The following is a 130,208-nucleotide window of genomic DNA, read 5'->3' on the forward strand; positions in this document are numbered from 1 at the left end:
GTTGCCTCATCTGTACAATGGGGATTAAGACTGTGAGCCCCCAGTGGGACAACCTGATCACCTTGTAACCTCCCCACTGCTTAGAACAGTGCTCTGCACATAGTGAGCGCTTAATAAACGCCATTCTGAGCGACAACGATTCTCTGGGCCTCAGTTCCCTCATCTGTACAATGGGGATGAAGACTGTGAGCCCCCTGTGGGACAACCTGATCACCGTGTAACCTCCCCAGGGTTAGAACGGTGCTTTGCACATAGTAAGCGCTTAATAAATACCATCATTATTATTCTTATTATTAGAGAGACATTGCAGCACGGAGAAATTGCAGAAATTGCAGCGGGGGGGGGCGTGGTCGCTGGAGCGTGACTGCCCCCTGGCGGCCACGCCCGCACGCCCCCCACCCCCGCACAGCCCCGCATTAATAATAATAATAATGACATTTATTAAGCGCTTACTATGTGCCAAGCACTGTTCTAAACGCTGGGGAGATTACAGAGTGATCAGGTTGCCCCACGTGGGGCTCACAGCCTTAATCCCCATTTTACAGATGAGGGAACTGAGGCCCAGAGAAGTGAAGTGACTTACCCAAAGTCACCCAGCTGACAATTGGCGGAGCCGGCATTTGAACCCATGTCCTCTGACTCCAAAGCCCAGGCTCTTTTCCACTGAGCCACGCTGCTTCTCGCATTCCCATGCATTCATTCGATTGTATATATTGAGCGCTTCCTGTGTGCAGAGCATTATACTAAGCGCTTGGAAAATACAGTTAAGAGACAAGATAAGAGACAGTCCCTACCCAACACCAGGCTCACAGTCTAGCCCTGTTCCCCTTCCTGCTCCCCCACCCACTTCGCGGCCCTCCCCCTTCATCCAGAGGCGACGACACAGCTCTCTTCCTCCTTTCAAGGCCCTACTGAGAGCTCACCTCCTCCAGGAGGCCTTCCCAGACTGAGTCCCCTCCTTCCTCTCCCCCTCGTCCCCCTCTCCATCCCCCCGGCCTTACCTCCTTCCCTTCCCCACAGCACCTGTATATATGTATATATGTTTGTACATATTTATTACTCTATTTTACTTGTACATATTTATGCTACTTATTTTATTTTGTTAATATGTTTTGTTCTCTGTCTCCCCCTTCTAGACTGTGAGCCCACTGTTGGGTAGGGACTGTCTCTATATGTTGCCAATTTGTACTTCCCAAGCGCTTAGTACAGTGCTCTGCACATAGTAAGTGCTCAATAAATACGATTGATGATGATGATGATGATATCTATGCATTCAAGCTCATTCCATCTCTCCAGGATCCCACTACTTTCATTCATTCATTCAGTCGTATTTATTGAGCGCTTACTGTGTGCAGAGCACTGTACTAAGCACTTGGGAAGTACAAGTTGGCAACATATAGAGACGGTCCCTACCCAACAGCGGGCTCCCAATCCTCTCTCCTTCTTTGCCCCAAAACTCACGCCAGCCCCTTTCTCTGCCTTCTGCTCTGCCCATCTTTCTTTCTGGTCCCCTACCCCCTAGAAGCAGCGTCTCTCAGTGGAAAGAGCCCGGGCTTTAGAGTCAGAGGTCATGGGTTTAAATCCTGGCTCCGCCAATTGTCAGCTGTATGACTTTGGCCAAGTCACTTCACTTCTCTGGGCCTCAGTTCCCTCATCTGTCAAATGGGGATTAAAACTGTGAGCCCCCTGTGGGACAGCCTGATCACCTTGTAACCTCCCCGGCGCTTAGAACAGTGCTTTGCACATAGTAAGCGCTTAACAAATACCATTATTATTATTATTCTCGTGCCTCGGTTACCTCATCTGTAAAATGGGGATTAGACTGTGAGCCCCCTGCGGGACAACCTGATCACCCTGTAACCTCCCCAGCGCTTAGAACAGTGCTTTGCACATAGTAAGCGCTTAATAAATGCCATCATTATTATTGTTATTACCCCCAGGCTTTCCTCGACACTCACCCTGCCTCCTTCTATCCCTCCAACATCCCAACCTTCTGGCCTTCCACATCTCACCCAAAACCCTCTCTCCCAATCCCTGCCCCAACTCTTCTGCCTCCTCAGTCAATCAATCGTATTTGTTGAATGCTTACTGTGTGCAGAGCACTGTGCTAAGCACTTGGGAGAGTACAAGACAACAGAGTCGGTAGACACATTCCCTGTCCACAACGTGTTCATAATCTAGAAGGGAAGATGTTAATATGAATAAATAAATTACGGATACGGACGTAAGTGCCAAGGGGCCTCTGATTTCACTATGATCCCTTAAATCTTAGAGAGGCCGCATGGCTTAGTGGCGAAGGACCTGGGTTCTAATTCCAGCTCCATCACTTGCCTGCTGTGTGACCTTGGGCGTCACTTGACTTATCTGTGCCTCACTTGCATCATCTGTAAAATGGGGATGAAGACTGTGAGCCCCATGTGGGGCATGCTCTATGTCCAACCTGATTAGCTACTTGTTTGGTTTTACTTGTCTGTTTCCCCCTTCTAGACAGTGAGCCTGTTGTTGGGTAGGGACCGCCTCTATCTGTTGCCAAATTGTACTTTCCAAGCGCTTAGTACAGTGCTCTGCACACAGTAAGCGCTCAATAAATATGACAATGAATGCATCTACTCCAGCGCATAGTACAGTGTCTGGCACGTAATAAGTGCCTAATAAATACCCCCCAAAACCCCCAAAATAAACCCAACCCTTCTCTTCTTCGACCCCCTCAGCACTACTTTCCCCTTTTTCTCCTCCCTCCTCCTTCTGTGCCCCCTCTCTTTCCTCGAGAGACACAAATAGGGAAAAAATAGAGACCCACACCACTTTCCGGGGGACCGTATTGTACCAAAGACAAGCAGAAGACTGGCTTAGTGGAAAGAGCACGGATTTAGGAGCCAGAGGACATGGGTTCTAATCCCGCTCCACCACTTGTCTGCTGGGTGACCTTGGGTAAGCCACTTTCATTCATTCATTCATTCAATCGTATTTGTTGAGCGTTTACTGTGTGCAGAGCACTGGACTAAGCACTTGGGAAGTACAAATTGGCAACATATAGAGACAGTCCCTAACCAACAACGGGCTCACAGTCTAGAAGGGGGAGACAGACAACAAAACAAATCATGTAAACAGGTGTCGAGTCGTCAGAACAAATAGAATTAAAGCACTTCTCTGTTCTTCTGTTACCTCATCTCTCAAATGGGGATTAAGACTGTGAGCCCCACTTGGGACAAGTGATTACCTTGTATCTACCCCAGTGCTTGGCACAGAGTAAGCGCTTAACAAATACCATAATTATTCATTCATTCACCCATTCAATCGTATTTATTGAGCACTTACTGTGTGCAGAGCACTGTACTAAGCTCCTGGGAAGTACAAGTTGGCAACATCTAGAGACGGTCCCTACCCAACAGTGGGTTCAGGCCTAGTGGCAAGAGCATTGGCTTGGGAGCCGGAGGTCATGGGTTCTAATCCCGGCCCTGCCACTTGTCTGCTGCAAGTCACTCCTCTGTGCCTCAGTTCCCTCATCTGTAAAATGGGGATTGAGACTGTGAGCCCCCCATGGGACAGGGACTGTGTCCAATCTGATTACCTTGTATCTACCCAAGCGCTTACTGCGTGGCACATAGTAAGTGCTTAACAAATACCATAATTATTGTCATTATTGTTATTCCAGTTCCCTTCTGGAATACTGCAGCCTCCCCCCACATTCCCACCCGGGTGAAGCCCCATATCGCAAGCCCAAATTAGCTTGCGAGAAGCAAGAAGAAGCAGCGTGGCTCAGTGGAAAGAGCCCGGGCTTTGGAGTCAGAGGTCATGGGTTCAAATCCCGGCTCCACGTACTTGTCAGCTGTGTGACTTTGGGCAAGTCACTTTACTTCTCTGGGCCTCAGTTACCTCATCTGTAAAATGGGGATTAAGACTGTGAGCCCCACATGGGGCAACCTGATCACCTTGTAAATTCCCCAGCGCTTAGAACAGTGTTCTGCACATAGTAAGCGCTTAATAAATGCCATTATTATTATTAGCTCTCTTCCCCTCTTCAAAGCCCTATTGAGAGCTCACCTCCTCTGGGAGGCCTTCCCAAACTGAGCCCCCTTTTTTCTCTCCTCCTCCTCCCCTCTCCGTTGCCCCAACTCCCTCCCTCTGCTCGACCCCCTTCCCCACCCCACAGCACTTGTGTATATTTGTACATATTTATTACTCTATTCATTTTATTAATGATGTGTCCGTATCTATAATTCTTTTTTATCTATTTTGATGCTATGGCTGCCTGTCTACTTGTTTGGTTTTGTTGTCTGTCTCCCCCTTCTAGACTGTGAGCCCGTTGTTGGGTAGTGATTGTCTCTATCTGTTGCCGAATTGTACTTTCCAAGTGCTTAGTACAGTGCTGTGCACACAGTAAGCGCTCAATAAATATGATTGAAGGAGTGAATGAATGAAAGCCCGGTAGTTCATTGTCATATTTATTGAGTGCTTACTGTGTGCAGAGTATATATATATATATATATATATATGTTTGTACATATTTATTCCTCTATTTTACTTGTACATATCTATTCTATTTTATTTTGTTAATATGTTTGGTTTTGTTCTCTGTCTCCCCCTTCTAGACTGTGAGCCCACTGTTGGGTAGGGACTGTCTCTTTATGTTGCCCACTTGTACTTCCCAAGCGCTTAGTCCAGTGCTCTGCACACAGTAAGCGCTCAATAAATACGATTGATTGATTGATTGCAGAGCACTGTACGGTCCTTGCTAGGTGCTCTAGGGAGGTTATAGGGGAGGGAACCGTCCCCCCAACTCCACCACACTCCGGGGCTCCAATGCTGGGCCATCTCCCCCTTTTAGACTGTGAGCCCACTGTTGGGTAGGGACTGTCTCTATATGTTGCCAACTTGGACTTCCCAAGCGCTTAGTCCACTGCTCTGCACACAGTAAGCGCTCAATAAATACGATTGATGATGATGATGATGATGATCTCCCGGGACTCAGGAGTCCGGCGGCCTCCTCCCCTGGGCTGGGGAAGTCATTTCCCGGGGGCTGGGCGGCTCTTCTGCTGGCAAAGCTGTGGTTTCCTTAGGCAGGAAGCGACCCAGTGCCTCCCTCCCTGCTTTATAACCCAGGATGAAAACCCAGGCGTCCATCTCCTCCCCATCACTCTCGATTTCCTGAGGAACCCAGGACGTCCGGCTCCCAGTCCCCAGTTCTTCTTTCGCACAATTTTCCAGGCGTCATTCTCTCTTCCTTCAGGCTACCGGCTCCAAGTCACCAGTTCTCCTTCTCCCCCTCAGTAACCCAGGCGTCCTGAAGCACACACAACCCCCCCTCCCCCCCCCAGGAGTAAAATGGGAAAATACTCTCCCCGTTTTGCCAGCAGGAAGAGTAGGTTTCCTAAGGAAACTGCTAAATCTGCTGGGAAATCAATCAATCAATCGTATTTATTGAGCGCTTACTGTGTGCAGAGCACTGTACTAAGCGCTTGGGAAGTACAAGCTGGCAACATATAGAGACAGTCCCTACCCAACAGTGGGCTCACAGTCTAGAAGGGGGAGACAGAGAACAAAACCAAACATACTAACAAAATAAAATAAATAGAATAGATAGGTACAAGTAAAATAAATAGAGTAATAAATATGTACAAACATATATACATATATACAGGTGCTGTGGGGAAGAGAAGGAGGTAAGATGCAGGGGATGGAGAGGGGGACGAGGGGGAGAGGAACGAAGGGGCTCAGTCTGGGAAGGCCTGGCTCTGGGGAAGACCCCCAAGTTCAGGGTAGGAAGACTCATAGTAATAATAATAATGGCATTTATTAAGCACTTACTATGTGCAAAGCACTCTTCTAAGCGCTGGGGAGGTTACAAGGTGATCAGGTTGTCCCACGGGGGGGCACACAATCTTCGTCCCCATTTTACAGATGAGGTAGATGAGGTACAGAGAAGTGAAGTGACTTGCCCAAAGTCACACAGCTGACTATTGGCAGAGTCGGGATTCGAACCCATGAACTCTGACTCCAAAGCCCGGGCTGTTTCCACTGAGCCACGCTGCTTCCCCGTGGCTGGCAGATCTCACTCCCTTCCTCCTGATGGATCATGTTACTTTCTACCCAGCCTTAAAACATTACTGACAGCGAAAGCCATGCGTGTCCAGCTGTGTCTGGCAGACCCCTCCCTTCCTCCCCTACTCCTGGAAACTTCTTGAGGGAAGTTGCGATCTCAGAGTGAAAAGGCGGAAGAGAATAAAAACCGAGTATCGTGGATTGGGATAAGGAACTGGGACTGATGGGGGCGGGCGGGCAGGGGGGATCAGTACCTAAATCCCCCCATAATAATAATAATTATATATATGATTATATTATATTATTATAAATATTATTAGTATTGTATTGGTTAAGTGCTTACTATGTGCCAAGTAATAATAATAATGATGGTATTTGTTAAGCGCTTACTATGTGCAAAGCACTGTTCTACTGTTCTAAGCGCTGGGGTAGATCCAAGGTAATCAGGTTGTCCCACGTGGGGCTCACAGTCTTAATCCCCATTTCACAGATGAGGAAACTGAGGCCCAGAGCAGTGAAGTGACTTGCCCAAGGTCCCACAGCAAACAAGTGGAAGAGCCGGGATTAGAACCCACATCCTCTGACTCCGAGGCCCGTGCTCTTCCCACTAAGCCACACTGCTTTATTCTACTTATTTTATTTTGTTAATATGTGCTGTTTTGTTCTCTGTCTCCCCCTTCTAGACTGTGAGCCCGCTGTTGGGTAGGGACTGTCTCTATATGTTGCCAACTTGTACTTCCCAAGCGCTTAGTACAGTGCTCTGCACACAGTAAGCGCTCAATAAATACGACTGAATGAATGAATCCCCTCGCCTAACCCAAGGGGGGCTTTGGAAGAGGTGAGGATTACCTCTAGACTGTAAGCTCATTGTGGGCAGGGAATGTGTCTGTTTATCCAAGCGCTTAGTACAGTGCTCTGCACACAGTGAGCGCTCAATAAATACAATTGATTGATTGATTATTGTTGTATTGTCCTCTCCCAAGCGCTTAGTACAGCCCCCCAGCCCCCGCTCACGGTTAGCACTCAATAAATACGACTGAATGAACGTGTGAGCCTCTATTTTTTTTTTCCCCCAAGATCAAAAGGGGAGCTGCAGAGAAGGATGGGGCAGAGACATGCTCTTCCCACTAAGCCACACTGCTTTATTCTACTTCTTTTATTTTGTTAATATGTTTTGTTTTGTTCTCTGTCTCCCCCTTCTAGACTGTGAGCCCACTGTTGGGTAGGGACTGTCTCTATATGTTGCCAACTTGTACTTCCCAAGCACTTAGTACAGTGCTCCGCACACAGTAAGCGCTCAATAAATACGATTGATTGATTGATTGATTGTTGGGTAGGGACTGTCTCTATATGTTGCCAACTTGTACTTCCCAAGCGCTTAGTCCAGTGTTCTGCACACAATAAGCGCTCAATAAATACGATTGATTGATTGATTGTTGGGTAGGGGCTGTCTCTATATGTTGCCAACTTGGACTTCCCAAGCGCTTAGTCCAGTGCTCCGCACACAGTAAGCGCTCAATAAATACGATTGATTGATTGTTGGGTAGGGACTGTCTCTATATGTTGCCAACTTGGACTTCCCAAGCGCTTAGTCCAGTGCTCTGCACACAGTAAGCGCTCAATAAATATGATTGATTGATTGTTGGGTAGGGACTGTCTCTATATGTTGCCAACTTGGACTTCCCAAGCGCTTAGTCCAGTGCTCTGCACACAGTAAGCGCTCAATAAATACGATTGAATGAATAAACTGAAGACAGAGATGGAGGGGCGCAGAGACCAAAGAAGGGGAGTCTCCGAGAGAGATGGGGAGAGAAGAGCAGGGTGGAGCGGAGGAGGGAGGAGTCGGGGAAGGAGGCCGGAGAGAGGGAGAGAGGAGGAGGAGGAGGAGACCGGGGTTTGGGGGGGTGGGCGGGGGGGCCGGATAGGGGACGGAAGGAGGGAGACTAAAGGGCGGGGGGGTGTTGTTGAGGGAGCGGGACAAGAACTTCACTTCCTCCGCTCCGCTCGGCTCTGGGTGAGTGAGGACTGCTCCGTTATTCGGGTGGGGCTGGGGGGCGGGGGACCCCAAAGGGAAGGAGACCCTCCCTCCATCCACCCCCAACTCTCTTCCTGCCGCCCATTCCCGCCGCACTCTGGCTCGGGTGGGGACCCCCCAACTTCCCCCCAGCTGGGGACAGTGGGACAGGGCCCCCAGGAATCCAGACAGCTGCCACCCTCCCTCCAGGCCCACTCCCTTGGACCCAAATATCCTGTCCCAGGCAGGGAGGGGGCGGGGTGGGGGGTCTTCCCTGGAGACCCTGAGCTCCCAGGTGAGAACTGTGAGATCTCAGCTGAGTTTGAAGTCGGGGGACCCTGGGGGTGGGGACGGAGAGGCAGAGGGAGGGGAGGAGAGAGGATAGTGGGGGAGATGCATTGGTCCTTGCCCAGGGAAGAGGGGGGGATGCATGGTCCGTGCCCTCCTAGGGTGAGTCACCAACTGACTCACCCCCCACCCTCCCCACCCCACCCCATGGGTGAGTCATGGGCTCTCTGGGGGTCCGGAAGCTTGGGTCCCCGAGGAAAGTGGGGTGCTGGAGGAGGGCGAATGGAGGGGGCTGGAGCAGAGGACGCCTGGGGCCCCCGGAGGGTGGGGCAGGGAGTGGGACGCTAAGTCGGGACAGCTGGGCCCCTGGAGGGCGGGGGGTGGAGAGCTGGGGGCAGGATGCCTGCAGCCAACTTCTCCCACCCCTGCCGCCAAAACCCGGGAGAGGAGAGAGGTTTGGGGAACACGTGACTGGCAGCATCTGGTCCCCATTACACTCACCCTGGCCCGACCCCCAAGGCTGAGCCCTGGAGCCTCTGATTGATCAGTCGATGGATTGCTAGCCCCCAGAAATCCTGCTCCCCACTCTCCAGTTCTCCCCCAAACCCCCAGCTCCTGCTGTCCACCCGGACATCCGGCTCCCCTTCCTCAAGGGGTTCGGAGCCCCCTTTCTCCAACTCTCCCCTTCAGCTCCATCCCCTCTCAGGGACCCAGGCTCCCGGGCACCAAGGCCCAAACCTAGCTTGAGCCTTTTCCCTCCCCCTTAGCTCCACTCCAAAGCCACCATGTCGGTCCTCCTCTTGGTCGTCTCTGCCCTCCACGTTCTCATCCTCATCCTCCTCTTCATCGCCACGCTGGACAAGGTCAGACCTGGGGTGGGAAACTGGGGGACACCGGGAAGGACTGGGAGACAGGCTTTGGGGCGGGCGGGCCGGGACACCTTTTCACATTACTGAATCTTTTCCCCCCTGTTTCCATCCACTCTCTACCCAACTCCACCCTTCTCCCTCCCAGGCGCCAACATTCCCCAAATCTGCCCCTTCCATCTCACTTATCTCTGCCCCCCCATTCTTCATCATCTTTATCTTCACCCCCACCTCGTTCTTTCTGACTTCCTGTTCCATCTGATGATCTGGTATGTACCCCAGCCCTTAGCCATGATAAATGCTTAAATAAATACCATATCTAAATTAACTTGGGTTGGGCCTTCTCCTTTACTCCACTCCTTCTTTCCCATCACCCGGTCTCCGGTGATCCCGCCTCTTCATTCTGATTAGTGTTGGTGGGGGGGAGGATCAAAGGGGTAGAGTCAGTAGGGTGGGGGCCGTGGGCCGGTACGAATCACTTAAGGGTCAGAATGACCAGACGCGGGTGCTTTTCGGTTCTGCTCAGAAATGCTCGGGTCTTGTCGGAGATTTGGTATGAGAGAGGGGTGGGAGTCCTGCCCGCAAAAGCTGGTATATAATAATAATGATGGTAGTCGTTCAGCGCATACTATGTGTCAAGCACTGTTCTAAGCACTGGGATAGATACAAGCTAATCACGTTGGACACAGTCCCTGTCCCACGTGGGCCTCACCGTCTTTGTCCCCATTTTACAGATGAGGTAACTGAAGCATAGAGAAGTGAAGTGACTTGACCAAGGTCACACAGCAGACAAGTGGCGGAGTGTGGATTAGAACCCAGGTCCTTCTGACTCAGAGAAGGAGTCAGACTGACTCTGACAGAGTCAGACTTAGACTTAGAGTCTAACTAAGACTCTGACTTAGAGTCAGACTTCTGATTTAGAGAAGCAGCGTGGCTCAGTGGAAAAGAGCCCGGGCTTTGGAGTCAGAGGTCATGAGTTCAAATCCCAGCTCCACCACTTGTCAGCTGGGTGATTTTGGGCAAGTCACTTCACTTCTCTGGGCCTCAGTTCCCTCATCTGTAAAATGGGGATGAAGACTGTGAGCCCCCTGTGGGACAACCTGATCACCTTGTGACCTCCCCAGCGCTTAGAACAGTGCTTTGCACATAGTAAGCGCTTAGTAAACGCCATTATTATAAGCGCTCAGTACAGTGCTCTGCACACAGTAAGCGCTCAATAAATACGATTGATGATGACTCCTTCTGCTCTGTCTGCTAGGCCTCGCTGCTTCGATATATTTTAAGCACTTACCGTGTGCCAAATATTGTACCAAGTGCCGGACAGACACAAGATACTCAGGGGGCACACAGTATGGAGGCAAAGATGGCTTAGCCCCCTCGGCTGGAAGCCCAGGGTGGGGGCGACCCCTCAACCGCCCCCACGTCCTCTGACCCCCCTCTCCCCCTCCGCTGCAGGCATGGTGGACCCTCCCCGGTGGCCGGGAATCGGTCAACCTGTGGTATGACTGTGTGCAGAGCAACAATTCGCAAACCTGGGCCTGCAGCCACGTCAGTGACAACGGTGAGGCTGCTCCCAAGGGAGCGGGCGATAAGGCCTGACCCTTGGCAAGCAAGGGGTGGGCCTTAAAGCGGGGGGGTGGGGCTTGGAAGGCCACAGCTGTGGCTCAAACTGTGGTGGGAGGAGCAGGGCAGACCGAAGGTTGGGCTTCTGAGGCCTGGAGGATGAGGAACCCAGGAGCGGAGCTGGGAGACACCCTCTGACCTCTCATCCTTCTCCCTGCATCCTTCCAGACTGGCTGCGAGCAGTGCAGGCGTTGATGGTCCTGTCTTTGCTCTTTTGCTGTTTCTCCTTCATCCTCTTCATGTTCCAGCTCTACACCATGCGTCGGGGCGGCCTCTTCTACGCCACCGGTGTCTGCCAGCTGTGCACCAGTAAGGCTGGGGAGGGGGAGCCGTCGGGGTTCAGCATGGGGAGGGTGGGATTAGAAGTCCCTGGGGCTTGGGATGATCACCGGCTGCTGAGGCCCTGCCCAACCCTAGAGTGCTGTCTGGGAAAGCCGGCCTCAGGGCCTGCTGAGAGTTTTGGCCAGGCCTCTAGGGCTAATGAAGACCGGACAAAGATTCCCTTCGCTGTTCCCAGACGTGGGAGAGGGAGGGGGGAAAGAGGCCGGGGCTGGAAGGCAGGTTGCCTGGGTCCCAACACTGACGCAGCTCTTCTGTCCCACCCCCATCAGGCGTGGCGGTCTTCACCGGGGCCGTGATCTATGCTGTTCACGTGGAAGAGTTCCAGAAGGGCCGACCTCCCGGCGGCAGCTTTGGCTACTGCTTTGTCCTGGCCTGGGTGGCCTTCCCACTGGCCCTGGCCAGCGGGCTGATCTACATCCACCTGAGGAAGCGCGAATGACCGCCCCATGCCCCCAGTGCCCGTGTGTAATCAGGATTTGTATTTTCAGATTAAACTGCCCGGCCCATCGCTCTGTAACTAGCTCGCCCTCTTGTCCACTGTCCCATTCCTTCAGAGACCCCAGGTATGTCCTCCCTAACTTTTTCTTAAACCACGGCGTTTGTTAAGCGCTATGTGTCAAGCACCGTTCTAAGCGCAGGGGTAGATACAAGTTGAACGGGTCAAACACAGTCCCTGTCCCACAGGGGCTCACGGTCTCAGTGGGAGGGAGAACAGGCACTGAATCCCCACGTTTCAGATGAGGAAACTGAGGCACGGAGGTGTTGGGGGATTTTTAATGGTATTTGTTAAGCACTTACTCTGTGCCAGGCATTGAACTAAGCGGTGGACAGAAGTAATCAGGTTGGATAAGGTCCCTGTCCCACGTGGGGCTCACGATTCTTAATCCTCATTTTACAGGTGAGGGAACTGAGGCACAGAGAAGTTAAGTGACTTACCCAAATTCACACAGTAGGCACCTGGCAGAGCCAGGATTAGAACCCAGGTCCTCTGATTCCAAGGCCTGTGCTCTTTCCACTAGGCCATGCTGCTCTCACTTCCCATCATTCCAGTGACTCCCCCATTCTCCTCTCAGGGACCCCAGCACTTCGCCCCAGTGTGTGGATCCAAAGGCACCAGGTGGGCTACATCCCCTTCAGTTCCCAGGCCTGTCCCAAAATCCATCAACCTCTGGGGCCATTCAAGGTCCCTACGGCCAACTAAATCAGCCCTCCCTTAGCGCCCAGGGCCCTAAGCAGTGTGGCCTAGTGGAGAGAGCCCAGGTTTGGGAGTCAAAGGACCTGGGTTCTGATCCTAGCTCTGCCACTTGTCTGCTGTGTGATACTGAGCACATCACAACCTCTCTGTGCCTCAGTTTCCTCATCTGTGAGCCCACTGTTGGGTAGGGACTGTCTCTATATGTTGCCAATTTGTACTTCCCAAGCGCTTAGTACAGTGCTCTGCACATAGTAAGCGCCCAATAAATACGATTGATGATGATGATGATCTGTAAAATGAGGCTTAAATACCGGTTCTCCTATTTAGACTTTAAACCCCTTCGTGGGGCAGGGACTGTGTCCAACCTACTTATCTAGCCCAGTGCTTAGTACAGTGTTTGGCACACAGTGGAAACTCTGAGAAACAGCGGAGCCCAGAGGAAAGAACAGGGGCCTGAGTCAGAGGACCTGGTTTCTAATCCTGGCTCCGCCCCTTGTCTGCTGTGTGACTTGGAGCAAGTCACTTCACTTCTCTGTGCCTCAGTTCCCTCATCTGCAAAATTCAATCCCTGCTCTCCCTCCAACTTAGACTGCGAGACCCAGGTGGGATCCAATTATCTTGTATTTACCCCAGCACTTCGTACAGTGCTTGGCACATAACAGGTGCTTAAGTACCACAGTTATTATCATCACAGGAAGTATTTCCCAAATACCACAATTTCTACTATTAAGATGGACCTTGGGATTCGGATTGTGATATAAATATGACTTTATTAAGCTCCCTGAGGGAGTAACTCTGCGGCTATAAGAGGGTGTTGAGGGAGAGGGGTACCCCCTGCCCCCGCCAGAGGGTGGAGGTGCTGCAGCGACCCAAGCTTGGGGGTCATCAATATTGCACGAGGATGGGAGGGGAGAGCCGCGATGGAGACAGGAGAGGAAAGGGAGAAGATGAGGAGGATGGAGAAGAGGTAGCATATCTCCCCAAGAGTCCTACGGTGGCAGGCAATGGCAGGATAACCCCCAGGGTTTTTGGGGGGGCTGGGCACCAAGGCACTAGGAGGAAGTTGTTGGGGGAAGGAAGGTGCAGGGGCTGTAGGAGGGCTCCCCAGTTAAGGAGGAAGGGCTACGGGGTGGCCTTAGCGTTAGACGTCCTCCCCAAGGCGTCGGCATCCTGGGGAGGAGTGTCAGGGAAGGGGCTTCCTGGGTCCTGAGGCACAGAGAGAGGGAATGGGAATTCTGGAGGGTAGAGGAGCAAAGGAGCAGAGGAGAGGGGAGGGCCTGGGGTGGGTGGAGAGGTTCCTGGGCCAGGATGCACAGAGAAAAGGAATGGGAATTCTGGAGAGGGGAGGAACTGAGGAGAAGTGAGGGCCTGGGGTGGGTGGAGAGGAGTTCCCGGGCCAGGATGCACAAATGGACTGAGTTGCGGGTGAGGGGGAAGACTAGAGGTGAACTGGGAGTCCCCTGGGGTCCCTGGGTGTCAGTGTCCTTGGGGCAGATTCTGGGGAGAGCCCTCTGAGGCCTGGGAGGTGGGAGTGGCAGGGTCCAGATGGGTGTCCTGAGGGTTGGGGGCAAGAGGGAGGAGCTGGAGGAGATGGGGAGGAGCTGCGGGTGGGAGCTCCTGGGGGAGGGCGTGCAGATGGGAGATGGCCCGGGCTCCGTTGAAGCAGATGTCAAAGCCGCTGCGGGCCAGCAGCCAGTTCTCCACCTGCTTCTGGAGCCAGGGCGCTGCCTCTGGAGGTACAGGGCCACAGATGATAGATGTCAGAGAAGACTGAAGGGCCCCCCTTCCCACCTCACTCAACCCACCCAAGCCCTCCACTCTCCCCTGCCACAACCGGAAGCAGAGACCAGAATGCCCACACCCAGCCCTGGGGGCAGCCAGCAGCAGGACAGGGTCCACCCGGACACTGGGGTAACCCTCCCTCCCTCTTCCTGGGAGCTAAACAACTTGAGAGACGGAATTCCTGGGATTCAAAATCTGGGAGCCTGAGAGACGGGCACTGGGAGCGACCTGCATCCCCCTGTGCAAGCCCCAACCCTAGAAGTTTGGGGGGCAGCAGCCCTGTGCTTCAAGGCAGGGGGCCCAGCTGCAGCATAGTGGAGTGGGGATGGACTAGACAGGAGGGGGAGGGGGGCAGGGTGCCTAGCTGCCGCACTGGTTATTCTGCCTCCTAGAAACATTCTGACACTGCCCTAGGCCCTCCTCATGGCAGGGGTGTGGAGAAGATTAGCAAACCTCCAGAGATCCCCAGTACCTACGAGGCAAAACCTAGGGGTGGGCCCTGAGGGTCTCGGGGGTGGGGAGAGCAGGATCCGGATAAGTGCCTGGTGTCCAGAAGATTGTGGCGGGGAGGGAGGAGGAGCCCCAGATAGGTCACTCTACCCTCTTCTCAGGCCCCAGGTGTCCAATCTCCCCTCGTTCTCCAGCTGTCCCATGGTGGGGTCACTGTTCAATGTACCGTGACTGGCGTGGTGGGCGGGGAGGGCAAGGAGGGGGTGGGGTCCCTACCTTCGGGGGGCCCAGGTTCTCGGCGCCCTAGGAAGCTGTGCGCCAACAGGGCCTCCTTGGCATGCTCCTCCTGTGCCCGCAGCGCCAGGGCACTCAGCAGCTCCGAGTTGTTGGACGTGCTGCGGAAGTACAGCATGTGGGCCAACTCCAGGGCCTGCCGGTTCCGCCGCTGTTCGAACATCTATGGAAGAGGGGGTGGGGTCAGAGATCCGGGGGGACCCCCTCCCCACAGCTCTTCAGGTCCCGGGGGGGACTCTTCACCCTTCCCGGTACCCAGGCACCTGATTCTCCCACCCTGCGGCATCCCCACGTCAGCCTCCGATCCTCCCCTGAGCTCTGGAACGGAGAAGCGGTGTGGCTCAGTGGCAAGAGCCCGGGCTTTGGAGTCATCATCATCATCATCATCAACCGTATTTATTGAGCGCTTACTGTCAGAGTTCAAATCCCGGCTCCACCAACTGTCAGCTGTGTGACTTTGGGCAAGTCACTTAACTTCTCTGGGCCTCAGTTACCTCATCTAGAAAATGGGGACTAAGACTGTGAGCCCCCCGTGGGACAACCTGATCACTTTGTAACCTCCCCAGCGCTTAGAACAGTGCTTTGCACATAGTAAGCGCTTAATAAATGCCATCATTATTATTATTATTATATTATATAATAATAGTGGCATTTGTGAAGCCCTTATTATGTACCAGGCACTGTTCTAAGTCTGGGGAAAATACAAGATAATCAGGTTGGACACAGTCCCTGTCAAACGTAGTGCTCACAGTCGAATCCTGGGTCTGCCACTTGTCTGCTGTGGGGCCTTGGGCGTGTCACTTCATCGTAATAATAATAATTATGGTATTCGTTAAGCACTTACTTTATGCTGGCTAAGTGCTGGGGTGGATTCAGTCTTTTAGACTGTAAGCCCACTGTTGGGTAGGGACTGTCTCTATATGTTGCCAACTTGTACTTCCCAAGCGCTTAGTACAGTGCTCTGGACACAGTAAGCGCTCAATAAATACGACTGATGATGATTCAAGCAAATCAGGTTGGATACGGTACCGGCCCTACATGGGGCTCACAATCTCCACCCCCATTTTATAGATGAGGTCACTGAGGCCCAGAGAAGTGAAGTGACTTGCCCAAGGTCACACAGTAGACAAGTGACGGAGCCAGGATTAGAACCCATGGCCTTCTGACTTCCAGGCCTTCTAAGAGACCTGTGGGGAGCAGGCTGGAGTCTCCCCCTCTGGACTTTATTTATTTATTTTATTTGTACATATCTATTCTATTTATTTTATTTTGTTAGTACATTTGGTTTTGTTCTCTGTCTCCCCCTTTTAGACTGTGAGCCCACTGTTGGGTAGGGACTGTATCTATATGTTGCCAATTTGTACTTCCCAAGCGCTTAGTACAGTGCTCTGCACATAGTAAGCGCTCAATAAATACGATTGATGATGATGGACTGTAAGCTCGCTGTGGGCAGGGAATATGTCCGCTTATTATATTCTCCCTAGCGCTTAGTACAGCGGTCTGCACACAGTAAGCGCTCAATCAATCAATCAATCGTATTTATTTAGCGCTTACTATGTGCAGAGCACTGTACTAAGCACTTAGCACTGTATTAGCTCAATAAATACAATTGAATGAACGGAGCCCTGAGGGAGGCTGGGGGCGGCTGGGGGGGCAGGAAGGGGCGCGGGGCGGGCGGAAGAGCTCACCTTCGAGGCTCGGACGCTCATGAACCCGGCGAAGAGGAGCAGGAGGAGGGAGGAGGCGATTTTGAGGTCGGACAGGACCACCATGCCGACGTTGACGAAGATGGCCAGGCCGCTGACCAGCAAGGTGCCGTGGAGCAGGGCGCGCTGCAGGAAGGGCATCCGCACCTTCAGCTCGGGCAACAGCTGCTCCAGCCCCTCCAGCGGCGTGTCCTTAAAGCTCTTCAGCACCATGTGTCCTTTCCGGGTTCGGGCCGCCACCACCACCCGTTTAAAGTACCGCCTGGACGGAGGTCGGAGAGGAGGTTAGGGATGGGAGGGGGCGATACCGAACCCCAGGACCCCCCCACAGACACCCAAAGTCCACCCCTGCTCCCCCGATTAGTCCCACCTACCTCTCTCATGCTGCAGCCCACGACAGTCTGGAGAGCGAGGGCTAAAATGCCATCGTTCATTCAATCATTTATTGACCCCTCACTACTGCAGAGCACTGTACTAAGCGCTTGGGAGAGTACAATACAACAATAAGCAGACACAGTCCCTGTCCACAGGGATATAATAATCATGGTATCTGTTAAGTGCTGACTACATGCCGGGCACTGAACTGAGCGCTGGATACAAGCAAATCGGGTTGGACGCGGTCCCTGCCCCACACAGGGCTCACGGTTTCAAGCCCCATTTTACAGACGAGGTAGCTGAGGCACAGAGAAGTGAAGCGACTTGCCCCAAGTCACACAGCAGACAAGTGACTGAGCCAGGATTAGGACCCGTAAAGCGGGAGGGAGTTCCAGGCCAGAGGGAACTTGGGCCGGGGGTCAAATCCATCCTAGTGGGGCACTCTCCCATCTCACCTCTCGGCAGGGGGGGATTTGGTGAAGAAGCCACGCTTCGACCCCACGCTGGACTTCAGCGGGAGCTGCCCGACCCTTTGGCCCAGGGCCCAGAACTGCATGTAGACATACTGGTCCAGGCTGATATTCACCTGGGGTGGGCAGGGGAGATGGCAGCTGTTTGGGGGGTAGAGTAGGTCACCGCCACTGCTCCTGCCTCAAGTTTCCAAAGACCCCAGTGTCCCTTGAACCCCAACTCCCGTCAATCCCGGTGGCTCCTGGATACGGCCCTACGGGCTGGAGGGAACGCTAATTTTTTACATCTCCTAGATGAAGTGGGTCCAGGAGGGTCTCTTCCCGGGGCCCTTCTTCGGCAGTCGGGTGTTTCACGCTCTCCGGCTCCCACGGTCCTCCTCTAGATCGGGGGGCCGGCCACCCCAGGGGCTACTGGGTGGTGTAATCCCCCGGTTAGTTGGGCCAGCTCGTACCTGGACCTCATCCTGAGGGTGGTGGACGACGAGGGCGTAGGCCACGGCATCCTCCGACAACGGGGAGAAGTTGGCCTGGGCCAGCAGCGGCTCTAGCTCCCGCAAGACCTCCTGCTCGTTGGCCAACCGCTGGAGGTCCGTTAGCGATGGTTCCCCCAGGGTTTCTCGATCGGGGTTAATGGGACCGTACAGAGTCTGGGAGGGTGGGGAAGGGGAGGAGGAAGAGGGAAGCAGGGGTCAGGCATAATTAGGCACGCTTCGGGCCCCAGGCCACTTTCTCAGCAATGCCGACTCTAACGTACTGTATTCCCCCAAGCACTGAAGCAGCTTGGCTCAGGGGGAAGAGCCCGGGCTTTGGAGTCGGAGGTCACGGGTTCAAATCTCGGCTCCGCCAACTGCCAGCTGTGTGACTTTGGGCAAGTCTGTGTGCCTCAGTGACCTCATCTGTAAAATGGGGAGGAAGACTGTGAGCCCCACGTGGGACAACCTGATCACCTTGTAACCTCCCCAGCCCTTAGAACAGTGCTTTGCACATAGTAAGCGCTTAATAAATGCTATCATTATTATTAGCATTATCCAATAAGGTTTCAAGCAACACCTCAGTCGGTGTGCCTCTTTGCCACCCAACTGGGTGGCAAACTGGGCCTATCCTTAATAATAATGTTGGTATTTGTTAAGCGCTTACTATGTGCCAAGCACTGTTCTAAGCGCTGGGGTGGATACAAGGTCATCAGGTTGTCCTACATGGGGCTCACAGTCTTAATCCCCATTTTCCAGATGAGGGAACTGAGGCCCAGAGAAGTTAAGTGACTTGTCCAAAGTCACACAGCTGACAAGCGGTGGAGCTGGGATTAGAACCCATGACCTCTGACTCCCAAGCCCGGGCTCTTTCCACTGAGCCACGCTGCTTCCCTACCCTTGGCTCTGTGCCTGCTCCGGCCAGCAGGGCTGTTACGGGCACCAGAGGTAGTAATAATAGTGATATCTAATAATAATAATAATACTTGCGGTATTTGTTGTCAAGCATTGTACTAAGCACCAGGATGGAAACAAGCAAATCGGGTTGGACACAGTCCCTATCCAACATGGAGCTCGTAGTCTCAAACCTCATTTTGCAGGTGAGGTAACTGAGGCCCAGAGAAGTTAAGTGACTTGCCCAGGGTCACACAGCAGACAAGTGGCACAGCCGGGATTAGAACCCATGACCTTCTGACATCCAGGCCACCCTGCTTCTCACGGTAAATGCTGAAAGAGTAAATCCAGAACTACATCCGCACAGAGACGCATATTTATGTAACTGGAACTCTGTTCCCCCATCTGTCCCCTTCACTGCTGGCCCAATCCCTCAATTCTCTTGCCACCTCCCCTAATCCCAACCCATCCTTCCTGCCTTTCACGGCTTCCTTGAGTGCCCACAACCCCATAGCCCATCGCCTGTTTCTCCCTCCCCATTACTCTCGGGGTGCTCCGGCAGGGGTACGGATTCACAGGAAGCCAGGAAAGGGGAAATGGAGACTAGGAACTGAGGAAGAGGAGGAGGAAGTCTGGGCCTTCTCCAGCCCCCGTAACCTGGATTAGCCCCGCTCCAGCCCCACAGCACTTACGTCCATACCTATAATGTATTTATTTCTATTAATGTCTGCCTCCCCCTTTAGACTGTAAACTCATTGTGGGCAGGTAATGTGTCTGTTATACTGTACTCTCTCAAGTGCTTAGTACAGAAGGATTTGGGTTCTAATTCCACCTCCACCACTTGTGTGCTGCGTGACCTTGGGCAAATCACTTAACTTCTCTGTGCCTCAGTTACCTCATCTGGAAAATGGGGATTAAATCGTCCTCCCTCTGATTTAGACTGGGGCCCCACGGGGCAGGGACTGCGTCCAGTTTATCTTGTATCTACCCCAGGGTTTAGTCCGGGGCCTGGCACAATAATAATAATAATAATGATAGCATTTATTAAGCGCTTACTATGTGCAAAGCACTGTTCTAAGTGCTGGGGAGGTTACAAGGTGATGAGGTTGTCCCATGGAGGGCTCACAGTCTTAATCCCCATTTTACAGATGAGGGAACTGAGGCACAGAGAAGTGAAGTGACTTGCCCAAAGTCACACAGCTGACACAAGAAAGCGTTTAAGATCATTAGAGTCCACGCGGCCTCCCGTCTATGCAAACCTGTTTAAAACAGAAAACTATGGGACAGAGGGCAAGGAAAATCACCCATCCCTCTCCCCTTGTTCGTGAAGGCCTGCGCCCCTCCTCCCTTTACCTGAAGCTGGGTGAGGATGAGGTGATAGTGGTACAAGATGCAGGAGTCCACATGCGTCGCGAATGCCAGGAGATCAGCTTTTTCCGCGGGGGTGGTATGAAACTCCTGTGCACGGAGGTCAAGAGGGAAAAGCTAGGAAACTGAGGCAAGGGGGAGGAAACAAAGTCCAGAAGCCATGGCAACCAATCCTGCTTAAAATCCATTCCTTCAAACTGGAGTGGGAGACACTGAACCAAAATCTTCTCCAAAGTTTGAAGGAGGGTGCACTAGAATTTTCACCCTTTATCATCAATCGTATTTATTGAGTGCTTACTGTGTGCAGAGCACTGTACTAAGCGTTTGGAAAGTACAAATTGGCAACATATAGAGACAGTCCCTGCCCAACAGTGGGCTCACAGTCTAAAAGGGGGAGACAGAGAACAAAACCAAACATACTAACAAAATAAAATAAATAGAATAGATATGTACAAGTAAAATAAATAGAGTAATAAATATGTACAAACATATATACATATATACAGGTGCTGTGGGGAAGGGAAGGAGGTAAGATGCGGGGGATGGAGAGGGGGACGAGGGGGAGAGGAGGGAAGGGGCTCAGTCTGGGAAGGCCTCCTGGAGGAGGAGGCCTTTATTCACCCCTTCCCTCAGCCCCATAGCACTTTTGTACATATCCGTAATGGAATGCAATCCGTCTGTCTCCCCCTCTAAATTGGAAGTTCACTGTGGGCAGGGAACGTGTATATGATCTCTGTTATAGTGTACTCACCCAAGCGCTTAGTACAGTGCTCCGCACACAGTAAGCGCTCAATAAAGACAATTGATTCACTGAAGGTGATGACGCAGCGTAGCTCAGTGGAAAGAGCACGGGCTTTGGAGTCAGAGGTCATGGGTTCAAATACCGGCTCCGCCAACTGTCAGCTGTGTGACTTTGGGCAAGTCACTTATCTTCTCTGTGCCTCAGTTACCTCATCTGTAAAATGGGGATTAAAACTGTGAGCCCCCGTGGGACAATCTGCTCACCTTGTAACCTCCCCAGCGCTTAGAACAGTGCTTTGCACATAGTAAGTGCTTAACAAATACCATCATTATTATTATTAGCTCCCTCTAGCTTTCCAGCAACCCATCAGCCGATTAAAATTCCTATCCTGGGACAGCCATCTCTTGTAGCAGGGAGAATTGATGTCACAGAAGCTCAGAGGAGCCGTGGTCCAGGAACAATTCCTACTCCCAAAGCCTCCAGAAGGTATTCATTCATTTGCTCAATTCATTCAATCGTATTTACTGAGCATTTACTCTGTGTAGAGTACTAAACTAAACACTTGGGGGACTACAAAATTCATTCATTCATTCAATCGTATTTATTGAGCGCTTACTGTGTGCAGAGCACTGTACTAAGCACTTGGGAAGTACAAGTCGGCAACAGATAGAGACGGTCCCTACCCAACAACGGGCTCACAATCTACAAGGCCAACTGTCAACTGTGTGACTTTGGACAAGTCACTTAACTTCTCTGTGCCTCAGTTCCCTCATCTAAAAAATGGGGATGAAGACTGTGAGCCCCCTGTGGGACAATCTGATCACCTTGTAACCTCCCCAACACTTAGAACAGTGCTTTGCACTTAGTAAGCACCTAGTAAACGCCATCACTATTATTACAACAGGGAGACAGGCAACAAAACATATAGACAGGTATAGAATAGTAAATATGTACAAGGAAAATAAGAGTAATAAATCTGTACAAATATATACGTGTTGTAGGGAGGGGAAGGAGGTAGGGTTGGGGGGATGGGGAGGAGGAGAGGAAAAAGGGGGCTCAATCTGGGACGGCCTCCTGGAGGAGGTGAGCTCTCAGTAGGGCTTTGAAGGGAGGAAGAGAGCTAGCTTGGCGGATGTGCGAAGGGAGGGCATTCCAGGCCAGGGGTCGATGGCAGGTCAGGCGAGAATGAGGTACAGTGAGGAGGTTAGTGGCAGAGGAGCAGAGGGTGAGGGCTGGGCTGGAGAAGGAGAGAAGGGAGGTGAGGTAGGAGGGGGCAAGGTGATGGAGACCCTTGAAGCCGAGAATGAGGAGTTTTTGCTTGATTCGTAGGTTGACAGGCAGCCACTGGAGATTTTTGAGGAGGGGAGTAACATGCCCAGAGCGTTTCTGCACAAAGATAATCCGGGCAGCAGAGTGAAGAACAGACTGAAGTGGGGAGAGACAGGAAGATGGGATATCAGAGAGGAGACTGATGCAGTAATCCAGTCGGGATAGGATGAGAGACTGAACCGGCAGGGTTGCGGTTGGGATGGAGAGGAAAGGGCGGATCTTGGCAATGTTGTGGAGGTGAGACCGGATGTGTGGGGTGAACGAGAGAGCGGAGTCGAGGATGACACCAAGGTTGTGGGCTTGTGAGACGGGAAGGATGGTAGTGCCGTCTACAGTGTTGGGAAAGTCAGGGAGAGGGCAGGGTTTGGGAGGGAAGATGAGGAGTTCGGTCTTGGACATATTGAGTTTTAGATGGCAGGCAGACATCCAGATGGAGATGTCTTGAAGGTAGCCCCGCCCACAACAAGTTTACAGTCTAGAGGGGGAGACAGACATTAATAGAAGTATATGGTAAATTGGGAATGGAGGCAGGGATGGAGGAAGACGCTATCCCGGTACCTGCTGGAGAAGTTGCAGCAGCTGGTCCTTTGAGAAGGGGATGAAGCGTTCTCGGTACTGTTGGGCCCAGTCCCGGGGCTCGGTCGGATTCCACATTCTCCGGTATTCACCCATCTTAGAGGCCAGGGAGGAGAGGGGCCGGAAGGGTGGGGTGCATCCGCGGCCACCCGGTCCCCAGGTGGCCCGGGCCACCCGGAGCCAGCAAGGCCCCGGGAGCCTGTGGAGGACGGAGGAGAGGATGAATCGGCTGGTACCACCCAATCCCCAGAAGCCTCGTCATTACGGGGTCAGGGTGGTATGGCCAAAGCTTAAGAGGGCCAGGGCCCTAGTGCTTACCACGTAACAAGTTTGGCAAGACTAGGCTGTGGAGCGAGGGTCAAAGGTCATAGCAGTTTTCCAAATCTTGGGAGCCCAGAAATTGGGGTGACCCTCCCCTGTGGGCCTCACCCCAATGATGCCATTACCCATTCGTTCCCATGTGGCCCAGTTGGCATCACTAGGCTGGGGTCAAAGGTCATCACGTTATCACTGGAAGCCAGTGCTGCTCCCCAGAAGGAAAGCTGATTCTCCAGGGGATACGGGGCGGGTTCGGCATCGGGTTTCCCGGGAACCCACCCCTAAATCCTACATCACAGGACCTCAGGGGTGGGGACCAAGCCCGCTCACCTCAGCCAGGGCTGCCCTGACATTGAGAACCTCCTGCGCATGCGCAAGCGGCCCACAAAGCCCCGAGCTTCAGCCTTTCCAGAGACGCATGGCGGGAACGGGCTTCTCCGCTAGGCCGTCCCTTTTGCGCATGCGTGAAAGAGATCGGGCGCCGCCCTGCCGGAGGCGCATGCGTTGTACTTAAGCCCCCCCACCCTTTTTTTCCGTGCGTCACTCACATCACGCGCATGCGCGTCCTTCTTCTCCTCCCGCGCCTCGGGAGGAGCGCCAGATGGGCGGGGCGAGGGCAGGCCTGCGCGCGCGCCGCGGCGGCCAACGGCCGCCGAGGCCCCGCCCCCTTCCCCGCCCAGCAGGCATGAAGGACAGGGGAAGTAGCCAATCAGCTAGCCGGGGAGGCGGGCCATCGCGAAGAGGCGGGAAAAGGGGCTGAGGGGAAAAGCTGAGAGGAATCTGGGAGGTGAGAAACAGACGAGGCCCCTGACCCCCGGGGACGAAAGAGTCTTCCAAAAACAGTGAAAAAAATCATCATCATCATCATCAATCGTATTTATTGAGCGCTTACTATGTGCAGAGCACTGTACTAAGCGCTTGGGAAGTACAAATCCCTCTGCAAAGCCCTGGATCCATCCCCAGACTCTCCGGGTCTTCCCAACCTGCCCTCAAGGGCTATAAAATGTTACCAATGTTCTATGCAAATATTATATGTTGCCAATTTGTACTTTCCAAGCGCTTAGTACAGTGCTCTGCACATAGTAAGTGCTCAATATATACGATTGATGATGATGATGATGATAAAGCCAAAATCTATTGACCATCTTTTAGATGCGAGCCCACTGTTGGGTAGGGACTATCTCTATATGTTGCCAACGTGTACTTCCCAGGCGCTTAGTACAGTGCTCTGCACACAGTAAGCGCTCAATAAATACGATTGATGATGGTGATGATGACCAGAGCTTGGGACAGTGGCACCTCCATTTTAGGAATTAGTGGGGAGAACCATGGGGTCAAGCCTCCACTTCAGCCTCTGTAGAGCGCTTGGTACAGTGCCTGGCACTTAGTAAGTGCTTAACCCCCTCCTCTCCCTTTCCATCCCCCCAGCCTTGCCTCCTTCCCTTCCCCGCGGCACCTGTATATATCATCATCATCATCAATCGTATTTATTGAGCGCTTACTGTGTGCAGAGCACTGTACTAAGCGCTTGGGAAGTACAAATTGGCAACATATAGAGACAGTCCCTGCCCAACAGTGGGCTCACAGTCTAAAAGGGGGAGACAGGGAACAAAACCAAACAAACAAAATAAAATAAATAGAATAGATATGTACAAGTAAAATAAATAAATAAATAGAGTAATAAATATGTACAGACATATATACATATATACAGGTGCTGTGGGGAAGGGAAGGTGGTAAGATGGGGGGGGATGGAGAGGGGGACGAGAGGGAGAGGAGGGAAGGGGCTCAGTCTGGGAAGGCCTCCTGGAGGAGGTGAGCTCTCAGTAGGGCCTTGAAGGGAGGAAGAGAGCTAGCTTGGCGGATGAGCAGAGGGAGGGCATTCCAGGCCCGGGGGATGACATGGGCCGGGGGTCGATATGTATATATGTTTGTGCGGATTTATTACTCTATTTACTTATTTTACTTGTACATGTCTATTCTATTTGTTTTGTTTTGTTGATGTGTTTTTTTTTTGTTCTCTGTCTCCCCCTTCTAGACTGTGGGCCCACTGTTGGGTAGGGACCGTCTCTCTATGTTGCCAACTTGTACTTCCCAAGCGCTTAGTACAGTGCTCTGCACACAGTAAGCGCTCAATAAATACGATTGATTGATTGATTGATTAACCAATACCACAATTATGATTGTTGCTAACTTGTACTTTCCAAGCACTTAGTACAGTGCTCTGCATACAGTAAGCGCTCAATAAATACTATTGAATGAATGAATGAATGAATGGTGATGGGGCGAGGGGCCATTCATTCATTCAATCGTACTTAATGATCACTTGTTGTGTGCAGAGCGCTGTACTAAGCACTTGGGAAGTCCAAGTCGGCAACATCTAGAGACGGTCCCTACCCAACAACGGGCTCACAGTTTAGAAGAGGGAGACAGACAAGGGATAGCCTAGACTGAAAGCAATTCCATTTCCTCCTAAACCCATCCCGACTCTCATTCCTCGAAAGGATCCTGAGAGGAAGCCCCAGGCCTAGGAAGCCCCATCAGCAGCCTTATTCATCTCCAAAGAACTTCCCCTCCAACCTTATTCTCTTTTCCACTGTATTCCCCCATCATCCCTGAACCCCCCAAAAGCCCACTCCACCTCCCAACCCTTGTGTTTCCTTTCTCAGACACCTTCCCTGAGTGGCGAAGAACATCTGTTTTCCTGAAATACTCCTCTGAGCTGTGAAGAAACATTCCCAACCATCCCACATCTCTGGAAGGAAAGAGACACTGCGATGCACGTCCCGGAAAGCTTGCGGGACCTGGCAGGCAGCGAGGCAGTGCAGTTCCTGAGTAAACGGAAAACGGTCGCACGGATCTTTGCTGGGGTGAGGGCTGAGCCCCCCCATTTCCTCCCCCCTCACCCCGTTATTAGAAACCTCCTCATCCCATTCCTCCTTATCCCACTACTGTGGGGGAAACAGGCTTTGGAAGACACAGAGGCAAGGGACAGGGTCCCGGGCATCCCGATTCCTAATCCCATGCCCTCTCCAACTATCTAGTATAGTTATCTCAGTCAGGCAATGAACTAATACATGGAAAGAGCACAGGCCTGGGTAATCAAGATCCCTGGGTTCTATTTCCAGCTCCATCACTAGCCTGCTATGTGACCTTGGGCAAGTCACTTAACTTCTCAGGGCTTCATCTGTAAAATAGACACCTGTTTTCCCTCCCTCTTAAGTGGTGAACCCCATAAAAGACAAGGAATGTGGCCCATAAGCTTATATTGATTTTTATCTACCGCCTTAGTGCTTGAAATATAGTAAGCGCTTAACAAATACCATTATTATTATTATTTAGGTCTGTTGGAGAACTGACATGGCCCTTACAAAAGTTTTTGTTCCATCAGAGGAGACATATAAACCATCCACAGCAATATGAGTAGATCGATAAAACCAGGGCTTAATTTAAATTGAAGTTTGCCAGGGTAGTCCTGGACAGAGCCTCAGGACCTCTAGACTTAGAACTGGAAGGAATGGCTCCCATAGAATACATCTCCCAGCTCCTTCTGTCCCTTTAAAATATAAGTGGAAGCAGCGTGGCCTAGTGGAAAGATCCCAGGCTTGGGAGCTAAAGGACATGCGTTCTAATTCCGGCGCTGTCACTTTCATTCATTCATTCATTCAATCGTATTTATTGAGCGCTTACTGTGTGCAGAGCACTGTACTAAGCGCTTGGGAAGTACAAGTTGGCAACGTATAGAGACGGGCCCTACCCAACAGTGGGAACTATTGTGTGACCTTGGGCAAGTCATTTCACCCCTCCGTGCCCCAGTTCCCTAATCTGCTCAACAGGGATTCAGTACTCATTCTCCCACCTACTTAGACTGTGAGCCTCATTTGAGACTTGGTATTTTGTACCTACCCCAGCACTTAGTGCAGTGTATGAGACATAGTAAGCGTTTTAACAAATACTATAATTGTTAAGCCCATTGTGGGCAAGAAACAAGTCTCATGGTTCTTTGTACTATCCCAAGGGCGTAGCACAGGGCATCGTACCCATTAGATACTCAAATACCATTACTTCTTTCAAATCCCTCAACTTTCAGTCTGGTAATCCCAAAGCAATGCCTGTAAATTGACTCATGATTTACAATTTACTAGCTGTAGAAGTAGAACCAGCCATTGGAACCCTGGCATCTCTTCAAGGAAGAAATTAAGATTCGATTCAGCAAGATAAGAATATGTTGAGGAGGAGAGGGACAGGGATTGTGTCCGTAGTTAGAGAAGGGATGGTGATCATTGAGGAAAGCTTTTTTATGGCTTTCTTGAGCAGGATTGTTGGGGTAGAGTCGGGAGGGAGGGTGGATCAGGAGTGTAGCTTGATTTGAAACCAAGACTGTGGAAATTGCTAGAAACTATTCAAATTAGCACTGCGCCTTTGAGTCAAGAATTCTGGCCCCTCAGTATCATCTCTGAGTCTCTCCAAGAGAGGGAATGAAGAAGGAGGGCCATTTTCCTTGACCTAGGAGGGAGGGTGGGGAGAAGATGGCTACTCGAATAGGATGGAAGGAAATAGGAAGAGGACTTAGGAGTCTGCTATCCACACCTTGGGATGCACTCCCAAGGGCGAGTTTGGATATCAGCCCTTCATGGCATTCAGAAATATAATGAAGCTGAAGGAGGCTCAGAAAATAGCGATTGAGATAATCGGTGGTATGAAGAGGCTTCCTCATGACAGATTATTTTAAAAAGATTAGAACTTCACACTTGGGCTAAAGACTGAGAGGGATTATGATCGAAACCTACAAAATCTTGAAGGTGAAAACAGGGCAAACCGAGATTCTGGAAGCACCCACTGAAGTTTGAAGGCAGTCCATTTAGCACAAGAGGAAAGAAATCTTCAGGTGGTTAACATACGGAATTTGTTATCCCAGGAATTTTTGCAGGTCATGGACACCAACGTTCATTCAATCGTATTTATTGAGAGCTTACTGTGTGCAGAGCACTGAACTCAGACTTAACAGGTTCAAGAGTTGTTTGGATAAATTACCATATAAGAAGTCCGAATTGGGTTCCTAGAGGGAGAGATATTAGATGGCACGGATTTAACCTTTAGAGTGGATACAGAAGACAACAAAAGTATTTTTCCCAAACGATTTGGTTGCCAATGCTAGAGGCAGAAAACCGGGCTGGATTGATCTGATCTGGCAGTGGCATTGCTCATGATCTTTTCCTGCACGCTTATCTCCCTTCCTCCAATCTCCCACTACAGGGCTGAGTCAGTCAGGAGAGCAGACTTTGCCCACTTTTAGTTACCACTCTTCCCCTCTCTTCACTCCATCTCCTTCTCTTTACAGCAGTGCTAGCAGGCTGAAACCAATTCAGCCTCTATTTCTACTCCTTTCCCTGCCTGCAGTTAGCTTCTTCAGTGCACTTTTGCTCACAGCTCCCACATTTCGACTTTGGCCGCAGAACTCGAGATGCGGGGAGAAAAGTCGAATCCGTGGGCCCCTTGTCAATCCAGGAGTCAGTCCCCTAATCTCCCTTGTCCCGGCTCTGGTTGGAGAAATGGTAAATGGTTGAGCCAGAGGAAGGGAAAAAACAGTACTGGACTGTTTCCTGCAGATCCTGGGAAAGCCCACAGAGCTGGATTTTCCACAGGCTCCATTTTGGTCCCCCACTTGAGCCTTGTGGGTTTCGGACTCTGGGTCAGAGTCTGTTTCCTTGGAGACCCTTACACCTCAACTTTTCTCCCTCTCCCCGAGCAACACCTCAATTTTGGACCCTGAATCAATCAAGCTTCACCAAAGCAGAGAAGAGGACCCAGGACCAACCCAAATTCCCCGGTCAGTAAGGAGAGCAGTCTTTGCCCACTTTTAGCTTCCACTCTTCTCTGCTTTGGTGAAGCTTAATTGATTCAGGGTCCAAAATTGAGGTGTTGCTCAGGGAAAGGGAGAAAAGTTGAGGTGTAAGGGTCTCCAAGGAAACAGAAAGGCAAAATACCTGCATCCCCGAGATGGCTTGGTGATAGGAACAGGAACCCTTGGGTCCCCAAGGGAAAGATATCAGTCTAAATCAGATCCTCCAAGGTACCCGCTAACATGAGGTCCAGGCTGAGGAAAGAGCTGGGAAAAGGCCCCACAGCCTTCACTCTGTTTTTTTTTTAATGATATTTATTAAACACTTCCTATGTGAGTGTGTGTATGTGTTCCACTGAGCCATGGAGAAACAGCATGGCTCAGTGGAAAGAGCCCGGGCTTGGGAGTCAGAGGTCATGGGTTCTAATCCCAGCTCCGTCACTTAGCTGTGTGACTTTGGGCAAGTCACTTCACTTCTCTGGGCCTCAGTTACTTCATCTGGAAAATGGGGACGAAGACTGTGAGCCCCACGTGGGACGACCTGATCACCTTGTATTCCCCCCCAGCGCTTAGAACAGTGCTTTGCACATAGTAAGCGCTTAACAAATACCATCATTATTATTATTATGTGACTAAGTGCTGGGATAGATACAAGCTAATCATATGGGACACAGTCTCTATCCCATATGGGGCTCACCGTCTGAATTCCCGTGAGGTAACTGAGGCAGAGAAGTTAAGTGACTGGCTTAAGGTCACACAGTAGGCAAGTGGGAGATCTGGAATTTGAGCCGAGGTCCTTCTGATTCCCGGGCCCTTGCTCTATCTATCCACTAGGCCACACTGCTTCCCCCTTCTCCCTGCATATCTGACTTGGTCTCTCCCCTGCCCTCTCCCCCAGGTCTTCTCCCTTATCATTTTTGCTTCGCTGATGACTGACGGCTACATGAATGTAAGCAGTTCCCCGCAGCTGCACTGCGTGCTCAACAACAACGGGGCGGCCTGCAAATATGCCCTAGTGGCCGGCTTCCTGGCTTTCCTCGGGAGCCTCGTCTTTCTCATACTCGACACCCAAGAGCCCTACATCACTAGCCCCCGCCTCGCCACTGTCATTTTCCTCCTGGACTTTGTGCTGTCTGGTAAGCCCTCCCTACCCCAACTCTACCCTCTCTGCAGGTCCCCCCTCCGTTCCCTGACCCCAAAGTCCCACCCACCTTCCCCATTTTCCCCCACCCCACTCTGACCTCATTCCCAGCCTCCCTCCCCCTTTCTTTTCTCCTCTTCTCTTTCCAACCCCTTCTGAGGAATCTGATCATGGTTTGGTGCCTTTTAACCTCCTTGTGTACCCTGAAATCTCCAGCTGCCACCTCTCCCTCTCTGGGATGCATTAGACCCGCTCCCCTGCACTCAGCTTTACCCTCACCTTGGGGACCCAGGTTTCCTCTGCCCACCCACCAGTCCCCAGATCTCTCCACCCCCACCTATTACCCCTTCGGGAAACCAGGTGTCTCACCCCATTTGTCTCCACAGTCATTTGGGCAAGTGTCTGGTTTGTTGGCTTCTGCTTCTTGGCCAACCAGTGGGCACGCTCCCCTCACCACTATCTGCTGGGGAGCAGCAGTGCAAGAGCCAGCATCTCCTTTGCCTTCTTCTCCATCCCTGTCTGGGTAAGGATGCTCCATCCCTTGCTTCTCAGCCTCATGCCTTTCCCATGGCCCTCTACTCCCAAACCCCTACCCTCTGCCCCATATATTGCCCTTATGGTCCTCCTACCTTCCCCCTTGGCCATTCCTTGCCCTTCCCCCCATCCTTCTCCCCTCATGCTCTCCCTCCGAGAGGGTCCTCTTCTCCCAACTTGGTCTTTGTTCTCCAGCCATATGACCTGTCACAAACCCTCCTCCTAATATTCCCCTCCATCCCTTTCCTGCCTGTATTCTCCAGCACCGCCAGTCCTCCTGCTGGTTCTTAATAACCTTTCCCTTGGCCAGGCCCCTGACCTTAGTACTGCACTCTTGGATCTCCAACACCTGGGGCTTTGTCCCCCAGAGTCCTGCCTTTCTTCCTACTCCCAAATTTTCCATGATTGTGTGGGAGTCTTTTCCACCTTCCCCTGCCACTCCTTCGCCAATTCCACTGAAAATACCCAACACGCAGTTCCTCCCTCCTCATTCCAAGCAACAGCACCCATTAAGACCTGTTTTCTCACCTCCTCCCACCCCCTGACCCCAACCTCCAGGTGTACCTGGCATACCTGGCCTTACAGGACCTGCGCAGTGACCCGCCTGTGCCCTACAAGCTGTCCCTGGATGAGGGTGGGGTGATCATGGCCGTGACCACGCTGTCTTCCTCCTCCACCACTGCCACCATCATCCCCAACAGCCCAGGCCACCCTGGACCCAACCCTCCACCCTACTCAGCCACCCCCAAGCTCACCCGCCTTGCCATTATAAGTGACAATTAGCTTGGCTGTGTATATTCTCTGATTAAACAGAATTCTCCTCCTCCCTCTCCCACCCCCCAAAAAAAATGATTGTGGGACACAGCCTCTGCCTGGTTTCTATTTTGTCTTTCTTTCCACAGGGAGGGTTGCAGGGTAAATTAAATCCCTTAAAGGACTGGGGGCGTGGGAAGGGAGTCGGGGTGGACGGCTGGGGTCAGCGTTCCTCAATCTTTGGAAGGAGATGAGACTTAGGATCTGGGTGGGCAGGAAACTGAGGCAGAGCAGCAGCGAGAGTTTGACAAGTGAGAATGAGCAGGAGGACAGGAGTAGAGAAAGCAAGAGGTCTTGTTCTCCTCCTGTTTTATTTCATGTGAACAAGAAATCAACTGTCAATTCTGTACAAAAACAAGGAACTGGACAGATTAGGAGTCCCCTAACCCCATTCCCTTTCCATCCCCTCCCTCTTTGCCAAAAAAAAAAAAGAAAAAAATTAAGAAAAGTTGGGGCCCCTGCCCCCATCCTCTATCAAAAAGGACACACCCTCTCCCATCCCAGGAAGGTGTTTTAGCGTTTGGCAAATTGAACCATTCTTCAGGGGGAGGGGGAGAAAGCAGGGAGGCAAGGGGCAGACTAGAAAGAGAAACATCATGGGGAATGTGGAAGCGGGGGACTGTATCCATGACAACCTCCTGACCAATACGTTTATAAAAAATAAGGGCTCGGAGCAGGAGGGAGAGAAAAATCATCGGAATCAAAAAACCCAAAAAGCAGAAATATCTTTTTTTTCTTTTTTTCTCTAAAAGGCAAAAACTACAAATGGCTGCAACCCCGGGCGATCAAATGCCCAAGGCCTCAGCCCTCATCCCCCCCGAAGTTGGCTCCTCGGGAGCCTGGGGCAGGGGTACCGGGTTAGGTCCATCATTAAAAAAAATCACCCCTGGGCAAAAAGGCCCCTGTCCCCTTCGTGGCAACCCCGCCCCAGCTTCCGCCACCATCTTTTCCTGTGGCCGTCTCTGCTCCAGGGGTCACCTTGGGAACTGGAACTATGCTGGCAAACTCAGCTTCTTCCCCTTTAGGACTGTGGGAGAGAAAGAGAGAAGGGAAAAGGTCACTGCCCCAGATCGGGTTCCCCTGTAACTTCCACATGACCTCAGAAACGAGCCTGGTTCCGGGCTACAAGGCCTGGCTTCCAAGACCCGGGGAGCGGAGGTAGGGTTAGGGAGCGACAGGTAAACTGCTTGAGAGGAGATAAGAGTTGGGAACCTGCGGGGAGGGATGGGGTGGGGCGTGGAGGTGGGATGCCTGGGTCCCTGGGAGAAACGGGAACGTGGATGGAGGGCACCTGAGACCCTGAAGGCCGGGAGACCGACGGCTCGGGAACTAGAACCGGGCCCGCCCTACAACTGAAGTCGGGGAGGACGAGGGAAGCCCGATCCCCTTCCTCTCCTTTCCCTCATGACCCCGGCTCTCCCCACCTCCCCTGGCGTCACCTTTGGTGATGTAGAGGTAGAAGAAGTCACAGTAGAGCACCGTCTGCACCAAGCCGGCCACGATGGCGATGAGGTCGAAGAAGCCCTCAAACTGGTAGCGCCAGATCCAGTTGAAGAGGTAGAGGGTGCGGTAGACCCCCAGAGCAAACAGGTAGTGACTGGTGATGGTCTCCGCCTCGCCTGTCTTGCTGACCATGAAGAGCTGTGGCAGGATGGCCACAGACTCCAGGTAGATGGAGAAGGTCCAGAGGATCTAGGGGGGGTGGAAGAGGAACGAAGAGAAAGGGAGGGGACAGTGGGACTTGGGTGGGAAGGGAAAGATTCCCCCCTACACTCCCGTTTCTCATACGATCTTCCCACCAAAGTCCCACTTATTTTTTAGGCCTATGAATTACTCTCCTATTAAAAATAATCGCTCAGGCTTTTGGGGGTTCCACTGAAAATATTGCTTAGCATTCGTAAGCCCTACCGGGATCGCTGGATAAGAGAGTGAGGGAGGAGGTGAGACTGTAAGATCATTGTAGGCAGGGAACAGATCTACCAACTTTGTTGTTAGTGTCCTTTTCCCAAGCGTTAAGTACAGTGCTCTGCACACAGTAAGTGCTCAATAAATACCTTGATTGAGTGGGAGCAGCCAGGCCCTACTGAACATCAATCATGAGGCTGTGTAGGCTCAGAGGATACCCCCCTTCTCTCCAACCTTACCTCGAGCGGGGTGAAGTCGTGGTTGACGAGAAAGGCCAGGAGGGCCGTGGGGACAACGAGGAACTCCACCCGGAAGGTATCATGGTTCCCGTCGTACGTGGCCTTGAACTTGCTGTAGATCATCCAGACGGTAGCGAAGGAGCAGGAGATGTACACCACCTGGAGCCACAGAGACGCAAGGATCGGCTCAGATCCGGGTCTCCCCCAGGGACCAGGGGATCCTGACCTCAGGCTCCCTAGTCCTTCAGGGATCCAGGTGTCGGTCCTCCCTCCCTGCTCTCCCAGCCTGTGATCCTCTTCCTCATCAACCCTCCCCTTCCCGGGGAGGCAAATTGGAGGGAGACCCCAGGGAGATGGAGGCTTCCCCCAACCCCATCTTCCCTGCCCTCTCCGACACACACACACACACAACGCATACCTTCATGGATGTGTTGTACAGAGAAATGAAGTTAGTGAATAGATCCAGGTACCGGGCAGTGAAGACAACAGCAAACAAAATCTGACTCTTTCCTGAGATCCCTGTGCGGGAAGAGGGGCCGGGCAGGATCCAGTAAGGCAAGGGGAATGGGAATGAGGGGAAAAGAACTGGAGAGCCGAGAGAGCTAAAAGTGCAAGGAGCTGGCCTCAGGGGGTGCCTGGAGGAAAGGGCGGGAAAGAGGCAGGGAGAGGGGGGAGAAGGAGAGGGGAGGTGTTTGGAAGGAGAGATGGAGGGTAAGGGGAGAGTCGGACAGGAAGAAGGATGGGAAGGGGAGAATAGGTCTGAAGGGGACAAGGAGAGGGAAGTGGGGAATGAGAAGGAGGAGTGGGACACAGCTGTTGGGGGATAATGGGGAAAGGAGGTGAGGAAAATGGGACAGACGGCGGATAGGTAGAGGGCATGGAGAGGGAAGGGTGGGATGGGGAGAGGAATGCAGACAGGCTTGGGGAAAGGGAACAGAGCCCACAGCGATCAGAGGCAGGATGACTGCTTTGAACGGGGACTGGGAGACGGATGGGGCAGGCAGAGGGGGAGGAAGGAGACATAGTGCCCAGGGACGGGGGTGGGCGAGCGAGGCAAGGGAGACAAGGAGAGGGCCACGGGAGTGGAGCGACTGGGTTGGGGGAACGCAGGCTGGAAAAGGGAGAGGGGCCCGGAGTGGGGCAAAATCCTGTAGGGGAGAGAAGGGGTTGGGGTATGAGCATGTCACAGCGGGTGGGACACGAAGGACGGGGCAAGTGGGACCGGGGAAAGACCGGGGGCAGGAGGACTAGGGGACGATGGGGCCGCTTCCGACGGAGATGCAAAACCCCGGTCTCGCAGCCGTCCAACGTTTCTCCTCCCCGGGGGCGACAAGGGACGAGAGAGACAGAGAGAGGGGGCCGGCGCTGAGGCCTACACCGCCCTCAAGAGCAGGGCCCTTTCCCAGCCCCGCCCTGCCTGGAGAGCGAGGCAGGGGGCCGGCCCGGGCCTTACGCCAGGCCGGGGCTGCGGGCCTGGCGCTAGGCCTCACCGATCCCGCCTTCCCCGGCTCCGAAGGGGCCCTTCCACCCGACCCTTCCCCACTCCCGGGAAGTTGGGAGGGGGGTTAGGAGGGAAGGGAGGAGGAGGAGGAGGGATGTGTCCGGCTGGGCCCGGCCCCTCCCTCCTCCGCCTCTTCCACTTCCACGTCACCAGCTCCCCCCCACGCATACCTCCTCCACACACAGATTCCCCAGTACCCCCCAACTTTTCCCAACGTCACCCCTCCTTCTGGGAGACCCCCCCAAGCTGGGGAGGGTCCGGGAGCTAAGGTGGGGGGGAAGAGCCCGGTTCCCCCCGAAAACAATCCCGGATTTCCCAAGTCCTCAAGGCCCGAAGGCCCAGTCCCCCAGCCCCCGTCTGAGCCCTAAAGATGGGGCAAGGCTCTCCAAGCGAAAAAAGGGGGCCGGGGTCGCCATTCCTCATTGGCCTGTACCCCAATTCCCCCATGGGCCCCCCGATGTGACCCTCATCACCTCCCACCCCAAGCACCCCAGCCTTCGCAGCCCCTTCCCCGGGAGGTCTCCCCCCCCCGCGACCCCCAATCCCCTCTTGACTCCGAGCCCGGGGCCCTCCTTACCGGCGCAAGACCTCGTCTTCCAGATCTTAAGCAGGAGAAGGATGATGGCCAGAAGATGGGAGAGGTCTCCCAGGAAACGAAACAGATTCATGGCGGCAGGAGTCGGGGGGTCCCCCGGAGGGGCTGGGGACGGGGTGCCGGACACAGAGCCGAGGCCCGGGAGCTGGAGGGAAGGCTGGAGGAGCCGGGGAGGAGGAGGAGCAGGCGGCAGACACGGAGGAGGAGGAGGAGGAGGAGGAGGAAGAGGAGGAGGAGGAGGGAACGGGGAGCTCCTCCCCCCGAGAGGCCGGGCCGGGCCTGGGAGGGGCCGAGAAGGATCGGGAGCGGAGCCAGACCCGCTCCCGCTCCTCCCGGTCATCGGTCCCGGTCCCCACGGATCTGTATCTTCTCCCTCACGCTCTCCCAAATCCCGCTTCCCACTCCCCTGACGCCGCCTTCTTCCCCTGACCATCACCTTGTAACCTCCCCAGCGCTTAGAACAGTGCTTTTCATTCATTCAATCGTATTTATTGAGCGCTTACTGTGTGCAGAGCACTGGACTGAGCGCTTGGAATGTACAAGTTGGCAACATATGGAGACGGTCCCTACCCAACAGTGGGCTCACAGTCTAGAAGTCTTCATATAGTAAGCACTTAACATATGCCATCATCATCCTCACCCCATTCTCCCATGCCCCACCGTCCTCACCCCGATGCCCCTCCCGCTCTCTCTTTCCCCCACGTGGGACAACCTGATAATCTTGTAACCTCCCCAGCGCTTAGAACAGTGCTTTGCATATAGTAAGCGCTTAACAAATGCCATCATCATCATCATCATCCCCCTCCCTCCCCAAATAATCTTACCTTGCCTGCTGTGCCGTCTCCCACACCCCAAAATCCCTGCTTCCGACTCCCTATAATAATAATAATAATGGCATTTGTTAAGCGTTTACTATGTGCAAAGCACTGTTCTAAGCACTGGGGGGATACAAGGTGATCAGGTTGTCCCACACGGGGCTCACAATCTTAATCCCCATTTTACAGATGAGGTCACTGAGGCTCAGAGAAGTGAAGTGACTTGCCCAAAGTCACACAGCAGACATGTGGCAGAGGCGGGATTCGAATCCATGACCTCTGACTCCCAAGCCCAGGCTCTTCCCACTGAGCCACCCTATGATCTCCTTCCTAATCCATCCATCGATCAACTGTATTGGGCGCTTACTATGTGCTCCCCCCTTCTGGACTGTGAGCCCGTTATTGGGTAGGGATTGTCTCTATTTGTTGCCGAATTGTACTTTCCAAGAGCTTAGTGCAGTGTTCTGCGCACGGTAAGCGCTCAATAAATACGATTGAATGAATGAATTAATGAATGCAGAACACTACACTGAGCGATCGGGAGAGTACAATACAACAGAGTTGGTAGACACATTTCCCGCCCACAGTGAGTTTATAGCCTAGAGGGTTATATTTATTTCATACAAAGAAACAAATTACAGATATGTAGATAAGTGCTTTGGGTCTGAGAGAGGGGTGAATTAAGTTGGAGATGTTCTCTCCAACATCCCCCAACCCCCTCTCATCTGCTTTTCTCCAGCACCCTAAAATTCCTGCTCCCTTCCCTTCTGTGCGTCTGCCTTCCTTTGACACCTCTGGATCCTGTCTCTCAGCCCCTTGGCCCCTGTTTCTATGCTTTCCCCCTCGACACCACAGAACCCCTGATTTCCATGACCCTGTCTCATAACACCCCTCCCCAAATCCCTACTCCTCCAATCTAGATTTTCTGATACCTCAGTTCTCTTCCCCTCCAAATTCCACAACATCCCCCAGCCCCCTCTCATCTGCTTTTCTCCAGCACCCTAAAATTCCTGCTCCCTTCCCTTCTGTGCGTCTGCCTTCCTTTGACACCTCTGGATCCTGTCTCTCAGCCCCTTGGCCCCTGTTTCTATGCTTTCCCCCTCGACACCACAGAACCCCTGATTTCCACGACCCTGTCTCATAACACCCCTCCCCAAATCCCTACTCCTCCAATCTAGATTTTCTGATACCTCAGTTCTCTTCCCCTCCAAATTCCACAAGTCCCTCAGCTTCCCAGGAACCACTTCCACTTCTATGGATTCCAAACTGATTTTCCCTAGCAGCCCACCCCACCGCCCTCTGTGATCTTGCCCTCAGAAACACTGAACTCTGTACAGTTATCTAGTGAACTCCCCTTGCCCTTAACGGGGGCAAGATACCCAACCCTCAGTGGGGTGGAGGCTAGGGGAAACTGGCAGGGAGAGAAAGCTGGGGGATGGGGGTGGGTACCCAGGTGGAGGGAGCAGAGTTTTGAGGGGCTTCCTGAAGGGCTGGATGAGGAGGAGAAAGAAGAGACAAGAAAGAAAGAAAGAAGAGCTCAATGGGGGTGGGGGATGCTGTACATATTTACTATTCTACTTATTTTGTTAATGATGTGCATCTAGCTTTATTTCCATTTATTCTAATTCATTCAATCATATTTATTGAGCACTTACTGTGTGCAGAGCACTGAACTAAGCGCTTGGGAAGTCCAAGTTGGCAACATATAGAGACGGTCCCTACCCAACTTGACACCTGTCCACATGTTGTGTTTTGTGGTCTGCCTCCCCCTTCTAGACTGTGAGCCCCTTGTTGGGTAGGGACCGTCTCTATCTGTTGCCAACTTGTACTTCCCAAGCGCTTAGTACAGTGCTCTGCACACAGTAAGCGCTCAATAAATGCGATTGAATGAATGGATGAATGGAGATATGGGAGTCAGTCAGGAAGGGCAGAGGATTGGATTTGAGGGCTGGGAGGGGCTAGGGAGAAGTGGATTGGTCAGGAAGAGCAAATGATATGGGCTCAGAGTTTGGGGGCAGCTGGAGGGTGTGTGTTTTTTGGGGGGGTGTCTGTCAGGAAGGGCAGATCATTTAAGCGCTTAGTACAGTGCTCTGCACACAGTAAGCGCTCAATAAATATGATTGATTGATTGATTTGGGCCAGGAGTCTGGGGGCAGCGAGAGGGAGTGGAGGGCCCATCAGGAAGGTCAGAGGATTTGGGCCTGGGGGTTGGGGGTGGCTAGAGGTATGGGAGTTTGTCAGAAAATGCTCAGGATTTGGGCCCAGGGGTATGGGACGGCTCGGGGTGTGGGGTTTGGTCAGAAATAATAATCATGTTGGTATCTGTTAAGCACTTACTATGTACCAAGCACTGTTCTGAGCACTGGGGTAGATCCAAGGTTGTCCCACATGGGGCTCACAGTCTTCATCCCCATTTTACAGATGATATAACTGAGGCCCAGGGAAGTGAAGTCACACAAAGTCACACAACTGACAAGTGGCGGAGCTGGGATTAGAACCCACGACCTCCGACTCCCAAGCCGGGGCTCTTTCCACTAAGACACACTGCTTCTAAGGGCAGAGGATGCAGACCCCAAGAGCTAGGGATGGCTGGGGTTGTGAGGGTCTGTCAGGAAGGGCAGAGGACTTGGGCCCAGGAGCATGGGGGGGCTGGGGGGGTGGGAATTGGTATGACAGGGCAGAAGATGTAGGCTCTGGGGCTGGGGGTGGCTGGGGGGGGTGAGGGTCTGTCAGGAAGGATTTGGCACTGCGGGTGGCTGGGGTCTAGTGGGAATTGGTCGGGAATCATCATCATCATCATCATCATCAATCATATTTATTGAGCGCTTACTATGTGCAGAGCAGAGGATGCGAGTCTAGGGGCTGGGGGCTGCGGGAATAATAATAATAATAATGTTGGCATTTATTAAGCACTTACTCTGTGCAAAGCACTGTTCTAAGCACTGGGGAGGTTACAAGGTGATCAAGTTGTCCCACGGGGGGATCACAGTCAATCCCCATTTTACAGATGAGGTCACTGAGGCCCAGAGAAGTGAAGTGACTTGCCCAAAGGCACACAGCTGACAATTGGCGGAGTCGGGATTTGAACCCATGACCACAGCTCAGTGGAAAGAGCACGGGCTTTGGAGTCAGAGGTCAGGGGTTCAAATCCCGGCTCCACTAATTGTCAGCTTGGTGACTTTGGGCAAGTCACTTCACTTCTCTGGGCCTCAGTTACCTCATTTGGAAAATGGGGGTGAAGACTGCGAGCCCCCCGTGGGACAACCTGATCACCTTGTAACCTCCCCAGCGCTTAGAACAGTGCTTGGCACATAGTAAGCAGTTGATAAATGCCATCATTATTAGTGCAAAAGAGCCCGGGATTTGGAGTCAGAGGTCATGGGTTCAAACCCCGGCTCTGCCACTTGTCAGCTGGGTGACTTTGGGCAAGTCACTCCACTTCTCTGTGCCTCAGTTACCTCATCTGTAAAATGGGGATTAAGACTGTGAGCCCCCCGTGGGACAACCTGATCACCTTGTAACCTCCCCAGTGCTTAGAACAGTGCTTTGCACATAGTAAGCGCTTAATTAATGCTATGATTATTATTATTATTATTATTATTATTATTATTATTATTATTATTATTATTATTCCACTGAGCCACGCTGGGATCTGTCGGGAAGGGCAGAGGAATGGGGGCTGGGGGCGGCTGGGGTGTGTGAGGATCGTTCAGAATTATTCGTGAAGAATCATTCATCATCAATCGTATTTATTGAGCGCTTACTGTGTGCAGAGCACCGTACAATAAATGCCATCACCATCTCCCCTCTCCATCCCCCCATCTTACCTCCTTCCCTTCCCCACAGCACCTGTATATATGTATATATGTTTGTATATATTTATTACTCTATTTATTTATTTTACTTGTACATATCTATTCTATTTATTTTACTTTGTCGTTACGTTTGGTTTTGTTCTCCCTCTCCCCCTGTTAGACTGTGAGCCCACTGTTGGGTAGGGACTGTCTCTAGATGTTTCCAACTTGGACTTCCCAAGCGCTTAGTGCAGTGCTCTGCACACCGTAAGCGCTCAATAAATATGATTGATTGATTGATTGATTGATTGATTATTCAGAAAGGGCAGGGAAGATGCGGGCCCCGGGGGGCTGAGGCGCAGGGAGCCCAGGGGGCCACACGGGGGCAGCATCGGCTCGGAATTAAGGCGCCCCGGCGGCACTGCGGGCCCCAAGAGGCCCTGCTTCATTCATTTATTCATTCAATCGTATTTATTGAGCGCTTACCGTGTGCGGAGCACTGTACTAAGCGCTTGGGAAGTACAAGTCTGCAACACATAAAGCCTGTCACTACCCAACAACGGGCTCACAGTCTAGAAGGGGGAGACAGACAACAGAACAAAACATGCGGACAGGTGTCAAGGCGTCAGCACAAATAGAATGACTGCACATCATTAAGAAAATAAATAGAATAGTAAATATGTACAAGGAAAATAAATAGGGTGATAAATCTGTGCAAACACATGCAGGTGCTGTGGGGAGGGGAAGGTGGTAGGGCGGGGGGGATGGGGAGGAGGAGAGGGAAAACGGGGCTCAGTTTGGGAATGCCTCTTGGAGGAGGTGAGCTCCCAGTAGGGCTTTGAAGGGAGGAAGAGAGCTAGCTTAGTGGATGTGTGGAGGGAGGGCATTCCAGCTTCCAGCTCCTTCCATCCTGGAACCCAGGTGTCCTTTCCCCCCAGCCGCCGTCTCTCCTGTCTCCCCACTCCACAGCCCCCCACCCCTGGGCCGCCTAAAGGGCCCGGAGACACAATGGTGGGGGTCTCCCGTCCCAAGCCAGGAGCGGAGGAGGGTCAGCGGGGACATCCTAACCCCGTCAATGGGACCCCGGGGCTCCAAGGTTGGGAAGGGGATTCCTGGGTCCCCGGAGGGATGGGGAGCTGGAAGAAGGCAGAGGATTCAGGGGCAGGCTGCTTGGGTCCCTGTGCAGGTGGAGGCTGGGGGAGAGTGAGGTGCAGTGGGATAAGGGACTTGGGTCCCGAGGGGTGGGTGGGTCTAATCGGAGGGTGGCAGGGGATCTGGGGGGGGTCCGGAGCCTGGGTCCTTGGGAGGGGCGCAGGTCGGGGCAGGCGTTGGGAGTTTGGATCCTCGTTTTTTTCTCTTTCCTTCCTGTCCTTTCTTACTCTAGTCCGTCTCCCTCCTCCTTTTCTTGTTCTTCCTCCTCCTCCATCTCCTCCTCTTCCACCTTCTCCCTCCTCTCCCTCCACCTCTCCAGCTCCTTCCTGAGAGCTGGGGGGGGGGGTGTCGTGTGGTCGGGGGGGAGGGCATCCCCCGACTAGGCCTCTGTGAGGAGAGGGAGATCCATTTCCAAACCCCAGCTCTGTCCTCTCTCCCCCACGCCCCCGGTCAGCTGACTATGGCCTGGGACCCAACAGCCCCCTATTCCCCCCCCCCAGATGAGCCCCCCGACTCCCAGCAATAACCCCCAGACCCAAGGCAGCCCCCTTCCATCCCCGAGGTTCCCCTCCCGGGGCTGGGGTCAGCCGCGGGGGCCCTCTGGGTTGCAGTTGGTGAGGGGCGACGGCTCCTGCATGCTAATGACCCCGATGCGTGAGTGTGTGTGCGCGCTTGTGTGTGTCAGTGTGAGAGTGTGTCAGAGTGTGAGTGTGTGTGTGTCCCTCCTCTCCCCCTCCCTCCCGCTCCGTCTCCGATCCCGCACGCTGCTGCTGCTGCTGCTGCCGCCACTGAGGTCTCGGTCGAGACAGGAGGGGGAACCGGGGGTGGGTCGGTCTATCTGTCCAGGGAGGGTGTGTGTGTGTGTATGTGTGTGTTCTTCAGCGTTTGTGTCAGCCTGTCTAGGTGTCTGTGTGTCCCTCCCTCCCTGTCTGTCTGTGTTTTGTGTCTGCCCTTGTGTGTCTGTGTGTGACTGTTTTATGCCAGTATTTGGGAGGGGGGGGGGGGATGTCTGTCTGTCTGTCTCTCTCCCAGTCTCTCTCTGTCCATCTGTTGGTGTGAACCTGAACTGGGGTGTCTCTCCGCCTGTCCGCGTCGATGTAGGGGTGTGTGTGTGTGTCCGCCTGTAGCAGATCGGGTGTGTGTGTGTGTGTATGTGTGTGTTTGGTGGTGGGGGGAGTCCCCGGGAGTGAGGCTCTGTGTGCGTCTGTGTGTGGGTCTGGGGGCCCCAGCCGACAGACAGGCCGACGGACACACAATACGATTGATTGATCCCCGGCCCTCCCTGCTCTGCCCCTCCCCTCCAATTCAGAGGTCACCCAGACAGACCGACGGACCCAAGCAGAGACAGAGAGACAGCCGAGAGGGAGGAGGGAGGGAGGGAAGGAGGGAGGGAGGGAGAGAGAAGGAGAGGGAGGGGACAAAGGGAGGCAGAGGCGAGGGAGAGGGAGAGTGCGAGCCGGGGGAGCCCGGTGCGGGGGCTGTGGGGAGCCCCCCCGGGGGGGGGAAGACCTAGCGAAGAGGCTGGGGGGAGCCCTGACTCAACTTCAAATGCAACATGTGCATCCGGGGGGCCTGCCGCCTCGCCTAGTCGCCCCACATCCTTGTAGGGGGAGAGGGAGACAGAGGCACGGAGGAGGAACGGAGACCCACCGGCAGGCGGTGGGGGGGGCTGGACCACAGGGTCTCCCCCACCCCCAGTCACCTCTGAAGCCCCCCCCCCCGCAGCACGCTCTGAGGGGGTCATGAACAGGTAAGATTGCGGGGTCGGAACAGGAAGGCGGGGGGGGGCGGCGGCAAAAGGGGAACTGAGGAAAGTTTGGGGGGGAGAAATCTACGGGGAGGGGGGGGTTGTGTGAAAGACAAGATTTGAATGGGTTTTTTTTTCCACCCTGCGGCTGGTTAGATGTGACTTTGATATTAATGATCCAGGGTTGGAACATCAACACCTGAAGGACATTGATCCCCCCCCCATACTTCTTCCTTCTAGCCCCACTCCCTCGCCCCCCCCCTCCCCAACAACCTTTCCCTCTGGCAGGGAGATTTTCCGTCTGTCTGTCTGTCCGTCTGTTTCTCTCCTTTCCCTCAACCCTGGTCCCCAGAACCAGTTCTCAGAGGAGAGGCCCCTCCCTCCGTCGGTCCCGAATGCTCCAGGGACTGGAGGGGGTGGGAGAGGGCGGGGGAGGGGGCCGGGCCCCGGGATGGGGGTGTGGGTGGGCAATGGGGGGTGGGGGGTAGGGGGAGGCGGACTCGCTCTGCTGCAGCTCTGAGGCTCGGAGGATGCGTCTGTGCTCCGGGCCTCCCTCCATCCCTCCCTCCATCCCTCCCTTCCCTCTCCTCCCTCGCTCCTCTGGGCTCTCTCCCTCCCACCGGGCGTTACTGGCCGATGGGGGGGATTGGCAGGGCAGGGAGAGGTGTCCCCCAGGCACACTGGGCGAGGAGGGGCAGAGAGGAGGGGAAGGGGGAGTGGGAACCCTGTAGGGGAAGGCTCAAGAGGGCGGGGGAGCTGCTCCTGGTTGGTAGATGTAGCCCAGCCTGATCCTTTAGGAATTCCGGGCCATATAGACCGAATTGGGTAGGGGGAGACGACCTGGGCCATATGGGACCAGGGAGGGAAGCTCTAGGTTGGGTCAGGGCCGGCTTCCAGACATGACTATTCCATATAGAGGCGTCCAGCCGGGTCTTGGAGGGTGGGGGAAGGCCCCATCCTGGATCCCAGGTTTCCAAGCTCCCCCCTGGGCAAGGGGAGATTTTTAAGGAAAGGGAGCTGGTTCGGGGGAGAGATCAGGAGAGGCAGACTGAGGCCTCAGGTGAGGGGCGAAGAAGGGAGGGAAAGGGGAGGAGAGGAGAGGGGGTAAGCGGAGGGACACAGCCTGTGGAGGGAAGGGAGAGGGGTCTGCACACCAGCCTGGCTCCGAATGAGAGTCAGCGGCTGGTGGGCTATGAGGTAGTGTGAGGGGGGGAAAAAAAGGTCCTTAAAGAGGGTCCCCCACCCCGCTCCTCTCCCCCTCCCCCAGGAGGTGTGAGGAACAAAGAGGCCGAAGAGTCATGATGCCAGAGTCCCAGAGGGAAGATGGGTTGAGAGATGGAGAACCCCGAAACTGAAGGGCAGGACAAGAAAGCTGAGAGGAAAGGGGGCTGGAGGAGAGTGGGGGCCCGGGGTCTTGGGTCCACAAAGGGCAGGAGGGGATGGGAGCCCCAGGACCTAAGTGGCAGAGGGTGAGGAGATCAGGCAGGGGCTGGGAGTCTGTGACTAAGCGACAGTTTCTAGGAGCGTCCTAGGCCAGGGAGAGCAGGGCAGAGGGTGAAGAGGGTTCCTCCTTCCCCGTCTGATGTTCTTTCAGGGGCCTCGGACCCCTGGGGCCTGCACGGTGCAGACTGAAGGGACAGACCACCGGCCTGGCCCAGGCTGTGACCTGAGGGGAGCTGATAGGGGGGGGGGGGGGGCGTGAGGGGGTGTGGGATCTGGGGAAGGGGGGGGATTGATTTGGGGGAGTGAGCCAGTCCTTGGAGAGAGGAAGAGAGGAAAGGAATTGGGGTAGGGGGGAAGGGGAGCATGTTAACCCCGAGGGGGCCAAGCTGCAGCTGCCGGGTTATTTTGGGGAGGAGGCGGGAGAAGGGGTGGCTAGGGGTTGGCTATTCTGGGCTCTAATCAAGCAGGCGTGTGCCTGGCGCTAACTGGAAGGAAGGGAGGGAGGGGCCGCAACCAAGTGCCCCCTCCCATCCGCCAATTACAGGGAGGGCAGCTTGTCACTGCTCCCCAGGGCTGGCCGCATCCCCCCCGGACAGGGACATGGGGTCTTCGGACCCCGATCTAGGGGACCTGAGGTGGGGGGATTTGGGAGCTAGGGAAGGGGAGGTCTGCGGGGGCGAAGGGGGAGCTTTGGATCTCCCACCTCCATCCACCCTCCATGATCCCCCACCATCTGGGGCTGAAGTGGGGCGGTGTGACCTCTGGACTCTGGCTGGGAAGATCGGGAGGAGAGGAACCCCGAGCCTCTGGGTTGGGGACCCCCTCAAGGTGTGAGAGCATCCTGCTCCTGCCCTTCCCCCCACCTTTCTCAGGCTGACGGCTGCCATGGCAACCAGCCTCGAGACTGACGGTCACCTGTCCAGGCTGCTCCGACAACCGGTCGCAATTAGGGGACTCCGGTGCCCATTGGCTCCACCCCCAAGTTCGCTGTCCCGGGGGGGCCCGCCCATTGTCCCTGCCTTGACTCTCCCCTCTCCACTAACCCCTCCCCGCCCCGCAGGGACTCGGACATCCCATCCCCACACCCCAGACTCCCCTTCCCCTGGCCCTGTGCTCCTTGGGGACCCAGGTTCCCAGCTGCCCAGCTCCGCTTCCCCCCTCTGGGGAAGAGGACTCTCTGTTCCCTCCAATTTGCTAAGCGTTTCTGGGCACGGTGCCAGGCTCCCGGACCTCCCGCCCCTCCAGCTTGTGCCCGTCTCCACAGCTGCGGCCCCCTCCCCACACCTCCAGCATCCCCCCGATCCCCCTCCACCGGGCCTTCTCCTTCACTCCTCCAGGGAATGCTTATTCTTGGGTGGGGAGGGCTGGTTGGGGGGGAAGCTCCTGGAGCAGGGGCTCGGGATGGGGGCCCTTGTATCTAAACTGGCCCTGACTCCCCCTTTCTCCTCTCTTCTTCCCTCTGACCCCTCTGCCCTCCTCCTTTGGCTCTCCCGTTTCCTCTTCTCTTTCCTCCCCTTTGCTCTCTAACCTTCCTTGAGTCTCCCCTCTTGTTTCCGCCTCTGTCTCTCTGCCCTCTCTGTCTGTCTCTGCCCACTTTTCTCTGTGTCTCTGTGTCTCTCCCCCTCTCCCTTCCACCCAGAGGTCGCCGCCCGCCAGCGGGAGATGAGTGGAGCCCGGGCCTGGCCCGGCCCTCCAGGCCCTCCTTGCCCGCCCGGCCCCGCTAGAATGCTGTTGCTGCTGGCGCTGGCCTGTGCCAACCCCTTCCCGGAGCCCCGGGGGGGGCCCTTCGGGGGTCTGGGGCCGGGGGGACCCCGGGCTCTCAATGTGGCCGTGGTGTTCAGCGGGGCCTCCTACACCCCCGAGGCCGCCCGCCTGGCCCCCGCCACGTCGGCCGTGGGCGGCCCTGGGCTGGACGTCCGCCCCGTGGCCCTGGTCCTCAACGACACCAACCCCCGCAGCCTGGTGCTGCAGCTGTGCGACCTGCTGTCCGGCCTGCGTGTCCACGGCGTGGTCTTCGAGGACGACTCCCGCGCCCCCGCGGTGGCCCAGATCCTTGACTTCGTCTCCGCCCAGACCGCCGTCCCCATTGTCGGCGTCAACGGCGGGGCCGCCATCGTCCTCACCCCTAAGGTGCCCGCCGCCGCCGCCGCGGCTGGCAGAGACCGAGCGACAGGGGCGCAGAGACGGGCGGGCAGAGGGGCAGGGTTGTCCAGGGGGAGGGGAGGGGCTCGTGATAAGGGGAAGGGGCCTGAGGAGAGGAGAGGGAGGAAAATTGGTGGGGAGAGTGGGAGGGTTAGTGGGGAGGGCAGGGATTGAAGAGGATCAGCAGAGCCTGGGGGAAGAAGTAGGACCCTGGAATGGGGCAAAAATCTACAGTTGTTTCAAATGTAGCATTCTGGGCATTGGAGTCCCTCTACCTTATTGCTTGCTGGGCTGTGTAGTACCCATTCCCATATTACATGCTGGGACTTGGAGTCCCCATCCCTAATTGCCTGCTGGGACCTGGCATCCCCATCTCTAATTGCCTGCTGGGATGTGTAGTCCCCATTCCCACGTTGCATGCTGGAATGCGTAGTCCCCATTCCCATATTGCACGTTGGGACTTGGAGTCCCCACACCTAATTGTCCTCTGGGATACGTCGTCCCCGTTGCCATATTGCCTGCTGGGGCTCGTAATTCCTCGGCCCCTGATCCTGCCCCTGACCCTCCCCTTCAGGAGAAGGGCTCCACCTTCCTCCAGCTGGGCTCATCCACGGAGCAACAGCTGCAGGTCATCTTCGAGGTGCTGGAGGAGTACGACTGGACGGCCTTCGGGGCGGTGACCACGCGGGCCCCCGGCCACCAGGACTTCCTGGATTACATCGAGGCTCTGACGGACGGCTCCTTCATCGGCTGGGAGCACCGCGGGGCCCTGACCCTGGACCCGGGAGCGGACGAGGCGGTGCTGGGGGCCCGCCTGAGGGGCCTCAGCGCCCAGATCCGCCTGCTCTACTGCGCCCGCGAGGAGGCGGAGCCCTTGTTCCGGGCCGCCGCCGCCGCCGGTCTGACGGGCCCCGGCTACGTGTGGTTCGTCGTGGGCACCCACCTGGCCGGCGGGGAGTTAGTGGGGACCCTGCCGGCCGGGCTCTTTGCCGTGCGTTCGGCCGGCTGGCGGGATGACCTGGCGCAGAGGGTGGCCACGGGAGTGGCAGTTGTGGCCCGGGGGGCCCAGGCCCTGTTGCGGGACTACGGCTTCCTGCCTGACTTTGGCCACGACTGCCGGGCCTCCAATCGAAGCCGGCGGGGGGAGAACCTGCACCGGTGAGCCGGTCCACCGCTGCTCCGGGCCCCGCCTACCCGGACCCCACTTGCCCTAAGTTCCTTCTGCCCCGGGCCCCCCTACCCACCTTGCCCCACCTGTCCTGAGCCTCCCTTTCACCTGGTCCTACCTGCCCCAACCCCTCTGCCCCCGGTTTCCTACTCCCTGTCCTCTCCACTTCTCCCCACCCTTCTCCCGACATTCCTCAGTCTCCTCCTCTGATCTTACACCATCTTCTGGCCTCTCGTGACCTGGGGCAAGTCACTTAACTCCTCTGTGCCTCAGTTCCCTCATCTATAAAATGGGGATTAAGACCGTGAGACCCAGGTGGGACAGGGACTGTGTCCAACCTGATTACCTTGTATCTACCTCAGTGCTTGGCACATAGCGCTTAAGAAATACCATAATTATTGTTATTATTGGTTTTTCCTCCTCCCTCCCGGTTCCACATCTCAGACTGGCCTCCTTCCCCTTTCAGTTTCCCCAGATGCAGTTTCATCTTTTCTAGCCTCAGCCCTACCCTGGCTTACCTCTCACTCTCCAAGCTCACCTCTTCTCCAGACCCCCCTCCTGTCTCTCCCTGCCCCTCAGATAGACTCCCCGCCTCTCCCACTCCCTTCTCCTAGAGGATGACAGCAGGCAAGAGACCCCAACTCCTTTTTCCAGGTTCTGCGAGGCCTACAGAGCTGCCCGCTCTGATCTTCAAGTTTCTGGGCCACAGACTCCCTGCTTGTTGCAGGACTGGACCCTTCCCCTTCCTCAGAGCCCTTCCCACCCCCGCCCCTGGGACCTAGATCATTAAGAGTGCCCCAGAGTCTGGAGAGTCCCGGGGCAAGATACCCCTTACCACTGAGTTCCTGGGGCATCTTGCCCCTCACTGCTGAGCATCTCTGCCCACCTCCCCTCCACAGGTACTTCATGAACATCACCTGGGACAGTCGGGATTACTCCTTTAATGAGGACGGCTTCTTGGTGAATCCGTCTCTGGTGGTCATCTCTCTCACCAAAGAGCGCACCTGGGAGGTGGTGAGTGGAAGGGACCCAGGCACCCAGCCTCCAGCCCCGGCTCTGGTTATCCTGGAGTGGAATGGAGGGAGGGATCGGGATGGGAAACAGTATGGCTTAGCGGGAGGAACCCGGGCTTGGGAGTCGGAGGACCTGGGTTCTAATCCCAGCTCCTCCACTTGTCTGCCGGGTGACCTTGGACAAGTCACTTGACTTCTCTGTGCTTCAGTGACCTCATCTGTAAAATGGGAATTAAGACTGTGAACCTCTTGTGGGACAGGGACTATGTCCAACCTGCTTATCTTGTATCTACTCTACCGCTTAGTTCAGTGCCTGGCACATAGGAAGCACTTGATGGATACCAAAAAAAGTGGGGGGATGGGTATAGGGGGGTTGGATTATGGGGGATGGAGCTAGGTAAGAGGGAGGGAGGGATGGAGATGGGAGGGGTAGAGCCAGGGGCACGGAGTTGGGTGGAGGGGAGGGTTGGAGTTGGGCAGATGGAGCTGGGAGGGGGGGAATGATGGAGTGGAGCCAGATGGAGAGTGGGATAGAGCTGGGTCAGAGCAGGGCACGATGGAGGATCTAGGGTTGGAGAACGAAGGAAGGTGGGATGAATATGGGGATTGGGCAGAGGCAGAGCTAAGGAAACTGGGGGGAAGGTGGAGTGGGGCAGGGAGAAGGGACAGGGCAGGAGAGAGACAGAGAGAGAGTCCCAAGACTCAGTAATGGAATGGGGAAGAATGGGCGTGAGGTGGTGGGTTGGAGAGTCGGGGTTGGAGGGGTGGGAATGGGGAAGGGGCGAGGAGCAGCCCAGGCCCCTGACCCCAGGCCCACCTCGCCCCATGCCCAGGTGGGCAGCTGGGAGCGGCAGTCTCTGCGAATGAAGTACCCTGTGTGGTCGCGCTACGGCCGCTTCCTGCAGCCGGTGGACGACGCTCAGCACCTGACGGTGGCCACGCTGGAGGAGAGGCCTTTCGTCATCGTGGAGCCGGCTGACCCGCTCAGCGGTACCTGCATCCGCGACTCTGTGCCTTGCCGCAGCCAGCTCAATCGCACGCACAGGTGCCCCGCCCTCTGCCCCCTACTCTCCCAGGACCACCCCCTCCCTTTCCCGGGAGCTCTGGCACTCCCCCTGCTCCTCTAGGAACCTTGTTCTCTAACTCCTTCAGGGACTCCGAATTACTGTCTCCAATTCTCCTACTCCCTCATGGACCCAGGACCCCTGCCCCAGATATTCTACCTATCTCCAGAACAGGGACCCCTGCTCCAGACCCTTCACCTCCCTCAGGAACTCGTGTCTCTCCTCCCAGCTCATTCCCTCTCTTCCCTGACCCCCAACTCCTCTCAGGGAGCTGAGCCCTTCAACTCCCCTCCCTCCCGGGCCTGGTACCGAGACCAGGGCTCTACCTGCCTCCCTCCACCGAGCCCCACCCATCCCCGGTCACCGTCCCCTATTCCCCATAAGGTCCAGCCTCTGCTCAGAAACCCAGGCAACCCACTCCCCAGCTTTCTCTCCCCCATCCTCAGCCCCCCATCGGACGCCTCCCGCCCCGAGAAGCGCTGCTGCAAGGGTTTCTGCATCGACATTCTCAAGCGCCTGGCCCAAACCATCGGCTTCACATACGACCTGTACCTGGTCACCAACGGTAAACACGGCAAGAAGATCGACGGGGTCTGGAACGGCATGATCGGAGAGGTAAGCGGGGGCCGGCCCGAGGGGCTGGGGGATCTGGAGGAGGGCATACAGATAGGGCAGTCAATCAATCATATTTATTGAGAACTTACCGTGTGAAGAGCACTGCACTAAGCACTTGAGGGAGAATGATAGTCACATTCCCTGCCTACAACGAGTTTACAGTCTAGAGGGGGAGAGAGAGATTAATATAAATAAATAAATTACAGACGTATACATAAGTGCTGTGGGGCTGGGAATGGGGATGAATAAAGGGAGTAAGTCAGGATGACACAGAAAGGCAGATGGGAGTGGAAGAAAATGAAAAGAGGGCTTAGCCAGGGAAGGCCTCTTCGAGGAGATGTGCTTTCAATAAGGCTTTGAAGGGGAGGGAGAGACATTGTCTGTCGGATATGAAGAGGGAAGGCGTTCCAGGCCAGAGGCAGGACGTAGGCTAGAGGTCGGCGGCGAAAAAGAAGAGAACGTGGTTCAAAGTGTAGGTTGGCATTAGACAAGCAAAGTGTTTGGGCTGGGTTGTAGTAGGAGTGTAGTGAGATGAGGTAGGAGGGGGCGTGGGGATTGAGGGCTTTCAAACCGGTGGTAAGAAGTTTCTGTTCGATGCAGAGGTGGATGGGCAACCCCTGGGGGTTCTTGAGGAGTGGGGAGTTATGGCCTGAACGTTTTTGTAGAAAAATGATCCAGACAGCAGAGTGAAATATGGCCTGGAGTGGGGATCAACAGGAGGCAGGGAAGTCGGTAAGGTGGCCGATAGAGTAATCGAGGCAGGATAGGATAAGTGCTTGGATTGACATGGTAGCAGTTTGGACGGAGAGGGAAGGACGGATTTTAGCGATATTGTGGAGGTTGAACCGACAGGATTCAGTGATAGATTGAATATGTGGGTTGGATGAAGGCGAGTCAAGGATAATGCCAAGGTTATGTATGGGCTTGTGAGACAGGAAAGATGGTGGTGCTGTTTGCAGTGATGGGAAAGTCAGAGAAAGGACATGGTTTAGGTGGGAATAATAATGGTATTTGTTAAGTGCTTACTATATGCAAAGCACTGTTCTAAACACTGGGGGGATACAAGGTGATCAGGTTGTCCCACGTGGGGCTCACAGTCTTAATCCCCATTTTACAGATGAGGTAACTGAGGCCCAGAGAAGTGAAGTGACTTGCCCAAAGTCACGGGATTTGAACCCCTGACCTCTGACTCCAAAACCCGGGCTCTTTCCACTGAGCCACGCTGCTTAGGGAGTTCTGTTTTTAATATGTTAAGTTTGAGGTGATGGCAAGAAATCCAAGCAGAGATGTCTTGAGGGCAGGAGGAGATGTGAGACTGCAGAGAGGAAGAGAGATCGGGGCCGGAGATGTCAGCCAGTCGATTAGTCAGTCCACAGGATTTTGGGAGCAGTACTGTAGGCAGAGCACTGTAGTTAAGCACTTGGGAGAGGGCAGCCGAGGTGAGTAGACCCGACCCTTGCCCTTGAGGAGCTTGCAAGGGGGCAGAGAGAGTTTGAGGAATCAGGGCTCAGTGCGGGGAGGGAGAGAGTAGGACTCGACTCACCCCTTACTTGCCTTCTTCCACCCCTGCCCCTCACCTCTGTCTTCCTCCTGCCGTCCATGCACCCGTCGGCCAGGTGTTCTACCAGCGGGCCGACATGGCCATCGGCTCGCTGACCATCAACGAGGAGCGGTCCGAGATCGTGGACTTCTCCGTGCCCTTTGTGGAGACGGGCATCAGCGTCATGGTGGCCCGGAGCAATGGAACAGTCTCACCATCTGCCTTCCTGGGTGAGCGCTGATGTCCCCGCTGCCGCCTGCTCCTCCCCGGGGCTTCCTCCCTCTCCCCTAACTCCTCCAGTCCAGGCAATCATTCATTCATTTGGTCGTATTTATTGAGCGCTTACTGTGTGCAGAACACTCGGGAGAGTACACTATTCATTCATTCATTCAGTTGTATTTATTGAGCGCTTACTGTGTGCAGAGCACTGTACTAAGCGCTTGGGAAGTACAAGTCAGCAACATATAATGACGGGCTCACAGTCTAGAGCGGGGAGACAGACAACAAAACAAAACATGTAGACGGGTGTCAATACCATCAGAATAGATAAATAATAATAATAATAACGATGATGGCATTTGTTAAGCGCTTACTATGTGCAGAACATTCATTCATTCATTCAGTCGTATTTATTGAGCGCTTGCTGTGTGCAGAGCACTGGACTAAGCGCTTGGGAAGTCCAAGTTGGCAACACAGAGAGACGGTCCCTACCCAACAGCGGGCTCACGGTCTAGAAGGGGGAGACAGACAACAAAACAAAACATGTGTGCAGGTGTTCTCAGTGCTGGGGAGCATACAAGGTGATAAGATAGTCCCACATGAGGCTCACAGTCTTCATCCCCATTTTACAGATGAGGGAACTGAGGCACAGAGAAGTTAAAGTGATTTGCCCAAGGTCACACAGCTGACAATTGGCGAAGCCAGGATTTGAACCCATGACCTCCGAATCCCAACCCGTGCTCTTTCCACTGAGCCACACTGCCTCTCTAAATAAGCTAACTAGAATTATAGCTATATACACTTCCACCCCTCTCCATCTTCCTTCATTCAGTCGTATTTATTGAGTGCTTACTGTGTGCAGCGCACCGGACTAAGAGCTTGGGAAGTACAAGGTGGCCACATATAGAGACGGTCCCTACCCGACAACGGGCTCACAGTTTAGAAGGGGGAGACAGACAACAAAACAAAACGTGGACAGGTGTCAAGTGATCAGAACAAATCCTGCCCACAACCAGCTTGCAGTCTAGAGGGGGACTGTCCCCTCAGTGGGACGGCCTCTGGGCAGGGAATGTGTCCATTTATTGTTGTATTGTACTCTCCCAAATGCTCAGTACAGTGCTCTGCACACAGTAAGCACTGAATAAATCATCATCATCATCATCAATCGTATTTATTGAGCGCTGCCTACGTGCAGAGCACTGTACTAAGCGCTTGGGAAGTACAAATTGGCAACATATAGAGACAGTCCCTACCCAACAGTGGGCTCACAGTCTAAAAGGGGGAGACAGAGAACAAAACCAAACATACTAACAAAATAAAATAAATAGAATAGCTATGTACAAGTAGAATAAATGCAACCAAATGAATGAAGTAATGGATGGAGGGTCACTGACCCTAGTGAGGTGCACTGGGGTTTTGGGGGGCGGGGAGGGGGTCGTTTACAGCTCCTCCCCCTGCTTCCCGCACCGGTCTCAGAGCCGTACAGCCCGGCCGTATGGGTCATGATGTTCGTCATGTGCCTCACTGTCGTCGCCGTCACCGTCTTCATCTTCGAATATCTCAGCCCCGTGGGCTACAACCGCAGCCTGGCCACTGGCAAGAGTGAGTGTCCCGTCCATCCGTCCATCCCTCCGACTCCTCGGCGGGTCCGAAAGTCAACCCTGTCGGTCCCCCCCCCCCCCGCACCCCGAGGGTCCACCTCTGCCCAGAAGCCCCGTTGTCCCGGTCTTGGCTTACCCCTAGTCCCCTCCCCGCCACTCGCCAGCCCGTGCCATCTCCCCCTCCCCGCCCCCAGGACCGGGCGGCTCCACCTTCACCATCGGGAAGTCCATCTGGCTGCTCTGGGCTCTCGTCTTCAACAACTCGGTGCCCGTGGAGAACCCGCGGGGCACCACCAGCAAGATCATGGTCCTGGTTTGGGCCTTCTTCGCCGTCATCTTCCTCGCCAGCTACACTGCCAACCTGGCGGCCTTCATGATCCAGGAGGAGTACGTGGACACCGTCTCCGGCCTCAGCGACCGCAAGGTAGGGGCCGTGGGGGAAGCGGGGAGTCACGGGGACAGCCGGAAGACAGCAAGCACTCAGTCAGCAGCGGTGTAGCCTAGTGGATAGCGCACGGGCCTGGGAGACAGAAGGACCTGGGTTCTGATCCCGGCTCCGCCACTTGTCAGCCGTGTGACCCTGGATAAGGCACTTCACTCCTCTGCTTCTCAGTTACCTCATCTGCACACAGTTAGCGCTCAATAATTACCACTGATTAATTGATTCGCTAAGACTGTGAGCCCCATTTAGGACATGGACTGGGTCCAATCTGGTTAGGTGGTACCTTCTCCAGCGCTTAGTACAGTGCCAGACACATAGTAAGCCCTTAACAAAACAGCATTTTAAAATAAATGAAAATGCTATCTACTGACTGGCCCAATGTTGGGTAGGGACTGTCTCTATATGTTGCCAATTTGTACTTCCCAAGCGCTTAGTACAGTGCTCTGCACATAGTAAGCGCTCAATAAATATGATTGAGTGATTGACTGATTGACTGGTTGACAGACAGATGAGGACTGAGCCCCTTTTTTTCTCTCCTCCTCCCCATCCCCCCCCGCCCTACCTCCTTCCCCTCCCCACAGCACCTGTATATAGGTTTGTACAGATCTATTTCTCTATTTTACTTGTACGTATTAATTATCCTATTTATTTTGTTAATGATGTGCATAGAGCTTTAATTCTATTTGTTCTGACGATTTTGACACCCCTCTACAGGTTTGGTTTTGTTGTCTGTCTCCCCCTTCTAGCCTGTGAGCCCGTCGTTGGGTAGGGGCCGTCTCTATATGTTTCCGACTTGTACTTCCCAAGCGCTTAGTACAGTGCTCTGCACACAGTAAGCGCTCAATAAATACGATTGATGAGGAGGAGGAGGAGGAGCAAGAGGGATGGATGGCTGATGGGAGAGAGCCAGGAGGGCCTGGGGGAACCAGTGAGGCAGGGGAGTTGAGTCAGCGGCTCAGAGATGTCAGGCACCTAAGAGCAAGACTAAAGGATTCATTCATTCATTCATTCAGTTATATTCATGGAGTGCTTACTTTGTGCAAAGCGCTGTACTAAGCACTTGAGAGAGTACACTATAACAATAAACAGACACCTTCCCTGCCCACAACGAGGATGAACTTACAGACTAGAAGATGGGAGTGAGACGTTGGTTTGTGAGCCCACTGTGACTGTGAGCCCACTGTTGGGTAGGGACTGTCTCTATATGTTGCCAACTTGTACTTCCCAAGCGCTTAGTACAGTGCTCTGCACACAGTAAGCGCTCAATAAATACGATTGATTGATCGTGCGAGAGTTGGGCAACTCTAAAATGTAAGCTTATTGTGGGCAGGGAAAATGTGTCTACCAACTCTGTTATAGTGTACTCTCCCAAGTGCTTAGAACAGTGCTCTGCACACAGTAAGTGCTCAATAAATACCATTGACTGATTGAGCTGGGGGGCAGGGTGTTCCAGGAGGCATGAAGGATTAGTGGAGTTGAGGCGGGAAGGGAAAAGAGGGAGAGATGATAAGAATAACAATGGTAGGCTCTTTGTGGGCAAGGAATATCTCCCAAATCTGTTATATAGTACTCTCCCAAGGGCTCTGTAGAGTGCTCTGCACACAGTTAGCGCTCAATAAATACCACTGATTGATTGATTGAAGTGCCTATTATGTGCCAAGCACTGGGCTAAGCACTGGAGTAGGTAATCAGGCTGGACATAGTCCCCATACCACATGGGACTCACAGACTAAAGGGGATGGGGTGGAGAACAGGTATTCATTCATTCATTCAATCGTATTTATTGAGCGCTTACTGTGTGCAGAGCACTGTACTAAGAGCTTGGGAAGTACAAGTTGGCAACATAGAGAGACGGTCCCTACCCAACAGTGGGCTCACAGTCTAGAAGGGGGAGACAGACAACAAAACAAAACATATTAATAAAATAAATAGAATATGTACAAATAAAATAAATAGAGTAATAAATACGTACAAACATATATACATATATACAGGTGCTGTGGGGAAGGGAAGGAGGGGGCTGAGTGTGGGAAGGTCTCCTGGAGGAGGTGAGCTCTCAGTAGGGCCTTGAAGGGAGGAAGAGAGCTAGCTTGGCGGATGAGGGGAGGGAGGCCATTCCAGGTATTGAATCCCCATTGTACAGATGAGGAAACTGAGGCCCAGAGAAGTGAAGTCAAGATCACTCAGTAAGCAAATGGCAGAGCCGGCCTTAGAACCCGGGTCCCCTGACTCCCAGCCTGTGCTTTTCCCACTAAGCCGCCCTGCCTCTCAAGGACAAGATAGATAGAGGAGCTAGGGGCCAAAGGACAGGCAAAGAGGCTGGGTTGGTCTGGGAGTTTCCGGCTGGGGGAGTCGGGGTGGGTGGGCTAGGGCAAAGAACGGGATCCAGGACTGAAGAAGATGGGGGGCTAGGGAAGAGATGGGGCAGAAGCAAGAAGCAAGAAGAGATGGGAAGAGAAGCAGCGTGGCTTAGTGGAAAGAGCCCGGGCTTTGGAGTCAGAGGTCATGGGTTCCAATCCCGGCTCTGCCAATTGCCAGCTGTGTGACTTTGGGCAAGTCACTTGACTTCTCTGGGCCTCAGTTCCCTCATCTGTGAAATGGGGATTAAGACTGTGAGACCCCCGTGGGACCACCTGATCTCCCTGTAACCTCCCCAGTGCTTAGAACAGTGCTTTGCACATAGTAAGCGCTTAATAAACGCCAGCATTATCATTATTATTAATCAGGAAATGGGAGCTTACTACAAGGGCTTAGTGCAGTGCTCTGCACACAAAAGCGCTCAATAAATACGATTGAATGAATGAGGGAAGCAGTGGGGGTGGGGAGGAACTGGGAGGATTGAGGGAAACCGGAGGGGTGGGAAGAGCCCTGGGAAGCATGTGGGGGTGATGGGGAAGGGGAATCCAAGTCCTGGCTGGAGAGCGAAGTGACTCAACCCCCGCACTTCCCTGTCCCCCGCCGGGTTTTAGTTCCAGCGGCCCCAGGAGCAATACCCCCCACTCAAGTTTGGGACGGTGCCCAACGGCTCCACGGAGAAGAACATCCGCAGCAACTACCCCGACATGCACAGCTACATGGTCCGCTACAACCAGCCCCGGGTGGAGGAGGCCCTGATGCAGCTCAAGGCCGGGTCAGCGGGGGCCGGGGCTGGGGAGGGTCCGGAGATCTGGGAGGGCTCCGGAAGACACGGCAGGACGGGGAGGCGTGGGGGTACGCTGGCCTGGGCCCCGATTTTACTCCTGGCCCTCCCCGGCGCGACCTCCGTGCTCAGAATGGTGCTTTGCGCATAGTAAGCGCTTTACAAATGCCATCGTTATTATCATTATTATCATTAATTGCATTCTATCCACTGTGCAGTTCTGCACCTTCAACCAATCGCTCAGGTTGTTGGAGCGCTTATTGTGTGCAGAGCTCTGTATTAAGAATTTGGGAGAGTACCATACCACAGACACATTCTCTGAAATGTCCTCTCCATCCCCCCCCGCCTTACCTCCTTCCCTTCCCCACAGCACCTGTATATATGTATATATGTTTGTACATATTTATTACTCTATTTATTTATTTATTATTTATTTTACTTGTACCTATCCTATTTATTTTATTTTGTTAGTATGTTTGGTTTTGTGTTCTGTCTCCCCCTTCTAGACTGTGAGCCCAATGTTGGGTAGGGACTGTCTCTATATGTTGCCAGCTTGTACTTCCCAAGCGCTTAGTACAGTGCTCTGCACACAGTAAGCGCTCAATAAATACGATTGATTGATTGATTGATGGGATGGAGCAGCAGGGATAGAGGACAGGAAGGGGTGTGGTCCAGGGGTGGAGAAAGGAAGGCAAGGAGTAATGGTGGTGGATTGGGGGACGGTAGGAGCGGTCCCTGGATAATAATAATAATAATAATAATGTTGGCATTTGTTAAGCGCTTACTATGTGCAAAGCACTGTTCTAAGCACTTGGGGGGATACAAAGTGATCAGGTTGTCCCATGTGGGGCTCACAGTCTTAATCCCCATTTTACAGATGAGGTAACTGAGGCTCAGAGAAGTAAAGTGACTTGCCCAAGGTCGCACAGCAGACGTGGCGGAGCCGGGATTCAAACCCATGACCTCTGACTCCAAAGCCCGAGCTCTTTCCACTGAGCCACACTGCTTCACCGGATGCCCGGTGGGGTCTGTTGTCTTTGCCCCGGATATGGCCCATGGGAGCAGCATGGTCTAGTGGATAGAGCATGGGCCTGGGAATCAGATTAGGCCTGGGTTCTAATTTTGGCTCCACCACTTGTCGGCTGGGTGACCTTGGACAAGTCGCTTCGCTTCTCTGGACCCCAGTTACCTAATCTGCAAAATGGGGATCAAGACCATGAGCCCGTGTGGACGGAGACTGCGTCCAACCTGATTAGCATGTGTCTACAGCGTGGCTCCGTGGAAACAGCCCGGGCTTTGGAGTCAGAGGTCATGGGTTCAAATCTTGGCTCTGCCGATTGTCAAATGTGTGACATTGGGCAAGTCACTTTGCTTCTCTAGGCCTCAGTTACCTCATCTGGAAAATGAGGATCAAGATTGTGAGCCCCACGTGGGACAACCTGATCACCTTGCATTCCCCCAGTGCTTAGAACAGTGCTTGGCACATAGTAAGCGCTTAACAAATACCATCATTATTATTATTATCTCCCCCAGCTCTTAGAACAGTGCTTGACACATAGCAAGCGCTTAACAAATGCCATCATCACTATTATAATTAATATTATTACTATTATTTCTAAAGCTCCAGAATAAGTTTCAGCACACGTCCGGCCCAGGTTTCTCCCGGTGGTGGTGCCCGGGGCTGGATCCGAGAGGGAGAAGTGGGGAGAGGGAGGTCTAGGAAGCAGACGGGATAGAGGGAAGGAGGCGGGCAGAAAGCTCTGGGGTACTCAGGCCAGGGGTCCCGGCTTGAGTGCCCGCTTCCGTTCCCACCCCCCACCCCCTCCCGGCTCCGTGTTCCCCAGGAAGCTGGACGCCTTCATCTACGACGCAGCCGTGCTCAACTACATGGCGCGCAAGGATGAGGGCTGCAAACTGGTGACCATCGGCTCCGGCAAAGTCTTCGCCACCACGGGCTACGGCATCGCGCTGCACAAGGGTTCGCGCTGGAAACGGCCCATCGACCTGGCCCTGTTGCAGTTCCTGGGTGACGGTATGGAGGGGGCCGAGGGCCACCCCAACGCAGGAAGAGCTGGGGGCCGAGGGACTACCACGGAGATGGAGGGTGACCCTGAGGGGGGGAAGAGCTGGGGGCTGAGGGGCCGTGGCCAAGAGGGAGGATGACCCTAAGATGGGAAAGAGCTGGGGGCCTGAGGGCCCACGGGCCAGAGGGAGGGTGACCCTGAAGCAGGAAGAATTGGGGGCTGAGAGTCCGCCACCCACACGGAGGGTGACCTCGGGGTGGGGAAAAACTAGGGGCCCGAGGGTCTGCGGCTCAGAGGGAGGGTGACTCTGAAGTGGGAAGACCTGGGGGCCTGGGGTCATGGCCCAGAAGGAGGGTGACCCTGAGCGGGGGAGAGGTAGGGGCCTGAAGGACTGGGTGACTCTGAGGTGACAAGAGTTGGGGGTTGGGGTCCTGCGGTGAGTCTGAGGTTGGGAGGGCAGGGAGGGGAGAGGACACCCCGCCAACCCCCCAACCTCCCTCCCTCCCAGATGAAATTGAGATGCTCGAGCGGCTGTGGCTGTCCGGGATCTGCCACAACGACAAGATCGAAGTGATGAGCAGCAAACTGGACATCGACAACATGGCGGGCGTCTTCTACATGCTGCTGGTGGCCATGGGGCTGTCGCTCCTCGTCTTCGCTTGGGAACACCTGGTCTACTGGCGTCTGCGCCACTGCCTGGGGCCCGCCGGGCGCATGGACTTCCTGCTCGCCTTTTCCCGGGTACGGGGGGGCCCGAGGGCAAAGCGGGGAGAGCAGAGGCCTCCGTCCCCTCCTGTTCCTCCCCTCCTCTTCTTCCCTCTCCTCTTCCTCCCCCTCCTCTCCCTCCTTCCCCTCCTCTCGCTCTCCACTGTTGGCCAGCCTGCGGAACGGTGACCCTCTGGGAGGGCAGGGGAACAGAGGGGTTTTGGGGGGGAAGTGGGGGGGAGAGAGCCGGGAGAGACCGGTCACCCAAGCCGTGGGCCAGAGGGCGAGGCAGGAGCGCCTGGCTAGGGAAAACAGGAGACAGGACTTAGAGGAGGAAGGGCCCTGGGGGAGGAGGGCCCAGGACACCTGGGTGTGGGTCGCTTAGATTGAGGGCCGTGGCTGCCTGCCGCGAGTCAGGGCCGGATGATGCGTCAGGGTGTGGCGAAGTTGCCCTCTGACCCCTCTCCCCTCCGCTTGCCTCCGCAGGGCATGTACAGCTGTTGCAGTCCCGAGACCCCCCTACCTCCAGCCAAGCCCCCGCCCCCGCCCCAGCCCCTGCCCCTGCCCCTGCCCAGCCCCGCGTACCCACCCCCCCGGCCCGCGGCCCCGGCCCCGGGCCCCTTCCTGCCCCGGGAGCGGGCAGCGGCCGACCGCTGGCGCCGCCTCAAGGCTCCCTCCGGGCCCCCCGAGCCCCCGGCCCCCCGCCCGCCCCTGCCCGGGGCTCTGGCCGATGGTTATCACCGCTACTACGGCCCCATCGAGCCCCAGGGCCTGGGGGACCCACCGGCCCGGAGCTCCCGGGCCCCCCGCCCGGCCTCGCCGCCCCCCGCCCCCCGTGGCCCCGAGAAGCCACCCCCGTCCTACTTTGCCATCGTGCGGGAGAAGGAGGGCCCGGAGCGGGGTGGTGGGGCGGGGCGCTACCAGGTCCCAGACGGCTACCCCAGCCCCCCGCGGCCCCCTTCGGCCCTCTGCCACCTGGCCTACGAGGACGAGGGGGGCCCGGCCCCGGCCCGCTGGGCCCCGGAGAGCCGGCCCCCGCCCCCCCGCCGCCCAGCCCCGCCGCCCTGCCCCTACCTCGACCTGTCCGACTCGGACGAGTCGGAGAGCTGCGGGGGGGGGTGGGGGGGGCTCCCTGGACCCCTGGTGGTACCCTGACTTTGCTTACCCCTACCCAGACCGCTTAGGCCCCCCGCCGGGGCGCTACTGGTCAGTGGACAAGCTGGGGGGCTGGCGCGGGGGCAGCTGGGATTATCTGCCACCGCCCAGCACCCACCCTAGCTGGCACTGCCGCCACTGCGCCAGCCTCGAGCTGCTGCCCCCTCACCGGCACCTCAGCTACTCAGAAGAGGGCCTAGAGGGCTGGGGCGCCTGGGTGCCCCCACACTGGCACCGCCGGGCCCATTGCGGCTGCCCCCGGGCTCCCCGCCACGCCCCGCCGCCCCCGCTGCCTCCCCGCCGGGCGCCCCGGCCCCGCCGGGCCCCCCACCGCCGGGCCTGGGAGCCCCCCGCTCCCACCTCACGCTCGCTGGAGGACCTCAGCACCTGCCCCCGGGTCCCCCGGCCTCTGGCCCCCTCCCGCCGCTGCCCCCACGCCCGCTGGGCCGGCCCCCTGCCCCCCGCCGCCCCCCGCCGCCAGAGCCGGGGGGCCGAGCTGGGGGCCCGTCGGGGCTCCGCTCACTTCTCCAGCCTCGAGTCGGAGGTATGACCCACCCCCCCACCCCACCCCGTCCCTCCCCGGGACTCATTCCGCCTCCTCCAGACCCACCTTCAGGGCCTCGCCTGGCCCCCTTCCCCAGGCCGCCCCCCTCCAGCCCGGAGCAGGCCCGGGACCACCTCGCCGTCCAGGAGGCGCCAAGCCTGTCGCAGAGCCCCACGGGACCTGTAACGGACGGACGGATGGACGGAGGCTGCATGCGGAAAGACAGAAAAGACATGGGGCGCGGAGGAGTCGCTAGAACCGGGTCGGGCCAGGGGGACCCGGAGGCCCCCGGGGAGTGACTGGACGGAGAACGTAGATGGGGGGCTGAGGGGGGCAGTGGTCAGTCGGGGAGCTCCGGGCCCGGGCCTCGCCCGCGGCTCTGTGGGCCAAGGATGGGACACGGGGCAGAGGGCACAAATCTCTGCCTCGGAGACTCCGGGACCTGGGTAGGGCGCGGGAGCAGAGCTCGAGGGTCCCGGCCTCCCCCTTCCCTGCCCCTCCGGCAGGTGGAAGGGAAGGGGCCCAGCCCCGGGGGCTTTTTAATCCTGACAAGGGCTTTTTAATGTCATGGGAGGGGGTCACGCCAAGCACATGCCCCACATGCCCGGGCCCCGCGGGCTCACCCCCTACCCCCTGGGCCCCCTCGCCGCCACTACCACCACCACTACCACTGTGTTGCTCCCTGTGGCCCTGGACTTCGGGGTTGCCCCCTGCCCCTGGGAGCCAGACTCTTTTTAACCTCCATCATCGGGACACGAAACTGTGAGAGCCGTCCACGCAAACTGTGACCCCTCCCTCCCTCACTCTGACCCCCGCCCCAGCCCTCCCCTGCCCCACCTCTCCACTGAACCCTCTGTGTGCGCCCTGACCCCTCTGCCCCCACCCACTTTCTCTGGCCCCTTTGCTTCCCTTCTCTTCATGCCCTCTCCCACTATCTCTGCCTCTGAGTACGTCTCTTATCTTTCCCACTCTCCCTCCCCCTCCAGTCTAACCTCTTGCTCACCTTCCCTCACCCCTAAGCCCCCCGGCCCTAGAGGAGGGGGCCTGTCACCGCCAGCAGAGACCCTCGTCCGGCCCCCGGAACGGAAGCGGGCCTGGGATTGGGGGTGGGGGGGGGGGACCCGGGCATCAGGGACCCCAGACGTCAGAGTGATTGGAATAAACCACGTTTTTATGCCTCCTCCATCTGCTCCCGGCTCCTCTTTCCCTCCGGGACCGGGGAGACAGACGGGGAAAGAGCGACACGGAAGAGATGAAGATGGAGAAGTAGAGACGGGGGAATCGGAGCAACTCAGAGATAGACACGGGGACCTAGGCACGGAGAGACATCAGGAAGAGGGGGAAGAGGGGAGGAGCAGCTCCGTCCATCCCTCTGTCTCTCTCCTGGTGTTTAATGGTCCACGTTTCTGCCTCTGGGTCTTTCCCAGTGTCTCTGCTATTTGGCTCAGGCCTCTGGCTCGGGCCTTAACTGCTTTGTCATCATCCTCAGGCCTCTGCCGCAGAGGAACTGTCCACCGGCGGGAATGGTGTGGCCTAATGGAATGAGCCTGGGCCCGGGAGTTAGAGGACTTGGGTTCAAGCCCCGGTTCTCCCTCTTGCGTGCTGCATGACCGTGGGGATGTCCCTTTACTTCTCTATGCCCCCCCACCGTTTCCACATCGGCAAAACGGGGATCCAATACTCGTTAATTCACTCCATTCATTCGTTCAATCGTATTTATTTATTCATTCATTCATTCGTATTTATTGAGCGCTTACTGTGTGCAGAGCACTGTACTGAGCGCTTGGGAAGTCCAAGTTGGCAACATATAGAGACGGTCCCTACCCAACAGCGGGCTCACAGTCTAGAAGGGGGAGACAAACAACAGAACAAAACATATTAACAAACTAAAATAAATAGAATAAATATGTACAAATGAAATAAATAAATTGAGTAACGAATACGTTCAAACATATATATATATATATATATATATATATATACAGGTGCTGTAGGGAGGGGAAGGAGGTGAGGCGGGGGGGATGGGGGACTCATTCATTCATTCAATCATATTTATTGAGCGCTTACCGTGTGCGGAGCACTGTACTAAGCGCTTGGGAAGTCCAAGTTGGCAACATATAGAGACGGTCCCTACCCAACAGGGGGCTCACAGTCTAGAAGGGGGAGAGAGAGAACAAAACAAAACATAGTAACAAAATAAAATAAATAGAATATGTACAAGTAAAATAAATATATAGAGTATTAAATACGTAAATACGTAAAAACATATATACATATAATCCATCAGTGGTATTTGTTGGGCACTCGCTGCGCGCACAGCACTGTTCAAAACGCTTGGGGAATGCTTAGAGAAGCAACGTGGCTCAGTGGAAAGAGCACGGGCTTTGGTGTTTGGTTTTGTTCTCTGTCTCCCCCTTTTAGACTGTGAGCCCACTGTTGGGTAGGGACTGTCTCTATATGTTGCCAACTTGTACTTCCCAAGCGCTTAGTACAGTGCTCTGCACACAGTAAGCGCTCAATAAATACGATTGATTGATTGATTGATTGATTGATTGGAGTCAGAGGTCATGGGTTCGAATTCCGACTCTGCCAATTGTCGGCTGTGTGGCTTTGGGCAAGTCACCTCACTTCTCTGTGCCTCACTTCCCTCAACTGTACAATGGGGATGAAGACCATGAGCCCCCTGGGGGACAACCTGATCCCCTTGTAACCTCCCCATCATCATCAATCGTATTTATTGAGAGCTTACTGTGTGCAGAGCACTGTACTAAGCGCTTGGGAAGTACAAATTGGCAACATATAGAGACAGTCCCTACCCAACATTGGGCTCACAGTCAGCGCTTTGAACAGTGCTTGGCACATAGTAAGCGCTTAACAAGTACTGTAATTATTATTATTGTAGCAATAATAATAATGGCATTTATTAAGTGCTTACTATGTGCCAAGCACTGGGGTAGATAAAATTTAATGACTGGACACAGTCCCTATCCTACATGGGGCTCACACTCTTAATCCCTATTTTACAGATGAGGTAACTGAGGTCCAGAGAAATTAAGTGACTTGCCCAAGGTCACAAAGCAGGCAAGTAGCAGAACTAACAGAGCAGGGTAAGTGGCGGAACTGGACTTCCAACTCCCAGGCTGAAGCTCTTTCCACTAGACCACACCACCTCCTTAGGAAAGCAGCATGGCGTAGTGGGTAGAGCTAACGCCACTTGCCGCCGTGTGACCTTAGGTAAGTCACTTCACTTCTCTGGGCTTAGTTCCCTCATCTGTAAAATGGGGATTGAGACTGTGAACCCCACATAGAACAAGGATTGTGTCCAACCCGATTTGCCTGTATCCACCCAGCGCTTAGAACAGTTCCTGGCACATAGTAAGTGCTTAACAAAAACCAGAATTATTATTATTACTAATAACTCTGACAGGTTTGGTTTTTCACCCTCCTGGGAGTGAGGGGATCGGGCCTTTGGGTTGAGCAATTCATTCATCCACTCAATCATTCAATCACATTTATTGAGCGCTTACTGTGTGCAGAGCACTGTACTAAGCGCTTGGGAGAGTACAATATAACAATAAGCAGACATATTCCCTGCCCACAATGACCTTACAGTCTAGAACAATCCTTTTCCAGTAGCTCACAGCAACCAGGCTGGGGCAGCCAGATATTTGGCGGCTCCATTCATTCATCCCAATCGCATTTATTGAGCACTTACTGTGTGCCAAGCACTGTACTAAGCGCTTGGAAGGTACAATTCAGCAACAGAGACCGTCTAGAAGGGGGAGTGCCCCACAGCCCAGCTAAAAGATCAGGGGGAGTGCCCCACATCCCAGCTAAAAGATCCCAGTGTGGCTCAGTGGAAAGAACCCGGGCTTTGGAGTCAGTGGTCATGGGTTCAAATCCCAGCTTCGCCAATTGTCAGCTGGGTGACTTTGGGCAAGTCACTTCACATCTCTGGGCCTCAGTTACCTCATCTATAAAATGGGGATTGACTATGAGCCCCCCGTGGGACAACCTCATCACCTTGTAACCTCCCCAGCGCTTAGAACAGTGCTTTGCACATAGTAAGCGCTTAATAAATGCCAACATTATTCCCCCTTCTAGAACATAAGCCCGTTGTTTGGCAGGGACCGGCTCTATATGTTGCCAACTTGTACTTCCCAAGGGCTTAGTACAATCAATCAATCAATTGTATTTATTGAGCGCTTACTGTGTGCAGAGCACTGTCCTAAGTGCTTGGGAAGTACAAGTTGGCAACATCTAGAGACAGTCCCTACCCAACAGTGGGCTCACGGTCTAGAAGGGGGAGACAGAGAACAAAACCAAACATACTAACAAAATAAAATAAATAGAATAGATATGTACAAGTAAAATAAATAAATAAATAGAGTAATAAATATGTACAAACATATACAAACATATATACATACATATACATAGGGAAGCAGCATGGCTCAGTGGAAAGAGCCCGGGCTTTGGAGCCAGAGGTCATGGGTTCAAACCCCGGCTCCACCAATTGTCAGCTGCGTGACTCTGGGCAACTCACTTCACTTCTCTGGGCCTCAGTTCCCTCATCTGTAAAATGGAGATTAAAAACTGTGAGCCCCCCGTGGTACAACCTGATCACCTTGTAACCTCCCCAGCGCTTAGAACAGTGCTTTGCACATAGTAAGTGCTTAATAAATACCATTATTATTGTTATTATTATTATTATACATATGTACAGATGCTGTGGGGAAGGGAAGGAGGTAAGGAAGTATGGTGCTCTGTACACAATACGTGCTCAATAAATATGAATGAATGGATGAATATCCACCTGTATACATGTATCACCTGTATATATGTATATCACCTGTATATATGTATATAGGTTTGTACATATTTATTACTCTATTTATTTTTCTTGTACATATCTATTCTATTTTATTTTGTTAGTATGTTTGGTTTTGTTCTCTGTCTCCCCCTTTTAGACTGTGAGCCCACTGTCGGGTAGGGACCGTCTCTAGATGTTGCCAACTTGGACTTCCCAAGTGCTTAATACAGTGCTCTGCACATAGTAAGCGCTCAATAAATACGATTGATGATGATGATGATGAATGGATGAATGGATGGATGGATGGATGAATGGATGAATGGATGGAAAGAGAAATGGGAAGGGCCACAGGAAGGTCACAACTGGCAGCTGGAGTAAATAAATACGACTGAATGAATGAGTACCCATTTAAAAGATGGCGGCACGACCAACACTTGTGGTAGTCGCCCTCACCTAAGGTGAACCCGGACTCGACTCCCCTCCCCGCCCCCATAATATTTGTTGGGTTTTTTTTGCCCTGATTCATCATGGCGACCCAGGATGCTGCCGTTCGTCGGGGCTCCGCGCGACCCCTGCCCTCAGTCAAAATGGAGAATCAATTCTCCTCAGAGTGAGGGGATCATGGCAGACCGGAAGTCCCCCGCCTTTTCCGAGACGGACCGCTCTGGGCCGCGGGGGCGGGTCGGAGACTCGGTGGTCGAGGGCGGAAGTGAGCGGCTGAAGCCGAGCGTGCGTCGGGGCTGTGGGCGATGGCGGCGCGCGGGAGGGGGCGGCCCACGTGCGCGGCCTCCGACCCCATGGAGGACGAGGCCGAGCGCCCGGGCCCGGGCCCGGCCAGGGTCTATCTGCCGGGGCAGGGGCCGCCTCTGCGGGACGGGGAAGAGCTGGTCATGGACGACGAGGCTTATGTGCTCTACCACCGGGCGCAGACTGGTGAGGAACGGGACGATTTAGCATCATCAGTCGTATTTATTGAGCGCTTACTATGTGCAGAGCACTGTACTAAGCGCTTGGGAAGTACGGGTTGGCAACATATAGAGACAGCCCCTACCTTACTAGCACTGTACCAAGCGCTTGGGAAGTACAAGGTATTCATTTTACTTGTACACGTCTGTTCTATTTATTTTATTTTGTTAGTATGTTTGGTTTTGTTCTCTGTCTCCCCCTTTTAGACCGTGAGCCCACTGCTGGGTAGGGACTGTCTCTAGCCGTTGCCAACTTGGACTTCCCAAGCGCTTAGTCCAGTGCTCTGCACACAGTAAGCGCTCAATAAATACGATGATGATGATGTATGTTTGGTTTTGTTCTCTGTCTCCCCCTTTTAGACCGTGAGCCCACTGCTGGGTAGGGACTGTCTCTAGACGTTGCCAACTTGGACTTCCCAAGCGCTTAGTCCAGTGCTCTGCACACAGTAAGCGCTCAATAAATACGATTGATGATGATGATGATGATGAACCTATAGAGACAGTCCCTACCCAACAATCAATCAATCAGTCGTATTTATTGAGCGCTTACTGTGTGCAGAGCACTGGACCAAGCGCTTGGGAAGTACAAGTTTGGCAACATCTAGAGACAGTCCCTACCCAACAGTGGGCTCACAGTCTAGAATCAATCAGTCAATCAATCAATCGTATTTATTGAGCGCTTACTGTGTGCAGAGCACTGGACCAAGCGCTTGGGAAGTACAAGGTGGCAACCTATGGAGACAGTCCCTACCCAACAATCAATCAATCGTATTTATTGAGCTCTTACTGTGTGCAGAGCACTGGACCAAGCGCTTGGGAAGTACAAGTTTGGCAACATCTAGAGACAGTCCCTACCCAACAGTGGGCTCACAGTCTAGAATCAATCAATCGTATTTATTGAGCGCTTACTGTGTGCAGAGCACTGGACTAAGCGCTTGGGAAGTACAAGGTGGCAACATATAGAGACAGTCCCTACCCAACAATCAATCAAGCAGTCAATCGTATTTATTGAGCGCTTACTGTGTGCAGAGCACTGGACTAAGCGCTTGGGAAGTACAGGTTGGCAACATCTAGAGACAGTCCCTACCCAACAGTGGGCGCACAGTCTAGAATCAATCAATCAATCGTATTTATTGAGCGCTTACTGTGTGCAGAGCACTGTACCAAGCGCTTGGGAAGTACAAGTTTGGCAACATGTAGAGACAGTCCCTACCCAACAGTGGGCTCACAGTCTAGAATCAATCAGTCAATCAATCAATCGTATTTATTGAGCGCTTACCGTGTGCAGAGCACTGGACTAAGCGCTTGGGAAGTACAAGTTTGGCAACATATAGAGACAGTCCCTACCCAACAATCAATCAATCGTATTTATTGAGCGCTTACTGTGTGCAGAGCACTGGACTAAGCGCTTGGGAAGTACAAGTTTGGCAACATGTAGAGACAGTCCCTACCCAACAGCGGGCTCACAGTCTAGAAGGGGGAGACAGAGAACAAAACCAAACATACTAACAAAATAAAATAAATAGGATAGATATGTACAAGTAAAATAAATCAATAAATAGAGTAATAAATATGTACAGACATATATACAGGTGATGTGGGGAAGGGAAGGAGGTAAGATGCGGGGGATGGAGAGGGGGACGAGGGGGAGAGGAAGGAAGGGGCTTAGCGTGGGAAGGCCTCCTGGAGGAGGTGAGCTCTCAGTAGGGCCTTGAAGGGAGGAAGAGAGCTAGCTTGGCGGATGGGCAGAGGGAGGGCATTCCAGGCCCGGGGGATGATTTATTACTCTATTTATTGTAATAATAATAATAATAATAATGGCATTTATTAAGCACTTACTATGTGCAAAGCACCGTTCTAAGCTCCAGGGACGTGAGAAGCAGCGTGGCTCAGTGGAAAGAGCCCGGGCTTTGGAGTCAGTGGTCATGGGTTCAAATCCCGGCTCTGCCACTTGTCGGCTGTGTGACCTTGGGCAAGTCACTTAACTTCTCTGGGCCTCAGTTACCTCATCTGTAAAATGGGGGTTAACTGTGACTCACAGTCTTAATCCCCATTTTACAGATGAGAGAACTGAGGCCCAGAGAAGTTAAGTGACTTGCCCAAAGTCACACAACTGATAAGTGGTGGAAGCGGAATTAGAACCCATGACCTCTGACTCCTAAACCCGCACTTTTTCCACTGAGCCACGCTGCTGCTGCTGATGGTATTTGTTAAGCCCTTATTATGTGCCAAGCACCGTTCTAAGCACTGGGGAGGTTACAAGGTGATCAGGTTGTCCCACGGTGGGCTCACAGTCTTAATCCCCATTTTACAGATGAGAGAACTGAGGCCCAGAGAAGTTAAGTGACTTGCCCAAAGTCACACAGCTGATAAGTGGCGGAGTCGGGATTAGAGCCCATGACCTCGGACTCCTAAGCCCGCGCTTTTTCCACTGAGCCACGCTGCTAATGATGATGATGATGGTATTTGTTAAGCCCTTACTATGTGCCAAGCACTGTTGTAGGCGCTGGGGGAGGGGGATACAAGGTGATCAGGTTGTCCCACGTGGGGCTCACGGTCTTCATGCCCATTTTACAGAGGAGGTAACGGCGGCACAGAGAAGTGAAGTGACTTGCCCAAAGCCACACAGCTAAGTGGTGGAGTTGGGATTTGAACCCATGACTTCTGACGCCCGAGCCCGGGCTCTTTCCACTGTGCCACGCTGCTTCTCGGGGGCTGCCTGGGTCCCTGGGAGGTTCGGGGCTTGGGGCGGGAAGGGCCCCTCGCCGCGCCGCGGACTAACCGCAGCCCCCCGCCCCCAGGCTCCCCCTGCCTCAGCTTCGATATCATTCGGGACCAGCTCGGGGACGGCCGGAGCGACTTCCCCCTCACCCTGTACCTCTGCGCCGGGACCCAGGCCGAGAGCGCGCAGGGAAACAGGTGAGGACGGGGAGCCGGACACCCCCCCCTTCCCGAAGCCCACCCCCAAAACCCACCGCGTCCCCGGCAACCCCGCCGCCGTCCCCTCCCAGGCTGATGGTGATGAAGATGCACAACCTGCACGGGACGCGGAGGCCCGCGGGGAAGGACGGCAGCGACAGTGAAGACGAGGAGGAGGAGGATGAGGAGGAAGAGGAGGAGCAGAAACCCCAGCTGGAGCTGGCCATGATCCCACACTACGGGGGCATCAACCGGGTCCGGGTAAGGAGTCCCACGCACAAACCCCGTCTCACCCCTCACCCCATCCCAGCACTCCTCCCGCATCCTGGAAGATGTTAGGAAATCCAAAGATTCCCATCTCCATCAAACCCTGGAGCTGTGGAAAGGTGATGCTACTGCTGGCCGCTGGGAAACTCATCCCAACCCCAGGGGATTTGGGGAATGGTAGTCCATCCCTGTCTGCTGACTCTCTCTGCAGGCCACTGTTGGGTAGCGACTGTCTCTATATGTTGCCAATTTGTACTTCCCAAGCGCTTAGTACAGTGCTCTGCACACAGTAAGCGCTCAATAAATACGACTGATGATGATGTGGCCTAATGGAAAGAGCAAGGGCTGGGAGGCGGGAGTCTTGGGTCTAATCCTGGCTCTGCCCCTTGCCTGCTTTGTGACCATGGGCGAGTCACTTCGTCCCTCCGGACCTCATTTATTAACTGTAAAATGGAGATGAAATACCTGTTTTTCCTCCCCCTACAGTGTGAGCCCCAAGTGGGACGGGAACTGTGTCTGATCTGATTTACCTCAGCACTTGGCATATAGTCAATCAGTTACGTTTATTGAGCGCTTACCGCACTGTATTAAGTGCTTGAGCCCACTGTTGGGTAGGGACTGTCTCTATATGTTGCCAACTTGTACTTCCCAAGCGCTTAGTACAGTGCTCTGCACACAGTAAGCGCTCAATAAATACGATTGATGATGATGATGGAAGAGTACAATAGAAGGAGAGACACCTTCCCTGCCCACATGCTTAACCTAACACAGTTAATTGGGTTAATCTAGTTAAAGCAATGTTCTATCCTGCCTTGGTTTTTTTATGGCATTTATTAAGCGCTTACTATGTGCCAAGCACTGTTCTAAGCACTGGGGGAGGTTACAAGGTGATCAGGTTGTCCCACATGGGGCTCACAGTCTTCAGCCCTATTTTACAGATGAGGGAACTGAGGCTCAGAGAAGATAAGTGTGACTTGCCCAAAGTCACCCAGCTGACAAGTGGGTCTTTTAGACTGTGAGCCCACTGTTGGGTAGGGACTGTCTCTATATGTTGCCAACTTGGACTTCCCAAGCGCTTAGTACAGTGCTGTGCACACAGTAAGCGCTCAATAAATGCGACTGATTGATTGAAGTGGCAGAGCCGGGATTTGAACCCATGACCTCTGACTCTAAAGCCCGGGCTCTTTCCACTGAGCCACGCTGCTTCTCTTCGTTAATATATCAGTCTGCTTGCTGAACTCCCTGCTTCCCGTCTCTCTCCGCTCCAGTCTATACGCCACTCTGCTGCCCGGATCATTTTTGAACAAAAGCGTTCAGACCGTGTTTCCCCACTCCTTAAGAACTTCCTGTGGTTATCTATCCACTTCGCATCAAACAGAAACTCTTGACTGTCAGCTTTAAACCTTGCCCCCTCCTACTTTTCCTCACCGCTTCTCAACTACAACCTCAATCCTCTCCCCCATGACCTGCCTCTGGCCTGGAACTTCCTCCCTAGAGAAGCAGCGTGGCTCAGTGGAAAGAGCCCGGGCTTTGGAGTCAGAGGTCATGGGTTCAAATCCCGGCTCTGCCAGTTATCAGCTGGGTGACTTTGGGCAAGTCGCTTCGCTTCTCTGGGCCTCAGTGACCTCCTCTGTAAAATGGGGATGAAGACCGTGAGCCCCCGTGGGACAACCTGATCACCTTGTAACCTCCCCCGCGCTTAGAACAGTGCTTTGCACATAGTAGGCGCTTAATAAATGCCATTATGTGCGACAATGATTTTCTCCACCTTCAAAGCCCTGTTGGAGGCCTTCCCTGACTAAATCGTCATTTCCTTTTCTCCCACTCCCTTCTGCATCACCCCGATTTACTCCCCTTTTTCACCCCCACCTCAGCCCCACAGCACTTTTCATTCATTCATTCAATCGTATTTATTGAGCGCTTACTTTGTGCAGAGCACTGTACTAAGCGCTTGGGAAGTACAAGTTGGCAACAAATAGAGACGGTCCCTACCCAACAACGGGCTCACAGTCTAGAGGGGGGAGACAGACAACAAAACAAAACATGTGGGCAGGTGTCAAGTCATCAGAATAAATAGAAATAAAGCAAGAAGCACATCATTCCCAAGTGCTTAGTACAGTGCTCTGCACACAGTAAGCGCTCAATAAATACGATTGAATGAATGAATGAATGAATCATTAACAAAATAAATAGAATAGTAAATATGTACAATATATACATATTGTGCATGTATACATATGTATACATGTATACATATTGTATACATCATCATCATCATCATCAATCGTATTTATTGAGTGCTTACTATGTGCAGAGCACTGTACTAAGCGCTTGGGAAGTACAAATTGGCAACATATATTGTATATACATATATACATTCATACATACATATACAACATATTGTATGCATGTATACGACATATACATATTGTATACATGTATATATGTACATGTATACAATATATACATATTTAGATAGATAAGTCTACATAAATATGTATACTTATGTCCATGTCTGTAATTATTTATATTAATGTCTGTCTTCCCCTTTAGACTGTAAGCTCATTATGGGCAGGGAATGTGTCTACCAACTCTGCTATACTGTCCCAAGTGCTTAGTACGGTGCTGTGTGCACAGTAAGCGCTCACTAGATACGATTGATCAATTAATTAACCATTACCTGTGTAATTTTTATCAGGTGACGTGGCTGGGTGAGATGCCAGTGGCAGGCGTGTGGTCCGAAAAGGGGAAGGTGGAGCTGTACGCGCTGGCACGACCGCTGAAGGCTGTTGGGGACCCCAGCGTCCTGGCCACTTTCCTGCGTGAAGAGCAAGCAAAGATCCAACCCCTCTTTGCCTTCGCCGGGCACATGGGAGAAGGTTTTGCCCTGGATTGGTCCCCCAAGACCCCTGGTGAGGCTTGGAGAAGTAGGGTTGGGGGTGGAGAGGGGCCGGGAAAGCAACGGGTTCCGGCCCTTCACGCAGGGTCCTCCCTGTGCCCCTTTGGGGGCGGCTCACACCTGACACACGGCCTCAGTTCCTCCCTCCAGACCGGGCAGGTCACTTCTTTGTGCCTCAGTTACCTCATGTGTAAAATGGGGGGTTGAGGCCGTGAGCCCCACGTGGGACAGGTACTGGGTCCATCCTGATTTGCTTGAATCCACCCCAGCGCTTAGTACAGTACCTGGGCATGTAGTAAATGCTTAACAAATACCGCTATTGTGCCCAGTGGGGAGATTGGAGGCGAGTTGACCCTAACCCAGCTCCCGTGCTCCCGACCAGGCCGCCTGCTGACCGGCGACTGTCAGAGGAACATCCACCTGTGGACACCCACAGACGGTGGCTCGTGGCACGTGGACCAGCGGCCGTTCCTGGCGCACACGGGCAGCGTGGAGGATTTGCAGTGGTCCCCCAGCGAGGCCACGGTGAGGGGCCCGCGTGCCAGACCTCTCGGGGGGGCCCTGGAACTGCGGTGGGGGGCGGAGAGCACCCGGGGAGCCGGTCCCCTGAACTCCCCCGCCGCCCCCTCCCCAGGTGTTTGCCTCGTGCTCGGTCGACGCCTCGATCCGGATCTGGGATGTGCGGGCGGCCCCCGGGCGGGCCTGTATGCTGAGCGCCTCCCCCGCACACGAGGCCGACGTCAACGTCATCAGTTGGAGCCGCCAGGAGCCCTTCCTGCTGAGCGGTGGGGATGACGGGGCTCTCAAGGTCTGGGACCTCCGGCAGTTCAAGGTGGGCCACGGCTCCGGCTCCCGCTCCTCTCCCTGGGCCCCTCCCCACCCTGCTCCCCGGCCCCTCCCCGATCCTCTTCCCGAGAATTGGAGTGGCCTAGTCAAAAGTCACCTTGTAACCTCCCCAGCGCTTAGAACAGTGCTTTGCACATAGTAAGCGCTTAATAAACGCCATCATTATTATTAAAAGGGACCTGGGCTGGGAGTCGGACAACTCAGATTCTAATCCCAGCTCTGCCACTTACCTGCAGTATAATCTTGGGCAAGCCAATTCACTTCTCAGCTTCCTCATCTGTAAAACGGAGATTCAGTACCTGTTCTCCCCACCCCCGGCTGAAACTGAGCCTGACGCAATAATAATACTAATTGCGATATTTGTTAAGCACTTACTACATGTCAGGCATCGTACTAAGCGCTGGGATAGATTCAAGCTAGTCAGGTTGAATACAGTCGCTGTCCCGCATGGGGCTTACAGTCTTCATCCCCATTTTGCAAATGAGGGAACTGAGGCCCTGAAAAGTAAAGGGACTTGACCACGATCACACGGCAGACACGTGGCAGTACCGGGATTAGAACCCAGGTCTTTCTGACTCTTAGATCCGTGCTTTACCCATGAGTCCATGCTGCTTCTCTACTACCTGGAGACAGTCCCTAGTGAGATTCTAACTCACGATCCCTCGTTTACAAGATTTAGCACTCACCCCTGAGCTATAGAACCACATGGGATGGGGACTTTATCTGGCCTGATTATATTGTACCTACCCCAGTGCTTGGCACATAGTAAGTGCTTACTGATTACCATCGTTATTATCATCGTTGTGATTCCTGGGCCCACCCACGCTCCCTTCCCCAGACTTCCACCCAAGGTCCCTGTCACCCATCTCCCGGGGATGGGTTCGGGCATTGGCGGGGCCAAAGAGAGAGACCGGGGTCAAAAGGCTGAGCCGCATGACGTCTATGCTGCAAGGCGAATTGAACCTCTCTTTTTGGAAGGATATAATTATTTTGGATGTGGTGAATTGAACTTCCCGTGAGGGAGGGCTATAATGATTTAATTATATTGGGGCATCCTGGCGGGCACCCGGGTTCACCTGGCCAGAGTCCCACCCACCCCCCAGCAGCGCTCAGTCCACCTCTCCTCCCCCGCACAGTCCGGCTCCCCGGTCGCCACGTTCAAGCAGCACGCGGCCCCCATCACGTCGGTCGAGTGGCACCCCCAGGACGGCGGCGTCTTCGCGGCGGCCGGCGCGGACAACCAGATCACGCAGTGGGACCTGGCGGTGGAGCGAGACCCCGAGGCGCCCGGCGCCGGGGGACGCGACGAGGAGGAGGAGGACCCCATCCTGGGCTCTCTGCCCCAGCAGCTCCTCTTCGTCCATCAGGGGGAAACGGACATTAAGGAGCTCCACTGGCACCCCCAGTGCCCGGGACTCCTGGTCAGCACTGCCCTGTCCGGCTTCACCGTCTTCCGCACCATCAGCGTCTGAGTCGAGAACCCGGCCCCAAAACTTGGTCATTCATCCACTCGGTCATATTTATTGAGCACTTAGTGTGTGCAGAGCACTGGACTACAGTACAAGTTGGTCCCTACCCAACAACGGGCTCACGGTCGTCTCCTCTCCCGCCACCCCGCCACCCCGCCACACACAGAGAGACTTGGTTTATTCTAGTCCATTCCCCGGCCCCTCTGTATTTGGTTGCCCCTCTTAAATAGACTGGTATGCTCCATTTATCTCTCCTCCCTACTTCTTCCATGGTTTGTCCCATCGTCTGGAATTTTGGCCTGGCAGTTGGAATTCCCTCCATGTCTCTCCCAGTTGGTTTATCCCATACCGCCCCCCAGTGGATTTCGTTTTTCTAGTTCTTTTCCACCTTGCCTCCCCGCCACCCCCTTCCTTGAATAGTGTTATTTTTCCCCACCTTCCCTTTGCTCAACTGGACTTGGTTTGCTCCCTTTTGCATTCCCACCCCCTCGCCCCCCATTCCCTGAAGATCTTTGGTAGCTCCCTCTGCCCTCCACGCACGGAATTGGTTTGTTCCATTGTGTTCCCACTTGCTTCGGGTGGGCTTGTCCCCCCCGCACCTTGTTTTCCACGCATTTTGGTCCACTCCATTTTCTCCCCCCTCCCTCCCCATTTACAGCTTGCCCCTGAGGGGGACGTGTGGGTGTCTGCTTTTTTCCGGGCTCCAGTCTCCCGCGGTTGGTGGGGAGGAGGGAGGCCTGGCACCGAAGGCGGAGGGTGCCAGCCTGCCAGCCACCAGTCAGCCCAGCCTCCCAACTGCAATGGGGACCTGAGCCAGAAGAGCAGCACCATGAGGGAGCAGGAGGCTGAACCCCTGGCTTCATGAGCCTGTCCCATTCCATCCCCGGGGGTGGGGATGCAGTGACTCAGTCTCTTGGGGCTGAACTCCCATCACTACCTCCACGGGAGGCGTGACCTTTGAACAAGGGCGGAAGTGGGTTCCACTCTCCATCCTTCCGGGGGCAGGGGGGTGGGCTCAGTACCTGGCTCCCTTCGCCTCAAATTGCCTCAGATCCCTGCTCCCTGAAGGTTTCTCTCTGAGCCTTCAAGGTTCCTTTGAAGGGAGAAGGGGCAGTCTGCAGTAGGAGGACTCTCCCCTCTTCCCATCCCTGGATTTCTTGGTAGGTTCCCGTCTGGGCAGCGTCACGGAGGAAAGGTTTGTGGGCAGGGATAGGATGATTCCATAAAGGCGAGGGGGGGAGGGTGATGACGGATTTAAGCACGGAGGGTTTGAATCAAGAGCCAGGTTTGTGAAGGGACAAGGAGAGAAAAGGGGGTCAGAGTATTACAGTCATCAAGCGCTGGCGTAGGTACAGGATGCAGGCCCTGCCGTGCGTTAGGCTCAGTCTAAGCGGTAAGGGAGAACGGGTATCCAATCCCCACTGTACAGATGAGGAAACTTTAGGCCAGAAAAGTTGAGTGGCAAGCCCAAGGTCACAGCAGACAGATGGGGGAGACGGGATGAGGATTCTGGTCTCCTAACTCCCAGTCCTTTGCTCTTTGCTGTAGTCCCCGCTGCCTCAGTGGGAATTGAGTGGGGAACTGTCCACTGCCCCTTCTCACTCCCCTTAGAGGTCCAGGTGTCCCTGCTTCTTGCACTCATTGGAAGAAGGGGGACCCTGGTGCTGTTGTGTTCCTGGAAAGGAGGAGTTAACCAACTGCCCTCTTCCCACACGACCTAGACTCTCCTAGGAAATGGGGAGTATCACCGGAGCCCTTCTCTGCCTCTCTAACTGTAGGTCTCTGGGTTCTCCCACTGTCTCTCAATCTCCTCTGCATCCCTCCCTTTCCCCTCCCCTCTCCCCCCTCCCTCCTCATCTCTTGCTACCCGGGAAGACTACGTTGCCATGACGACCCTGCATCCTCCTTCCATCTTCCCGCCCCCTGTTCTATGATGGACATCCAACTTCCCCAATCGTAGCCAGTCAGGGGGGCGGAGCCCTCAGTCGCCCCCCCCTCCCCGGGCCTCCCCCCATCACTGTGTCTCAGCCTCCTCCTCCCCCCCCCACCCCCCCAAGCCTCCCACCCCAGCCTCCCGGCTCCTCCGCTGGTCTCTCTCTCTCTCTCTACCGCCTGTCCCTCCAGCTTCCCCCCCCGGGGGAGGGCGAGGGGGGGGCCAGGGCCCCCCAAGTCGTCACCCCCTCCCCATCTTCAGCTCCCAGACTCCTCTGCCCACCCCCTAGAACGCCTGGGTCCTATGGCTGGGCCTTAGAGGCCTCGGCTCTCCCCTCCCAATCTTCGCTCTCACGATGCCGCCGGCCCCAGCCCCCCTCCTCCTCGCCTTCTCTGTCTCCTGCCTCGGGCCCCCTGCTCTCGCCACCCCGGCCCATCCCGGTGAGTCTCTCTGTCTCTGTCTGTCTGTCCCTCTCAGCCCCAGCACCCGCCTGTCCATTCATCCGACTGTCTGTCTGTCTGTCTGTCTGTCTGTCCGCCTCCCCGTCTGCTTCACCGGCCGGTTCTCCCGGCTGAGGGGAGGGGGAGGCTTAGGCGGCCTTCTGGGCTCTGATCGGGCGGATTGGGGAAGAAGCAGGGCGCCTGGATCCGTTCGGAGTGTCTGTGTATGTGTGTGTTTGCGTGTGTGTTTGTGTGTGTTGTGTTGGGGGGGCGGCGGGAGGCACAGGGGCCTCTGCGGTCTGATCTGGGGAGTGGGAGGAAGGAGGGGAGAGTCGGCCCCTCTGGTCATTGATCGGGGGCCTGGCCTGAGGAGGTGGGGACCCCTGGGTGGGCCCCGGGACTATCTGGGAGGGTAATGGGAGATCTGGGGTAGAGGGGATTTAGGCCTCTGTAGGGGGGCTCCGGCTGAAAAAGTTGGGGGCGGGGGAGCCCAGCCTTGAGATAAGGCCCGGCCCACTGCTTCATCTGACCCCAACTTGGACCAGAGAAGCCCCCCAAACCTCTGGGCCCCTCAGCTCCCCTCAGGTAGCTTAGGGTCCCCGGCCCCAGAGGCCGACGGGTCTTGTAGTTCTGGGGGAGGAAGCCGGCATCTGGGGCAGCTTCCCAAGGCTGGGGGATCTGATCCCAGCCCCCCCACCCTTCCCCGACCTCGGCTTGCCACCAGATGGGCTGCCCCCCGGCCGAACCCCTCTGGCCCCCCCCCTACGCTATCGTCCTTATCTCCTGTTCCGGCCTCCTGGCCTTCGTCTTCCTCCTCCTCACCTGTCTCTGCTGCAAGCGAGGGGACGTCGGATTCAAGGTGAGGAGGGGTCTTGGGCATCGGCCAGCTGATTCCTTATCTCCCCCCACCCCACCCCCATTCCCCTCAGGGACCCAGACTCCACCTCTGGCCCTTTGTGAGGCCAAGGGGAAGGCCACCCCCATAAGAAGACCTTGCCCTCTCAGGGGTCACATCCCTCAAGAGACAGGGGCCTAACTCCATCCCCTCCTTCCTTCCCCCCAACCCCCCTCAGGGTGCCCTCGCCCTCTCGGCCTCCCGCCCTTCCCAATCCCAGGTGTCCAGCTCTTCCTCCCTGCTCCTCTCCCTTCCCTCCCCGACTCCCTTTGGGAAGCAAGGCACTCGGCCCCCAGCCCCCCGGTCTCCCCACCCCTTCAGGAGTTTGAGAATCCTGAGGGGGAGGATTGCTCTGGGGAATACACACCTCCCGCGGAGGAGACCTCGTCCTCCCAATCGTTGCCCGACGTCTACATCCTCCCGCTGGCCGAGGTCTCCCTGCCACTGCCTGCCCCCCAGCCCTCGCGTTCAGGTAGGCACGGGGAGACAGGGGGAGGAGTGGGGAGGACCAAGTCGGGGACCCAGAAAATGGGGCCTGGGGTGGCCAATGGGAGAGGGAGGGAGAGGGGTGGTCCCCAGGATGGCCAATGAGGAAAGGGGTGTGGGATCCACAGTAGCCAATGGTTGAGTTGGTAAGTCAGTCCATGTGAGAAGGGGAGCTTGGGGGGGGAGGGATGAAGGGGTAGACTAGTATTAATATATTTGTTATACACTTACTATGTGCCAAACACTGTACTACGCGCTAATCAGGTCAGGCACCATCACCGACCCCCGTGGGGCCCACAGTCTGAGGGGAGGGAGAACAGGTATTTAATCCCCATTTTACAGATGAAGAAACTGAGGCACAGAGAGGTTAAGCCACGTGCCCAAGATCACATAGGAGGCAAGTGGCGGAGCTAGAATTCGAACCCGGGCCCTCTGACTCTCTGGCCCTTGCTTTTTCTACTAGGGCATGCTGCCTCTCTCTAAGTTGGTTAGCAGCTGGAGAGAAGCCCAAGCTGAACACTGGGTACCAGTAGGGTCACCAGGGAGAGGCGACTGGAAATGGGGCCTTGGGAGGAGACCCATCTGGGGGGGCCAATTGGGACTCTAGAGGTTTAACCGACGAAGATGGAGCGTATCTGGGGATAAGCAGCGTGGCTCAGTGGAAAAGAGTGTGGGCTTTGGAGTCAGAGGTCATGGGTTCAAATCCCGGCTCTGCCAATTGTCAGCTGTGTGACTTTGGGCAAGTCACTTCACTTCTCTGGGCCTCAGTTCCCTCATCTGTAAAATGGGGATGAAGACTGTGAGCCCCACGTGGGACCACCTGATCACCTTGTAACCTCCCCAGCGCTTAGAACAGTGCTTTGCACATAGTAAGCGGGTAATAAATGCCATCATTATTATTATAAGCACTTGAGTCACTTAATTCTCTGTGCCACAGTTTTCTCATCTGTAAAATGGGGAATCAATACCTGCTCCCCATTTTCTACTTAGACTGTGAGCCCAAGTGGGACAGGACCATGTCTAACCTGATGAACTTACATCTACCCAGTGCTTAAAACAGTGCTTGACACATAGTAAATGCTTAACAAATGCTACTATCATTATTATTTTGACAGTCAGCTGGGTGAGCCAATGGACTAACCTGAGGTCACCCAGAGGAGTAGGATTTGGTGGGGTGGTGGGGGGGGGGGTGTGTTCAAAGGGCCAGCAGTTAATCAGTTAATCATGACCTAGAGGGGTGATTCTCCAGTCATCTGGGAGATTGCTCAGAAGGGATATTAGGGAAGTGGGGTTGCAGTCCTAAAATTTGGTGTAAGCCAGTGGGAAAAGAGGAATCGGATTCCAGCACTTTTGGCCAATGGAGGCACAAGGATAGGGGCAAAAGCCATTAAGTGGGAAGGGACTGAATTTGAGGACCTTGGCGGGGGGGGGGGGGGGGTCAGCCAATGGGGAGACCAAGAGATATGGCTCCTTAGGTGAAACCCCAGCTGGGGGTTGAGAAAATGGTGGGGGGGTGGGGGGGAGACAAGCTCTTCGTGGGGACATGGGCAAGGAGTGAGAGACCAGAAGGAGGGGGAAAGAACAGAGCCAAACAGATGAGGGTGGGATTTGATATTTCACCTTCTCCTGCCCCTTCCCCCCAGATCTGGGGACATCCTTGGGCCTGAGCCGCCAGCATCTGAGTTACCTGCAGGAGATCGGGAGTGGCTGGTTTGGGAAGGTGAGAAGGGGAGGGAGGAGCTGGCGACCGTGGAGGCGGAGGTGGGAAATGGGGGTCCCCTGGGGTCCGTGTCACTCACTGTGTCCATCTTCCTGACCTCTCCCTTCCCCGGACCTGCCTCTGTCTGTCCCCTCCCCCATTTCCATCCCTCCTTGTGTACCCCTGCCCCACTAGCTGGTCTTCATCCCAATCTCCATCCTATCACCCTCCCCACCACAGTCTTTCTCCCTTCTCTCATTCCCCCCAGCTCTACTCCTTCCCCTCCCCTATCTGTTGTCCTTTCCCCTCCCCCATTTCTATTCCTCCCCCACCTCTGGTACTTCCCTTTCCCACTCCTTCCTCTGCTCCTCCCCCCTTGGTCCCATCCTCTCTCATTCCCCATCCCTTGACCCCTCTCTCCTTACCCTTCCCATCCTCCCCACACTCCACCCCCACTCCCCATCAGCGCCTCCCTCCATCTCTCCATCGGCTGCCCCATCGCCAAGTTGCCCACTCTGCGCCATCTCTCCATCTGCCCACCTGCCTGGCCACCTGTGAGTCTCTCTGTCCCTTGGAGGGGGGCTATGAGAGGGGAGGGTGGACCGGAGGTGTGGGGAGGAGGAGGAAGAGGAGGCGATGACGGGGGAAGGAAGGTCCTGGGTTGGTGGCAGGGGGACGGGGGTTAAGGGCAATGGGACCCCGGGGTGACGCCTCGGTCCCCCTCCACCCCAGGTTATCCTGGGAGAGATTTTCTCAGACTTCAGTCCAGCCCAGGTGGTGGTGAAGGAGCTGAGGGTCAGCGCGGGGCCATTGGAGCAACGTAAATTCTTGACCGAGGCTCAACCCTACCGGTAAGGGAGCGGGGCTCCTGGATGCCTGGGTCCTGAGGAGAGCAGAGACTGACCCAGGGCTGGGGGTGGAGGTGGGTCACCCAGATCCCGAGAGGAGTGGGGAGAGCTGGGGGCTGGTGGGTAGAACCCCCAGATCCCTGAGGGGAGTAGGGACCGTCTCTCTATGTTGCCAACTTGTACTTCCCAAGCGCTTAGTACAGTGCTCTGCACACAGTAAGCGCTCAATAAATACGATTGAATGAATGAATGAATGGAGGAGCAGGCCGGGATCCCTTGGGGGGGAGTAGGAGCTTTTGCAATGCAGGAGCAGGACACCTGGGTCCCTGAGGGGAGTGGGGACTGTAGGGGAAAACCCAAAGGCGGAGGGAGTTGCAGGGAGGCAGGGTGCTTGAATCTCGGACATGGTGTGGGGGAGGGAGGGCAGAGACAGGAAAACTGGGTGAGAATTGAAAGCCTGGGAGGCAGCGGCACCAAATACCATGAGAGGAAATGGGATGGGGCAGCAGCGTGGCTCAGTGGAAAGAGCACGGGCTCTGGAGTCGGTGGTCATGGGTTCAAATCCCTGCTCCGCCAATTGTCAGCTGTGTGACCTTGGGCAAGTCACTTAACTTCTCTGGGCCTCAGTTACCTCATCTGTAAAATGGGGATTGACTGTGAGCCCCCCGTGGCCTCGTATCCCCCCTGCGCTTAGAACAGTGCTTTGCACATAGTAAGTGCTTAAAAAATGCTATTATTATTATTATTATTATTATTATTATTATTATTATTATTATTATGGGGCGGGGAGGGGAGAAGGCAGGGAGTGGAACACATGGTTCTCCCCCATTACTTCTCTCCCTCAAGGAACCTCCAGCACCCCAACATCCTCCAATGCCTTGGCCTCTGTGCGGAGACCCTGCCCTTCCTGCTCATCATGGAGTTCTGTCAGCTGGTGAGGGGCAGGGCAGACCGGGAATGGGGAGGGTGTCCTCATTTCCCTTTGGTCCCTGGATAGGAGGGAGGGGCTGGAGGGAATTAGGCCCTGATGTGTCTCCCAAACCCCGGCCCCCCACCTCGGTCTCCCTGCCCATAGGGAGATTTGAAGCGTTACCTCCGGGCCCAGCGGCCTCCTGAGGGTTTGGCCGCCGAGCTGCCCCCGCGGGACGTGCGGACTCTGCAGAGGATGGCGCTGGAGATTGCCCGCGGGCTCGCCCATCTGCATGCCCACAACTACGTGCACAGGTCAGGCTGCCAGGCCTGAAACAAAGGGGTTAGAGGGAGGAATTAAGGGAGGTGGGATTAGAGGGCTGAGGCCAGAGGTGGGATCAAAGGACTCAGGGAGGAGTTCGGGGCTGAGGGTGGGGTCAGAAAACTGGGAAATGTCGAAAGGGCTGGACGCTCTCCCCCTTATTCTCTTCCCACCCCCTGCCAGTGACCTCGCCCTTCGCAACTGTCTGCTCACATCGGACCTCACAGTGAGGATCGGGGACTACGGCCTATCCCACAGCAACTACAAGGTGAGCGCCTGGGTGCTGGGCTTCCCCGGGGAGAATGGGGTGCCCTGTGGGGTGATGGGAGCCCTCTATGGAGTGATGGGGCCCCCCGAGGGTAAGGAGATCAATGCCCACTAGGCCCTGATCCTGGGGAGCATCATTCCCTAGCAGTCCTCTGCACTGGAGGATGTTGGGGTGCTGGAGGTTCCTAGAGGGGGAGAAGTAATGGGGGAGAGTCATGTGTCCCATCCCTTGCCTTCCCCCCTCCCCGCCTCATCCCACTTTCTCTCCTAGTATTTGGTGCCACTGCCTGCCAGACTTTAAATTCTCATCCAATTTCCTATCTCTGCCCTCCTAGAGTCGGGGTCTGTGGGCTCTGGCCTGGGGCCGGAGAGTCTCTGGTCTACCTGGGGGTGAGAGCAGGAGGGAGTTGTTAGTAAGGTCCTCTGTTGGGATCCAAGTGTCTCCAAGTTCCTTTGCTAGGAAATAGGGTCAAGAGTGGTGGGGAGGCTCTGGCCTCTGAGGGCTTGGGATGAAGCAGCGTGGACCGAGGGAAAGAGCATGGGCCTGGGATTCAGAGGACCTGGCTTCAAATCCCAGCTCTGCCACTTGCCTGCTGTGGGGACTTGGGCAAGTCACTTAACTTCTTGGGGCTTCAGTTCCCTCATCGGCAAAATGGGAATTCAATACCCGTCCTCCCTCCTCCTTAGCCCGTGAGCTCCATGAGGGACGCGGATTGTATCTGACCTGATTACCTTGTATCTACTCCAGGACTTGGAACAGTGCTTTGGCACATAATACAAAGACCAAAGTTATTATCATTGTTATTAATTATTCTCTGACACCCTTTTCTCCCCGACCCCTGAAGGAGGATTACTATTTGACCCCTGAGCGTCTCTGGATCCCCCTCCGATGGGTAGCCCCCGAGCTTCTGGATGAGCTTCATGGTAGCCTGATGGTTGTGGACCAAAGCAGGGAGAGCAATGTCTGGTAAGGAGCCTTCTGGGACCCAGGAGGGGGCAGAGACAGTCATTGCCTTTTCTGGAAGTCTGGAGGTCCAGTGCTTAGAACAGTGCTGGACACAGAGTAAGCGCTTAACAAATACAATAAAAATAATGCTCATGCGATAATAATAATTATTATTTTTAAGATTGTCAATCAATCAGTCGTATTAATTGAGCGCTTACTGTGTGCAGAGCACTGTACTAAGCGCTTGGGAAGTACAAGTTGTCGACATAGAGAGATGGTCCCTACCCAACAGTGGGCTCACAGTCTAGAAGGGGGAGACAGAGAACAAAAACAAAGCATATTAACAAAATAAAATAAATAGAATAGATATGTACAAGTAAAATAAATCGAGTAATAAATCCGTACAAACATATATACATATATACAGGTGCTGCGGGGAAGGGAAGGAGGTAAGGCGGAGGGGTGGAGAGAGGGAGGAGACTCCCAATAGACTGTAGACTGTAAACTCGTTGTGGGCAGGGAACATTTCTACCAACTCTGTTATATTGTACTCTCCCATGCACTTAGTGCCGTGCTCTGCCTATAGTAAGAGCTCAATAAATACGATCGATTGATTAACTGTGAGCCCACTGTTGGGTAGGGACTGTCTCTATATGTTGCCAACTTGTACTTCCCAAACGCTTAGTACAGTGCTCTGCACACAGTAAGCGCTCAATAAATACGATTGATTGATTAACAATAACAAAAATAATACCCACGAGGTCTGGGCCCAAATAGGAAACTGTCACCTGAGGGACCCCCCGGAGCCGAGTGAGAGTTAAAATGCTCCCCAGTAAAGGAGAGTCCAAGGCTGGCGGAATCAAGGTGCCTAATTCCTCAGGCTCCCCTCCCAGCTAAGGGGATCTTCCTGCCTCCTCCAGGGGTCCCCGATGGATTGATGAAGAATTAAGGAACTACATATCCCACAATCCCCTGTGGTAGCCATTTTCTCTGGAAGACAGGTCACGGTCCCAAGGGCTGATGGGAGTTGTAGTTCAGCGAGGCCTAGGGTGGAGGGGGGCAGGTCGGTGGTGAGGGAGGGTCGAGGGGTTCCGAGAAGCAGCATGGCGTAGTGGTTAGAGCACAGGCCTGGGAGTAAGAAGATCATAGGTTCTAATCCACTTGCCCGGTGTGTGACTTTGGGCAAGTGACTTCACGTCTCCGTGCCTCAGTTACCTCATCTGTAAAATGAGGACTGAGACTGTGAGCCCCGTGTGGGACACGGATTGCGTCCAACCTGATCCGCTCGTATCCACCCCAGCACTTAGTACAGCGGCCGGCACATCGTAAGGGCGTAACGGACACCGTAGGATTATTATTCTTAGTCTTCTAGACTGCGAGCCCACTGTTGGGTAGGGACTGTATATGTTGCCAACTTGTACTTCCCAAGCGCTTAGTACAGTGCTCTGCACACAGTAAGCGCTCAATAAATACAATTGATTGATTATTCTGAACCTTTTCTCCTCACCCGGCGGCTCCCTGCTCCCGTCTTCTCCTAGGTCTCTGGGGGTGACCCTGTGGGAGTTGTTTGAGTTCGGTTCCCAGCCATATCGCCACCTCTCCGATGACGAGGTCCTCGCCTATGTGATCCGCCAGCAGCACGTGCAGCTGGCCCGACCCCGCCTCAAACTGCCCTACGGGGATTACTGGTGAGAAAGCCCGGCCTGCCCACCCATCCAACTTCTCCCACCCCCGGCCTCTCTCTGTCTCTGTCTCTCCCGTCTCTCTCCCTTCTTCTTCGCCCACCGCACCCTCGCCCGACCCCAACTCCCGCCCGCCACGGGTGCAGGCCCGAAACTCCTGCCGGACGGGGGTGTGGGGTGCCCCCCGCCCCCTGGTTTCCGAGGCTCGGCCTCTGCCCGGCCTTCTCCCTCCTGCCCCCAGGTACGAAGTCCTGCAGTCCTGCTGGCGGCCCCGCACGCAGCGGCCCTCGGCCTCCGACCTCCAGCTCCAGCTCACCTACCTCCTGTCCGAGCGCCCTCCGCGGCCCCCACCGCCGCCCCCGCCCCCTCCGCCGCCTCCTCCTCCTCCGCCCCCTCCGCCGCCGCCCCCCAGGCCCCGGCCCCCGGGCCCACCGCCCGCCTTCGCCTGGCCCTGGCCGGCCCCGGCGCCCCCGGCCCGACCCCCGGCCCTGTCCCCATTCCCGTTGCTCGACGGCTTCCCGGGCGCCGACCCCGACGACGTGCTGACCGTCACCGAGAGCAGCCGCGGCCTCAACCTGGAGTGCCTCTGGGAGAAGGCCCGGCGCGGGGCCGGCGCGGGGCCTGGCCCGGGGGGTCCCGCTTGGCAGCCGGGCTCGGCGCCCCCCGCCCCGTCCAACCCCTTCTACGAGGCCCTGGCCGCCCCCAGCGTCCTGCCAGTCATCAGCGCCCGCAGCCCCTCGGTCAGCAGCGAGTACTTCGTCCGGCTGGAGGAGCACGGCTCCCCGCCCGAGCCCCTCTTCCCCGCCGACTGGGACCCCCTGGACCCCGGCGCGGCCGCCCCGCAGCCTGCCCCGCCGGACGTCCCGCAGCTGGTCTCCGAGACCTGGGGGTCGCCGCTCTTCCCCGCCCGGCCCCGCTCGTTCCTAGGCGGCTGGGATCCCGAGGGCCGGGGCGCCGGGGACACTCTGGCCGGAGACCCCGCCGAGGTCTTGGGCGAACGGGGGGCGGCCACGTGGGGCGAGGACGACGAGGACGAGGAGGAGGAGGAGGAAGAGGAGGAAGGGGAGAGTTCCCTGGGGGGCGGCGGCAGTAGCGGGGGGAGCCGGGGTCGCCGGGGTCCCCGGCCTTGCCCGCTGTGCAGCCGCGGCGGGGGTCCGTGCTCCTGCGCCCCGCTGCGCCGGGGGGGACGCGGTGACCGGCTGGGGGGGCCACCCGGCCCTCGGCTGCCCCCGCCCCCCCGAAGACGACTCGTCCCTCCGGGCCGAGCGTGGCTCCCCTGCCGACGGCCCGGCGCCCCCCCCCTGCTCGGCCCCCCCCGAGGTCCGGGACCCCCTCATGGGGGCGGCGGCGCCCCAGTACCCCGGGCGGGGGCCCCCTCCGGCCCCTCCACCGCCGCCTCCCCCTCTCCCGGCCGCGGGCCCCCCCCGGGGCGCCCAGGGCTCGGGGGACCCCCCAGACCCGCTGTCCAGCAGCCCGGACCTGTGCAGTCCGGCCTCCCGCCTGTCCTCGCCGGGCCCTCGGCCGGGGGACAGTGGCTACGAGACGGAGAACCCGCTCTCGCCCGAGCTGGCCTCCCAGGACACACCGACGGCCCGCGCCCCCCCGGAACCCCCCGACCCCCCCGGGGCCGGGGAGGGGGGCGGGGGTGGCGGGGAGCGGGGGGCGCCGGGGTTCGTGGTGCAGGTGAGCACCGAGCAGCTGCTGGTTTCCCTGCAGGAGAACGTGACCCGAAACCTGCTGGGGGCGCGGCGGGGGGCCCGGCCCCCGGGGGAAGCCCAGGGGCGCCGGGAGAAAGGGACCGAGCCGAGCTGGGGCCCAGGAGGGCCGGTCGGCGGGGGGACGGTGACAGACCCAGGCTTGAAGGCCCCAGGGAGCGGGGAGGCGGCGAAGGACCAAGGCCCGGAGGCGCCGGAGACCAGTCGGGGGACAGAGACGGACCCCGGCTCGAAAGCCCCCGGGAGCAGGGAGAGAGTGACCAACCTAGGCCCCAGAGCCCCCGGGAGCGGGGAGAGAGTGACCGACCTAGGCCCGAGAGCCCCCGGGAGCGGAGAGAGAGTGACCGACCTAGGCCCCAGAGCCCCCGGGAGCGGAGAGAGAGTGACCGACCTAGGCCCCAGAGCCCCCGGGAGCGAGGAGAGAGTGGCCGACCAAGGCCCGAGAGCCCCCGGGAGCGGGGAGACAGTGGTCGACCTAGGCCCCAGAGTCCCTGGGAGCGAGAGAGTGACAGACCTAGGCCCCAAAGCCCCCGGGAGCGAGGAGAGAGTGACCGACCTAGGCCCCAGAGCCCCAGGGAGCAGGGAGAGAGTGGCCGACCTAGGTCCCAGAGCCCCCGGAACCAGGGAGAAGGTGACCGACAAAGGAGCCAGAGTCCCAGGCAGCAGGGAGAAAGGAATAGGCCGAGGAGCAAAAGCCCCAGGGAATGGCGAGAAAGGGACAGACGAAGGGGCGAAAGCCCCAGAGAGTGGGGAGAAAGGGACGGACAACAACGGGGTGAAAGCCCCAGGGAGCAGGGAGAAAGCGACAGGCAATGGGGCGAAAGCCCCAGGGAACGGGGAGAGAGTGAGCCACAATGGGGTCAGAGTCCCAGGATTAGGGGAGAAAGTGACAGACAATGGGGTGAGAGCCCTAGGGAGCGGGGAGAAGGTGACAGAAGATGGGGTGAAAGCCCCAGGGGGCGGGGAGAAGGCGCCAGAAGATGGGGTGAAAGCCCCAGGGGGCGGGGAGAGACGGGCCGGCAATGGAGCCCGAGGCCACGAGGCTCAAGCCCCAGGGACCAAGGAGAGAGTGACGGAGAATGGGGGGCAAAGTCAAGGGAGGGCGGAGGAAGCCCAAGACCCTGGAGTGAAAATTCAAGGGAGCCACAAGAAATCATGGGAGAATGTGGGACAAGTCCAAGGGACCCTGGAGAAAGTCCGAGAAAACGGGGGGAGAGTCCCAGGGAGCGGGGGGAAGGGGACGGAGAACTGCGGGGGAGCCCCAGGGAGCAGGGGGAGAGTGACAGAGAATGGGCAGAGGGTCCTAGAGAACAGGGAGAGAACAGTCCTCGAGAGCGGGGGGCGAGCCCCGGGGAGTGGGCAGAGAGCCCCGGGGGCCGGGCCGATGGGCAGGCCGGCGGGGGACGGGGGGCCAGGCAGCCTGGGGGGCGGCGCAGGGCCCGGAGACGGCGTGGCCGGAGGAAGCGAGGAGGTGCCGGAGCAGAGGGGGCTGACGGAGCGGGGGCCGGGGCTCGGGGGGCCGAGGCCGGAGCCACCGACGCCGGAGACGCCACCCCGCCGAGAGAGCCCGGGGCCCGGAGGGGCCGCCGAGGAGCCCGGCGCCCTGGCAGACGGCGGAGGGGAGCCCGGCGGAGACGGGGGGTCGCCCCCCAAGACGACCAAGCGGGGACCGGAGATGCCCCGGCTCTTCCTGGACCTGGGACCACCACCGGGGAGCAGCGAGCAAATCAAAGGTGAGGGGAGAGAGGGTAAAAGCCTGATCCCTCTGAGGATGACCCGGGCTGAGGGCATGACCTTGAACGTTTTGTGTGTTTGTGTGTATGTGTGTGTGTGCGTGCGGTGGGGGGGTGTTGGGAGGGAGGGCACGATCCTGGGTTTGGGGGTGAGCCTCGGGGGTCCGCTTGGGAAAAGCTGCTGGAAATGATAGAGAAGCAGCGTGGCTCAGTGGAAAGAGCCCGGGCTTTGGAGTTAGAGGTCATGGGCTCAAATCCCGGCTCTGCCAACTGTCAGCTGTGTGACTTGGGGCAAGTCACTTCACTTCTCTGTGCCTCAGTTACCTCATCTGTAAAATGGGGATTAAGACTGTGAGCCCCCCCGTGGGACAACCTGATCGCCTTGTAACCTCCCCAGCGCTTAGAACAGTGCTTTGCACATAGTAAGCGCTTTTAACAAATACCATCATCATCATCATCATGGGCCCCAGCAGGGAGTATATATTTGGACAGTCTGCTGCCCTAAGGGAGCAGTGTGGCCTAGTGGGAGTCACAGATCTGGGTCCTACTCCTGGCTCCGCCACTTGCCCGCTAGGTGACCCTGGACAAGTCACTTCGTTTCTCTGTGCCTCCGTTTCCTCATCTGTAAAATGGGGCTTGAGGCTGAGTCCCACCTGATTATCTTGTTATCTACCTCAGCACGTAGTGCTATACTTGGCACATAGGCCGGGCATGCATGGTGTAGTGGGTAGAACCCAGGTCTGGGAACCAGTCATTTCCACTACTTGTCATCTGTGTGACCTTGGGCAAGTCACTTTACTTCTCCGTGCCTCAGCTACCTCACCTGTAAAATGGGAATTGAGACGGAGAGCGCTCCGTGGAACAGGGACCGTGTCCAACCCGGCTTGCTTGTGTCAACCCCAGCACTTAGTACAGTGCCTGGCACATAGTAAGCGCTTAATAAATAACACAATTATAATTATTATTTATTATAACAAGTGCTATTATTACTACTACTACTACCACAATTGAAGGCTGAGCAAGGCCTAGGTGACTTGGAGAGGCGATGGAGGACCCTGGTGAAGGGCCAACTGCTTAGTACGGTGCTCTAAATAACAATGATGGCATTTGTTAAGCGCTTATTATGTGCAGAGCACTGTTCTAAGCGCTGGAGCACTGTTCTAAACAGAGTAAGCACTTAAAGATCATCGATCGATTGAGAAAGGAGTTCAGAGAGGGAAGTGGATCTGGGTGGGGAGCAGCGGGGTCTGGGGGCTGTGGGTCTGGATCTTCATCATTCCCACCTTCTCTCTTCCCAGCCAAGCTCTCCCGCCTCTCCCTGGCCCTGCCCCCGCTCACCCTTACCCCATTCCCGGGGCCCGGTCCCCGCCGGCCTCCTTGGGAGGGTGGGGACACAGGGGTCTCTGGTGGAGCCGGGGAGGCTGGAGGCCCAGCAGAGGTGGACGAGGAGGAGGAGGAGCAGGAGGAGGGCGAGGAGGAGGAGGAGGAGGAGGCAGCGATGGATGGGGGCCCTGGACGAGACCACACAGCCCCAGTGCCCATTGTGGTGAGCTGCGGGGACGGGGGGCGGCCGCTCCGTGGGCTCCTCAAGTCACCCCGAGGGGCCGAGGAGCCAGAGGAGACCGAGTTGGAGAGGAAACGCAAGATGGTGTCCTTCCACGGAGATGTAACCGTCTACCTCTTCGACCAGGTCTGAGGGAGTGGGGCTCCCGGGTGTAGGAAGGATGGGGATGGGGATTGGAGAAGTGGGGGGGCCGAAGACATACAGGTGCATGGGGAATGAGCTTGCAAACCGGTTGGGGCTAATTGCATGGGGAGGGTCTTTGGCGGAATTAGGGTGGGGGGTCAGGGGAGGGATTCAAAGGGATCAGAATGATTGATTCTGGCTTTGGAGGGGGCAGGGGCAGAGTGGCCCACGCCCGCTTCTGAATCTTGCCTCCCGCCTCACCCCCCGGTCCCCCCAGGAGACCCCAACCAACGAGCTGAGCAGCCAGGGCACCCCAGAGGGGGACCCAGGCCTGTCCACCCCGCCGGCACCCCCGACGCCCCCCAATCCCTCCACCCCGGGAGACATTTTCCCCAGCAGCGACAGCAGCTTCGGTGAGGGGGGCCGTGAGGTGGGCGGGCGGGAGGGGGGGGGCGGCTCAGGGGACAACAGGCCCCGGGGACTTCTTCTTCAGGGAGGGGAGGGCTGGGAGGAGGGAAAACGGTGAAGGTCGAGCAGGCGGGGCCTGAGGGGAAGGGATGGAGCCTGAGGGAAGGGGGGGGGGAAATGATGGAAGAGGGGGCAGAGCCTTTGGGAAGGGGGAGGGGAATGATGGCAGAGGGGGAGGAGCCTGTGGGAAGGGGGTGGAGCCTGTGGGAGGAGAATGATGGGAGGGGGGTGGAGCCTTTGGGAAGGGGAGGAACCTGTGAGGGGGTGGAGTCTTGGGAAGGGGGAGGAGCCTGTGGGAAGGGGAGGAGGCTGATGGGAGAGGGGGAAGAGCCTGTGGGAAGGGGGAGGAGCTTGTGGGAGGGGAAGGAGAATGATGGGAGATGGGGTGGAGCCTTTGGGAAGGGGGAGGAACCTGTGAGAGGGGGTGGAGCCTTGGGAAGGGGGAGGAGCCTGTGGGAAGGGGAGGAGGCTGATGGGAGAGGGAGCAGAGCCTGTGGGAAGGGGAGGAGCCTGTGGGAAGGAGGGGGGGGACCTGCGGGGAGGGGCGGAGCCTGTGGGAAGGGGAGGAGCCTGTGGGAAGAGGAAGAGCCTGTGGGAGGGGGAGGAGAATGATGGGAGAGGGGGTGGAGCCTGTGGGAAAGGGAGGAGAATGATGGAAGAGGGGGCGGAGCCTATGGGAAGGGGGAGGGGAATGTTGGGAGAGGGGGAGGAGGCTGTGGGAAGGAGGGTAGGCTGATGGAGAGGGGGCGGAGCCAGAGGGGGAGGGATGGAGGCTGAGGGGAGGATGGCCGCCGAGGGGCGGGCCGTGGCCAGGCTCTCTCTGATCGCCTTCCTCCCCGCTCTGATCCCGGCAGGCGGCAGCTTCGAGTGGGGGGAGGACTTCCCACTCCTGCCCCCATCGGGACCCCCCCTCTGCTTTTCCCGCTTCTCTGTCTCCCCTGCCCTGGAGACCCCAGGGCCCCCGGCCCGGCCCCCCGACACCGCCCGCCCCGCAGGTAAACCCTCTCACCATCATCGTCATTCAGTCAGTGTCAGTCAGTCAGTCAGTCGTATTTATTGAGCGCTTACTGTGTGCAGAGCACTGGGCTAAGCGCTTGGGAAGTCCAAGTTGGCAACATAGAGAGACGGGCCCTACCCAACGGCGGGCTCACAGCCTAGAAGGGGGAGACGGACAACAAAACAAAATATATTAACAAAATAAAATAGATAGAATAGTAAATATGTACAAGTAAAATAGAGTAATAAATCTGGACAAACATATATACAGGTGCTGTGGGGAGGGGAAGGAGGTAGGGCGGGGGGGATGGGGAGGGGGAGAGGAAGGAGGGGGCTGAGTGTGGGAAGGCCTCCTGGAGGAGGTGAGCTCTCAGTAGGGCTTTGAAGGGAGGAAGAGAGCGAGCTTGGCGGATGGGCAGAGGGAGGGCATTCCGGGCCATGGGGAGGACGTAATCATCATAATCACTGGGGTATTTGTTAAGCACTTACTAAGTGCCAAGCACTGTTCTGAGCACTGGGTGAGAAGCACTGTGGCTCAGTGGAAAGAGCACGGGCTTTGGAGTCAGAGGCCATGGGTTCAAATCCCGACTCCGCCAATTGTCAGCTGTGTGACTTTAGGCAAGTCACTTCACTTCTCTGTGCTTCAGTTACCTCATCTGTAAAATGGGGATGAAGACTGTGAGCCCCCCCCCGTGGGCCAACCTGATCACCTTGTAACCTCCCCAGCGCTTAGAACAGTGCTTTGCTAAGTGCTGAGAGCTTAATAAATGCCATTGTTATTACAAGCCAATCGGGTTGGACACTGGGCCTGTCCCACGTGGGGCTCACGGTCTCAATCCCCATTTTACAGAGGAGGTAGCTGAGGCACAGAGAAGTGAAGTGACTTGACCCAGGTCACAGAGCAGACATGTGGCGCAGTTTCAATCGTACTTTCATTCAGTCGTATTTACTGGGCGCTTACTGTGTGCAGAGCACTGTACTGAGCGCTTGGACAGTACAATACAGCAATACAGGCAGTCCTTGGGGCTCACAGTCTAGAGAAGATCATTCAATCGCATTCACTGAGCGTTTACTGTGTGCAGAGCACTGTACTAGGTGCTTGGGAGAGTACGCTATAACAATAAACAGATACATCCCCTGCCCACAACGAGCTTACATCCCCGAAACCGTCCTCGTCCGTTCATTTGCCTGTGACTTCCCTCACCTGTTCGAATGTCCATCGGTCTGTGGGACCCCTCCCCACGTCCCCTGCTCATCCTCTTTCCCCTCTCCCGCTCCGCAGGCCCCGTGGAGGACTGACTCCGGATTCTGCCCCTCGCCCACCCGGCCCCCCGCCTCCTGGGCAGGGGGAGATGGAGATAGAGCTGCCCGCCGGAGGAGAAACTGAGGCCGAGCCCCTGCCCTCTTACCTCCTCGACGCTCCCCACTTCCCCTCTTCCCCTGAGCCACCTCAGGGCGTCCCGGGCCCCCCTCCTCCTCCCTCCCCCCGGAATGCCCCCGCTCCTGTCCCCATTAACCCTGCACAGCCAAATGAGGAGTAAGGCGAGTCCTCCACCCCACCCCAGCAGAGAACCGGGACAGACTGAGACTGAACTGGACTCCTCCCCTCCCACACCTGCCTCCTGGGGGCAACTGGAAACAGCCAAGACCCCCACCTGGGGCCATGAAGCGAACGGCACTGGGACCGACGAACTGGAGGAGCTGGCCTTACTGGGAGCCACTGGGACCATTGAACTGGGTGGCCTGGGTCAGCTCCTTGGATGGATGCAACCCCAACGACCCCCCCCACCCTACCCCCCGAGAAGGGAAGATTCACACTGGACTTCACGGGCCGGCCTGGAAGTTCCCGATTCTTGCCGGTCCTTACTGGGAGCTTACTGATGACGACTGGGCCAGTATGGGAGGTTGTGTCGAAGGCCAAGGGAGCTGCCTGGAACCCCTCCCAGACTCTGGGTTTGGGGGAGGTGATGGAGGGGGTAAAGCGTCTTACTGGACAAGCAGGGACAATGTGGTCAGGACCGGCTGCTTACTAGTCAGAGCTGGGACCCTCTCACCCCAGCCCCTCACCCTCCACTCTCCCATGGCCAGTCCATGCAATGTCCAAGCAGGAAGTGGGGCCCTCCCACTACGGACCAGTATGGCCCAGTCCAGTGCGGTGGTTTTCACATTATTTAAAAAACAAAAAACTCAACTTTTGGAAGGAACAAGCAGGGCGGAGTGTGTGTGAAGGAGGCTGGGAGCGCAGAGGGCAAGAGCTGGGGCTTGGATGGCTGGGGGCGAGGTGGGGGTGGTGGGGAGGGAGAAAAGGGATCGTCTCTTGTCCTCTGAACTGGGGCACCTCGTCCAGAGGGGTTGAGGACAGACTCCAGGACGCGAGGGAGGGAGGCGGGGCCTCCAAAAAGTGGGTAAAACAACCAGAAAGAAGGCTGCGCCACGGGTCTGGAGTGAGCAAATTCGAGATGAAGAGGTGAACGCCCAAATTTCTGGCCAAAGGGAGTGAGGAGCGGTGGCCCCCTACTCCCGGTTCCCTCCGTGCCAATTTTATCTACATAGTCCCATAGGCAGGAAGGTTGGGGGTCGCGGGGAGGCTTCAATGGGTAATCGCCTGGGTGTCCCACCTTTCTTTTTTATGGAATTTGTTAAGCGTTTACTATATGTCAAGCGCTGTTCTAAGCTCTGGGTAATCAGGTTGCACGAAGTCCCTGTCCCACATGGGGCTCACATTCTAAACAGGAAGGAGAACAGGTATTGAATCCCCATTTTGCACTTTAGGAAACTGAGGCACAGAGAAGTAAAGTGACTCACGCAGGGTCACCCAGCAGGCAAGTGGCGGAGCCAGTATTAATAATAATAATAACGATAGCATTTGTTAAGCGCTTACTATGTGCAAAGCACTGTTCTAAGCGCTGGGGGGGATACAAGGCGATTAAGTTGTCCCATGTGGGGCTCACAGTCTTAATCCCCATTTTACAGATGAGGTAACTGGGGCTCAGAGAAGTTAAGTGACTTGCCCAAGGTCACACAACAGACACGTGGTGGAGCCGGGATTCAAACCCATGACCTCTGACTCCAAAGCCCGTGCTCTTTCCACTGAGCCACACTGCTTCTCTATTAGAACCCAGGTCCTCTGACACCAGGCCCGTACTCTTTCAACTAGGCCACACTGCTTCCTCTTCCTGTTTCTCCTGGGAAACGGGGCGGCTCGGCCCCAGACGGGCAGTGGGTCACCCAGAATAAGCCCATTAGCCTCTAGAGGAGGGGCACGGCCCAGGGATTAGCCGAAGGCAGGGCGACTGAAGAGCAGGAGCGGGATGGTGACCGGGGGACTTCTGCTGCTCGGCCCGGGCAACTTGACGCCGCAGCCCCACTTCGTGTGCAGCCCCTTTCTCCCTGGCGTGGAACCCGCCTGCCCCCGGGACTTTGTGCCCCCGGAGCCCGGCCCCATCAAGGAGGCCAAGCAGGTGGTACTACCGCTGTGAGAGACTCTTGTTCAGCACAAAGAGATGCTGCTGGAGCAACACGAAGCCGTGCGGGAGCTCACAGCCAAGTTGGCCCACTGCCAGGCCGCTGCCACCCCCCGGACTCCCCACCTCCGCCCCCCACACTCACTTGGGGATCCCCCCTCCTTAGGGCTGGACCATATGGTGGAGGCCCTGAGGGAGCGGGTGGCACAGGTGAGGGGGGCTGAGCTGCCGGGGAAAAGGCAGGGGTGGGGGACAGGTGAGGAAGGGTGGTCTCCGAGGGGCTGGGATGCCCGGTTAAAGGTCAAGGGGAGAGGGCAGGGGAAGCAGGAGAGAGGGGGTTGTCTCCGAAGGGGTGGGCTGCCCGGGAAAAGGCAGGGGTGGAGGACAGGTGAGGAGGGGTGGTCTCCAAGGGAGTGGGTTGCCTGGGAAAAGGTCGAGGGGAGAGGGCAGGGGAAGCAGGAGAGAGGGGGGTGGGATGCCCGGAAAATGGCCGGGAGGTCTGGGGGAGGGAGAAAGGGAGGAGGAGAAAGGTCTCCTGGGACCCTGTGCTGGGAGTGGGAGAGGGTTGAGCGGGCTCAGCCCCTAGCCCAGGGTCTAGCACCGAGAAGAACTGGGAGGGAACTTGGACCCCCTGGGAAGGGCTGGGTGGAAAATGGGATCGGATGCCTGGGTTTCTGGCTGGAGAGCCGGGAGACCCTTGCTTCTTAAGACAGGCAGAGGGGGAGAAGGGAATGTCAAGACGCATAAGTCCTGAGGGGATTAAGGAGAGGCAGTGTGTGTGTATACTGGGGTGGGGGGTCATCCAGGTCCTGGAAGTGGGAGCTAAGTAGGAGCTGGGAGGCTCCAGGCTGGAACAGAGAACCCCGGGAAGCGACTGGTCCTATGCGGGGGCAAACCGAGGCCAGTCGCTGGGGAGCCAGGACACCTGGGGCCCGGGAACAGAGGCGGTGTGGATTTAGGGAAGCGGGGATTAACCGGAGCAGGACGCTAAGTATACCGTCAGCTCCAGCGCCGTCCTTCTTCCGCGGCCGTCCGGGATGGGGGGGCGGGGGGAGGCGGATAAAGGGGTAACGTGAGCCCCCCGCCCCGCAGCAACTCTTCGACGTTGGGGGCCGCGCTGCAACGGGAGCTGGGCTTCCTCGACGGGCAGCTGCAAGGGAAGCACAGTGGGCATCCCCGTGACCCGCCCCCATCACGTGCCCGAGTGGGACGAGCGTGGCAATCACGTGCCTGCTTGGCACCCCGAGGACCACCCCCCGCTGGGTGGGCACCAGGCCTCCGCGTCGCCAGCCTCGGGCAGAGAGAAAGGTGGGGACCCCCCCGGAGGAGGTCACCGAGGAACCCAAGGGATCGGGGGAGCGCGCTTAGAGAAACAGCGTGGCTCGGTGGAAAGAGCCCGGGTTTGGGAGTCAGAGGTCGTGGGTTCTAATCCCAACTCCCCCACTTGTCAGCTGTGTGACTTTGGGCGAGTCGCTTCCCTTTTCTGGGCCTCAGTTCCCTCATCTGTCAAATGGGGATGAAGATTGTGAGCCCCACGTGGGACAACCTGATCCCCTTGTATCCCTCCAGTGCTTAGTGCATAGTAAGCGCTTAACAAATACCATCATTATTGACACAGAGTAAACGCTTAACAAACTCCCTAAAAAAGAAAGGTGGGGCATCCATTTTGATTACCCACAGAGGCCTCTCTCTCTTTGCCCCCACCTTCCCCTTAACCTCTCTGCCGTCCTCAGGGACCCATTCATTCATTCAATCGTATTTATTGAGCACTTACTGTGTGAAGAGCACTGTACTAAGCGCCTGGAAAGTACAATTCGGCAACAATTCAATCAATCATTTATTGAGCACTTACTGTGTGCAGAGCACTGTACTAAGCGCTTAGCACTGTACTAACAATTCGGCTGACAGGTCCCTTTTCCAGGGCCTGAGGGTGACCCAGGTATCCTACTCCCCTTCCAGCCCCTGCCTGCCCACCACCATTTTGGGAATATGTGGATAAGTCCTTGTCCTGCCTTTCCCTGCTCCCCCAAAATCACGGAATTAGAGATTCTGTCTTCCAGTGGCCCCAGGGTATGGAAGTTTGGGAAGGACCATCCCGAAGTGCAGAGGCTTCTTGGAGCCTAGGATCTTCCCTGTCACCCCTTCCTCCCCGACAGGACCACCACCCGAAGAATTCCTTGTGAGCTTCACCCTCCGCACCAACTACATGTATGTCCAGGCCAAGCGGACTTTGCGGCAGGAGCCGTTCGCCCGGAGCATCTGCCTGTGGCTCAAGCCGGGCCCTGTGGGCCCAGGCCCGGGCACCCCCTTCTCCTATTCCGTGCCAGGCCAGCCAAACGAGCTGGTCCTCATCGAGTGGGGCAACAGTCCCATGGAACTGCTCGTCAACGACAAGGTCAGGGTGGGGAGCAAGGCCTGGGAGAAGAGAAGGCGAGGAGAGGGGCTATAAGTCTGGATCCTGGGTCCCCGGGTGGGAAAAAGCAGCCCAAGGAGGGTGGTGGGGTTGGGTGGGAGGCGGAAATCGGCATTTCCCCAAGGACTGGATGCCCGTCTCTCTGTTTCCCCTCCCCTCACCCAGGCCGCCACTATGCCCTTGGCTCTGATAGATGCTAAATGGCACCACATGTGCGTGACTTGGACCACACTGGACAGTGTGTGGGAGGCCTATCAGGACGGGGTTCGGAGAGGCACCGGGGAGAATCTGGCCCCGTGGCACCCCATCAAGCCAGGTGGCATCTTCATCCTGGGGTAGGAACAGGTGGCATCCCCCTGCCCGTCCTTTTCGCTCAAGATCTACCGTTCCTCTCTGCCCCGGGTCCCACCTCACCTCTCCCTCTCTGCCCCCCAATTTAACAAGTCACCCTTGCCCCCTCCCACCCCCTCTGCACCCCTCTCCCCGCAGGACACACTGGGCGGTCACTTCGATGCCTCCCAGGCTTTCGTGGGCGAAATCTCGGACTTGAACCTGTGGGGCCGGGTCCTGGGCCCAAACGAGGTCTCGCAGCTGGCGGCTTGTGAGGTCCGAGGGGCCGGCGGCGTGCTAGGCTGGAGCGAGGCGGCCCTGGAGCTGCACGGCGGGGTAGCCAAGTTACCCCTCGGCGCCTGCCACTGATCAATCCCAGAGCCGGCTCCAGGGTGGCCCTCCCACCCCTCTGGTCAATCCTGCCCCCTCCATCCTACCGCTTTTTGTGTGCAATGGGAGGGCAAAGCCCCCCATACGAGGGACAGGATCCCACACTACTGGCCGATTCGGGGCAGGTTCAGGTCGACCGTTGTCCTCCGCCTAGCCATTCAATCAGTCGTATTTATTAAGCGCTTTTATCCGGCCTCAAGACTGTGGTGAGGCTCTGAACATCTGTCTACCAACACCTTCCATGCCCTCCCTGGCACTACTGACCCCAGGGGCATCAGGGGGTGGGGTGGGGTGTCTAATGGACACAGGAACCACACAACCCTCCAGGCTTTTAGAGTGGACAAAAAGCAGCAGGGATATTTATAGTCAGACCCATTGATCCTCCATGCTAAGCGGTGGAGAAGGAATCAGGTTGGGGAGGCGGGAGGTGTAGGGGAAGAAAGAAGGACCCCGCTTGATGAGAGACTCCTTCACCCCTTAACTATAACAGGTAGCAACAGCCAGAGCTCAAAGTCCCAAACCAGGGGGCTGGTTGTGTCCGACCACGTATCTGCTTTATTTATTTCTGACCGCTCTGCTTATAAACATTTTTATATTCGGGTCCCCAGCTAGAGTGTAAGCTCCTTGTAGGCGGGGAATGTGTCACTTCATCATTCTGGGCTTCCCCTGTGCCAGCCCGGTGCCCCAAGGGGGCATTCAACCCCAGCTACTACCGCTTCTAGTAAGGCCCGGCCAGCCCCACTACTCCATTAAAAATGCCCAGAGTCACCAGTGTTTAAATAATAATAATAATAATAATAATAATAATATTAATGAATTAATTACAAATAAACTGAGAAACGGCAGAGTAGAAAACAGTCTGACATCTCACTTGGCAAGAGGGGTGTTGTTTGGGGGGAGCGGAGAAGGGACTGAGTCCCTTTGGGAGCCCAGCACACCAAGTGGTCTCTCTCCCCCACCCACCCCCCACGAAGCTCTTCAGAGCCCCGGGGGCGAAGGGGGTCTGAGCTCTCTGAGCTACGGCGGAAGAGGGGAGGGAGAAAACGGACGGGAATGGTAGGGAAGGGGGGGGTGGAGTCCCCAATAAATAGGTGGGGGGATAGGACGTTGAAGGAAAACTGGACTTATTGCCTTTGAAGAAGGGTGGGGGGGCGGTGAGGGGCTAGGGCAGTCCGGGCCCCGGTGATCCGAGGTGGGGGGAGGGAGGGAAGGAGGCGGTGACATGAGGGGGCAGACCCTGGGGGGCTCAGGCCTGTTCCTGTTTCTTCTTGACAGAGATCCGTTTCTTGCGCGCTGCCAGCATCTCGTAGAAGGGATCCACGCTCACGGCCGCCCTAGAAGAGGGGCGTGTGTGTCGGGGGGAAGAGGGAGGGAGGAAGGAAATACGACAATGAATGAACGAAAGGAGTAGGTTGAGGGGTCCGCCCCGACCCAGTCCTCCCCGCCCGACTCCCGAGCCTTTCTTCCATCACCCCCCCCGGCAGACCCCGGCTTCCCCCTCACTTGATGGACTTGATCCACTCGTCCTTCTCCTCCTGCGTGGGGGCCGAGATGCGGTAGACCATGTGGTTTCCCTCCACCACCCGCCCGTCGGCCTCCGTCTTGCAGGCCTTGATAAGCTGCCCCTTGTTGTTGGGGATGTACAGCTCAAAGCAGTTCTGCGGGGTGGGTGGAGAGAAGCGGGGAGGGGCAGGAAGCAGCATGAGCCCCAGCCCAGGGCCCTGGGCTGGGGAAGGAAGGGGAGTTGCCCCCCCAGAGAGACCAGAGGCTCAGAGGGGCTACCAGCCCTGCACGGATGGATGCCTGCTCGGCTCCTCAAATGCCCACCTCCGTCTCGTCTATCTCACTGCTGACCCACGTACTTCCTTGGGCCAGGAACTCCCTCCCACTTCACATCCAACAGCCCACTGCTCTCCCCCTCTTCAAATCCCTCCTAAAAATCACATCTCTCCCCCCAGAGACCAGCCCAGATTGAGCCTTAATTTCCTCCATCTGCTCTCCTGTCACCATTGACTACGCACTTGGCTAGCTCCCTATAAGTCCACCGAAGCACTTGAACTCTCACCCCAGCCCCACAGTCCTTGTGTCCATATCCATAGACTCTACTTCCCCTACGTGAAACTTATTTTAATGTCCGTCTTCCCCTCTAGACTTTTAACTCCTTGTGGGCAGGGATCGTGTCTACCAACTCTGTTGTACTTTCCCATGCGCTTAGTACTGTGCCCTGCACACAGTTCAGCGCTCAATAAATACCATAGACTGATTGGATGGATCCAGAGGCTCTTAACTAGCAAGAAAGGGGGCTGGGGAGGAAAGAAGAGGAAGAGGAGGAAGAAGACAAGGAGGAAAGGGAGCTGGGGAAGTGGAGGAGGAGGAGTATAGGGAGCAGTGAGAAGCAGCGTGGCTCAGTGGAAAGAGCCCGAGCTTTGGAGTCAGAGGTCATGGGTTCAAATCCCACCTCCGCCGTTTGCCAGCTGGGTGACCTTGGGCAAGTCACTTCGCTTCTCTGGGCCTCAGTGGCCTCATCTGTAAAATGGGGATTAAGACTGCAAGCCCCCCACGGGACAACCTGATCACCTTGTAACCGCCCCAACGCTTAAAACGGTGCTTTGTACATAGTAAGTGCTTAATAAATGCCATTATTATTATTATTATTATTATTATTATTATAGGGAGCTAGGGAAGAGGAGGAGGAGGAGAAAAGGGAGCTAGGGAGGAAGAGGAAAAGGAGCTGGAGGGGGAAGAGAAGGAGGAGGAAGAGGAGGAGGTGGAGAAGGAGTAAGGGCAGGTGGCTGGAGACTGACCGGTTTCCGGGGATCCTCCACCTCGCGGATGCTGAGGTTCTCCAGGGGGATGATGCCTCGGGGTTCCTTGTCCTGAGGGTGGGACCTGGTTACCCCTGGGCTCCCAGTGGCCTGCAGCAGTCCCCGGCCCCCAGGCCAGGCCCAGGCCCTTCTCCCACTCCCTCCCTAGATCCCAGCAAGGGACCAGCGGGTTTCCGCCCCCTGAACCAGCCCCTTAGACTGACATCCTGTCCCCACTTGCTCCCTTCGGCTCCATTTCTGGTTCTGCCTGCCCCCCCACCCGCCCCCGACTCCCCACCACAAGCCCTCACCGTAGTGTATTCAAAGTAGTACAGACAGTTGTCTGTTAGGATGAACCAACGCCTTTTCCAAGTCTTGACCCGGCCCCCTGCAAGGTAAGCAGACGGGCGGGGGGGGACGGAGGGGTCAGCCCTGCAGAGTCCCCGAGGGAGGGGAAGAGGTGGGGCTGGGCCCGGGAGAGAGGAGGGGAGACAGGCCGGCAGAGTGAGATATAAGGGGAGGGAGGGCCAGAGCAGAGAGCCCGGGAGAGCGGGAAGGGAGAGAGGAGTGGAGTAGGGGCCAGGGCACAGTTGGGGGCTCCCTGCTCCTGTGACCCCTCAACCCCCGGCTCTCCTCTCCAGTCCTGAATCCCTTGTCCTTCGTCCTCACCCCCCAGTCTCCCTCTCCGGGCCCCCTACCTGCTGCTCTTCACCACCCCACCTCTCCCAACCCCCTCAGAGACCCCAAGCGGAAGGCCCCACTTCCACCGAACCCTAGAATCCCCTCTCCCACCCCCCCAGTTCTCATGCCCTGGCCCCAGCCCTGCTGACTCCTGAACTTTCCCTCTCCGACCCCCAACTCGTTGGCCTCACCAGATCCCAGCTCTCCCCTCCACAATTCCTTCTCCTGTTCCGGAGTTTCGCCCTGCAGCCTCTTCTCATGATACCTTCGCCCCGCCAGTCCGCCTACAACCCGGGTTCTGCTGGGCCCTTGACATCCTGCTCCTTCCACGCACCCTTCTCCATCCCCTGACTCCTTCCTGGGAATGATTCATCCTTGACCTGAGCTCTGGCTTGCTTTCGCCTCGTTCCCCATTCTCCCTGGCCGGCCCCCTCCCTCCCGGCCCCCAGGCCCGACCCCTCCACCCCGGGAGTTGGAGAGAGAGGAGGAGAGAGGCCAATGGGTGTTACCTACCTCCTGGGCCAGATAGGGGAGCGACAGGAGAGCAAACGGGCCCGGGCGGCGGGAGGAGGGCATGGGGTGGAGAGAGGGTGAGGTGGGGAAGGAGGGGAGGGTGGCAAAGAGGATGGGGGGGAAGAGAAGGGACAGACCCAGACCCAGACCCAGTGAGGCACAGGAGGACCCCAACCACCAAAGACCCAGTGAGGCAAAGAGGGAGCCAGAAAGGCACAGTCAGATGGAGCCAAGGAGAGGTGTGGAGTGGAGAATGGGAGCAGGGGCCGGAGAGGGAGCAGGTGAAGAGGGAATAGGAGTCGGAAGCGAGGGAGGGAGAGAGAGTGAGCGAGAGATAGAAAGGGGTCGGGGGGAAGAGGGAGAGAGAAAGAGAGAGAGAGAGAAAGGAAAATCCAGTTACAGCAACATGAGGAGAAGACACGTCAGACACAACCCATCTCCCCCACCCTTCCCTCAGCTCCTCCCCAGGAGATGGGCACACCCCAGGGCCCACAAGCCTGCAGGGAAAGGGGAAGGAGGGGGCAAGCCAGTTCTTAGCGTGAGGCTCGGGTCCAAGGGGCCGGGCTAATGGGAGAGAGGAAGGAGGTGGGGGCCGTGGGGATCAGGAGTGGGGGAGTTTCGTGGGAGGGGCTGGGGGCCACGGGGAGGGCCGGCGGGGCGGGGGAGCCATACCCAGCTTGAGCAGCCAGCCCTCACGATCCGGATTGAAGAACGTGTGGGTCAAGTCGTTGCCGTCATCCTCGGGGATCTTGAAGGGCTCGTTGCGGATGCTGTCGTACAGGTTCTGGAAGGAGATTAGAGGAGTGCGGGGGGGATTAGACCCGTAAAGGGGAGGAGAGGGGGATGGGAGGAGCCCTCCGCCCAGAAGAGAGGTGTGGGTGGGCAGGGCTGAGAGAAGCTAGCCGACCACAGTTCTCAGCTGCCCTGATGACGCTGTGTATATATATGTACATATTTATTATTCTACTTATTTTATTAAGGATGTGTCTATAGCTATAATTCTATTTATTTATATTGACGCTATTGATGTCCGTCTCCCCCGCTTCTAGACTGTTAGCCCATTGTTGGGTAGGGACTGTATCTGCTGTTGAGTTGTACTTTCCAAGAGCTTACTACAGTGCTCTGCACACAGTAAGTGCTCAGTAAATACGATTAAATGAATGAATGGCCCAGCTGGGGGGCAGGGGGAGGGAGGCTCCGCCTTACAGGCTGATGGGACATGGAGTCTTGGACGTCTCCCTGGGGCTGAGAAGAGTCCTGGGAGCAGAGTGAGACAGTGGGAGACCTAGACAGCAGACAGAAGGGAAGAGAAAAAGCATTGGGAAAGAGATGAAGAATGAGAAGCGGTGGAATGAGACTGGGCCTGGGCGCCACAGGACCTGGGTTCTAATCCCAGCTGTGCCCTTTATCTGCTGTGTGACCTTGGGTGAGTCACTTCACTACGCCTCCGTTACCTCATCTGTACAATGGTGATTAAGACTGAGGGCCCCAGGTGGGACAGGCACTGTGTCCAACCTGATTAGCTTGTATCTGCCCCAGTGCTTAGAACATTCATTCATTCACTCAATCGTATTTATTGAGCGCTTACTGTGTGCAGAGCACTGTACTAAGCGCTTGGGAAGGACAAGCTGGCAACAAATAGAGACGGTACCTACCCAACGGTGGGCTCACAGTCTAGAGGGGGGAGATAGAGAAGTGCCTGGCACATAGTAAGCCACTTAGTACTGTGCTCTGCACAGACTAGATGCTCAGTTAACATCACTGATGGTGATAGTAAGGGATTAAATAAAATATCAACACCTGGACAGGAGAGGCAGGGTGAGGGGGGACGGCAGCCGGGATGGGGAGTTGGGGGTAGGGGGGCTCACCCGGAGCAGTTCCTCTGGCAGGTCCCCACCGTCGTTGATGCCCCGGTTCATGGTGATGAAACGCTCCACCCCGGGCTTGTCACGCACGTTGGGGTTGTGGAGGCTAGTGTTCAGCATGATGACGGCGAAGGAGAGCACGTAGCAGGTGTCTGTGTGGGTGGTGGGAATGAAATTAGCTGCCTGGACCTCAGCCCCCTGCCTCTCCCCCCCTTCTTCTGGCTCCCCTCGAGGGCTCAGGGACCCCTGTCCTGTCCAGCACGCAGCTTGGTACCTGTGGACTGGAAGACACCCGGGTTGCACAAACAGTAGCGCTGGGCGAAGGCCTCCATCATCCGGTCAATCTTCTGAGCCTCCCCGGGGAGCCGGAAACTCCACAGGAACTGCCTGGGGGCGGGACGGGGGCCAGCTGCGAGTGGGCGGAGGGCGGACTCCCAGAATCCCGGGCCTCCAGCGGGCTGATGTGGGGATTTCAAGGCACCCGGGCCTTGTCCGTTCGAGCCCAAACAAGCGCTTTAACGGCCCCGCCAGGCACAGTGGTGACTAAAAGTACCCACCCTTTGATGCTCGCCGGGCAGGGACTCGGGGCACGTTGAGTCTGGTTCCGAAAGGGGCGGCGGGAGGAGGGAACCCAGGAGTCCTCTCCTGCCGCCCCCGGCCCACCCCGCCCCTCACCTCAGGGCCTGGACCAGGTTGAGATCCGTGAACTCATGGAGGTCGACGAAGGCGTGGAGGACGGCAAGGTTCAGTTCCTCCCTACAGAGGGAGGGGCAGCCCGGGGACGGGGAGTGGGGAGGAGAAAAAGACTGTCAACTGGGGCCCGGGGAGGTCGGGGCCCCACAGGAGTTGGGAAGGTCCTGTTTGGTTCAGTTTGGTCCACCTCATCCGCAGTGCTGGCCAAGGAGGGCCTCTGGCTTGGCTCCCACTGAGCTGGCCACAGGGAAACTCAACTGTGGGGGGTGGGGGGAGAAGAGGGACGGGACCCTGGTGGGTGGGAGGGCTTTGGAGAAGACGAGGTCACCGGGCGAGGGGCCCGGAGCCCCAAAGACCCTTTGGGTTCTGAAATCTCGGGCTCAGGCCAAATATCAGAGAGGGCTGATGCTGGCTTTGCTCTGGCTCAGCTCTCGTTTGGGAAATAGGATGGGAGTGAAGACCGAGGGGTAGCGGAGGAGCCTTGGGGAGGGGGATCTCACCTTTCCCCCAGGTAGTCCCCGATGGCGGTCTTGTTGAGCCCCTCGCCCTTGTACAGGAAGCGGGAGATCTCTTCTGGGGTATTACGAAGAAGCTCGTTCTCCACCAGGAACTGGATTCCCTAAATTATGAGGCAGATAATTGCTCTCTCAGACTTCAAAGACTCATTGAAGGCACATCTCCTCCAAGAGGCCTTCCCTGACTAAACCCTCCTCTCCTCCTCTCCCGCTCCCTTCTGCGTTGCCCTTACTCCCTTCATTCATCTTCCCTCCCAGCCCCACGGCACATATGTATTTCTTCGTAATTTCTTTGTTTATATATATTCATGTCTGTCTCCCCCTCTAGACTGTGAGCTCACTGTGGGCAGGGAATGTGTCTTTTTGTTGTTGTACTGTACTCTCCCAAGCGCTCAGCACAGTGCTGCGCACACAGTAAACGCTCAATAAATGCGACAATGAATGAACGGCAGAGGGGACGACAAGAGGCGGCAGAGGCATCCTTCTCCTGGAACAATCTCTGCCCTAGCTCTCCTCTTCCGGGGATTCCCTGCAACACCCATCTCCCAAACTCCTCATCTTCCCAGCTACACCCTTCTCAGGGACCCAAGTATCCCCACCTTCTTGGGGTCCATGTTGAACTTCTTCCTCCCCATGGCCATTTTGCGGTTCCGCTGCAGAGTCTTACTGGAGAAGAGAAGAGGTCGGGCGGGTGGGGGGGGGGGAGGGGGATGGAGGGGAGGAGCAGGGGAGAGGTCACGGACCGGGACGGCTCCCGTCCTCCCCAACTCTCCCTTCTTGTCTTCTGTTCCCCCGTCTCTTGCCCCTGCCAAACCCAGGCAAGCCGGCCCCAAGCTCTCCCACTCCGGAGCCCCTTCTCCCCTCGGGGGCCGCCCCCACCCCACCTCCTCACCTGCCCTCATTGGCCTCCAAGCCCTCCACTTCGCTCAAGGCCTCGCTCAGCTCATTCCGCAGCCTCTGGATTTCCACCAGGAGCTCCTGCTTCCGCCGCCGGATGCTCTCCAGTTCCAGCCGCTCCTCCGGCGTCAGGTCGGGGGGCACTGAGGGGACAGAAGCGCAGCTCTCCAGTGACTGGTCCCGGGGAAGCTTTGGAAAGAGGGAGAGGCAGAGCCGAAGCCTGGGCCCTGACCTGCTCTAGACTTTAAGCACATTGCGGGCAGGGAATGTGTCTGTTTATTGTCCTTTTGTACTCATTCATTCAGTCGTATTTATTGAGCGCTTACTGCGTGCAGAGTAAGCACTTGGGAAGTACAAGTTGGAAACATATAGAGATGGTCCCTACCCAACAGCGGGCTCACAGTCTAGAAGGGGGAGACAGACAACAAAACAAAACATATTAACAAAATGAAATAAATAGAATAAATATGTACAAGTAAAATAAATAGAGTAATAAATACATACAAACATATATACATATATACAGGGCTGGGATGAGTATGTCCCCAAGAGCACAGGAAATCCCATGCGCTTAGTACAGTGCTCTGTAATGGTAAGAGCTCATTAAATATAATTGACTGACTGACCTCCTTGTTCCAACCTGCTGCTCCTGTGGACTCACGCTCTCTGCCCCCAGTCCTGGCACAAGGCTCTCCTGCTTCCGACCCACGGCCCCTCTCATTTCCCCACCACCTGAAGTGCCCTTCTTTCTCCTCATCCCCAAACCACGGTCAAAGCTCTACTAAAAACCCTCCTAGTCCAGGATGGCCCTGGTGGTGCAGTAAAAAACATCGGAACGGCTAAATCTTGACTAATTTTGGAATGAATCCGTCTGGCCGACAACCGTGCTCCCAAGTGGGAAGGGGGAACTCAACCTAGGCATCAACATCCGTAAGAAACTTTCACCGTCCGACGCGGACAGAAGTCAAGTCTGTTCTTTCCGAGCAGAATGAGTAAGGGGGACCTATCAGTTCCCAACACTCATCTGGGATACTTCCTGATACACTTAACCGACGGGAATCGGAAAGGGGCAGGCCTCAAAACAATTCTGTCCTGCAACCGCAAGGCCCTCAGTCCTGAGTTCTAATCCCGGCTCTGCCACTTGTCTGCTGGGTGACCTTGGGGCAAGTCACTTCAGTTTTCTGGGCCTCAGTTCCCTCATCTGTAAAATGAGGGATTAAGACTGGGAGCCCCACACGGAACAGGGACGGTGACTCGATTTGCTTGTATCCACCTCGGCACTTAGACTGGCTTATAATAAGGAGAACAATAATAAGAATGGTATTTGTTATGAGCTTACTGTGTGCCAGGCACTGGACTAAATCCTGGTGTAGATACAAAGTAATCAGGTTGGACGCAGTCCTTGTCCCGCATGAGACTCGCAGTCTTAATCCCCATTTTGCAGATGAGGGAACTGAGGCACAGGGAAGTGAAACGGCTTGCCCAAAGTCACATATCAGACAAGTGGGCAGAATCAGGATTAGAAACCATGTCCTTCTGACTCCCAGGTTCATGCTCTAGCTACATAGGTTACAATCTAGTGGGGGACACAGATATTAAAGTCAGGTAGGAAAAAGCAACAGGGCTTAAAGGTAAGCGCCTGAAAAGGGAGTGGGTGGAGAGGATTAATTTGGCCTTTTCATTCATTCATTCAATCGTATTTAGTGGAAAGAGCCCAAGCCTTGGAGTCAGAAGCCCTGAGTTCTAATCCTGGCTCTGCCACTTGCCTGCTATATGACTTTGGGCAAGTCACTTCCCTTGTCTGTGCCTCAGTTCCCTCATCTGCAAAATGAGGATTAAATAGAGGGAAAGAGAGAGAGAAAGAAAGAGAGAGAGAAAGAGAGAGAAGGAAAGAGAGAAAGAGAAAGAGAAAAAGAGAGGGAGAGAGAGAAAGAGAGAAAGAGAGAGGGAGAGAGAAAGGAAGAAAGAAAGAAAGAAAGGAAGGAAGGAAGGAAGGAAGGAAGGAAGGAAGGAAGGAAGGAAGGAAGGAAGAAAGAAAGAAAGAAAGAAAGAAAGAAAAAGAAAGAAAGAGAAAGAGAGAAAGAAAGAAAGAGAGAAAGAGAGAAAGAAAGAAAAAGAAAGAAAGAGAGAGAGAAAGAGAGAAAGAAAGAAAAGAAAGAAAAGAAAGAAAGAGAGAAAGAGAGAAAGAGAGTCCCTTACCCTCAGACTGTGAGCAACATGTGGGCAGGGGACTGGGTCTGCCCTGATTAGATTGTTACATACCCTATGCTTGGGGTAAGAGCTTAACAAATACCCCATTGATGAATTATTATAATCAATCAATGGTGCTTATGGAGAGCCCACTATGTGCAGAGACTGTACTAAGCACTTGGGAGACACGTTCCTCACCCATAACGAGTTTATAGTCTAGAGGAGGAGATGGACATTAATATGAGTAAGTAATTTATAATACAGACTTTAAAGATGTGTAGATAAATGCAGAGAGGTTGGTGCAAACATCAACCATCCAAAGGTCACAGACCCCAGAGCATAGATGACACAGAAGGGAGAGTGGGGGGGGGGGGGGAAAGAGGGCTTAATTGGGGAAATTCCTTTCAATCAATCACTGGTACTTACTGAACACTCACTATGCGCACAGCACTGTACTGAGCGCTTGGGAGAGTACAAAAGACTTATCGGACACGTTCCCTGCCCATAATGAGCTTCTTGTGAGCAGAGAACTTGTCTACCCACTCTGTTGTACTGTACTTTCCCAAGCGCTTAGTACAGTGCTCTCCGCACAGTAAGCATCACTGATTGATTGGAAGTGCTGGAGTGGTGGTGGTGGGGGGGGATTTGGGGAGGGAGAATAGTCTTTGACCCGGGGGGGATAATCGAAGGTCATGGAGCCTTTCCTTCCTCCTCCCAGGAAAGAGACGGAACTCAAGTGCCCCATCCTTCTCAACTTGCCTAATGGAAAGAGCACAGGCCTGGAAGTTGGAGGACCTCATCATCATCATCATCATCAATCGTATTTACTGAGCGCTTACTGTGTGCACAGCACTGTACTAAGCGCTTGGGAAGTCCAAGTTGGCAACATAGAGAGACAGTCCCTACCCAACAGTGGGTTCACAGTCTAAAAGGGGGAGACAGAGAACAAAACCAAACATACTAACAAAATAAAATAAATAGAATAGATATGTACAGGTAAAATAAATAGAGTAATAAATATGTACAAGCATATATACATATACACAGGTGCTATGGGGAAGGGAAGGAGGTAAGATGAGGGGATGGAGAGGGGTTCTAATCCCAGCTCCGCCACTTGTCTGTTGTCTGTGCCTCAGTTCCCTCATCTGCAAAATAGGGATTCAATCCCTGCTCTCCTTTCTAGACTGAGAATCCCACGGGGGGCCTGATTAGACTGTGAGCTCGTTGTGGGCAGGGATTGTCCCTCCTTATTACTGTATTGTACTTCCCCAGGCGCTTAGTACAGTGTTCTGCACGTAGTGGGTGCTTAATAAATACAATTGAATGAACGGTGGCTAGAGCACAGGCCTCGGAGTCATAAGGTCATGGGCTGAAATCCTGACTCCACCACTTGTCTGCTGCGTGACCATGGGCAAGTCACTTCCCTTCTCTGTGCCTCAGTTCCCTCATCTGGAAAATGGGGACGAAGACTGTGAGCCCCACACGGGACAGGGACTATGTCCAAACCAATTTGCCACTAAGCTCCCCAGCGCTTAGTACAGTGCCTGGCACATAATAAGCGATTAACAAACACCATAATAATTATTACATTATATTATGATTACAATAATAATTATGAATCAGAGAAGCAGCGTGGCTCAGTGGAAAGAGCCCGAGCTTGGGAGTCAGGGGTCATGGGTTCTAATCCCGGCTCCGCCACTTGTCAGCAGTGTGACTTTGGGCAAGTCACTTCACTTCTCTGGGCCTCAGTTCCCTCATCTGGAAAATAGGGATGAAGACTGTGAGCCCCACGTGGGACAACCTGATGACCCTGTGTCTCCCCCAGCGCTTGGCACATAGTAAATGCTAACAAATGCCATCAATATTATTACCTTGTATTCCCCCAGTGCTTAGAACTGTGCTTGGCCCATAGTGAGCGCTTAACAAATGCCATCATTATTATTATTATTACCTTGTATTCCCCCAGCGCTTAGAACTGTGCTAGGCACAAAGTAAGCGCTTAACAAATGCCATCATTATTAATCAATCAATCAATCAATTGTATTTATTGGGCGCTTACTGTGTGCAGAGCACTGTACTAAGCGCTTGGGAAGTACAAGTTGGCAACATATAGAGACAGTCATCATCATCAATCGTATTTATTGAGCGCTTACTGTGTGCAGAGCACTGTACTAAGCGCTTAGGAAGTACAAGTTGGCAACATATAGAGACAGTCCCTACCCAACAGTGGGCTACATATATATATATAATATATATATATAATAATAATATAATAATAATAACTATTATTACCTTGTATTCCCTCAGAGCTTAGAACACTGCTTGGCACACAGTAAGCGCTTAACAAATGTCATCATTATTATTACCTTGTATTTCCCCAGCGCTTAGAACTGTGCTTGGCACATAGACTTGTCGATAACAGGCACATATTAAGCGCTTAACAAATACCATCATTATTATTACCTTGTATTCCCCCAGCGCTTAGAACAGTGCTTGGCACATAGTAAGCGCTTAACAAATGCCATCACTATTATTACCTTGTATTCCCCCAGTGCTTAGAACAGTGTTTGGCACATACTAAGCGCTTAGCAAATGCCATCAGTATTATTACCTTGTATTCCCCCAGCTCTTGGAACAGTGCTAGGCACATAGTAAGCGCTTAACAAATGCCATCATCATTACTATTATTATTACCTTGTATCTCCCCCAGCGCTTAGAACTGTACTTGGCACATAGTAAGCACTTAACAAATGCCATCACTATTATTACCTTGTATTCCCCCAGTGCTTAGAACAGTGTTTGGCACATAGTAAGCGCTTAACAAATGTCATCATTATTATTACCTTGCATTCCCCCGGCGCTTAGAACTGTGCTTGGCACACAGTGCTTTAACAAATGGCATTATTATTATTATTACCTTGCATTCCCCCAGAGCTTAGAACTGTACTTGGCACATAGTAAGCACTTAAATGCCATTATTATTATTAGCACATAGTAAGCACTTAACAAATGCCATTATTATTATTATTATTACGAAGCAGCATGGCTCAGTGGAAAGAGCACGGGCTTTGGAATCAGAAGTCAGGGGTTCAAATCCCGGCTCCACCAATTGTCAGCTGTGTGACTTTGGGCAAGTCACTTCACTTCTCTGGGCCTCAGTGACCTCATCTGTAAAGTGGGGATGAAGACTGTGAGCCCCTCGTGGGACAACCTAATCACCTTGTAACCTCCCCAGCACTTAGAACAGTGCTTTGCACATAGTAAGCGCTTAATAAATGCCATTATTATTATTAACATTATTATTACTTTGTATTCCCCCAGCACTTAGAACGGTTCTTGGCATATAGTAAGCGCTTAACAAATACCATCATTTCATTCATTCATTCATATTTATTGAGCGCTTACTGTGTGCAGAGCACTGTACTAAGCGCTCGGGAAGCACAAGTTGGCAACATAGAGAGACGGCCGCTACCCAACAGTAGGCTCACAGTCTAGAAGACAACGGGCTCCATCATTTGTATTATCTTGTATTCCCCCAGTGCTTAGAACAGTTCTTGGCACACAGTAAGCGCTTAACAAATGACATCATTCCATTCATTCATTCAATTGTATTTATTGAGTGCTTACTGTGTGCAGAGCGCTGTACTAAGTGCTTGGAAAGTCCAAGTTGGCAACATCTAGAGACGGTCCCTACCCAACAGTGGGCTCACGGTCAAGAAGACCGTGGGCTCCATCATTTGTATTACCGTGTTTTCCCCCAGCGCTTAGAACAGTTCTTGGCACATAGTAAGTGCTTAACTAATACCAATCATTCCATTCATTCATTCAATCGTATTTATTGAGCGCTTACTGTGTGCAGAGCACTGTACTAAGCGCTTGGGAAGTCCAAGTTGGCAACATAGAGAGACGGTCCCTACCCAACAGTGGGCTCACAGTCTAGAAGACAGTGGGCTCCATCATTTGTATTACCGTGTATTCCCCCAGCGCTTAGCACAGTTCTTGGCATATAGTAAGCGCTTAACAAATACCATCATTCCATTCATTCATTCGTATTTATTGAGCGCTTACTGTGCGCAGAGCGCTGTACTAAGCGCTTGGGAAGTCCAAGTTGGCAATCAATCAATCGTATTTACTGCGCGCTTACTGTGCGCAGAGCGCTGTACTAAGTGCTTGGGAAGTCCAAGTTGGCAATCAATCAATCGTACTTATTGAGCGCTTACTGTGCGCAGAGCGCTGTACCAAGCGCTTGGGAAGTCCAAGTTGGCAATCAATCAATCGTATTTATTGAGCGCTTACTGTGCGCAGAGCGCTGTACTAAGCGCTTGGGAAGTCCAAGTTGGCAATCAATCAATCGTATTTATTGAGCGCTTACTGTGCGCAGAGCGCTGTACTAAGCGCTTGGGAAGTCCAAGTTGGCAACATCTAGAGACGGTCCCTCCCCAACAGTGGGCTCACAGTCTAGAAGACAGTGGGCTCCATCATTTGCATTACCGTGTTTTCCCCCAGCGCTTAGCACAGTTCCGGGTCCCTTCCTTCCTCTCCCCCTCGTCCCCCTCTCCATCCCCCCCATCTTACCTCCTTCCCTTCCCCACAGCACCTGTATATATGTTTGTACATATTTATTACTCTTTATTTATTTATTTATTTTACTTGTACATATCTATTCTATTTATTTTATTTTGTTAGTATGTTTGGTTTTGTTCTCTTTCTCCCCCTTTTAGACTGTGAGTCCACTGTTGGGTAGGGACTGTCTCTATATGTTGCCAACTTGTACTTCCCAGGCGCTTAGTACAGTGCTCTGCACATAGTAAGCGCCCAATAAATACGATTGATGATGATGATCTTACCTCCTTCCCTTCCCCACGGCACCTGTATATATGTATATATGTTTGTACAGATTTATTACTCTATTTATTTATTTATTTTACTTGTACATATCTATTCTATTTATTTTATTTTGTTAGTATGTTTGGTTTTGTTCTCTTTCTCCCCCTTTTAGACTGTGAGCCCACTGTTGGGTAGGGACCGTCTCTATATGTTGCCAACTTGGACTTCCCAAGCGCTTAGTCCAGTGCTCTGCACACAGTAAGCGCTCAATAAATACGATTGATGATGATGATCTTACCTCCTTCCCTTCCCCACGGCACCTGTATATATGTATATATGTTTGTACAGATTTATTACTCTATTAATTTTACTTGTACATATCTATTCTATTTATTTTCTTTTGTTAGTATGGTTTTGTTCTCTGTCTCCCCCTTTTAGACCGTGAGCCCACTGTTGGGTAGGGACTGTCTCTCTATGTTGCCAATTTGTACTTCCCAAGCGCTTAGTCCAGTGCTCTGCACATAATAAGCGCTCAATAAATACGATTGATGATGATAGTAAGCGCTTAACAAATACCATCATTATTATTACTACAATGCTCGACACTTTTAATAATAATAATGTTAGCAAATCTTCCCATTATTATTATTATTATCATTCCCCTCCCGGTGAATTAAGTCCAAATGGAGGGGAAACTCCCCTCCCGGCAGTTTCCAGGCCCCCCCCCCCCCGTGCCAGCGGGAAATGGTCTCGCCCTCCCCCCCCCCACTCTGGGAATGGTTTCGACCACGCCCCTCGCGCAGCCGCGGTTCCCCCTCCCCCCCCCCGGGGAAATGGAAGCGGCCAACAATGGACGGGCCGCTCCCCCCCCCCCCCTCGGGAAATGGAAGCGGCCAACAATGGACGGGCCGCTCCCCCCGCCCCCCCCCCCCCGGGAAATGGAAGCGGCCAACAATGGACCGGCCCTTCCCCGCTCCCGAGCCCTGCAACAAAGGTCCAGCCCCGCCATACCGTAGATACCGTCCTCCATGGTGACGGGGGAGAACGAAGGGCCAGGCGACGCCCGGTGCCGGTATCACCGCCGCCGCCTCCTCCTCACGCTGAGGCGAGGCCCCGCCCCCCAGCTGCGACCAATGGGAGCGGCCCCACGACGCCGACAGCCAATAGGCTCCCCCGTTTGGTCTTTCCGCCCAACTGACAGCCGTTCGGACCAATAAGCGGGGGAGGGAGGACCCCCCCCCAAAAAAAGGGGTCCGCCCTACTGCTCTTCGTAATTGACAGGGCGTTCGAGGAATAGGCGCTGATGATGAAGGGGGAAGCCCCGCCCACCGCGTCTCTATGGCGGAGGGAGATTGATTGGCGGGTGGGACAGCAAATAGGGATCGTCGTCTCGGAGGCAAAGGGGCGGGGCGCGCGCGCGCGCTCCACGCCCGTGCTGATTCAGGTCTGAAAGGAAGGAGAGGCTCCGTTACTGGGGGGCGGGGTCACGTCGAGCCGTTACTAAGGCCGGGCGGCGCGCTGGCGTCGCCATGGCAACGGTCATTTTCAGGGCGCTGAGGTGAAGCGGGGAGAGCCCCGTCCTTTCATTCATTCATTCAGTCGAATTTAATGAGCGCTCGCTGTGTGCACAGCCCTTCTCTGGGCCTCAGTTCCCTCGTCTGTAAAATGGGGATTAAAACTGTGAGCCCCCCCCCGTGGGACAACCTGATCACCTTGTAATAATAATAATAATAATAATAACGATGGCATTTATTAAGCGCTTACTATGTGCAAAGCACTGTTCTAAGCGCTGGGGAGGTTACAAGGTGATCAGGTTGTCCCACGGAGGGCCCCATTTTGCAGATGAGGGAACTGAGGCCCAGAGAAGTGAAGTGACTTGCCCAAAGTCACACAGCTGACAATTGGCAGAGCGGGGATTTGAACCCATGGCCTCTGACTTCAAAGCCCGGGCTCTTTCCACTGAGCCCCGCTGCTTCCCTAATCAATCAATCAATCAATCAATCGTATTTATTGAGCGCTTACTGTGTGCTCCCCAGCGCTTAGAACAGTGCTTTGCACATAGTAAGCGCTTAATAAATGCCATTATTATTATTACTAAGTGCTTGGGAAATACAAGTCGGCAACATATAAAAACGGTCCCTACCCAACAACGGGCTCCCAGTCTAGAAGGGGGAGACAGACAACAAAACAAGACGTGTAGACAGGTGTCAAAGTGAGGGGTGGTTGCCTGGCAACCTTTTGACGCCCGTTAGAGGGCATCCCCCGTTTTTCCTTCCGTATATTTCAATTTTATCTCTTCAGTTTTCAATGCACCGGTTCCCCCGTTAAAGTATAATAATAATGGCGCTTGTCAAGCGCTTACTATGTGCCAAGCACTGTTCTAAGCGCTGGGAGGGATACAGGGTGATCAGGTTGTCCCACGTGGGGCTCACAGTCTTCATCCCCATTTTCCAGATGAGGAAACTGAGGCCCAGAAAAGTGAAGTGACTTAATAATAATAATAATAATAATGGTATTTATTAAGCGCTTACTATGTGCAAAGCACTGTTCTAAGCGCTGGGGAGGTTACAAGGTGATCAGGTTGTCCCACGGGGGGCTCACAGTCAATCCCCATTTTACAGATGAGGTAACTGAGGCACGGAGAAGTGAAGTGACTTGCCCAAAGCCACACAGCTGACAAGTGGCGGAGCCAGGATTTGAACCCATGACCGCTGACTCCAAAGCCCATGGTCTTTCCACTGAGCCACGCTGCTTCTGGTGTGTGACTTGTGTGACTTGTGTGACTTGCCCCAAGTCACACAGCTGACAAGTGGCGGAGCAGGGATTAGAACCCGTTGCCCTCTGACTCCCAGTAATAATAATAATGATGGTATTTGTTAAGCGCTTATTAGGTGCGAAGCACTGTTCTAAGCACTGGGGGAGATACAAGGTAATTAGGTTGTCCCACGTGGGGCTCACAGTCTTCATCCCCATTTTCCAGATGAGGTAACTGAGGCCCGGAAAAGTGAAGTGACTTGCCCAAAGTCACACAGCTGACAAGTGGCGGAGCCGGGATTTGAACCCATGACCTCTGACTCCCAAGCCCGGGCTCTTTCCACTGAGCCACACTGCTTCTGGGCATGGTTAAGATCTTCTAGGGCAAGAGGTCCTCTCCAAAATCCAGTACAAAAGGAAGCAGCATGGCCTAGTGGATAGAACCTGGCTGGAGAATCAGAGGACCTGGGTTCTAATCCCCCCCTGCGTCACTTGTCTGCTGTGTGACCTTGGGCAAGCCACTTCACTTCTCTGGGCCTCAGTTACCTCATCTGTAATAATGATGATGATATTTGTTAAGCTTTTACTACGTACCAGGCACTGTACCAAGCGCTGGGGTGGGTAGAGGCAAGTTGAGTTGGACCCAGTCCCTGTCCCATGTGGGGCTCACAGTCTCAATCCACATTTTACAGATGAGGTAACTGAGGCACAGAGAAGTGAAGTGACTTGCCCAAGGTCACACAGACAAGTGGCAGAGTCGGGTTTTGAACCCATGACCTTTTGACTCTCAGGCCAGTGCTCTCTCCAATCCACCATGTTGCAAAGCAGCGTGGCTCAGTGGAAAGAGCCCGGGCTTTGGAGTCAGATGTCATGGTTCAAATCCCGGCTCCGCCAATTGTCAGTTGTGTGACTTTGGGCAAGTCACTTAACTTCTCTGGGCCTCAGTTCCCTCATCTGTAAAATGGGGATGACGACTGAGAGCCCCACGTGGGACAACCTGATCACCTTGTAGCCTCCCCAGCACTTAGAACAGTGCTTTGCACATAGTAAGTGCTTAATAAATGCTATCATTATTATTATTAATGGGGATTAAGGCTGTTGTCCTTAATGGACATGACTGTGTCCAACCTGATTAATTTTAACAACAATAATAATAATAATAATAATAATAATAATAATGATAATAATGGCATTTGTTCAGCACTTACTTTGTGCCAGGCACTAGTCTAAGCGCTGGAATAGATACAGGACAATCAGGTTGGACATGGTCCCTGTCCCTTGTGAGGCTCACAGTCTCAATCCCCATTTCACAGATAAGGGAATTGAAGCACAGAGATTTTAAGTGACTTGCCCTAGGTCACACAGCAGACAAGTAGCAGAGCCAGGAGCCAGGATTAGAACCCATGACTTTCTGACTCCCAGGTTCATGCTCTAGCCACTAGGCAATGCTGCTTTTCTGTATCTACTCTGGTTTAGTGCCGGGCACATAGTAAGCACTTAGTAAATGCCATTAGAAAAAAAAAAATCTGCACTGGAGGGTGCTAAATCAGCCTGTTGATGCCAATGCTGAGATTCTTCATTTAGGCCCCATGTTAATTGTGATTATTAACTAAGCACTCTGGCCTGGAAGTCAGAGGACCTGGGTTCTGATCCTGGCTCCTCTACTTGCCCGCTGGGTGACCTGGGGGCAAGTGGCCTAACTTCCCTGGGTCTCAGTTTCCTCATTTGTAAAATGGGGATTCAATATTTGTTCTCCCTCCCCCTTAGACTGTAAGCCCCATGTGGGACAGGGACTGTGATTTCATTATCCTGTCTTTAGTCTCACTCTTTAGTACAAGCTTGGCATACAGTAAGGGCTTAACAAATAGCACAATTATTATTATAAGTTGGCAGGGAGTAGTGTCAGAGAAAAAAATGTGTACATATCTCTCTCCCCATTTCCTTTTTCTGCTCTCCCTTCCCCTCTTCTCTCAATCACTCAGTGGTATTTATTGAGTGCTTATGGTGTCCAGAGCACTGTACTAAGCACTTGGGAGAGTACAATACAATGGAGATGGTAGACATGTTCCCTCCCCACAATGAGCTCACAGTCTAGAGGAGACAGACATTAATATAAATAGATGATTAAATAATTTATAATACATAATTTATATTCTTCCCTCTCTCCTGGCTATACCCAACTCTCATCTTGTCCACCTCCAAATTCTTGCTTATATTGTCCCAAGGGCCTAAGAACTCCCTTTCCTACCTAATCTGCCAGACTTCAGCCTTCCGCATCTTCAAAGCCCTCCTAAAATCCCACCCCTCCAAGAAGTATTTAATTCTCAGCATCTCAAATCTTATCCCCCCTTCAGCGGCTTCCAACACTTACCATATGTGTTTATTATTTATTCCCTTCCTCAGCTCATGTGTCTGTATGAATAGTCGACTGAACAGCCAATTTTCATTTATTCGTTTTGTTCACTGCATTTATTTCATTCATTCAGATTGGGTCCCATCTGGTTATCTTGTATCTGCCCCGGGGCTTAGCGCAATGCTTGGCATTCATTCATTCAATCGTATTTATTGAGCGCTTACTGTGTGCAGAGCACTGTACTAAGCGCTTAGGAAGTACAAGTTGGCAACATATGCAGACGGTCCCTACCCAACAGCGGGCTCACAGTCTAGAAGGGGGAGACAGACAACAAAACGAAACATATTAACAAAATAAAATAAATAGAATAGTAAACATGTACAAGTAAAATAGAGTAATAAATATGTACAAACATATATACAGGTGCTGTGGGGAGGGGGAGGAGGGGGAGAGGAAGGAGGGGGCTCAGTTTGGGAAGGCCTCCTGGAGGAGGTGAGCTCTCAATAGGGCTTTAAAGGGAGGAAGAGAGCTAGCTTGGCGGATGGGCAGAGGGAGGGCATTCCAGGCCAGGGGGAGGACGGGGGCCGGGGGTCGATGGCGGGACAGGGGAGAACGAGGCACAGTGAGGAGGTTAGCGGCAGAGGAGCGGAGGGTGCGGGCTGGGCTGGAGAAGGAAAGAAAGGAGGTGAGGTAGGAGGGGGCGTGGTGATGGACAGCCTTGGCATCTGATGAATACCCCAGTAATTATTGTCCTGATTCCACCTCTGTTGAATATTTCTATGTCTGTCTCCCCCTTTAGAATTTAACCTCCTTGTGGGTGGGGAACGTGTTCTGTGCCTCTGTTGATTTCCTCATGAACTATGCACTGTGGACTGCAAGCTCCTTTTGGGCAGGGATCATGTCTACCAACTCTACTATACTGTACTTTCCCAAATGCTTAACCCAGTGCTCTGCACACAGTAAGTGTTCAATAAAGACCACTGATGGATTGAATGATCGACCACGCGCAGTAGGGACTCAGAAAGTACTACTCCTACTTATTTTCTTTCCTTTTCCCCTCCTTTTTCCCTCTCCACTAGGCTGTAAGCTCGTTGTGGGCAGGGACTGTGTCTGTTATATTGTTATATTGTACTCTCCCAAGCCCATCCGCCAAGCTAGCTCTCTTCCTCCCTTCAAGGCCCTACTGAGAGCTCACCTCCTCCAGGAGGCCTTCCCAGACTGAGCCCCTTCCTTCCTCTCCCCCTCGTCCCCCTCTCCATCCCCCATCTTACCTCCTTCCCTTCCCCACAGCACCTGTAAATATGTATATATGTTTGTACATATTTATTACTCTATTTATTTATTTTACTTGCACATATCTATTCTATTTATTTTATTTTGTTAGTATGTTTGGTTTTGTCTCCCCCTTTTAGACTGTGAGCCCACTGTTGGGTAGGGACTGTCTCTATATGTTGCCAATTTGTACTTCCCAAGCGCTTAGTACAGTGCTCTGCACACAGTAAGCGCTCAATAAATGCGATTGATTATGATGATGATGATTTAGTACGGTGCTCTGCACACGGTAAAACTCAATAAATACGATTGATTGACTGATTGACTCTTCCCTTCCCTTCCTTCCTTTTCTCCTCTCCCTGACCCCACTATCTGACCCGCTTCCTCTAGGTGTTGCCCATTCTCCCCCCTCCCCGCCAATTCAGATCTCTTTAATTGAAGGGTCTTGGAGCCTGGAAACTTGAGGAAGAGCCCCAGGCTTCTAGGGGGCAAGAGCTGGAGAAACCGTGCCTTGAGGATGGTGAATAGCCTCGGGAAACATGACGGGGTACTTGGGTTCCTCCCGCAGAGCCCCTTTCCCAGCATCTTCTCCTTCCAGTTAAGAAACCACGAGGTCCAGGAGAAGACAGAGGCAGGAAATGACTCCTTTCTTTTGTATTCTCTCTGAGTTCGGTTCCTGGCTTGTGACCAATTTAATTAGCAATATAGCTGCCTTCGCAGGCCATCTTTGCTCCTAGCCCGGATCCCGTCCCACCCCTCTCCCATTCTCCTCGGCCAAGACCTGGCCCAGAGCCTCGGAACCCCTTGTCCAGCCCATGGTGTCGGTTGGGTGGGGAAGACGGGGCCCCTGGCAGCCGCGAGTGACTCACACATTCCTCCCTCAACACTCAGAGGGCTGCAGAGGGGCAGCGCCTCGGCCTTGGGCCCAGCGGGTGAAAAGAGCAGGGCCTCTCAGCCTCTGACTTGCCCTGATGCTGCCAGGTGCCCTTGGGAGCCGACTGGTCACGAGCCCCTCCGTGTCGGCTAATTTTAGAGGCCTTCAGAGGTGACCCCGGAGGGTATGGCTGGGATCCTGGGGGCCAGAGGCAGAGAGAAAGAAGTGTCAGTGACAAAACCCAGCCCTCACCCTCTGAGGAGGCTGCCCACCCCATCTAGGAAGGGGGAAGCCCCAGGCAGGGGAAGAGGTGTGGTATTGCAGGTTTAAGTTTAGAGGAGGAGATTAGATCTTGAGACTCCTTAATCCCCCCTGCTCAGCTGGACTTCTCACTGACCCCTCACACCCGTCCTCCGCTCCAGCTCTGACCTTCAGAGGCCTCCCAAGATTTCCTCAACTCCAACCTGCTCTGACTCTGTCCCTTCTTGGGGCCTGGAGAGCTTCACAGACCTCTCTGACCCAGGCTAGATGCCTCCAACACGACAAATCCTCCTTAGAACTGCCTCTCCGTCCTCCCAAGGCCCCAGCCACAATGGAAAGTCCCATTCATCCTGCCCTGTAGTGATCAACCCCCTGGGTGTAAATTGGATTAAGGACTGTGATCTATGGGTGGGGAAAGACCTCTGGGGGATTGCACCCTGAGGTAGGTGCGGCCCCTGGGAGGGGGCAGACAGAGTCTTGGGGGATAAGGGGAGATGGGATCCCCGGGATGGGGCCACTGAGGAAGGTGGGAGCTGGAGTAGGTTGTGATCGGAGGTAGGCCCCCTCACCCCGGGCTGCGTGGCTCAGTCTGCCATTTGGCCGGTCTCCCTCTCTGCACTCTCAGAGATGGGGCTGTGGGCTGAAGGCCAGAGGCAGATCCGCGGCCCCGCAAGGCGCGGGAGGAAGCCGGGAAAGCGGGGGGGGACAGACGCACGGACACCAGGTGACACTCACACCCAGATCGGGTCTCTTTATTTCTGCACGAGACCCACTTTGGGTTTGAAGTCTGTCTGCTCCTTGGAGGAAACAACTTGAGCAGCCTCCCTCCCCAGCCGGGTCTAAGGCCGGACCGGGGATTGGATCCAGTCCCGCTCCCCATAGGCCCCAGCTCGGCCCCTTTCCTTATTCAGTGGCTCTGACGGGGGAGTCTTTGCCTCTAGGGCTTCAGTGCTGAATGGGGACACTTGGTGTGGGGCTTGAGGGATGGCCACTCCTGGGGTGGGGGTCTTAGAAGGGGTGTCCGACAGAAGGGCCCCGGGGGCTTGGCCGGGGACTCTGTTCTGGGTCCATGACCGCAAAGTTTGCTTCTCCCAGGAGACTGCAGCAAAATCCCAGGAGGATTCCAGTTCACCTCCCAGAGTGACTCCAGCATAAGTCCATTTCAATTCCAGTGTAATGCCAGCGAAACTCCAGTGCCCACCCAGTCAAATCTGGGGGACATTTAGTTCCCATTCAATGGGACTCTAGTGACTAGGTCAGTGCTGTAAGCCCCGGTCATTCTGCTTCCATTGCTGGAACTCGAGGGTGGGAGAGGTGTGTGTGTGTGGGGGGGATACCATCTCCCCTGTCCAGGAAGTCCTGTGAGGCCCAGTGACCCCACCACCCCATCACAGGTTGTCCTAGGCCAACTCCCCCCAACCAGGAACAGAGCAGGCACTACGGGTGGAAGTTCCAGTCTCGGGAAATGGTCCCCTACATATTGAGCCTTTCTCCCATCCCCTAGTATACTGTATACCAAAAGGTCCTCTCCGGGAAAAAACAAAATAACAACAAAAAATATATATATATTATATATATATGTATATGTATATACATGTAGAGCGTTCTGGAGAAATATACATTGAGATATGGCTATGATTCCAATGGGATGGATTCTGGAAACTCCTAAGCTCACCCCTGGAGCCCAGGCCCCAACCTGGATAGCCACCTACATACACACACGCGCACCCAGACAGAAGGATGGACACAAGCACACACAAACCCTCACACCGCCCCATCTACCAATACCAGTCCACTTTGTCCTCCAAAATCTTTCCCCGGGCCGTGACCTTGAACCCTTGGCCATTCTAGGTTGGCCCCTGATGTACTGGAACATTTTAGACTCGCTTCCCTGGCCCGGGAACATCCACTCTCCCCTCCTCGCTCTTTCCTGGCCAGTCTCTAGCTTCAGCCTAACTCCCCGAAGACGGCTCCTCGGGTCAGGCCCTACAGCGGTCTAGAAATGTCCCAGGATGGTCTAGAGCCCTCTAGTTTTTCCGCTGGGGCAGGAAAAGACGAACCAACCATCTGGTGGGAGCGGAAGTGGAGTGGGAGGACAGATGAAAAATTGGAACGGAAGTGCCTGGAATTGAAGTGTCGCTTGGGGGAGGTGGGGAGAGCTTCTATTTAATGAAGAGCGGCAATTCTGCAACTCCCCAAGGGGCATTGGGGGGGCAATTGACACCCCCCAGTCCCTCTCTGAGCCCTATGCTAAGCCCAGACCCTGTCCCCCAGTCATGGGGGGGCTGCTTCAGGTGGGGGCAGGACCAAGGAAGCAGGTGGGGCCAGCTCAGGGGGCGGGGTGAGGGCCAGGGGTGGGGCAAGGGATCCTCCCGCCAAGCTGCTGCTGGCTTCCTCTTCGTCCTCCTCATCACAACAGCTCAGAGCCACCTCGTTCTCATAGCAGAAGGCGGCAAGCGGGGGAGGGGGACTGGCCTTGCCAGCGGATGTCCCCCCCTGCTCATCCAGCTCCCGGGCGCTGCAGACGGGGGTCCCCGGGACCTCGTAGGTGCGGTGGAAGTGGCGGTAGTCCACCTCGTAGTGAGCACCCCGTTGGAAGAGCACGGGCTCGAAACGGTGGCCCCAGAGCAACTCGCCGGGGAGGTAGGATGAGCGGCACTGTGTGGTCATGGCTGTGGCCTCCACCATGCCCTCCAGGATGACCACCAGTTCAAAGTCAGCCCGGGCCAACTCGGCGCGGCCCAGCTCGTACAGAGGACTGGCAGCGTCGATCTCGTGGACGATGGTGATCGGGGAGACCAGGAAGATACGGTCGGTGCCCCCGTCAAAGCCCACATCCACGTCCACGTGGTCCAGGGGGATGTATTCACCCTCCGGGGTGACCCGGGGCTGTGGGTGGAAAAGGGGAGGAGAGAGGCGGAACGGAGACAGAGAAAGAGGGAGGGGAGGCACAAACGATCAGAAAAGGTGATTCAGGTTCAAAGATAGTGAGACGACACAGGCCGAGGACGGGAATGGAAAAAGATCGGGCCGGACCGGAAAACAAAGCAGGAGGAGACAGACGTGAGGGCGGGAAGAGAGAGTGAAAGAATTTTCATTAGCTAGACTGACAGAAAGTTCACAAGATGGGGAAATGGACACAGGGGAAAAGAAGGTTAAAGCCATAGGTCTTCTTAAGAAACCCCTGGACACTCCCTTCCTCTCCCCCTTAGGGGCCCAAGGCTTTCAACTGCCATTAATTTCTAGGGCAAAGAGCTTCAGGCATTTGGGGGATGTCTCTGCTCCGGAGACTTATGGGATATGGGATTTATAGTCTCCTATCTCCCTTGGCGGCAAGGAGTACAAGAGGCACGGGAAGCATGGGACGCAGTGATAGTCCTGAGTGAGGAGGGAAACTGCCAGGGGGAGAAGCTGGTTGACGGGAGGATGTTTGGAAAGGTGACAAAAGCATTCTTAGACTAATAGGCCCACAGTGTTAAAAAATAGAAAACCTCCTCAAGTAGTTTAAGAACTGGATCAAGAAGGGAAGACTCTACCTGCCAGAAGCCTCTGAAGTTCTAACCCAAGCATTTAGAGGTGCTGTGGCCTCAGAGGTCTATGGGAATTGGAATTTGGGGGCCTACAGACCTGGGGAAAAAAGAAACTGAGGAGGAATGAGGGTCCAGGAGGAGCAGCGTGGCTCAGTGGAAAGGGCACGGGCTTTGGAGTCAGAGGTCATGGGTTCAAATCCCCACTCCGCCAATTGCCAGCTGTGTGACTTTGGGCAAGTCACTTAACTTCTCTGGGCCTCAGTTACCTCATCTGTAAAATGGGGATTAAGACTGTAAGCCCCCTGTGGGACAACCTGATCACCTGGTAACCTCCCCAGTGCTTAGAACGGTGCTTTGCACATAGTAAGCGCTTAATAAATGCCATTATTATTATTATTATCTCCCTACCTGGAGCAGCTGGGCCCGGACGTGGGCCTCGACCAGATGGCTCTTACGAAGGTTGCCAACGCGCCACATGAGGCAGAGGCGGCCATCCCGGAGGGCCACCACGGCATGCTCACTGAAGACAAGAGTCTCGTTGCGCTTCTTGGGTTTGGCGATCTTGGCCATGATCGCGCCCACGATGAAGGCGTCCAGGACACAGCCCACAATACACTGCAGCACCACGGCCAAGATGGCGGCCGGGCACTCCTCTGTGACACTCCGGAAGCCGTAGCCGATAGACGTCTGTGTCTCCAGGGAGAAGAGGAAGGCAGCTAGGAAACTGCCAACTTGGGAGAAGCATGGGGAGGGAGCAGTGGAGGAGGTGCCGCCCACAGGCAGGGGCTCCAGGTCGCCATGAAGGGAAGCGATGAGCCAGAAGCTGAGGCCAAAGAGGAGCCAAGAGGCCAGGAAGGAGAAGGAGAAGATGAGAAACATCCAGCGCCAGCGGACGTCCACGCAGGTGGTGAAGAGGTCGCTGAGGTAACGCGGCCCGTGCTCGCTCAGGTGGACGAAGCGGACGTTGCAGTGGCCGTCCTTCTTGACGAAGCGGCCCCGGTGGCGGGCCCGCCGTCCCCCGCCGGCTTCCTCTCCCTCCCCGTCCCCCTCGGCGCGGCCATTGCGGCAGACCGTGGCCTCCTCGGCCTCCTTCTCGCCCCGGCCCCGCCCCGGTCCGCCAGCCCCGGCTGTGGCGCTGAAGCGCCGGAGGGCCCGGGAGACGCCCATGGGGGCAAGGGTGGGGCAGGCCCCGGGCTAGTGGAGGCAGGAGGCAGGCAGCAGGACCCTAGGTGAGGAGAGGGAGAAAAGAGGAGGGAGAGGGTCAGAGGGCATTTCTCCCATCAGCCATCGCTTTTGGGATGTTTCCCTTCTGTTTCCCCCCTTCTCAACTCTACCTTAGTTCAGGCTCCTCTTCAGTTCTTCAGTCCCACTCTTTCTCTCATCTTTTGGACCTTTGGACCAACTTCCCGCTCAGTTCCTCCTCAACCCTTCCTGTGACCCCTTTTCCTTCCTGTCCGCTCCCTCTCCGGGGCCTAGCTCCCTGTCTCCCCTGCCCTCAGGTCTAAGAACCGAAGACCGTGGCCACTGCCACAGTGGAGCGACCAGTAGGCCATCCAACCCAAGATCCTAGCTCTGACCCATGGCAACAGTGAAGAGTAATCCCTCAGCCTCTGCCACTAGCCCTCCCGGGCCTTTTGGTCCCACCTCTCCCAGCTCTCCAGTGTCCCACCGTTCCCCCACTTCAGGGCCCTCTTCCCTAGCTCCCCAGGCTCCTCCCCCTTGAGTTCCTCAGTCCCCCTGTCCCCTAGCCCCAGTCCCCTCTTCTCCGTTCCCCTAATTCTCTATGCTCTCAGCTCCAGCACCCTGAGACGCCCGGTCTCTCCCTCCCCGCCATCCTGCTGCCTCCTCGCTGGCAATGGAGGTGGGGCAGTTGGGGCGGGAAGGCCATGGGGCGATTTGAGGACCAAAAGCCATTGGTCCCATCCCTCCCCCTCCCACCAACGCTTCCCTTTCTTCCTCCCGCCCCCATCCCCACCTCCCTGGCCCCCAGAGAGCCGCTTATGTTTCCATATAAAGCAGATGTGCAGCTTAGAGGACGTGGAATTTCATGTCAAAGTCAATATCTAATCTGGGGCCGGGCAGCCCCACCCCCTGCTCCACCCTGGCCCAGCCCCCTCCATCCTGGCTGCATTAACTTCTCCCAGTCCCAGAGAGCTCCGTTTCTTCTGAGACCCCCTGCCCCTACTCATTACAGTGCCAGACCCACTCATTCATTCATTCAATCATATTTATCGAGCGCTTACTGTGTGCAGAGCACTGTACTAAGCGCTTGGGAAGTACAAGTTGCCTTGGAAGCCCCAACACCCGCCCCCCAACCCTACCTGCCCTGTTGCCCAGTCTTTTCTCCCCAGAAGCCAAAAGCCCAAATGCCCCTACCTCCCCAAGCCCCTGGAGCCAAGCCCGAAGGAAGTATTCACAAGCGAGGAGGTGAGAGCTGAAGGGAGAGAGGAAGACAGAAATAGAGGAGCCAAGGGAGAGAGAAGGAGAGTTGGGAAGGCAGAGATCCATTAGACAAAGTAGTTGAACGGAATGAAAGCTAAGTGGAGAGATGGACCCAGAAAGTGAGAGACGGGGAAAGTAGATCAATAGTTAAAGAGAGGTAGACGGGTGGGATGGAGAGATGCACAGAAACAGAGATGGGCAGATTGGTAGGGAAGTGAAAAACAGAGAAACAGAGTGGAGACAACAGAAAAGAGAGACAGTGGGAGAGAGAGACAAACAGGTAGGTAAACGAATAGATTGTTTGAGGAAATATGGGAGAAGGACAAAGAGGCCAGAAGAAACAGAGACCAAAGGAGACTGGCAGAGAGAGACGGTAGGTTGGATCTGGATACAGATGAACAGACCCCAAAGGCCAAGCTAGTCACATCCTCGCAGTCCTCCCACCCAATTCCCCCTGACTTTCCATCCTTCCAGCTCCCAAGTTCCCTCTGCCCTCCCGCTCCTCGTTTCGGGTTCCCCGGCACCCTGGGGATTTGGGTCGGAGGGCCAGAGGTTACCTGCCAAGGTGGTGGCCCCCCGTCATGGCCTCCCCCTACCCGCCTCTCCTCTCCCGTCTCTTGCTCCTCCTCGGTCCCTAGGGCTCGGGGCCAGAGCCGGGCCCCCCCCAGGTCCAGCTGAGGCCGGAGTGCTGTTGGGGCTGGAGGTGGCAGATCAGGGGCCGCTAAGGAGGCTAGAGGGCTGAGGGAGGGGGCGGAGGGGGTGGAGAGCAGGGGAGGAGAGGGCCAGGAGGTGGGGCCAGGGCCGGCTCCGGGAACTGCAGAGGGAAAGACGGTCCAGCAGTGGAGGGGGTGGTGAGGAGCTTGGCTGGGTGCCTGAAAAAGTTGGAGGGAGGTAGAGGAGAGAGACAGAGAGAGAGAGAGAGAGAAGGAGGAGGTAGGGCCAGAGACATAGAGTCACAGTCAGAGAGGCAAATAGATCAGACAGAGACAGAAGAGAACAGCAAAAGCAGGAGGAAGTCTCAGGGATGGGAGGGAGACACGGACAGAAAAAGATGCGAAGGGAGAGAGAAGTAGAAACTGTCAAGGCACAGAGGGTCGAAGGGGGGAGGCAGAGGTGAAGAAAGAGACAGAGATAAAGGGAGAGAGCTGAGGATAAGAGAATGAGGGGGAGAAGGAAGTCCCCTGCCTAGCGCAGAGATGGGTGAGTCAGGAGGTCAGAGCCAGGAAGGGAAAATGCCAGGAGGAGGCAGCTTCCATCCCCTTGGGTTCCTCGGCCCACTTCGTTCCAGTTGGCTTAGGGCCACCTCTGCAGAACAGTCACCCCGGGATTCTGCTTCTCCCCCACCCTGGGGAGAGCGAGGGAAGAAGCCAGGCTGGTAGAGGCTCAGGCCAAACCTGGGGGAGTCTCACCCTTTCCTGCTCTTAGGTGTTCCTCACTCACAAATGGTCCCCCAGACTCTGTTATTCTCCTTGATCCTTCTTCCCTTTACTTTCTCTCTACAGCTAAAGCACCCTCTGAGTGAAAGCTCACTGTGGGCAAGGAACATCCCTACCAACTCTGCTGTTGGTACTCTCGCAAGGGCTTAGTACACAGTAAGTGCTCAGTAAATACTATGGATTGATTGATTCTCTTCCCTTCTCTATCTTGGATAATGTACGTCACTCCGAAATTGGGATGGGGGGGGCGGGGAAAGGAGAGTAGAAGTAAGGGGAAAAGGTCCCAGGGAAAAGAGACTAATGGGAAATGTAGTCTGATGTGCTAGGTTGAGGGTGATTGTCATCTAATACTGTATATGAGAGAGGGACTCTTCAGCAGATCACTGAGGATGTAGTTTAGTGCAGAGGATTACGGGAACTGTAGTCTGGTTCAGAGGCTATCGGTCATTTAATCTGCTGAGACT

At 55.0% G+C, this 130,208-nt stretch overlaps 9 protein-coding genes and 1 pseudogene across 11 annotated transcripts; 6 read left to right on the plus strand and 4 right to left on the minus strand.

Moving 5' to 3' along the window:
* The first annotated feature begins 7,995 nt into the window (after positions 1-7,995).
* EMP3 (epithelial membrane protein 3) lies at positions 7,996-11,695 on the plus strand. The gene is made up of 5 exons (XM_038753012.1): positions 7,996-8,056; positions 9,112-9,207; positions 10,666-10,771; positions 11,002-11,142; positions 11,445-11,695. The coding sequence occupies exons 2-5, from the start codon at positions 9,130-9,132 to the stop codon at positions 11,612-11,614; spliced, it is 495 nt and encodes a 164-aa protein (XP_038608940.1). The 5' UTR covers positions 7,996-8,056; positions 9,112-9,129; the 3' UTR covers positions 11,615-11,695.
* Positions 11,696-13,120: 1,425 nt separating this feature from the next.
* Positions 13,121-23,557, minus strand: TMEM143 (transmembrane protein 143). 2 transcript variants are annotated; one of them, XM_038752508.1, is made up of 8 exons: positions 23,475-23,557; positions 22,809-23,025; positions 20,165-20,269; positions 17,900-18,094; positions 17,433-17,563; positions 16,585-16,864; positions 14,879-15,059; positions 13,121-14,100 (listed from the first exon to the last, which is right to left on the minus strand). In XM_038752508.1, exons 1-8 carry the CDS (start codon positions 23,513-23,515, stop codon positions 13,847-13,849), a joined length of 1,404 nt encoding a protein of 467 aa, XP_038608436.1. In that variant the 5' UTR covers positions 23,516-23,557; the 3' UTR covers positions 13,121-13,846. The 2 variants fall into 2 exon arrangements, with proteins under 2 accessions (XP_038608436.1, XP_038608437.1); XM_038752509.1 differs by lacking the exon at positions 23,475-23,557 and adding an exon at positions 23,273-23,402.
* Positions 23,558-23,831: 274 nt separating this feature from the next.
* SYNGR4 (synaptogyrin 4) lies at positions 23,832-31,518 on the plus strand. Its single transcript, XM_038753156.1, has 5 exons — positions 23,832-23,931; positions 25,814-26,014; positions 29,885-30,122; positions 30,514-30,650; positions 31,220-31,518. The coding sequence occupies exons 2-5, from the start codon at positions 25,922-25,924 to the stop codon at positions 31,442-31,444; spliced, it is 693 nt and encodes a 230-aa protein (XP_038609084.1). The 5' UTR covers positions 23,832-23,931; positions 25,814-25,921; the 3' UTR covers positions 31,445-31,518.
* A 214-nt stretch (positions 31,519-31,732) lies between these two features.
* Positions 31,733-35,890, minus strand: KDELR1 (KDEL endoplasmic reticulum protein retention receptor 1). The gene is made up of 5 exons (XM_038753201.1): positions 35,697-35,890; positions 34,037-34,137; positions 33,619-33,777; positions 32,914-33,166; positions 31,733-32,501 (listed from the first exon to the last, which is right to left on the minus strand). The coding sequence occupies exons 1-5, from the start codon at positions 35,785-35,787 to the stop codon at positions 32,467-32,469; spliced, it is 639 nt and encodes a 212-aa protein (XP_038609129.1). The 5' UTR covers positions 35,788-35,890; the 3' UTR covers positions 31,733-32,466.
* Positions 35,891-46,327: 10,437 nt separating this feature from the next.
* GRIN2D (glutamate ionotropic receptor NMDA type subunit 2D) lies at positions 46,328-62,042 on the plus strand. Its single transcript, XM_038752823.1, is given in 13 exon segments — positions 46,328-46,795; positions 47,382-47,965; positions 48,875-48,989; positions 49,822-50,033; positions 50,499-50,667; positions 52,284-52,437; positions 53,903-54,028; positions 54,222-54,451; positions 57,439-57,599; positions 59,453-59,640; positions 60,141-60,373; positions 60,824-61,447; positions 61,449-62,042. Coding segments are annotated over 13 exon segments (3,858 nt in total).
* A 5,556-nt stretch (positions 62,043-67,598) lies between these two features.
* Positions 67,599-76,458, plus strand: GRWD1 (glutamate rich WD repeat containing 1). Its single transcript, XM_038752469.1, has 7 exons — positions 67,599-67,782; positions 70,616-70,733; positions 70,826-70,994; positions 73,699-73,912; positions 74,282-74,424; positions 74,534-74,731; positions 75,882-76,458. Exons 1-7 carry the CDS (start codon positions 67,599-67,601, stop codon positions 76,215-76,217), a joined length of 1,362 nt encoding a protein of 453 aa, XP_038608397.1. The 3' UTR covers positions 76,218-76,458.
* A 1,964-nt stretch (positions 76,459-78,422) lies between these two features.
* LMTK3 (lemur tyrosine kinase 3) lies at positions 78,423-94,636 on the plus strand. Its single transcript, XM_038752468.1, is given in 17 exon segments — positions 78,423-78,587; positions 79,312-79,343; positions 79,345-79,446; positions 79,804-79,954; positions 81,612-81,688; positions 82,400-82,518; positions 83,362-83,449; positions 83,591-83,739; positions 83,930-84,014; positions 84,859-84,980; positions 86,498-86,647; positions 86,883-87,822; positions 87,824-90,089; positions 91,388-91,779; positions 92,054-92,189; positions 93,099-93,239; positions 94,523-94,636. Coding segments are annotated over 17 exon segments (5,052 nt in total). The 5' UTR covers positions 78,423-78,502; the 3' UTR covers positions 94,540-94,636.
* Positions 94,637-96,743: 2,107 nt separating this feature from the next.
* Positions 96,744-99,816, plus strand: LOC119932875 (annotated as a pseudogene).
* A 1,267-nt stretch (positions 99,817-101,083) lies between these two features.
* On the minus strand, positions 101,084-115,852 carry CYTH2 (cytohesin 2). The gene is made up of 12 exons (XM_038752412.1): positions 115,834-115,852; positions 107,801-107,948; positions 107,508-107,574; positions 106,894-107,012; positions 106,376-106,456; positions 105,975-106,087; positions 105,704-105,852; positions 104,508-104,619; positions 102,953-103,029; positions 102,642-102,713; positions 101,341-101,495; positions 101,084-101,171 (listed from the first exon to the last, which is right to left on the minus strand). The coding sequence occupies exons 1-12, from the start codon at positions 115,850-115,852 to the stop codon at positions 101,084-101,086; spliced, it is 1,200 nt and encodes a 399-aa protein (XP_038608340.1).
* Positions 115,853-123,938: 8,086 nt separating this feature from the next.
* KCNJ14 (potassium inwardly rectifying channel subfamily J member 14) lies at positions 123,939-128,989 on the minus strand. 2 transcript variants are annotated; one of them, XM_038752776.1, is made up of 3 exons: positions 128,866-128,989; positions 126,275-127,091; positions 123,939-125,225 (listed from the first exon to the last, which is right to left on the minus strand). In XM_038752776.1, the coding sequence occupies exons 2-3, from the start codon at positions 127,031-127,033 to the stop codon at positions 124,611-124,613; spliced, it is 1,374 nt and encodes a 457-aa protein (XP_038608704.1). In that variant the 5' UTR covers positions 127,034-127,091; positions 128,866-128,989; the 3' UTR covers positions 123,939-124,610. The 2 variants fall into 2 exon arrangements, with proteins under 2 accessions (XP_038608704.1, XP_038608703.1); XM_038752775.1 differs by lacking the exon at positions 128,866-128,989 and adding an exon at positions 127,201-127,551.
* Between the last annotated feature and the right edge of the window lie 1,219 nt (positions 128,990-130,208).

The sequence above is a fragment of the Tachyglossus aculeatus genome, chromosome 10 (genome assembly GCF_015852505.1).
Source record: "Tachyglossus aculeatus isolate mTacAcu1 chromosome 10, mTacAcu1.pri, whole genome shotgun sequence".
In the NCBI taxonomy this organism is placed as follows: domain Eukaryota; kingdom Metazoa; phylum Chordata; class Mammalia; order Monotremata; family Tachyglossidae; genus Tachyglossus; species Tachyglossus aculeatus.

What these genes read in the sequence shown, in the direction of transcription:
- KDELR1 (XM_038753201.1), bottom strand. Translation starts at nt 35,787, where the DNA reads ATGAATCTGTTTCGTTTCCTGGGAGACCTCTCCCATCTTCTGGCCATC. An exon ending in TGTACAACACATCCATGAAG is followed by an intron (nt 33,778 to 34,036) that starts GTATGCGTTGTG and finishes CTGTGGCTCCAG; the next exon opens with GTGGTGTACATCTCCTGCTC. An exon ending in CTACCTCTACATCACCAAAG is followed by an intron (nt 32,502 to 32,913) that starts GTGACGCCAGGG and finishes TCTCTCCCACAG; the next exon opens with TCCTAAAGGGGAAGAAGCTG.
- KCNJ14 (XM_038752776.1), bottom strand. Translation starts at nt 127,033, where the DNA reads ATGGGCGTCTCCCGGGCCCTCCGGCGCTTCAGCGCCACAGCCGGGGCT. An exon ending in TCCGGGCCCAGCTGCTCCAG is followed by an intron (nt 125,226 to 126,274) that starts GTAGGGAGATAA and finishes TTCCACCCACAG; the next exon opens with CCCCGGGTCACCCCGGAGGG.
- CYTH2 (XM_038752412.1), bottom strand. An exon ending in GGGCTGGCTGCTCAAGCTGG is followed by an intron (nt 103,030 to 104,507) that starts GTATGGCTCCCC and finishes CTTACCTTGCAG; the next exon opens with GGGGCCGGGTCAAGACTTGG. An exon ending in TGGAGGATCCCCGGAAACCG is followed by an intron (nt 101,496 to 102,641) that starts GTCAGTCTCCAG and finishes CCCACCCCGCAG; the next exon opens with AACTGCTTTGAGCTGTACAT.
- GRWD1 (XM_038752469.1), top strand. Translation starts at nt 67,599, where the DNA reads ATGGCGGCGCGCGGGAGGGGGCGGCCCACGTGCGCGGCCTCCGACCCC. An exon ending in CTACCACCGGGCGCAGACTG is followed by an intron (nt 67,783 to 70,615) that starts GTGAGGAACGGG and finishes CCCCGCCCCCAG; the next exon opens with GCTCCCCCTGCCTCAGCTTC. An exon ending in GGGACCTCCGGCAGTTCAAG is followed by an intron (nt 74,732 to 75,881) that starts GTGGGCCACGGC and finishes TCCCCCGCACAG; the next exon opens with TCCGGCTCCCCGGTCGCCAC.
- EMP3 (XM_038753012.1), top strand. Translation starts at nt 9,130, where the DNA reads ATGTCGGTCCTCCTCTTGGTCGTCTCTGCCCTCCACGTTCTCATCCTC. An exon ending in TCATCGCCACGCTGGACAAG is followed by an intron (nt 9,208 to 10,665) that starts GTCAGACCTGGG and finishes CCTCCGCTGCAG; the next exon opens with GCATGGTGGACCCTCCCCGG. An exon ending in TGTCTGCCAGCTGTGCACCA is followed by an intron (nt 11,143 to 11,444) that starts GTAAGGCTGGGG and finishes CACCCCCATCAG; the next exon opens with GCGTGGCGGTCTTCACCGGG.
- TMEM143 (XM_038752508.1), bottom strand. Translation starts at nt 23,515, where the DNA reads ATGCGCAGGAGGTTCTCAATGTCAGGGCAGCCCTGGCTGAG. An exon ending in ACCCTCAGGATGAGGTCCAG is followed by an intron (nt 17,564 to 17,899) that starts GTACGAGCTGGC and finishes TGCCCACCCCAG; the next exon opens with GTGAATATCAGCCTGGACCA. An exon ending in AAATCCCCCCCTGCCGAGAG is followed by an intron (nt 16,865 to 17,432) that starts GTGAGATGGGAG and finishes ACCTCCGTCCAG; the next exon opens with GCGGTACTTTAAACGGGTGG.
- SYNGR4 (XM_038753156.1), top strand. Translation starts at nt 25,922, where the DNA reads ATGCACGTCCCGGAAAGCTTGCGGGACCTGGCAGGCAGCGAGGCAGTG. An exon ending in TCGCACGGATCTTTGCTGGG is followed by an intron (nt 26,015 to 29,884) that starts GTGAGGGCTGAG and finishes CCTCTCCCCCAG; the next exon opens with GTCTTCTCCCTTATCATTTT. An exon ending in TCTTCTCCATCCCTGTCTGG is followed by an intron (nt 30,651 to 31,219) that starts GTAAGGATGCTC and finishes CCCAACCTCCAG; the next exon opens with GTGTACCTGGCATACCTGGC.